A 144,179-nucleotide genomic window follows, 5' to 3' on the forward strand; every position below is an offset into this window, starting at 1 on the left:
TTTGGATGGATCTAAGTTTGTTCCAACTTGCCACCATTGTGGTGTGATTGGTCATATAAGACCTCAATGTCATAAGTTGAAGAGGGAACAAAACCATGTTGCTAGATCCATTTCCAAAAAGCCAAGTGGACCTAAACACATTGTTTGTCACCATTGTGGTACCTTTGGTCATCTAAGACCTCATTGCTCTAAGTTTCAAACTCTTAATAGAATCAAAAGAAAAGAGAAACTTGAGTTTTTTGGAAGTTGTGCTAAAAAGAGTAAACTGGATTTGAGTGAAAATAGCATGTTGTTAAAGAAAATGTTTAATGCTCTTAACTCCTTGACTATGTGCATCTCCGGTTCTCATTCTTCCAACCCTCGTCTCGCTTCTCTTGAGACACTCATTCCAAACAATCGTTCCATTTGGATGAGGAAGGGTTCCTATGGTTGAGTTTTTGCTCTTTTGGTCCTTGATCTAATTCTTTCGATCTTTGTAGGACCCTTCATGCATTAAATGTTATATCTTCATGCATTTTGTGCATCTTGCATTTATTTGTATGCATTGTTTCGTTTTTGATCTTACTTTTATGTTTCTATTTTGTGTGAGTAAAAATCCAAAACCACATAAAAAGTGAAAAATTCAAAAAGTTTGATCGTATTTGTTTGAGCACATATCACATGTGAGTTTGGCCTTGTACCTTTGTACAAATGGCTTTGTGCATTTTCGAGCTTAGCTTGTTATTTTTGCACTTATATCTTTGTGGGAAAAATCTTGACATCTTTGTGTGATTGTTGTAAATCGATCTTCAAGCTTGTCATGAATGATTAGTCAATAGTCATGTTGGTTTTGATACTTGCGTAGACTTGTGCTTATATCTCTTCCCACTCTTTTATTTTTATTGCTTAAAGAGCTCAATAAATGTAAATCTCAAAATGAAAAGAGATAATGAGCTGCAAAAGCCGTCGCAAATACTAGTATTCGACTAGGAAAAAGGGAAAGCGACTTAAATGAAATTGTATGATGCCCAAAAAGCCAAAGGCTTGTTCGTCAAATTGAAATATCACAAATTTCAGGCATCGATCTCAAAATGAGATGTTTTGATTCAAAATGATCAAATGTTATGAATTGTAAAGAAGCTAAATGAAAAGCTTCATCATATGTAATCATTTTCTTGTGGGAAGTCATATATGTTCATTTCTATAATTGAGATAGACCACTTGACTTAGCACTAGTTGTGTATGACTTGATTGAATTGATCATTGAAACTTCACTCTAGACTAAGGACTATTCCACATTTGATACACACACACAACACACATGCCTAATGTTCAATGAATGTCTTATTCATTTGTTAGATTGTATTTTTCTAAATGTGATGTGTGTGTGCTCAATCATATATGGTTCAATCCAAAAAGATTTTTGATAATTTTATATGTTTTTGGAAGTGATTTTTATCACTCTTTGAGTTCATGTTTAGTGCTTACTTTGTTTTTCAATGTTTAAACATGTTATGAATTGAAAAACAGGTGTCAGAGTTTTTCGCGGCTCAACTGGCGACTTGCCAGTCGCGAAACCCCAGTCGCGAGTTCATCCAGAAGCTTTTGGCGGCTCACTCGCGGCTTGCTCGAGGCTCACTCGCGACTCGCGAAAATTTTCGCGACTGAAACTCGCAGCTCGCGGTTGAAACTCGCGGCTCGCGACTGAAACTCGCGAGTCGCGGCTTGCTCGCGACTCACTCGCGACTCGCGAAAATTTTCGCGACTGAACCTCGCAACTCGCCCAGTCGCGAAACGCCTAGAAACAGCTTTTTAAAGGGCTTTTTGTGGGAAACTTGTTTTAAACCTCTCCCATCCTCTCTAAAACCCCTCTTTCAATATTTTTACATCAAAACCCAACTAATTTGAATGATTTTTCATTCCATTAACATGTCTAAGGTATTTATAAACTCTTTTCATTTATTTTGATCCTTAGATTATGTTTTGGAGAGTTTTGTGCTCTTGGTTGGGATTTTTATCATAGGGGTTGGGAAAACTTATTTTTTTGTCAATTTTCTTCATGGGATTGGTTTCTTTTGCTGATTTGCATTGGATGTTGGCCCCTTGTGGCAGATAGAACATGTATTAAGGGTAGATTTCATGATGTTCATGCATTGTTTCACATTATTGTTCATAGTGTGCATGCTAGGTGTTTGATAAAATGCCTCTTAGACATTTTCTCGCTTGTATGGACTCCGATGAGTACCAAACTTTGGGGTTTCTCATGTTTCCTCATTAGGAACATGTTTGGTTCATTGGTTGTGTATTTAACACACCTTACCCCACATGTGCATTTTTCATGCATTGGTCATGCATTACACTTAACCACCTCTTGCACACACCTTTGCTACCCTTGTCATGCATTGGTCTTGACCTTGCTTCTTCATCCTAGCTTGTCATGTCTACCTTATGCTCTGTAGCATGTTACTTTGTCTTAGGTTTGAGCTTCATTTTCTCATTCATCTCGCACCCCTCATGCATCGTTAGCATTGTTCGTACCTTCATCTCTTGCCCTTGTTTCTTCTTGACCCTTTGTCTATTCCTGACAAAAAGGGGGAGAGTATACTCTAGAGAATATACCGGAGTATTTTGTCATTTTTATATGACTCTTGTGCACATCCTTAGGGGGAGAAATTCTATTTCTCATGCACATTTGTAGGGGGAGAGATATTCCATAGGGGAGATGCATATACCAAGGGGGAGAAGACATTGTGTTAACAATAAAACTTTATTGTGTTTGTTTTCTTGTATTGCATCGTGTTTGTGTTTTGGACATGCATATATCCCTATGCTATTGTGCTTCATTGAATGCATGTTCGAATGATCATTTGCTTTGCTATGTGATCATTGTAGTCATTTCTATATGGCTGTTTTGGTGTATGATCAAGTTGCTCACATGTTTCACATCATGTTTACTTGATCGTAATTTGCTTGTTACATTATACTTGTCCTTTTATTACTTGCTTTACCTTGAGGGTCTAATGTGTTTTGTGCAAGTGTTTCAGGTTACAAGTATATATGTTCCAAGTGCATCACAGCTTCTCATCACTTTAAAGGGGAGAAACTTTATGCACTTTTAGTTTATATTGTTTAAGTTTTTATTCAATATAATGTATTTGTACCCATGTGCTTTTGTAAGCTTTTAGGGTTATGTTTTTATGCATATTTGTAGGCTTTATGGTTTGTACCATGCTTTATGCAGCCTTTTATGCTTTGTTTAAATCAGTACTTCTATATAAATGTATTGTATTTTCTTTTAAGTACTGTCACTCTTGTGCCCTTGTAAGATTTTTCCTAGATGCATATACTTAGTGTATTATGCATTGGTTGAGTGTTGGGCATACAAGTAACTTGCATTGTTCTTGTTAGCTTGTATGTTCAAGTGTTCATTCCAAGTGTGAATGAGCATTGTGATCACTACCTTGTAGTGATTGCTTGTTTGATCAAGCCATGGTTTGTTTCTTAACTTCATCTTTGCTTAATCACATATTGCTTGCTTCATATGCATTTCATGCTTTTCTACATACAATGATCATGGTGTATTGTTGTGTTTCAGGAGATTCATGTTCATATGATTCAAGAGCTGCACAGTTTCTAGATTTAGGTGTGAGTGAGTTTTGCCATTGTTCCCAAACTCACGTTTAAGTCTAGAGTCTGTTTTAGGGTGTTTTGTCATGGAATAGCCAAAGGGGGAGATTGTAAGGTTGAATTTAGTCAACCATGTGTTGGCTTTATTCCATGACAAATTTGCTTGTAATATAGCACTTAGAAACCTTGTATTTAGGTGGAAATCATGTAAGGGTAGTGTGTGAGAGAGTATGAAGAAATGCTCAAGACAGTGCAGTGAAGCAGAGACTCGCGGCTAGGACTCGCGGGTGGCTCGCGGCTTGCAAGCCGCCAAAAGTTGCTCACGTGCAGAGCATGCAGGGGAGCTGAACAATCACGCCACCTGGAGCACTACACGACAAAAATCCAGACTGGCCATTAAGTTAGCTCGCGACTTAAACTCGCGACTCAGTCAAGTCGCGAGGTCAAGTCGCTAGCCAGCCCTGTTTTTGGAAAAACTAGCTCTTCGTATTCCATTCTCACACCAGTATAAATACCCCTCATTCCCACAAGATATGTGTGGCTATTCAGAAAGAAAAACCCTAAGAGAGGTTTCTTCAAAACACCCACCCAATTAGAGAGAGCTACTCATTCTTAGAGAGAAATCTTTGTAGTCTCTTCTCATTCCCTCTCTCATTGTCATACCTATTGAGAGGAGATTTCTATCCAAACACTACCCACACCCATTCAGAGTGTTGAGTGTCTTTGGAGCTTTGGGAAGCATTGGAAGATGCCAAGGATGGCGGATGCTACGGTCTAGTAGCGGAATCCGGTAATCTAGAAAAGAAAAAGGTTCGGCGCAACCTCGTTGGAGTAAGAAGCTTGGAGGGCTTAGGTACATCGAGTAGATTAGGCTTGGAGGGTCTATTGCTATTCATGTATCCCAACTACATTTTCTAGTGGATTATTGACCGCTTGGAGGGCGGCGGAGAGGTTTTACGCCGAGAGCTTCGGTTTCCTCTTCGATAACACATCGTGTGTTGTCCTTGTGTTTGAATCTCTCTTCCCTTTATCTTTGCCTTTTATTTTCTGCTGTGGATGTGATTTATAATTGGCTTAGATAGTTTTTACCAATTCCATATTATAGCTTATGTTCATTTTCCGCACACTAGTTGTTTGACATAAAGCTTGAATTGGTTAAGTTGTAATTTGGGGGTCTAAACGTTCAAAGGTATTTATACACGTTTTTGAACTTTCAGTGTTGGTAGCAAGTTCACCATTCATTGCAGAACAAATGCGGCATTTCCTTTCTTGTTGGCCACATTTGTAATTTCAATATCCAACATTTTTTTTTTTTAATATCTGTGTCCACAACTTTAGAACACTTAATTACATTCATTCTAAGCTTATGATGAATTTTTATACCTTCTTACTCTATTTTAACAACTTGCATTGAATTACTAATGAATCACATTTCTTACTTTTAAAAAAAATAATTTATTTACAAGGCTAAGAAGTATGAGGCATTGTTTTTTTTCCCCAAACATGTTGGCAAGAAATCATCAATCAAAATCAACATTATGTACATCATTGTTTCTATTAAAGAAACTATTAATTTGAATAAATGATAGATTAAAGATATATGGTTTTAAATGGTGATTTTTACTAAATAAATATAAATAAACATGAACGTAAATATATGCATATGCATATACATGAAAGAATACACAAAATTCAACAATTAATAATTTACTGAAACAAAAAAAAAAAGATAAATTAATAAATATAACTTAGTGACTTAAATTTAATTTTTTATATATATAGACATTCATAAAAAAGAACAAATTTAATAAGCCTTGAAAGATAATAGTAATTTTTTTAAATGTTGTTTTGTCAACATATTATTTTAAAGCTAAGAGTCATTTTTGTTGTACTGAGAACAAATGCAAAATCATTTCAACTTTGTCTTGACAAAATACACAAGAGTTGGCACAAGAGAGCTTTAAGCTCAAATAACTGCATTCTCATTGATAAACAATTTGTGTAGGCTTTCCATTTGAAAGTCTTAATCTTTGGGGAAGCCTAGTTGATCACACCCCATTCCAAAGTAAGTATACCGATCTCAAGTTCAATGTGGAACCGCCGTTTTCCTTTGCAACAAACACTCTCTTTCTCTAAATGTTATAGGGACTTTGCACAAAGAACATAGTTGATTGAGTTCTTGTCCATATGAGTGGGTGAGTTTGGTTTACCTCCAATACTTTTTTAATTGGAATCTTCTTTTATTTTAATGAGAAACTACCACATCACTCATTAACTAAATAAAAAGTAGAGGTTAAAACCAACTACTATTTACTATTGTATTTTTTTTTTTTAAGAAGGATTTACTATTGTATATTTAAAACAAAATGACATGTTCAATTAAAAAATGTACTGAAAATAAGCTAAACGCTGAATAAGTTATGGGACCCTTAATGGAATCGACTTGATTGCAGAAGTTTTAGAAGGAAGAAAAATTGAAACAACTAGAAATTCTTTCCACCTTGGTTGAAATGATAAGAAGTCAATCAATTTACCATTATAGCTTTAGAATAGTCCCCGGGGAAACAATTTTCCTAAGAAAAATGGAAGAAGCCCAATTGTCATGCCAGATGCTAATTCTTGTGCCCGTACCAACCCTCCATTTGATGCCATTAGCCAACAAATCTCTTCCTTGAGCAACACTTCACCATTCAAATGAAGAATGAGGGGAGCCTTTGAAAGATCCACGTGGAAAGTATTTTGATTTAAGAACTCGATAAAACAGAAAGTCTTGACAGTGAATCACTCTCCACCCTAAATTTGTTCCCATATAACACATGACTTAAATTGTTTTTGACCATAAACTTAAATGGCTTAGGTTTGAAACTTTTCAAACTATAATATTGGAAGCTGTGCGTTGCTAATATCCAAAAAACTAGTAACTTAACGGATTTTCATGTGCAATTCAATAGCCATACATTACTGTCTTTTGGTCAAACGTTTTAATACATGAAGCCATGCCTTTTTACAGCTCTATGTAATTAAGTTTTGAAAATTATTTTGATATCTAGAATCAAATGAAAAGGCTACTCATGAGCTCTATATATATCCATGGTGTGAAAATGGTGCTGAGAACTTATTCATTTATTGATATCCTTTATACTCAATAGCTGCTTGTAGGTTCCAATTAGCTTAATTAGTAATATCTAGAATCAAATGAAAAGGCTACCCATGAGCTCTATATATATCCATGGTGTGAAAATGGTGCTGAGAACTTATTCATTTATCGATATCCTTTATACTCAATAGCTGCTCGTAGGTTTCAATTAGCTTAATTGGTAATATCTAGAATCAAATGAAAATGCTACCCATGAGCTCTATATATATCCATGGTGTGAAAATGGTGTTGAGAACTTATTCATTTATCGATATCCTTTATACTCAATAGTTGCTCGTAGGTTCCAATTAGCTTAATTGGTAAAATCTTTGATGGTTGTATAAAAGATTTGGGGTATAATTCCCGTTTACACCAAAAACTGATTGGTGTCTTGGTCTGATGATAAAGAGATATTATTAGGAACAGACGCCATAAGTTGAAACTCTCTCTCAAACAAAAAAAAAAAAAAAATAGCCGCTCCTCAAGCCACTTTGTTAAAAATAAATATTTACATATATAATCATATAATGATCTATATATATACACACACAATAGTTTTTAACCCGTGCGATGCATAGGAATAGTTACTGAATGAGTTTAAGGGGGAAAAAAAACCATTATTTTTGAGTTGGAGTAATAAGCAAAAATGCATGAAATTAAAAAAAAAAATGATATTGAAAAAAATAACACAATTTTGTTAGTTAGGCAGAAGAAAGTAATGTTATTTTATTTGTTAGTTTTTTTTGTGGGAATGAATAAGAGACAAAATGCTAAGTCTCTAGTTTAGTTTATGTTGTATATATAGTTATATATAAGATAAGTTGTACTATATATGTCAAAAGGTGTCTATTGAAATATCATAACCCTTCAAATTTGATATACCAAAAGGTGTTTATTAAGAGGTCATAAGCCTTAATATTGGATATACAAAAAGGTGCCTATTGACTAGAAAAGTGCCAATAGAACGTAAATGTGTTTATTGACCGAAAAGGTTCCTATTGAATGAAAATATGTCTCGAAAAAATGCCTATAAAACGAAAAGGCACTTATTGAATGTGTCTATTAACTAAAAAGGTGTCTATTGAATTACAAAATGACAATTTTTTTTTTTTTTAGAATACTAAGTATTTCTAACACACACATACGGGGAGAAGAGAGAAGGTTTTTTTAAAGAAATTTACAGTGGTGTATATCCAGAAGAGCCTAACTCTTGGATACACAGTACAGGCTTTAAACCTCTTTTACTCATACTCATTTTCCAATGTGGGATTAACCCACTATTTTTTCTTTTGAGAATACTAAGTATTTTTAACACACACACACGGGGAGAGGGGAGAAGGTTTTTTAAAGAAACGTACAGTGATGTATATCCAAAAAGGTCTAACTCTTGGATACAAAATGGCTATTGACCAAAAAGGTACTTGTTGAAAATAAAAAGGCACAATTGTTTGGTATTTTTAAATATATACATGGCATTAATTTATGTAGCCACATGGCGCAGTGAGAAGTGGTCAATAAAAAGCTAATCATTTTGGTTTTATATTATATTATTTATATATATATAACCATGCTTTCTACAAAATATTTTTCTGGATAAAGAAAGTATGATTGAGAGCTTCTCATCTTACAAGTGATGTAGGCTTGTAAGGATATACAACTAAGAGGTTGGGCTTGTTGTACCCTAAGGGCAGCACTCAAAGTTGTTAGTCTACTACATTGGAAGACTCTATAGACAAAGTGTATCGTCTCAACAAAGTGTCTTAGTCCGTTCCTCAACTTCACCACCTAAAAACTCATGAAATTGACATTAAGTTGTTTATAATGTTATGAGAGGATTTTAAAGTACCACTGAGGTAATATTTTAGTGATACAATGTTATGACAGCAGGTTGCTTATAATGTTTATGGTAAATACAATCTTAGTGGTGTATGATTAGATGAATTGTTATTCTGTAATTATGAATTGTAATTTATTTTTTAATTTATGTTCTTAGAACAATAATTAATACTTCCCATCTTGTTTAAGACATAAGTTTTTCTTTCCACCCATGTAGTTTTGCCATGATCCTCAACTGATGTTGCCAAAGGCTAGCTTTTTTCCCCTACCAGTCATTGGGGTAGGACCCAAATATTTCTTAAAAGGGTCTGTAGACATAGCTCCCATGCTTCTTCTGATGTCATGCACACAGCAGAATATATTCCTAGGAGTACTGTTGGTACTGAGGAAGATGGAGGCTTTTTTAACAATTTAGCTTTTGGCGTGAAGCATCTTTGGACTTGTAAAATACCCCCGTATAGCCTGACAATCTTCCCTGGTAGCATTACAAAAGGTAGATGTGTAATATTTTGGCGACCTGGAGAAATACTAACCTCATGTATTTCCCTCCCTCGTACAATATGTCTCAATAGAGCAGTAAGGCATTTTGCTCATAAAAGAAAAATATACAGGAAAGTGAAAACCCTTGCAAGATTTCTCTGCTATGCTTGATGTAACTCGTGGGAAGACCATTAATCATCACAGAAAAGGAAACTAAGGTGATGCAATTCATCATGAGAGTTACCTGCTTGAATGAAAACCTATCTTCCGCATGAAATCTGGTTAAGTATCCATACTCTCCTCTGTTAAAAGCATTGCTCGCGTCTAAATTAATAGCCATATGACTGTTTCCTCGCCATTTTGTCATTACGTATTGTGATGTCTCAAATGCTACTAATATTTTTCCGAAGACAAAGGTGCTCTAACAATCAAAATTGATAGTGATGGTGCAAAAAATCGTTAGTTGGGTCCTTCATCCAATCCAAAGCTTTTGACAATCCTGTAGGATTTGTAAGATAAAGAGAGTTAATCGAAATTTTTGATGTATCAGCCTATATATCTTTCATATATAGATAGTAGTTTTGTAATAGTTTTTGACTTACCTTAGGGAATTTTCTTGACTTTTTTAGATTTGGACTTCTTTGTCTTTCAATTAATTTCTAAAAGCTCGAATTTGTGTGAAAACACAAGAGCTGTTTAGACCCCTAAATTAAAAATTACCGCTCGGTTGATTTTACTTTAACTTAAGCTAAGTACAGAATAGAGTAAATGCGAGCGAACAAACAATATAATTACTCTAAGCTATATTCATCAAATATCAGCAATAAAATGAAAGCTAAAAGAGTAGAGAAGAAGAATGCAAACACAAAATAACGCCCTAATGTGCTATTAAAGAGGAAACCGAAGAACTCAGCGAAAAACCTCTCCACCGCCCTCCAAGCAGTAAATCGATCTGCTAGAAAATGAGTTGGAGTACATGAATAACAAAAGTCTCTCCAAGCCTTGTCTACCCCATGTAATTGAGCCCTCCAAACTCTTGCAACCAATTGACTTGACAAAACCTTGTCTTCTCTAGCTCTTGGGATCACGCAATTCAGTCCGAATGCATCCACCAAACAAATGGCTTCATCTAATGCTACCCAGCAGCACCAAAACCTCACTTTACACTCAGGATGGGTGTGGTAAGTGTTTGAACTATCAACCTCTCAAGGATTTGGATATAGAGAGGTAGGAGTTGAGGAAAACCACAATGGATTGTGTAGAGGATTGTGGGTATGACAATCTCTAACTCTCAAGGGTTTTGGTTAGGGTTTTCTCTCTGAAAGCACTTCTCTCAATATGTGGGGTAATGTGGATATATATAGTATGGGTAAAGACATGATGTATCAGATATGACAAAATAGCAAAACAGAATGTTTCGCGGGTAAGCAGGTATCTCGTGGGAAGGCCTTACCCGCGAAATACTCGCGAAAACTAGCTGCCACCATCTGTCATAACTCTTCGCATTCCAGTCATATGCTAAGCACATGACTTCACTTTGCGGGAAGTCTTCTCACAAGCTACCCGTAAAAACTCCTTTGATCTTCAATTTTGTCTTGAGTCTTCACACACTCTCTCACACGTAGCCCATATAATGAAATCCCACATAAAATATAAGGTACATAAGATTGAACAAATTACAATCAAATTTAGCACGGAATTACAGCCAACACAAAATAGTTGTAAATCACAACTTTACAATTTCTTCTTCAAAGATTGTGGTTTATCTATGACGACTTCATAGCTTAATCTGGTGAGCAAGCTAATGGTTTTTTTTTTTTTTTTTTTTTTTTTTTTTGTGAATGAGCAATCTAAATGCCCTCTACTGAAAATGTGAGTCTTTTTGAGTGCCCATTGTTTTAAGTTGGTCTTTTTGAGTGAAGTTCATTGGCCTCTTTAAACAACAATCACTTAGATCGATTTTGGACGAGGTTTAGTGACCTCTTTGGATGACGATCACTTGGATTGATTTTTTGGATGGTTGTTTCTTGAGTTGACTAAGGATCACGTGGATCTTTTTTTGGATGGTTACTTCTTAAGTAGACTGGCGATCCTATGGATAAGTTTTGGAATAGGCCTTTTCCTTTATTGCCCTTTTTGGGCCTTTATATGATGTATATTCTCTTTGGGAGAATTTGTATCATTGTACTCATCGTATGATTTATATTCCCACTTGGGGAACTTGTATCATTTTGCTTATCATATGATTTATATTTCTATGTGGAGAATTTGTATCATTTGTTGCTAAAAAGATTCCTTTGCTCATTGTATGATTTACATTCTCATTTGAGGAATTTGTATTATTTGTTGCTGGAAAGATTCCTTGACGCTATGTTGTTTTGAACCTTCTTGAGACTATGTTGTTATTTGCATTAAGTAGCACATGGGCTTGCCAAAATTCGGTTGAACAAGAATTTTAGAAAAATTCATACATGAATAATAAGTTACCAATGGCCTAGTTGGGCCCTTTTCTTATTGGGCCAAAATTCTGATCGGACCAATTAATTTCTTGTAATCCTAGAGCTTTATCTCTTTTGTAATTCATCTAATAGTGCATACATTTTTGCATGAAACCTTATTACGTGTAAGTTTTATAGACGAATATAAAAAAGAAAGAAATAAATGTCTTACCGATGGTGACATTATTTTATCACATACCTTGATCTTTTTATTGTTGGGATCTTCTTGACGATCTCTTCGCTATTGAACTCTTACTTATAGAGCTCTTTCTTGTTGGATTTATATTGACTCCATAATTTACAAGAGTTAAACTTGGCATTGGTGATATAGATAGAATTTTCACAACTTTTAGCTATATTCCATTTTCTTCTTAAGGGTTTTTCATCTTCAAATTATGACATCCCTTTAGAAAAATTGGAATTTCTGCTCTTTGCATATCTAAAGCTAGTAATCTAGTAAACCTCCTATAGGTTTACATATGTACGGCACCGAGATTCCAAAGCCCATACTGGCCTTGGGCCCAGACCCATCTAGGCCCCGGGCCCAAGCCCATTCCGGCCTTGGGCGCAGGCCCAGCAGAAAGTTCCAGTTACCTTATGCCCTTCTTGAAACTGCCTTAGAGTAAAAACAAGTTTTGGGTATTGAGTTCCCAGAGTTGACCGGTTAATCTTTCCCGGTAGAGCGTATGAGTCATATCCGGGAAAGTCATGGTATGCACGGGAACGTGAGTTGCCGAACATAATCGGTCAAAATGGAACCAAGTTCCAAGATCATAAATGCTGCACCGCATTTTCACCTAAACCACCACTTTAACCAGATAATACTGGACCTTCAGTAGCACTAACGGTGACTGTAATCATAATCTCCCCACTAACCTTGGCTATAAATAGAAGAAAGTTGGGAGAAGAAGGGGTTCAAAAAAATTGAGAGAAAACAGTCAAGGAGAGGGTATCAACTGGGTGTTACTTTGAGTCTCTCTGCCGAGAACGACCCATTGTAGAAAATACTTAAGCCCACTACAAATAAATTGTGAGCCCAAGTGACCTAAGGTCCAGAAGTCTTGCACTTGGTTCTTACAATTGGCGCCCACCGTGGGGCTCTCCTACGAAGCTGTGGTTTGAGTGAGACTCAAGCAGGGGAGATGTCTGAGGAGCGTTCAGGGGGGCACGTTCCGAGCAATTCCGCAGGATCTTCTCGGGGATCGACGTGGAGGGAGAGAAGGCAGAAACGGCTGGAGGATAGGGAGCATCCAAGAGGAGAGGAAAGGTCCGGATTAGGAGAAGGATCGGCCCAGACACACCGGACAATTTCAAGCGTCTCAGCACATCGGCAATATGATGATAGAGACCGGGAGCTGGAGCGGTTACGCAGATTGGTAATGGACTTGGAGCTGGAAGCAAGGGGTCGGCGCCACGAAAGGAACCACAACCCCCAACCCAGGAGAAACCGTGGCGAGGAAGGTTCCAGCCGATCTGTTACACAACAATACCGAGACCGATCACGTTCTCAAGAGTCACATCGACACTCCCGGGAGACGCGTCGTAGACGGGAACGTTCCCGGTCGCATGGATATGATAACCAAGGGTCAGAGTCGCCAGAGGAGCGGCGGCACCACAACGCCGCGATAGACGCCATGAGCAGGGCCTTGCGGATGGCAGCCCGGTCTCCATTCTCTGATGAGATTGAACGGGCACCCATGCCGAGCAGATTCACGCGTCCACCATTCAATACCTATGAGGGGAGGACAGACCCCGTGGAGCATGTCAGTCATTACATCCACATGATGTCTTTGCATGCGCACAACGATGCATTGATGTGTAAAGTATTCCCCTCTAGTCTCGGGTCTACCGCACTGAGATGGTTCAATGGGTTGCAGAAAGGTTCTATACACAGCTTCGCCGAGCTGATTCAGGAATTCGGCAGCAGGTTCGTAACATGCAGCCGAGTGGAACAACCGGTCGACGCATTGCTTTCCATGAAAATGAGGGTCGGGGAAACCCTTCGGAGTTATGCCAGCCGATACTGGGAACTCTACAATGAGATTGGTGGGGGAAACGAGAAGATTGCGGCTAGCACCTTCAGGATGGGGCTCCCCGAAGATTCTGAACTGCAGGAGTCGCTGACAAGAAGACCCCCGGAGGATATGAGGCAACTGATGAGACGCATAGAGGAGTACAAACGCCTGGAGGATGACCGGCTGCAAAGTAGGGGGAAAGCTCCTTTTACGGGGAGATCTCGGCAGAGCATCTTGCCGCCAAAGCCGAAAAGGGACTTCAGAATGCAGGAACCAGAGGTGCAGATCGAAGGGGTTAATGTGTTGTTTAAAGAGCCCGTGCACAAAATATTGGAACGGATAAGGAACGAGCCATTCTTTAGATGGCCGAACAAAATAGGGGGCGACCCATCTCGGAGGAACCAAAGCCTATACTGCACCTATCACAGAGACAAAGGGCACACCACCGAGCAGTGTAGGGTATTGAAAGATCATCTCGGACAGTTAGTGAAGGCAGGGCACCTGAAAGAGTTTGTAGCAGATTCCACTGACCGGGAGACCGGGCAGGGCGCCCAACAGAAAAGGAACCCCCTCCCACCACCCCTGGGGGTAATTAACATCATTCATGCCGCACCGAGAAGAGCAGCAGCGGCAAAAAGGGTAATGACAGTGGCTTGCGCGGAAGGAGAATCATCCAAGAAGCAAAAGAAAGTTGGACGACTGGACATCTCGTTCGGAGAAGATGATTTGGAAGGAACAATCCAACCTCACGACGACGCTTTGGTGGTGACAGCCCGAATAGGTGGATTCTTGGTGAAGAGGGTGATGATTGATCAGGGTAGCGGGGCAGACGTTATGTACCCGGACCTCTTCGAAGGGCTCGGGTTAAAAACCCAGGATTTGGCAAGGTATGACACGCCATTGGTTTCGTGTGATGGGAGAGTTGTGATTCCCGAGGGGCAAATCTCTCTCCCAGTGGACATGGAGGGCAAGGAAGTTACAGTTACGTTCATAGTAGTCCGATCATTCGCACCTTACACCGCAATCCTGGGGAGGCCGTGGATTCACGCCATGGGGGCTGTTCCGTCCACCCTTCACGTGAAAGTAAAATTTCCTACTGAGTATGGAGTTGTAGAGGTAAGGGGGAATCAACAGGTGGCGAAGCAATGCCTCGTAGCTGCGGTCCGGTGGGAAAAGGAACAGCTCGGTCAAGCTGAGCACGCCGAGAAAGAGACTGCATAGCAATTACAGAGACCCCGGGAAACTGGGGCGGACGTTGCCGAGGAGGTGCTGAAGGTAAGAATTCTCCCAGATAGTGACAAATACTTCCAGATAGGTACAAGCATGAATGACCGAGAAAGGGTAGAGATGTTGTTGTTCCTATTGCAGAACATAGATGTCTTCGCATGGAACCCGTATGAAGTGCCCGGCGTAGACCCCGAGTTCATTGTTCACAAACTCAACGTGGACCCATCATTTCCCCCGAAGAAGCAGAAGCTGAGAAGAGCATCAAAGGAACACGTCGATGCAGTAAACCAGGAGGTCCAGCGACTGAAGGAAGCCGGGGTCATAAAAGAAATATTCTTCCTGAGATGGCTAGCAAACACTGTCGTAGTGAAGAAGAAGAGCGGTAAATGGAGAGTTTGTGTGGACTTCACGGATTTGAACAGAGCGTGTCCCAAGGACCCATTCCCGATGCCCAAGATTGATCAGCTAGTGGATGCCACGTACGGGCACCCGAGAATGAGCTTCCTGGACGCCTTCCAAGGCTACCACCAAATTGCCTTGGCGCCCGAGGACCGAGAAAAGACAGCATTTATATCCCCGAACGCAAACTATCACTACGAGGTCATGCCGTTTGGATTGAAGAATGCCGAGGCCACCTACCAGCGTATGATGACAAGGATGTTCCGGGAAAAAATTGGATGCACGGTTGAAGTTTATATCGACGACATGGTGGTAAAAAGCAGAAAAGAGTCGCTGCATACTGAAGACCTTTGGGGAGTATTCGAGATACTGCGACGACACAAGCTGCGCCTGAATGCCGAAAAGTGCACTTTCGGAGTGGGGGCTGGCAAGTTCCTGGGTTATCTGATCTCCACTCGGGGAATAGAGGCTAACCCCGACCAAATAGAGGCCGTCAATCGCCTCAAACCACCGAGCAATCCTAAGGAGGTGCAGGTGCTCACTGGGATGTTGGCCGCCCTGAACCGATTCATCTCCAAGTTTGCCGATCGCTGCCGGCCATTCTATCAACTTCTGAAGAAGTGGAAGGGGTTTCAATGGGACGAGAGCTGCGATGAAGCTTTTCGAGAACTAAAGGAATATTTGGCAAAGGCGCCGAGGTTGACGGCCCCGGAGCCCGGGGAGGATCTGTTTATGTACCTTGCAGTCACCGATCATGCCGTAAGTGCTGTGTTACTAAGGGACCGGGGAGTGCAAATGCCGGTGTATTACGTGAGCAAAACCTTGGTCGATGCGGAGACAAGGTACCTGCCTCTTGAAAAGTTGGTTTTGGCCCTGGTGCACGCCACGAGGAAGTTACCACACTACTTCCAGGCACACACAGTGTTTGTCCTCACCGAGTATCCATTGCAATCACTGTTGAAGAGATCCGACTTCACAGGACGGATTGCTAAATGGGGGACTCGGTTGGGATCGTTTGACATAAGATACCGACCTAGAAGCTCGGTGAAGGGACAGGTTCTCGCTGATTTCATCGCGGAATTTACACCCAAGAATGAAGGCAAGGCAATCTGTAGTGCGGAGATTCGCCCGTGGAGGTTATTTGTGGACGGCGCATCAAATGCTATGGGGGCCGGGGCTGGTATTGTCATAATCACTCCTGAAGGTATGCGACTGGAACACTCCTTCAGATTGGGGTTCAAAGCCTCGAACAACGAAGCCGAATATGAAGCCCTACTGGCCGGGTTGAGGGCAGTATTGCATCTGGGCGCAAAGGACGTGGAGATCTACTCGGACTCTCGGCTGGTTGTTTATCAGATCACTGGGGACTTCGAGGCTCGGGACCCCCGAATGAAAGCTTATCTAAGTACGGCGAAGCAAATTATCGGTCAGTTTGGAACGGTAAAGATATCCCAGGTAGCCCGGTCACAAAACAAGCATGCTGACTCTCTTGCCACGTTAGCCTCATCGGCTACCGAGGACAAGCCAAGGCTTATCACGATAGAACTTATAAGGGAGCCAAGCATCTGTGTGAGGACTGCTCTCGACCAGGCCGGAGTAGAGGGTTGCACAGTTGGCGGTGGCCGGACCATGCTGGATGAACCCGATCATAGACTTTCTTTCCAAAGATAAAGTTCCAGAGGATGAGGCCGAGGCCAACAAGATTCGACGAATGGCTCCCAGGTACTGGTTGTCTTCGGACCGAAAGTTGTACAGAAGGTCCTTCGCGGGCCCTTACCTCTTGTGCCTGCATCCTGAAAGAGTCAAGGAGCTTCTAACTGAGCTGCATGAAGGAGTGTGCGGCGGGAATGCTGGGGGACGATCTTTAGCACACAGAGCAATGACGCAGGGGTTTTGGTGGCCACAGATGCAGAAGGACGCCGCCGAATACGTTCGGAGTTGCGAACAATGTCAAAAGCACGCCCCAATGATCCATCAGTCGGCAGGACATCTAAATCCTGTCAGCAACCCGTGGCCCTTTGCACAATGGGGGCTTGACATCCTCGGGCCATTCCCCCGAGCAACGGGGAACCGTCGATTTGTACTGGTGGCTGTAGATTACTTCACGAAGTGGGCTGAAGCTGAAGCCTTGGCTAATATCCGGGATACTGACGTGAAAAAATTTGTGTGGAAAAACATAGTTACAAGGTTTGGGGTGCCGAATTCGCTAGTGACAGACAATGAGCTACAGTTCGACAGCAACGCTTTTCGGGCCTTTTGCAGCGAGCTCGGCATCAAGAACAAGTATTCAACCCCGGCATACCCCCAGAGCAACGGCCAAGCTGAAGCAGTAAACAAGACTATTTTGAACGGGCTCAAGAGAAGGTTGGATGGAGCGAAAGGAAGATGGGCAGAAGAACTACCCAGTGTTTTATTGGCCTACCGCACGACCCCCAGGAGATCCACGGGGGAAACCCCGTTTTCTCTGGCATACGGAGCAGAAGCAGTGATACCAACCGAGGTGAGCTTATGCAGTGCACGGGTCGCCGGGTTTGACCCCGTACAGAACGCCGACCTGATGATGGAGCATTTGGATTGGCTAGAAGAATGCAGGGAGGCCGCGACCGTACGTCTTGCCGAATATCAGCAGAAGCTGGCCCAAAGGTACAACCGAAATGTAAAGGCCAGGGAATTCAATGCCGGGGAATTAGTGTTAAGAAGGGTAGTGGGGAACATGCGGGACATGGCTGCAGGGAAGCTCGCTCAGAGCTGGGAGGGACCATACAGAGTCACAGCCATCGCAGGTGCAGGGGCCTACTACTTGGAAGACCTGGACGAGAGACCGCTCCCCCGACCATGGAACGCCAACAACCTGAAGAAATTCTACGTGTAATCGTTGATGTAAGCCATAACTTGTATTCTATTAAGATTAAGAGCATGATGAACTTTTTTGTCTATGCTGTTTTTGACTCTGTAACCGCACACCAAGAGAATCGCCAATAAATCTCTAAGGACAGAAACCTGACCCTCGGCTCGATCAATATCGCCGAGCAGGTGAAAACCTTACGAATAAATCCTAAGGACAGAAACCTGACCCTCGGCTCGATCAATATCACCGAGCAGGTGAAAACCTTACAAATAAATCTTAAGGGCAGAAACCTGACCCTCGGCTCGATCAATATCGCCGAGCAGGTGAAAACCTTACGAATAAATCCTAAGGACAGAAACCTGACCCTCGGCTCGATCAATATCGCCGAGCAGGTGAAAACCTTACAAATAAATCTTAAGGGCAGAAACCTGACCCTCGGTTCGATCAATATCGCCGAGCAGGTGAGAACCTTACAAGTAAATCTATAAGGACAGAAACTTGATTCTCGATTAAAATCAAATATCCGGACAAGCGGAAACTTTGCAAACAAATACTCGAAGGACGAAAACACAATTCTCGGTTAAACCAAAACCTGATAAAAACCTAACCCTTTTACAAAAACTAAGTCCAATAGCGCCCTCAAATTACCCACAGCGCCGCACAACAGGTTTTCGGGGGTACATTCTGTTAAGCAGCCACTGGTATAATTCAAGCAAAACACAAACAGATATAATTTCATTCAACAAATTGAAACGGAAAAAGAAAACGGACTACTAATTAAACAAGTAAAAACAATTGTTCAATCACCACATCCCAGTGACATGGGCAAATAAAAATAAAATAAAAATAAGCTAATAAGTAAAAGTAAAATCAGCTGGGAGGTTGAGTCGGTGGTGGCACTTCCTGCTGGACGGTCAGGGAAAAAGGCGGGCCCTCACCAAGAAGCTCCTGCACAGTAGGTATGCTCGTGGCCTCCATTTCCTCGGGCTCGGCGTGAGAATCGATTTGCTCCACCAACTCCTTCATACTGGCCGTCTCCTCTTCGTCAATGGCAACCGGGGCGTCCTGGACGGCAGGTGCAGGGTTCGGAAATGGAATCTGGCCGGGGTCTCTCAGCGGCGAGTCTTCAGGAACTCCCATTGCCTGAAGAGCGGCAAACCACCCGGCCTCGAAACCCATATGCCGAGCCCGAGCCACCACCGGTTCAGCGGAATTCTCGGCGTCGGCAAAGCCTACGTCATACCACTTTTGCTCCGCGGCCGCCAAGCCTGCCCTGAGATCGGCTATCTCCTCGGCATTGGAAGTGTTAAGGCTGAGGGCTTCGGCTAGTTTGAGTTCCATCTCATTTTGCTTGGCCAGGAGCTCTGCATTCCTTTTTTCGGCCAATGCCCGGAATTTCTCCGCAGCAGCAGCCTTCTTCTCAGCAGCCTCAGCAAGCTTCAGCTTTTCCTTAGCCGTTTTTACTGCTGACTCCCGCGCCCCCTTCTCGCGCTCGTTCTCCTCATCAAGCTCCCGTGCCCGGGCAGCCACAATGTGAGCCAGTTGAGCGGCCTAGCAAGAACGAAGGTTAGCAAAGAAACAAAAGGAAATCTATATGGAGTAAATAGACAAAAGAATTACCGCAATGGCGTGCCACTCTAACCGGCGCCCCACAGACTCCTCGGACCCATCATCGAAGGCGTGCACGTCCTCGGGAAGTTGGAGAGCCTCAGCCAAAGTTTGGGCAATATGGCCGCCCTCGCCCTTATCCCACATCCGAACAGAGGCGGTTGAGGGCAATGGCTTGCCGTCCAGAAGGAACTTTGGCTCCCACGCTGGAGCCACTTGGGAGGAGGATGCGCCCCCCATGCCAGCTTCGGTTGGCGGCTCGCGGATAACAATTCCCCCTGTTGGTCGGGGAGGAGTCTGGACTGCGGCATCCCCCGGGCCCGTGGAAGGTTGCTCGGTTACTTTCTGTTTCTTACAGGCCCGTCCGGACTGCGGAGGGGGAGGAGGCTGAGACACTGGACCCCAACCCTGAGTAGGCGGGGGCTGGTTGGTCGGCCGGGCACCAGGCACGAACCGGTCAAGGGTCATGACTCTCCTTGCCACCATTCTTGCACCCAGTTGGATCGCTTCAGCTAGCAAGTTAGCCGCTTCTATCACTTGCTGTTGATGCTCGGCGGGTTGATCCTCGGGATGGGGCTGCTCTTGGGCTTGGTCCCCTTGTTGTATGGCTTCGTGAGCTTTCTCTCTAAGGCGCTGAGATACCCGTTCCGCGGAATCGTCTCGCAGGGGAACTAGTTCATCCGCGGCAGTGAACCGCCGACCAAATTCCCTCGCTTCCCCGGTTGTAAGCTTCGGCGGCAAAAAATTCACATACCGGACGTCTATGTACGATAGCAGGGGGCTGTCAACTATCAGCGCCTGCTTGAAAGGCTGCCGGGTAGAATAAACCGGCTCCACTCCGAGGATCAGGTGTGAAGCCCGGAGTTGCCCGTCCCAATGCACGTAGATCTCGGAACAGAGGACGAAATTTAAATCCCTGGTGTGGACGGCTCTGAGGTCTTGAACAAACACTTTGCCGTCTGCAAAAGAACAGGTGACGCATTAGCCTTTAACAATAAAAAATTTTTTCTTTACTCAAACAATTATAAGAAGGGGATGGTACGAACCCACTTCATGCCGTGTGAGGGGGCAAGGGATCTCCCCGGCAAACCAATTGCCGCGCACCCTGACGAACTCCCCGGCGGAGTTCCTGTTGGAATCGGGTAGGCACGATATCAGCCGTACCCGAGCATCCCTTGTCTTTAAGTAATAATTGGTTGATTTGCTCCCACAGAGGCTGTACATTTGGTTAATATCATAGTGGTCTAATTGTAAGTTAAAGGTATGGTTCAACTTGCTGACACAACTAACTACCCGGTAAAAATTGGGGGGAAGCTGGTCGGGGCACAGCCCATAGTAAGTGAGTGTGCTTATCAAGAGGGGATCTACGGGGAACCTAACCCCACCTTCTAAAATAGACATCAAAGGAAAGAAGGCTGTACCCTGCCCTCGGTGGAGTTCCATATCACTCTCATGGCAGTAAGCCACGTCCACGTCATTGGGAATACTAAATTTACTCCTAAAGGTGGCCAAAGCAGCCGGGGTTTCTAGAAGGTAAGAGTAACCCATCTATAAAGCCTAAAACTACAAGAGTGAATTCAAAGAAACAAAGCTGAAGGAACAGGAAGGGGAAGAAAGACTTACTTTGGGTTCTAAGGAGGAAAAGAACGCTGAGCAAGCAAGCGCACAGAAAGGTGGTCGGCAGAGAGTAAGCACTAAAGATCAGAGGCGAAGGAAAAATGGAATGGTGTTTAGAGAAGGATTATTTATAGAGCCAAGAAGAAATGGGGGAAGAAGAAACGCTTAATCAAGCAATAAATGGGCACAGTCTACGAGCGACCCAACGAATGCCAAGCGTAACCGATTCGCGCGCCGCTTCGATTCGCAAACCGTCAGGCAATAATGACGACTGCGCCTGGCGCCGCGAAACGGCGCGTCTTTTGAGATGAATATTAATAAGAAGTGACAGCCAGAAGGCCCAGGCTAGAAGATTCTCAAGGTCAAAAGGCCCAGGCAGCTCCTTGATTCTTCTCGGCGACCGAGTATGAATCAAGGGGGGGCTATTGTACGGCACCGAGATTCCAAAGCCCATACTGGCCTTGGGCCCAGACCCATCTAGGCCCCGGGCCCAAGCCCATTCCGGCCTTGGGCGCAGGCCCAGCAGAAAGTTCCAGTTACCTTATGCCCTTCTTGAAACTGCCTTAGAGTAAAAACAAGTTTTGGGTATTGAGTTCCCAGAGTTGACCGGTTAATCTTTCCCGGTAGAGCGTATGAGTCATATCCGGGAAAGTCATGGTATGCACGGGAACGTGAGTTGCCGAACATAATCGGTCAAAATGGAACCAAGTTCCAAGATCATAAATGCTGCACCGCCCTTTCACCTAAACCACCACTTTAACCAGATAATACTGGACCTTCAGTAGCACTAACGGTGACTGTAATCATAATCTCCCCACTAACCTTGGCTATAAATAGAAGAAAGTTGGGAGAAGAAGGGGTTCAAAAAAATTGAGAGAAAACAGTCAAGGAGAGGGTATCAACTGGGTGTTACTTTGAGTCTCTCTGTCGAGAACGACCCATTGTACGAAATACTTAAGCCCACTACAAATAAATTGTGAGCCCAAGTGACCTAAGGTCCAGAAGTCTTGCACTTGGTTCTTACAACATATTATACAAAACTTTGAGTAAATTGATATAGCTTACGTACAAATAATATCATTTCATGTTGAAAGTATGAAAACTTAGAGAGGATTCACTATTGCCGAGTTCACTGACTGCCGTGCAACATTGCATTCTTTAAATCTGCCCCCACTCATAAGTTATGAATCACATGGGGATGGGGTTTCACTTGTCAGTAAAAGAGTTACCCTATATATATTGGGAGACTCGTTGCCAAAACGACTTGGGCCCTTAGTGCAGCAACCGAGCTCACTGCCTCACGCAACTTATAAATACCATAAACACTTTAGACTATGATTTTGATTTTCTACAATATTATGGCTTATTATATATGGTTAAGTAATACCATTTACCGCAATAGTTTTAAGACTTTCATATTTGTATTAGATTCACTACGTATATTTTAACATTCAAAAAAACTAGATTATGAAATAATCGATTATATATTGACATAACAAATTCGAAACAGTAATTAAAAAGATTTAACAACAGCATAATTTAGGCAAAAATCATTGCCTAAGATTCAACGTATCAAGCTGCAGAATAATTAGACGGCCTTCCCATTCTACGAGGGAGAAGAAGGAATGGGAGTTGGCCAACAAGGGAGCACAAAGTTGAAGACATTACAGCCATTGTAAAACAAGTGAGTCAGCGGAATATCACATACTACTTCGAGTATTTTTCTCTTCATGTTGCATGATACAACCTTATTTTGAATCTTCACATACACAATATCCCTGTCATACGGATGATAAGCTAGCACTACCACATAAAGAATTCTATTAGTCATGTATTTTGTGAGCCAAGGAGATTTTTTGGAAACCATTTGGTTGAAATACACCTCGTGCTCCAAACACCATTTGCCTCCTTTGTCATAATCCTTGAGCTCCCAAACTCGTAACTTGGGATGAGCAAAATTATAAGGATAGCCTAAAAGTTGGCATATTCTCAAGGCACCATGACACACTCCAAGACGTTCAACTCGGGATGGCTCCAATTCTACCGGTTTGTCAAAGACTCTGCAGCATTTGCTAGTGTAGGGATCGAACCCGACAAGCCGTTCATTCAAACTCCACCAGAAAAGTAAACCATTATAAGGAACACCAACAAAGGTAAAGATTCCCAACCAAAATCCCTGTGGGCACAACACCACCGATTTGCTCCATTTGCCTGTGTCGGATGAGAATATATCTACCTTGAATTTTGTGGACTTGCCTTTGAATTCAGGAATGCGCATCACCCTATAACTGACCTGTTGCTGCTTATGATCATTAATACCATTGTCATTGAATCTGTAGATGAAGCCGATTCGAGCTCTTCTACTGTGACGAAGGGGAGGAAGCGACACTGATTTCCCAGTAATTGGATTTATCACATTATACACAATCATAGAACTAGACCCCGCATCATCACTGACCACGTTTTTGGTGCACAAGAGCAAGTCATGACACGAAGCTTGAATAACAGTGTCGTCAACATTGTCATTATCGCATTGATTTATTGAAGAAGCTAGAGATTTGAATCCGGGCACCTCGGATGCCACGAGGAGCTTCATTTTATGCTCGTTGTTGTGGTAGTGGAAGAGCAAGGAAAAGGGTCGTTGCAATATTGAATTTGAAGAAGCATGGAACCTATTAACAAAGCCAGCGAAAGAAGGAGCAGAGATTAGAGTGCACCATTGCTTTGAGACGCATTTGCATAGAAATAAAGATTTCAGAGGCAGCCGGATCAGGATTTCCATCAACATACATCCAGGTAGATCATCTATTGACAGAGGAGGAGAGCATGGGCGTCTAAGTTTGCGAGAGCATAGCACATCATCCATCACTATTCACTCAGAATGTCTGAAATGAAAGAGAACAAAAGCTGAAGATTTTTTGAGACCAGGAAGTTGTTTTCTGAACTGATTATCCTAGCTGTGATGACTATTGAGTCCTTCAAGTTAGAAGAAGTCAGTAACTGAGTCCTTGATTTTAGCAAAGTGAACATTGTTGTCATTTGTATAAAAACAGTCAAATAAATCATCCGAACTACCTCGAATCAATCCACAACTTATCCTTTGTTCCCTGAATTTTCTCAGAAAAACCATCAAAGGTAAAAGATAAAGAACCTAATGTACCATTTTTGGTATATTACGCACTAACTTCTCAACACTATTAAACCCACACAAATCGTTGGACCCATAATTGTCCAGGTGGCCTAGTCCATCTAATCTTCTTGGGTTTTGGGTTGGGCTTTATAGTTTTTTATTTTATTTTTTAATAATATATAAATGATTATTAAATAATTAATTCAACAATTTTTATTTATTATTTAAATTTTTGGGATAAATGGCGATATATTATAGTACTAATTTTTTTACAAAACTTAATTATAGTACCTTATTCTTTAGATTTCTTTCTTAAAATTCAGTTATATGGCTACTTGACTAAAAAATACGCTACCATCTTATGAGAAAAAAATCATATGTAAAAATCTTAAGAGGGAAACTTAAGGAACAACACTTAGTCATTGTATCTAAGTCTTGCCTTTAATTTTTTATCCTCTTAGATGATTTTTTTTTTTTTTAAATAATGTTAGAAATACAAACTATCTTACAAAATTTTTTTACAAATTGCTGATATGGTAAAAAAGCGATATTAATGGTGAGTTTAGATAAAAACCAATAAAAAGTTGATCATGTTAACATTTTTGTAAGATAGTTTGTGACTGTAACATTACTTTTTTTTTTTTTTTTTTTTTGTGAGAAGTAGAAAAATGAATGAAAGAAAAACTCCGAAAGTTGGCAACTTATTCAAGTCTCTGTCGCACGAACATTTTGTGCGGTTTTCATCTTCCAATCACATTTTCTACTTGTTTATCTATTTGAATTAAACCTGAAAATTTTAAATCTCTTTCTTTTTTTCAGTGTAAGACATTTTATTGAAAATATGTATTGTATCATCCATTGTTTGGGATAGTTAAAAATGTAAGTCAATCGAAGATAAAACAAAAGAGATGTAAAAATATTTTTCACTTTTTAGAAGCGTAAAATAGTGTCAACATTACATGGCTTCCTTCCCAACAGAATATGACAAAAATCGTTCAAATCTTAAACTTCTCTCTCACCGTCTCACCTTGTCAAAATATATCGATCGTTTTTAAAAATTATTTGTATGGATGCAATTAAACATTAAAAACAAAACATTGTCCTAAAAAATATTTTCTCTGAAACATATCTTTACATTAAAATAAAAGCAACATTAAAAAATAAAAAATAAAATAAAAAACTTTCGATTCCTATTGTGACTCAAAATCTAATTGTAACTGTTATTTTATTTGCATTTTATTTCTGCAAGTAACATCCACGCCTATCCAATCCAAGGGTCCTAAAAGAACTTGACAAAAAAATGTAAAAATAAAACCATCAAATAAAATTCAAGTATCTTAAACAAGAGTAATTATTAGAAGCTCTTGGGGCATAGTAATGTGTCACTTCCTCCTTTCACATTTATTATGAATCTCATTAATTAGATTCATGGTCATCTCAACATTACCTTACCATGCTCCTAGAGTACTTTATAGTTATCCAACAATTTTTTTTACCTTTGTAAGACCTCCAAGTTCTCCATCTCAAAACCTAAACATTCTATTCTATGCAATGTAATGGAGAAGAGCAAAGAAGTACTGTGCTTCAAGAATTGCATTCTGTTAGGACATGTGGGATAAAAATTAACAGAATGTAATGGAGAAGAGCAAACCTAAGATTTGGGGGATTATTTGTGTCAATTTAGACTTGCTACCCAAAAAGTATTTTTGATAAATACTAACTCGAACAGTGTGTGTGACCATTTTTTATTTATTTAATGAATTGATCCATGTCAGATTATTAAATGCTAAATAAATGACACTTTAGCATTCCGTTAGGACATGTGGGATACAAATTAACAGAATGACATAAACTGAAATGTTTGCAAACTCTAGGAATGTAAGAAATATTTTAGCAACAAAATATAGAAGAAAAAAAACATGGCGTGGTTTGAGAGAATGGAGGAAATGCACTAGAATCATTTTTTTTTTTTTTCAACTTATAAATATATACCTTTTTATTCAAATATAGTTGTGAGAGTATATTAAAATTTTTAACACCAATATACAAATTTTTTTGTAATATTTACAATCACTTTCTCTCGTGTGTTTTCTTCTCAAATTTCTCTCACGTTTTTAATTTATATAAAAAAATTAGATTGTAAATGCTCACTCTGATTTCTGACCATATTTACGAGACAACTAAGCTTTTAAACAAGTTTAATTCTTTAAGATATCCGACCTTATTTTGTTTTGCTCTAACTTTTTCTACTACTGTCATTAACCGTGATTTGAAAAGTGTCTAATGAATTAATGTATTCTATCAATTCTATAAACAAATTACAAATGAATGCTCACTCTGATTTAGGTAATCATTAATTATATGTTCAAAGTTTACACCCCCTTTTGTTTTGTAATTTCGTTTATCGTTATCTAAAGCTGCCGAATAGTTTGAGCAAATTTCTAGACATATTTGTAACAATAATTTTAGGTCTAAGAACATAGAAAATGTAATTTACTAACTACTAATTTTTATTGATTAAAAAATCTCCAAGTGAGTATTTTATTTTGAAATTCACGTAAGAGCTATATTAAAACAAAAGTTCTATTGCTCAAGGTACCAAAAAGAACAAATTTTTTCTTCCTATGACAAAATTCAAGACAAGGTTAATGAAAATATCAATAAAATGAACTTCACACCAAGATAAAGTCAATGGTGAATAACATTTTTTTTTTCCAATTCTTAAAATTATGTTTTATCTTTTTTCATAAGCTGTTTAATCAATACTGTTAGAGATATATATATTAGACATATTAGCCCAATGTAATAGGCCCAAGCCCATTCCTGCTTGTATTAGTAGTTTAGGGTTTAGTCGCCTATATATACTCATGTTAGGGTTCATTGTAACACAGGAGGTTATTGTACTACACTCTCATACAATAAAGATATAGCCCTTAAGGGATTCCTTCGTGGATGTAAGCCATAAGGCTGAACCACGTAACCCTCGTGTTCTCAGTGTTCCTCCTCTATGCTTCCTCTTCCGCATCTACTCTAGCATACACAACATGATATAACACATCTCTATGCTAATATTCAACATGGTATCAGAGCCAAACTTCGTTCTTGGCATCAAACAAAACATCTCTAGCAAGCAAAGAAGATTCTCACGTGCATACCACCATCTGAAGTCACACATGTTTTTCTGCTGGATCTAGAATCCACGGCATCTCACAGCCACTGTAGTGCAGTGCTGTGTTCAAGATCCACAAACTCAAGCAAAGCCGTGACTTAACTTTTCAGATCTGTGCACATAGAGCCTTCGCCTGTCGAAACCGACACCACAGATGTGCTCCTCGGCCTCCCGTGAGGAAAACCCAGAAATCCGGTCACCCGAAGCCCTGCCACGCGCCTCCACGCGCCTCAGTTGTCTCCGAAAAATCTCCCACGCGCCGCCTCAGATTCCTGACTTCCAGATCGTGTTCTTGGTACACGCGCCGCCATGACGGCCTCCTCATCAACCGATCTACAAAACCCAGGCACCCGACCTCCAATGGCAGCCGCAAGCGCCACCACGCGCGAACAATGGCTCCTGGAACTCTCACACGCACCGCCGAACGTTCTTGACTCCCAGCTTGGATCTCAGCCACACGCGCCGCCAAGACGGCCTTGTCGTCCCCCGATCTACTTGGCCTGAAAATCTGGTGATCAAACGAACTCACACGCGCCGACACGCACCGTCCGGGTTTCTGGCTTCTCCTCCACGCGCCGAAACTGATGCTGCTGTCACCTGATGATGTCATCACTCCATGTCAGCATAACACGTCATCAGACACGTCAGCCTTAGTCCACGTCAGCGACACGTCATCAGCCACGTCAGCAGTGTCGTCTCGTCAGCACCACGTCACCTAGCTGACCGTTGACCGGACCGACCCGACCCGGACCACCCGGATCTGACCCGTGAGCACTTTGACTGTTGACTTTGACTCTGGACCAGTTGACTTTGACTTTTTGTATTGACTTTTGACCAAAAGTCAAAATTTCCAAAAGGGCCTATCTTGCTCAGTTTTTCGCGTAGATTCCGATTTTGGCCTCCGTTTCTTCATTTGAAGCTCCAAAATTGGACAATTGGCACATTCTTCATTGTGGTTTCTTCAAAGGCATTCTACAAGGCATCTCCAAGTGATCTTCTCATACTTATCCAACCTCAAGTCTTCATCGAGCTTCCGCCTTGAGTTTGAGGGAGGGTGTTAGAGATATATATATTAGACATATTAGCCCAATGTAATAGGCCTAAGCCCATTCCTGTTTGTACTAGTAGTTTAGGGTTTAGTCGCCTATATATACTCATGTTAGGATTCATTGTAACACAGGAGGTTATTGTACTACACTCTCATACAATAAAGATTTAGCCCTTAAGGGATTCCTCCGTGGATGTAGGCCGTAAGGCTGAACCACGTAACCCTCGTGTTCTCAGTGTTCCTCCTCTATGCTTCCTCTTCCGCATCTACTCTAGCATACACAACATGATATAACACATCTCTATGCTAATATTCAACAAATACTAACATGTCATGTTTACTTTTCATATATCATTTTTGAAATCTTAAATTGTTCAGATTATACAAAATCAAGTACCATTTGTTTTGAATACAATTTTCAAATATAAATCTCATAAACATAAACATATACATTAAATTTTATTTTATTTTTTATCATAAAATTCTAGTTTGATTACCCTTTAGGTCCCTAATGCTTTCTACAGTGTCAAAATGACCATAATGTTTCAAATGCGTTGATTTAGTCACTAAACTTTTCGAATTGTATCAAAATAGTCATATGTTGTTAAGTGATTGATGGAAAAAAGCTAACGTGACTAATTGGTGATATTAAAATAGTCACTAACGTTTTGGTATTATATCTATTTAGTTACTAAAGTTTTGGGCATATTATTGCTCAATGAAGTTATTATCAAAGTTTGCAACAATAAAAAATAAAAAAAAATTTAATTTCAAAACGATTGACATTAACATTACTTTAACATTGAGATGACAGAGCATTTATAAACCACGTGACGCTAGTTTCAATCTAATTTCGGCAAGCACCCCCAAATTGTTTGTTCTTGGTTTCGAAAACAGAATTATATTATAGTCGTTATCCTATGGATTGTTTAACAGAATTATTATTAGCCATCTGCAACCTGTTAGTACATCCTGTTAACAAAACATATGACATAGGATAACATGAAACAAGACACAAGTAAGCAAAATATAGTTTTTAAATATTGAAATTTGTCTAGAACTAAACACTAAATACGTAAAAAGGTAAGGTACACTCGAACTATTTTTGTGCACAATGACTTTACTTTTCAACGTTTAAATTTTTTTGTTGTTATATTTTTTAATAAGATGCTTAATCAGTTATAACATAATATTTATATAAAAAATTTAAAAACATAAACATAAATGTAAAAACATATACATATAGATATAAATTAGAATTTTTTACAGTCTGAATTAAAATTACACCCTAAAACATCAACCTTCATACACAAATTTCGTGTCTTAATTCAAAATTTAGTACACAAAACTCCATTCAAAAACTCCTTGCATAGGTCCTGCAAAGCCAAACCAAATCTCTCTCTCTCTCTCTATTGATTTGTTGCAACTTGGCTATAAATTTGTCACAGGCCAATGTGTAAGGCCACTAGCAATCTTTCCCATGTAGCTATGACAAACTCTTCATTTTTATTCCTAATGGCCAAGTTAGACTCATGGTAATGCTCCGCTCTCATTTCTTTTCCAAAGCTTTTCGACATTGAATCCTCCAAAAGTTTTTGCAACACCTCTAGGGTCTTTGGAACCCTAGTGTTTAATACACTAAGTTGGTCTTTGGTTGTCAAATACTCGGCTTCAAATCTAGCCAACAATTCAACCGCTTCTTTGGTTTGATATTTAAAATCTTTGCGAGACAAATTGACATTGGATTCGTCATTTTGGAGTATTCGGAGTTCGCTCTTGACAAAAGAGAGTTGAGCCCAATGGAAGAGGACTGCTTTAACAATGTCGTATAAATTTGTAGGTTGGCTCAAAGCCAATCAAAGGTTTGGAAAGCCTTGTTCGTAAATTCCATTGTAACTCTACCTTGGAATTCTCTTGGGATGAAGAGAGCTCCAACAATTACAACTTCTTCACCGGATTGTAATAGAACTTTCAACAGAAAAGAAATGAGAGAAAATTAAAGAAAAAAGAGACAGAAAAGGAATACACTAAAGCCGTGTTTGGTTGGAGGTGGAATAGTTGAATAGGGAGGATAGAAAAGAAATGAGAGAAAATAAAAGATAAAAGAGAATTTGGTGTTGTTTGGTAAAGAGAAAAATAATGGAAAATTTTCGTGGGACCGAGGCATTTTCTACCTAAGCCCACCAAAAATAGATCTCTCCAAAATGAAGAAAAAACACGTTTAATTTTGCTTCAACCCATTCAATTACATTTTTGTCCACTCCTTTTGTAATGTTGAACAGGGCAAACAGAGTCTCTCTTTGATTTTATACAAACTATATTTTCTATCCCCCTTACTTTTCTTCTCAATCAAACAATTGAGTTTTCCATCCCTCCTATTTTCCACCCTCCCAACCAAACAACATGAGAAAAAACTAAAATATTTTTTATCCCTCCACTTTTCCATCCTCTCCCAATTTTTTATCCTCCCACTTTTCTATCCTTTAACCAAACATACCTAAATGTCAACACAACAAAAATTTTCTTAATGTCTGTTTGGGAATAACTTGTCTAATTTTTTTGTTAAGTACTGTAGATAAAAGGTAAAAGCTAAATAAAATAGGTAGAAACTCACATGAGACCTACAAATAGTAGGGGAAAAAAGAAGCAATAAGCTAGCTTATAATCAAGACTTAAACACACAATTAATACAATTACAAAGAACAAATAGTTGTCAAAGTTGAGTTGAATTATTAAATAAAAGAATTGTAAAGAGTAAAGACAAACTAATAGATGAAATAATTTAAGCAATAATAATTAAAGTTCACTTAACAACAATAATTAATATGTTTATTGTATTTAGAAATAATAGATGATTTCCAAAATTTCAACTTAGCAACAATAATTATTATGTTCATTGTATTATGAAACAATATGTCAAATGAACTAATAGTTTATCTTTTATTCTCTAACTAGTATTACGGAAAAAATTGTAATGGAACCGCGAAGACCACAAGATTCATCCCCTATCAAAGATTCATCTTTTTATTGACTCCCTAGAAAATAATCCTAAAGCCACCACTTGTCGACGCCCTGCCCAAAACGGAGCACTGTCGGGCCTTTGTTCGACCACCTGTCGTGGCGACACTCTCGATGATTGTACGGTTGTTCGTGTGGAGCTTCGAGTGCTCTCTCTCTCTCTTGGTGGAGGAGGGTATTTGTCTACCTTTAGAGGTGTGGTAGGAATCTTAGCCAAATTTTAAGGGAATTACCAAAGATAAATGAAGTCACCACCAATCATTGGGGTTTTATAAGGTGTAATTGGTTACCTGTTTCTAGTTGATTTTATTACCAATCCTAAACTAAGAAAAATGGCATTTTTCCTAATCTAATGTGGATGGTAAAAAATTTGATTCTTGAGTTTGGAAGTTTGGTTACATGTGGGGAAGGTGTTAGGCACCCCACAATGCCTATCCAAGGACAGTCATTTGTTTTGATAAAACCTTAATTTTTTGGAGATTGGCAATAAAAAAACATGATTTTGGCATTGACTTTTGGGGCTTTGCATGCATGGGGGTTTTGAGGTTTGGCTTTTGAATGGGTGTGGTCCCAATCGATGCTTTCTTAAGGCATTCGGGCAAAGTACCAGATTTCCACAGCAAAAATCCGACAACATGTCACCTTACTTTCGTGGCAGAAATTAGGCATCGCATTGCCTTAGGTGACATGGACTGTGACAATCACACTGGGAAGGGCGAGCAGGTATATATATAAATACTTCATGCATAATGCAAGCACACAGAGTAGGAAATGCCTACATCCTTAGAGCATGGTCTAAAATATAGGTGCAGGAAAGTAAACAGGGGTCGCCATACACTAGAGATGAGGACAAGTGGTACATGTCATGATATACCTAATACAACCCATCTAAGAGAGAAAGAAGGGAGGAAGGAAGAGGGTTTAAAAGAGTACATAACCCAAAGGAAGAGGCTAGACCCCTAAACCTACTGAACATAGCCACTCGACTCATATCTACATGCTTGCATCTGCACCCTTTTTGCTTGTGCCTGGGAGACTGTGCCCTAGCTGTATACGTCTTGGCTCTATATGTGTACATGCAAAAGCAAAAATAAGAAACCAGTAGACAAGCAATGGAAGGAAAAGATGCAAGGAGCATATGAAAAAGGCATAAAGCAGATAAGCATGATAGACATGGCAATCAAAGAAACAAGAAAGCAAGTAAACAAGCGAGAAGGCAAACAAGCAAGAAAGCAAACAAAAGGTGGTGTTCACGAAGGATAAATGTAGGTTTGGATCGAATGTCCATAACTTCATTGTGTTAAAGCATGGACTGTTAGGACATATGTGATTCATGTTAGGAAAATATGTCAATGTAGACTTAGCTGATCCTTTGACAAAATGTACTTTATTTGTAATTAGGTAGATCTAAGATGTGTTTAATACCTCAAGGAACAAGGTTTCAAGTTCAAGTGTTAAAACCATGCAAGTTTGTCCAAGAATCAAGTGAAGAAGTGCTGGATTTTAAAGCTAGACAGCTAGCTCAACAGCTAGTATCTATCGAGGTTTAAAAGGCTGTTGTAGCCCGATGCTCGACAGCTGCTCGATAGATAAGCTATTTATCGAGATTTAAGAAAGTCAGATTTTCAGTTCTGATTTTCATCCAATCCGTGTATAGATGTTTAGGCTTTTTTTTCTCACAACCCTAAAATATATAAGGGTTGTTTTAAAGGCCGTCACAGTTGATGCACATCAATTCAAAATTTTTTCACAAGCATATTGTGAACCAGAGACATATGCCCTAGTTTATCTTTCTATTTAAGAAGCTGTTGTTTTTTGTACACCATAGAGTTTTGTAACCAAGAAGCTTCGTGATCTTCATCATGTTGATGAACTGAAGAACTTTGTAGCCAACATCCTTCTCAAGTTGGTGTATAAACCGCATACTAGGATCCGAGCATCGATTGGTTAGTCACGTACTGGGAGCCGTGCATTAAAAACAAAGGTTGTCATTACAAAACAAGTTCAATTGGGTATTGGGGTAAGGGTTCAACTGTAGGTTGGTATAAGGTACAAGAATTTCTTTACTTGTAACCGCTTGTTGTGATAATAGTAAATTCTTGATAGTGGTGACCTTAAAATCACTCAGTGGGGTTTTTTTCGTGTAGGTTTTCCCCATTCGTAAACAAATCATTGTGTCAATTTATTTTCCACTGCATTTTAACTTAGTTGGTGATTTGTTTGTGCTATCACGCTTATTACATGCTAATTGAATTAATTAATTAACTTGGCTAATTAATTGGTTAATTCATCACAAGAGGTCAATACTTTCTTGGCCTATCAAGTGGTATTAGAGCAAGCACACTCTGATTAGGGTTAATCTTTACTATGTGATCCATTGACCCCTGTTGTCATGGATAGAGGATAGTCTCTTATTATACCTCCTTTATTTAATGGCAATAACTATGCGTACTAGAAAGTACGTATGAGAGTTTTCTTGCAGTCATTAGATGAGAAGGTGTGGCAAGGTGTGGAGATAGGCTAGACCAAGCCTAAGGAAGCGTCGGTTGATTGGGATGATGCTACGATCAAGGCTGCAAACTTCAATAGCAAGGAACTGAATGTGTTATTCAGTGTAGTCATGAATGAGGAATTCAAGAAGATATCCTCTACTGAAACTGCAAAGGAAGTATGGATCATCCTCCAAACAACCTATAAAGGAACTAAGGTTGTCAAGGATTCAAAGCTTTAGAGGATTACTATGAGCTTTGAAGAGATTAAGATGGAGAAGGATGAGTCATTCGATGAGTTCTATGCCAAGCTCAAGGACATAGTGAACTCAGCATTCAATCTTGGGGAAACCATTCCCAAACCCAAGATTGTTAGAAAGGTGCTCAAATCTCTACCCGAGAGATTTCACGCCAAGATCATCGTGATTAAGGAATCAAAGGATATTAACAAAAATCCTTTAACATAGCTAGTTGGCAATCTGCATACCTATGAGTTAGGTTTGACAAGGATTGCGAAATCAAGTAAGGGTAAAAGCATAGCGTTGAAGGCTAAGAGCAGTGACACTGATGAGTCTTCAGACGATGAAGATTCTAAGATGAAATCCTATATCACCCGGCAATTCAAAAAGTTTATGAAAAATGCCAATGCCAAAGGATTTGACAAAGATTGCAAGCAATCCAGTTCATCTCAGTTCAAGAACCAAGACAAAGGAAAGAAGGATGCTAGGGATGGTGGTTAGTACATTGTTCCCTCAGGACCAAAGTGCTTTGGGTGTCAAGGCTTCGATGACATGAAACAAAAGTGCCCTACATATCTCAAGTGCATTGGGAAGAGCAAGGCACTTACTGATACCTTGAGCAACACCAAGCTTGAGGATGATTCTGATAATGAGGATGATGGAATCCTGAATACCTTCATTGCCACTGTAAATCCTACTGAGGGGATTGTTAAAGATGGAGATGATGAAGAAGACTTGGTGGATTCTAAGTTTGAGAAAATGGATGATCAAGATGATATCCATACGGCCTATGAAAAGTTGTATAAGGTTTCTGAGAAGCATGAGAAATTATATAGGTTAGCCACCAAGAAGTTGATGTGGAACTTGATTGAAAAGAGCTTTTCACAAAGTTTAACGAAGCCAATCAGACCACTGGAGCACTGCGATTTGAGAATAACTTCTTGACTTAGAATACCAAGAAGCTTGAGGTAGAGTTATTCCAAGTCAGAGCTCAGTTGGAAAGGACTTCAAATGCAAAGCTTGACAAGATGCTCAACATTCAAAAATCTGCTTCTGATCGAACCAATTTAGGGTATGAATTCTCTTCTCCTAGTATTGCTTCTACTAGTATTGCTTCTACTAGTACTACTGTTTTTGTTTCACCTGCTAATAATGTTAAATCTAAGAACAATAATGTGAAAACTGTTTTAGCTAATGATAACATAAACAAGGGTAAATCTATCATAGGAGCACCCCCTAAGCTTGAAAAGAAAGAGATTAAAAACCCTAGGGCTAAAAAGGGAAACACTCAAAAGCCTAAATAGAAGAAGTAGCACTCTGTCATCACTGTGGAGAAGTTGGACATACTCGACCAAATTGCTATAAGTGGTTAGCCACTCAACAGAGCAACAGTATGATCTCATCAAGAAACCAGAATCAGCTTCCATCCTCCTTTGCTTCTCTTGGAGATCTACTCAAAGCCCTCACGTTCCTTTCGAACTTGAACGGTTTCAATTCTTCTTCCTCACCTCCGAATTAAGGGTTTGTTAAACGGAAAGGTTCTTCTAAGATGTGGAAGGAAAAAGACTCTAAGTGATTTAGTCACTTTTTCTCTCTCTTCCCTTTCTTGTTTTTGAGTTGCATTACTTGTGTGTTTTGCTTTCTTATTTTGAGTCAGTCTAGTTTTATGCATTGCTGTGTTTAACATGTTTTTGTGTGTTTATTTTTCAGTTTTGCTTTATTTTATTTTTCATTAAAAAAATTGAAAAATCAGAAAAATACAAAAACAGTGTATGGTTGTGTACATTGATACTTGTGTACCCTGGATGGCCATTAAAACAAAGTTTTCTAAACTTTGTGTCATTTGTAACTTAGATGAGCATCTCTATGCACAACTAAGCAATTGAGCTTTATGGCTCATGTTTGTGATGAGTAAGATTAAGTAATCTCTTGTACTTAACCCTCATATTACTCTTTTTGACAGGAAGAACTAGAAAATCCTAAAAGAAAGGCATAAATAACCATCTCACTACTATTGCCCGCCAATCATGAAATGACATCTGTATGCTTCGGCATAGCAAAAGTGCAATGTCAAAAGCTTAACATAATTGAGTATTTCTTTTCCCTCTCTTATATGCCCATGCATGTTATGCTTAACAAAAAGAAAATATGCAAAGAAAATAAAAGCAAAAAGAATCAAAATGTTTTATATATGATTGCAAGTGTGTCTTCTAGGAGATGTGGGAGTTACAGGATGTACCTCGAAGGTGATAATCCTCATCAAGCAGTTATGATTGTGTGTGAGTTAGAGTGATTTTCTCATATCTCAAATCGTCATAACATGTAGACACTTATGCAATCTTGCGATGATTTTTTTTTTTTTTTTTTTTTTAAACACAACATGCAATATTCTTTGCTACTCTTGATACATGTGCAGGTACAATGTGAATTGGCCATCACAAGGAATACATGTATTAATGTATGTTCACTAAACTGTCTTAACTTGTTTTTGAAATATAAAATTGGTTAGACTTTTTTCAATGTGTGTGTTTTGGATATAAATGCTTGACATTTTTCTTGTTGAGAGATGATTTTGGGAGCTCAAAATGTTGTTTGGATCATTGGTTAAGTAGCATGTTTGATTGCATTCATGTCTGTGTTTTTCTCTTCTTTGAAAAACTATTTTTAAGCAATCTTGACAACTTCTCGATACCTCTTGACAGCTAAGCTATCTATCGAGCCTTTTGAGCTTTTTTCTTGATAATTGTTATCGCAATCCTGATCCATCGAGACTATTGATATTCAATCTCAATAGCTTCTCAACAGCTACTCGATCCATCAAGGAAGTTTTTGTATGCTCGATAGATGCTCGATCCATTGAGCTCCTTTTGCTGTGGACACCTCTCGTTAGCTCCTTGATAGCTACTTTATAGCTATTTCTTGCTTTTTAATTCTCGACACCTCTCGATCCATCGAGCCATGAAGATGTCTATATATAGTGACAGTGCGATATTTCTCTCATTTCTCCCTGATCTCTCTTGACAGATCTTGTCTCCTCACCTTCCCAAACTCATTTCTCTCTCTCTCTAAACCTCAATCCCAAAAGCTTTTTGGCCTAGAGATCTCTTTCTTCCTTTGGTATGATCTCATTTTCACTCATCTTATCATGCATTTCATCGTTTTGACCTAACTTTTGGGGTTTTTTTGAATGATTTTCGATCTTTCAAAATTAATGAGGTTTTTGCAAAAATTTTTAGTTAGGTTTTGCTTAAATAAGTTTAAATGTTCATGCATTGCATTACATTTGCATTTTAACTATATTTTCATGCATTATAGATGTATGCTATATATGTTAAATACATGTGTGCTGGTAGAATTGGATTGGGCTAAGCCTATGATATCTTTAATGTTGCATGTCACATGTTTATGCATTTTTCATGCATACGTACATTCATTAATCTTTATTGTGATATTAATCTGTGCTAGTGCATTTCTGCGTTTCTCTCTCTCTCTCTCTCTCTCTCTCTCTCGTGTTAGTCTGCTTTATGGCACCTAAACGCAAATCTACTCCATCCCGGAACCCTCTTCATTTCAGGGCATCTTCTTCTTTTTCTCTCTCTGATCCTATTCCATCACACCTCCGGTTCCATGATGATAAAGTCCGTAAGGACATTTTGGAGAACTTCTCACAACGAGGCATTCATTCAAAACACCAAGTCGTTCTGTTGGACTTTTTCGACACTGACCTACCCACTGTCATTCACAGTAGGAGTTGGGAGTCACTGTGTGGCATCTCAGTCACTTGCCCCTCCGTGATCATACAGGAATTCTACTCCAACATGCACAGATTCAACTATTCAGTACCTCTTTTTATCACTAGCATTCGAGGTACGCACATTGTAGTCACTTCAGATATTGTATCCAAGGTGCTACATGTTCCTAGGGTAGCACATCCTGACCATCCTGGCTGCGATCGTCTGGGGGCTGTGTCCAAAGACAAACTCTCACCTCTTTTCTGTGAGACACGTTCATCTTGGGGTGACCATCAAAACACACCTTGCTCAGGCTTTGCAAAAGGTTCGAGATTCCTTAACATGGTGATGACATTCGTTCTCCATACATTATCTCACTATAACTCTATCACAAAGTCTTGTGCTCGATTTTTGTTATCTCTTCTTGAGGGACTTTCTATTGATTTTCCCTCTCACTTCATCCTATCCCTTATAGATGTCTATAAGGATACGACGACTCGTGATAAGCTCATTTTTCCTTCTACTATCATGAGGCTTCTTCACCATTTTTCTGTCTCCTATCTCGAGTCTTCTCATTTTACGGTTATGTGTGCCATAGACGCGACTCCGTTAGACAAAGCGAGGCTTAGGTTCGACTGAAGCGGCCACGGACAGGGACAGCGTCTCCTCCAACTTCATCTGCTTCTTCCACATCTGCACCTTCTTCATCGGCGGGTGGTGTGACCCTTTAGGCGGTCATGGCGCAGCTTGAGCGCATAGAGGCTCGCCTTGATACACTCACTACTGAGTTGTATCAAGTGAACACCCGTGTCAACCATATTGCTTGATGGCAGGTTCTCCTTTGTGGATTCGTAGAGTCTCCCTCTCCTTCTCTGAACGCACCTGAGGACGAGGACGATGATAGTGACTTCGACGACGATGATGATGATGAGAATGAGGATGCTAGCTCTTCCGGTAACGATGAGATGACTGCTTGATTTACATTCATGACAAAAAGGGGGGAGTAATTTTGGATATGAGAGTAATCATGTATTTAGGAGGAGAGTTAGCATAGGAGATTTTTGTTAGGGGAAGTGTTTTTCTTTTTTAGGGATGTAGTGAGGACTTATGTATTTTTTTCTTCTTATTTTGTGATAGCAAACCTTGTACTTATGATGTTATATATACATGATGAGGTTGTTATTATAGTTCTTTCACCTATCTCTTCATGTGTTGTTTCTTTTCTCTATTTATGCACATGCTTCTTATATATTGTACGCAATCTTTTATTTCTATTTCACACTAAAATGCCATGATGAGTTTTGTTTAAAATGTTTTAGAAATACACGTTGTCAAAGTCTTCTTGCCTTGAACTCTTTTCTTGCGAAGTTTTTCAAGAGTTTGTGTTATGATAGATTTTATTGTATTCAACAAGTGAGTATAAGTTGAGTGATTTATGACTTCTCTCATATGTTCATTTGTTTGTTGTGGTTTTATCACAGATTGCCAAAAAGGGAGATTGTTAGGACATATATGATTCGTGTTAGGAACATATGTCAATGTAGAATTGGCTGTTCCTTTGACAAAACACACTTTACTTATAATTGGGTAGATCTAGGATGTGTTTAATACTTCAAGGAACAAGGTTTCAAGTTCAAGTGTTAAAGTCATGTAAGTCTGTCCAAGAATCAAGTAAAGAAGTGTTGGATTTTAAAACTCGACAGCTAGTATCTATCGAGATTTAAAAGTTGCTGAAGCCCGTGGCTCGACAACTAGCTCAATAGATGGCTATCTATCAAGGTTTATGAAATTCAAATTTTCTGTTCTGTTTTTCATTCAATCTGTGGGTATATGTTTGGGCTTTCTTTTCTCACAACTCTAAACATATATACGGATTATTTTAAGAGTCGTAAAAGGTGATAGAAATTGCACAAGAGCACAATTCCTCAAGTGTGAAGAAAAGTGTAACCGGAAACCTAGTTTGCCCTAGTTCTTCTTTCTTTTCAAGAAGCTGCTATGTTTGTATACCGTGGGGTTTTGTGACCAAGAAAATTCATGATCTTCATTGTCTGGATGAACTGAAGAACTTTGTAGTCAGTATCTTTCTCAAGTTGGTGATCAAGTCGCGTACTAGGAATCGTGCAATTGGTTAGTCACGTACTGGGAATCATGCATTGAAATGAGAGATTGTCACTACAGTATTTACAATATTTTTTTCTAGTGTGTTGAACTCACTATCTAAAATCTCCTCAAATGAACTTTAACATTTCTTTTTGAATATAAGCCAAATAGTTTTTTTTTTTTTTTTTTTTAAAAAAAATTTATGCTCTATTGTTAGCATTGTCTCAGTTAAATAGTCATTGACTCATTGTGTATAAAATAACTTTTTCCATCTCTGAGATTAGGGGTATTCACCAAACCACTCAAAGTGCACTACTGCACCCAAACCGACCAAAATTGCTCACAAAATGGAATAACCGCACTGCACAATAAGGTGCGGTATGAGGTTTTATGATAAGAAAACAACACAAAATCATACTGAACTACACCTATATATATATATATATATATATATATATATATATATATATATATATATCTTATTAAAATTTTAATATTATATGAAGTAAGTGTTTAATCCAACTAAGTTCAAAATGTTTTGTTGCATTCATATTTATTTTAACAATTTCTTGTTTGGTTTGTAATTTAATACTTATTTCGGGTTTGTAATTTATTTCATGCTTGCTTTAGACTTGTTTCCATTATGGATGTGATAAGAGAATTTTGGAATTAGTAGGCATGACTAACAATGTATATGGTACACTATTATGGTCCTATGGTTTTTGCTTGTTAAGTATTTTTATGTTACAGGTTATATTTGTTTAACATGCATAATTGCTTATGGTTTGTGGTCATGAACTATTTTTTTCTTTTGTATATATTTGTGTTACTTTTTTTGTTACACAAATTATACTTTTATTTAAACTTACTGTCATATTATTATGATTATTAATATTAAACAAGTAATTGATCATGACATCTTGCAAAATATACTAGCTAAATACTGACCAAACCACACCTTTTACATTGCAAAGCACATGTAATTGCAAAATTAAGGTGTAGTGCGGACCATGCATGATGGTTTTGATCAACCATGCCCCAAAATGCGATATTAAAAATGGCATAAAACCGCACCGCACCATAAACACCAAATGATAAATAAGTTTAAAAAAATTCATAACCAAATTGAGAATTCATAAAATATGAAAAGATAAAATAAAAATAATAAAATATAGGAACAAAAAAGTATCTTTTCCAAAAACAACAAACTAGTTAATTTCCATATCACCATTCACTTATTCGGCCATCCCCTCCCCTCGCCTCACATTTTTTTTTGTGTGTGAGAGAGAGAGAGAGAGAGGAAATGGCGATTAAACAAGCCACATTCCTTTGGAGCTTTAGAATCTAAACTGACTCCAAATTAAGGTGTTTACGTGAAATTAAATATTTAAATTTGACTTCTGGAATGAACTCTAATAGCATAAGAAATGTTTCTTTATTTTTTTACAAAAACTAAAAGAGGAATCTAGTGGCTTCGTAGGCGAATTGGAAGTCCTTTCGCCGGAGTTGGCATCATGTCACCTATAATCTTCTCGTCAGGAAGGATCACCTCCCATTTAAACCTCTTCACCACATTGTGAACAAAAGTGAGTATTGCTAGCCGAGCATACTCTTTCCCAGGGCACATACGAGGTCCACCACCAAATGGAACAAATGTGAATGGTGGAAATGTATTAGAATCCTCATACCTTGACGGGTCAAATTTTTCTGGCTTTGGAAAGAACTCTGGGTTCTTATTTGTGGTACTCACTGTCCAATATACCTGCCAAAAATAGTATAATATTATATACATGCAGAATATATTATTCCTAGGCCCATTACGTGTTAGTTGCATTCACATTAACATTGTAATAGTCTAAATTCATGTACGTACCTTCCACCCCTTTGGAATTGTGTAACCAGCATAGGTAAAATCAGTCAGGACTTCCCTGAAAGTACCCTGAAGTGGTGGTTTGAGCCTCATCACTTCATTTATTGCGTTCCATGAATACTTCATTTTCTGTATGTCATCCCACTCCAATAAGTCTGCAGGCTTTTTTGCAGCTGACACCTCCAATTGCTCTGGTTTCATAAATTTCAGTAAAAAGAAAATCCATTAGTAGTTATAAGAGAGCCTTTTTCCCAACAGTTTTTTTTTTTTTTTTTTTTAATCTTATTTTGCTTCTATGTAGTTTCTTACAATCTTAATGTAATTCTAGTTTAACCTAACAAGTAAAGAATCTTGTAAGTCAATGTCTATTACTTGATCTCATCCTTTACAAGATCAAGATTCAAATTCTCCTCCTCCACTTGTGGCAAAGTTAGTAATTTTTGAGCTTACTATTTTCTATCAAAATTATGTTTGATGATGATTTTTTATAGAATAAAATTCATATTTTACCATTTTCATAGTGAAATTCTTAAAAAGTTTCATTTTTAATACAAATTATCAAATTGTATACCAATGTGAGTAAAAAACATTTCAAAAATATGAATAATCCAAAACTTGGAGAAACAAGCTTGGCTCCAAACATATTTGAAGCTATGTTGCTCTAACTTATTATGTGGCAACTAAGGAAACATTTCATATATAGTTTTAGTCACAAATTTTTTTTAATGAGTCAATGACTTGTTTAATCGCCACATAATTGGTTCAAAAATATAAATTCAAACATGTTTAGTGCCAAACTTTATAAAAAAAAATAAAAATTATCAGATATAAGAGCACATTTTATAATAAAAATGAAATTGAGAAAAATAAACTTATGTCTTTATAACTATTAGACCAATTGTTTTTAAGAGTATCATTGGGCTAACTCCATTAGAGCATTAGCATCAAGTGTTCTAAAAAAATGATATTTTGACATATTAAAAAAGTTATTTTATTCATTTTAACACATCACTTTGCAATACATCGTACATCACATCTTCTATTCTTTTACCATTTTATTTGAAAATTATTTATTTATTCATTTGAATTCTTATTTTATTCTTACTTTTTGTGTTCCTAATGCTAGTAGAAGAGAGAGAAAGTTTGCATGGTTCCCAATTCTTAGACATGGCAAAATGGGCCAGAATTTTCTAACTCGACCCGACCTGATCCAACCCGAAAAATACATGACCCAAACCTAATTTTTTTGACCCGAAGTAAAAACGGGTTAACCTATGACCCGACCTGAAATCGAACCATTTTTTAAAACTTTTTTTTGGTAAAAAAATAATAAAATTAAGACAATATTAGTTTAATTGTTTGTTCTGAGCTTTAGCAAACAATTGAAACATTTACATAACTGCATACAAATTAATTAAAAAATGAATGGCTAAACATTCTATAATGAGTAAATATTTTTAGATATCAAATAGCAAATTACATGTCAAAATAATCTTGTTACAGTAGAGTTAAGAATATAGATTTAAAATTGTAGACATGTATGAGAAACATTCACAAGTGTGAAAATAGTGAGCCAAAGTATCAAATTAGCATAAATTATGAATGTTTAGACCCATTTTTTAACAATTTATATTCAAAATAAACAGCTTTCAAAATAAATTATAATATTTTTTAGAGTGTGTGTTGCTTAAACATGTTATGATATTCATAAAAGAGACCATGTATAAATAAGTAAACAATCAAACTTTAATGTATATCTCAAATTGAAATAGAGTATCAACTACAATTGATAATATATTATAAAATTAATTTTCAAGATTGTAAATTTCTTATATGTTTTTATTTTTTGTCAAATGAGTTATCCAATAAGTCATTTGTAATTTTGTTTTATATTTTGGGATGTTAATATTGTGTAAAAATAAAACTTGTGCATTTGTTTTACTTATTTTTGTGTTATTTTGTTTTAGATAGCAATGTTAGGGTTTTTATAATTATAAAATTATTGAATAAGTATTAATAAGTTTAACAAAGTTCATTCTTGATATAAGTGGTGAATTCAAAGTAATGCATTTTACATCAAATAATTTGTTAAATGACTTTCCAAATGGTAAATACATGTTGTTTTCTTTATTTTAAAAAAAAATAAAAAATCATGTGAAAAACACGGGTCAACCCGACCCGACCTGCAACCCGATTGACCCGAACCCACTTTTAATTTGCTTAAAATGACCCGCTTTTAATCTGCAATCTGTCTGGCCCGCAACCCGTTTGACCCGTGACCCGAACCCAACCCAACCTACCCATTTTGCCATGTCTACCAATTCTCATCTAAAGGAGGGGAAAGTTTGAATAAAAAAAGCACAAATATTTATAGCACATCTCATAGTACACTTCTATTATTAACATATCACTTATAGCAAATACCAAATATATTTGACATTTAACATATCTCATTAAAGTAATTTTTTGTGTTTTGTGTGTTAAATTCTAAACATTAATATTTAACACACCTTGTGCTAAACATTTAATATTTAACACATGTGATGTTATTGTTTATATATATGGGTTTTACACTTTTAATAATATGTGCCCTTAAGGCATATATTGTAAACCACTTTAGGAAACTTTATAAAAAAAATGAAAAAGTTAATAACTTTTTTTACCACTTTTTCAATTTCCAATAAAATATTTTCAAAAATAAATAACTAACCCCTATATATATATATATATATATATATATATATATATATATATATATATATAACTTTACAAAAATGGTCCTACCCATGTTTGTACCTCTGCCCCTAGCAGGTCCACTAATAAATTGATAATTATCGTCCACTAATAAATTGATAATTATCTTAGGGGACCTTTACCAAATCTGTAAATGTTGATGAATTAAAAAAACGTGCTTGATTAGGAAAATTAAAAAGAAGATGAGATAAAGCTGGTCCCTAGGAGGTCCACTAATAAATTAATAATTATCTTATGCGACCTTTACCAAATCTGGAAATGTTGAAGAATTAAAAAAACGTGCTTGATTAGGAAAATTAAAAAGAAGATGAGATAAAGTTGGTACCAGCTCGGATTTTCTCATAGATTTCGGGTCTCTCTCCAACATATTTCATGAAGAAAGTCATGGCAGTAGCCACAGTGCTATACCCAGCAGTAAGCAAACCCATAATCTTATCAGCAATTTCAGCCTCTGGCATGTACTTCCCAGATGGATCAGTAGCAACGATCATGTGTGACAATATGTCCTGCATAGGTTGTCCTGTTGCCATAGCAGACTTCTTCTCCTGAATAACAATCCTGAGCTCCTTTCTGATTGCCGCTGCAGCTTTGTTTGCTTTGTAAAATATAGTTCCTGGAAACTTCACAGGAATTGAATGCAACCCAACTGTAATATCATCAAAATTGCTAACAAGTCTAGCAATTCGCTCAGGATCATCAATGCCCAAAAAAAATCTACAAGCTAGACTCAAAGTTAGAGTCTTGGCAAGAGGGAAGGCCTTGACTACTTTATTTCCTTCCCAATAACTTTGCATTTGTTGCTGTGTGATGGAGTCCATTTTCCCCAAGTACCTCACCAATGCTTCGGGTTTCAAAAACCCAGGTGATTTTAGGATTTTGGCCTCAGCATCGCGTGAGATTTGGGCTGGAGCAGCTGTTTGCGTTTGGTAAGAACGGAAGATCTTTTGCATAGAATGAGGACGAAATGCAGTGAAGAGCTTTTGCTCGTTGGAGAACAAGAATTTGTGTCCACTTGGCCCACATATGACTACTGTTTCCTCACCAAGAATCTTGCTCTTGAATATATCAGGGTTGTACTTCTTCATCCTATCAAACACAAACTTATCTGGCTTCCCAAATAGGAACTCAAGTGTTTCACCCATGATAGGCCATCCAAAGCTCCCTGGTGGCAGATTCTTGTGACCATCGTTGGACTTTCTTGTGAAAGCCAAGAATGAAAAAGCGAGAACTACAGGGATCAAACATAGGATTAAGAGAAAAGCAGCCATGGTTATTGTTATCAAGGGAGGAATCAAAAATGAGTGGCTCAAATTGAAGCTAGAAATGAGTGAGATAGGTAGGGTTACTTTGGTTTATATAGGGGTAGTTTTTTTTTTTGATAAGAGGTATAAGGGTAGTTGGCACTTGGCACACCTAATTGTGTTCGGTACCGCATTTGAGTTAGATCAGCTATTCGTAGCTGCTTTTTTTTTTTTTTTTTTTTTTAAGTTGCATTTTTAAAAAGTATGATATAATATATTTTTTTTTTTTTAAGTTAAGGAGATGTTTGGTAGGGTGTTTTAAGCAACATTTTTTATTATTTAAACAACATTACATATATTTTCACACACTTTTTCATCTATACGTATTTCCAAAAAATACAAACAATGTTACTAGAACAACATTACCAAACGGCTCCTAAAATTTCTCAATTACTGAAAATCAAACAAATTGAAAAATATGTCACAAATATATTTTTGTATTAATGAAGAAGTGAGTACAATTTCTGTTTCGATTCTTTTATATTCTTTGAACTTGACTTGAACAAGAAATCTTCTTAGCTTTGGTTGGAAGATGGATTGAACGGCCTTCACAACAAATCTCTGGCTTTGAACTTATTAGAGATTTTTTATTCTTCAAGTTCTTCACGTCCTTCAAATGTTCTTCAAGTGTTCTTCGAAGATTTTTGGATTTTTGGATTTTAGGTTAAAATTCTTCGGTGCTTTAGAGGTTATATTTCTCTAGAACTTTGGCTTCTTGAAAACTTATATCCTCTATTTATAGTGGTTTCAAAGGATAAGATTCACTTTAAATTGATATGCTTAAAAATATGTAATAGACTTTGATTAGCCCAAATTTTGCTTAGAGATTGTAAGGACCCAATTTGTAGCGACCCCAAATTGGTTTATTGGGTTCGAACGTTAAAGGCCCAAACAATAAATTTGTAGAGAGTGGGATAAAAGGCTAGGTCTTGGTCACCGGACAGTGGTTAGTCATGGTGTTCATAATAATTGCACAAGGATGAACCGTGCTTGCCTAAGAAGGTTTTCTCCTCGGCACGACTTAGGAGGCTCTAGTTCTTGACCCTCGTCCCAGTCCCCCCCTCTTCTGGATTGCTTCCCTCCCCTTTTTATACTAGCCTTCATCCTCTCTCCAACGTCCACGTGTAGGTTCAGCTTTCTAGGGCTGATACTTATCCTATCAGCCCATACCCAAAGTGGTTGGAAGTGGTTGTAAAAACTGAAAAGCATTGCTCTGTCAGGCGCAGAGTACTTAATTGCAGTAATGGTAGCCTTTCCCTTGTCCTTTGTCACCACACTGTTCAGGGGTCCTTTCCACATCAATGCGAAGGTGTTTAGCTTTTCCATGCACCGCTTTTATACCGTACTCGCCCTTTCTTCTAGAAGCGTTTTGGGATGCCGAGGACAGAATCGTCCTCGACTATATTTCCAGGTCATTTGGACTTTAGTTGTATGTCCTCGGCAATGTCCCTCCTTGGCTCGGGCCTTGGGCCCTAATGCAAAGTGGGCCGGGGTCACAAATTCTCTAGCCCCACAATAGCCCCTCAAAATCCTGCTGTTCGGCCCCTCGGATGGAGAGGAGGGTTTTGGTGACGTCTGGCCTATGTCACGGCTTGACCAGCCTTGTCCTTCATCAATGCCAGTGCCTCTTCATTTGCTTGGGACATGCTCCCGGTTATGAGACATTCCTTTAGTTTTGCTCACGCCGCGTTCCTACCGTTTCGGTGCACGAGGCGCGTTTTTAATAAGTTTTCTTTACGAGGCGACGCAAATCCAACGGTTGAAGACGACGTTGGAAGTTAAGCGAGACTTATCTCGTTTGTAGCTTTTCTTGGAGATTTGTACAGATTAAATGCCACCAGGCTTGCCCCCCATATAAGAAGCACGATGGAAGGTCATTTTCTTTATTTGTAGACCCTTTAAGCTTTTCAAATCCCTAACCCTCCAGTTGTGCCCATAGTCTCCATTACCAGTGTGACTGAGCCTTCGGGGGTGATATGATCAAGGCCAGGATGGGGATAAAGGGACCACACACTCTCCAGAAGTATTGGGTTTCCCCGAGACTCAAGATGGCCCGATCAGGGCAAGGGAGACAAAAGACTCAAGACATTTCTTCCCCTTGATAAGGCAGGAAAGGAGCCTCTTTTTCCTTCAGCCAAAATCCAAAACAGGTGGAGGTCACATCAGATTTTTGGTGCGACAGTAATGAGGTTTCTCATCGTCGGTACCATTCGCTCTCCCTCGAGTGCTGCTAACATGACCCTTACTTGATGGGAGTCAGAGCTGGTACGGGATTAGGCATCCTCGCTTCTTCCTCTCTTCCATCACTTGTACCACCCAGGTGCCTCTGCTTCTTCTTCTCTTCCATCACTGGGGCCATCCTGACATGCTTAGTCGCTGCTAGAGCAGAACTTGAAGGATTTATCGTTCCCCTGTATCTTTTTCCTTTTGTTTTTCTTTTTGCTTCTGTAGTTAGCTTCTGGTATAGGCTTGTTTAAGCCCCTCATTGTACGCTGTACTATTTCTTTGTCTAATAAAAGGTGATTTTATCCCATTTTACATGTTCTTTCTTTTCTGCAATAATTATTTTGTGAGTGGCTGTGCTGGTGTCCTTTTTTTTTTTTTTTTGAACAATACTTAGGACCGAAACCCTTGTTAACAAAGAGCTATCACTTTGAACTTATTAAAACTAACGGGCGCAATAATGCCAACTTGAAGTAGGTTAACCATATAAGATTAACCGAAATAACAGCGGAATGCTCCGTATTGCATATGGGGTGATCATCCGAGGATGGGTAACCTAAAATGAACTATCCGAGAGGATCGCCGGGCATTAGGGTGCTTTGCCACGTTCCTAACAACATTCATAGCCTTAACCTTTTTTGGCATCCGATCCGAGGACCGAGGTATGACTGTACCAGGTCTAACCACTCGGTTGCGTTAGTTTCCTTAGAGCCGGGGATCCAAGGACAGCGCGAGATTTCCATTCTGTCTAGGACTTAAGCCATTTTCTAGTGACTAGTTTTCCCATAGGTTTGAGTCCGAGGACCATTCAAGACTTTGGTTTTGTCTAGCACTTTCTTTTGGTAGTGGTTCTTTAAGTAGTTGGTTTCCCCATAGGTTTGAGTCCGAGGACCATGCAAGACCTTAGTTCTGTCTAAAACTTAGGTTTCCTTTAAGTAGTTGGTTTCCCCATAGGTTTGAGTCCGAGGACCATGCAAGACCTTGGTTCTATCCAAAACTTAGATTTTCTTTAAGTAGTTGGTTTCCCCATAAGTTTGAGTCCGAGGACCATGCAAGACCTTGGTTCTGTCCAAAACTTAGGTTTCCTTTAAGTAGTTGGTTTCTCCACAGGTTTGAGTCCGAGGACCATGCAAGACCTTAGTTCTGTCCAAAATTTAGGTTTCCTTTAAGTAGTTGGTTTCCCCATAGGTTTGAGTCCGAGGACCATGCAAGACCTTAATTTTGTCCAAAACTTAGATTTTCTTTAAGTAGTTGGTTTCCTCATAGGTTTGAGTCCGAGGACCATGCAAGGCCTTGGTTCTGTACAAAATTTATATTTTCTTTAAGTAGTTGGTTTTCTCATAGGTTTGAGTCCGAGGACCATGCAAGACCTTGATTCTGTCCAAAACTTAGGTTTCCTTTAAGTAGTTGGTTTTCCCATAGGTTTGAGTCCGAGAATCATGCATGACCTTGGTTCTGTCCAAAACTTAGATTTCCTTTAAGTAGTCTCGAGGATTAGCCCCTCGACCACAAAGTGTGGGGCGTTGACTTGATGTTGGAAGCCCCTAGAGCTGCCCGTGCCACTGGCGCTTCGAAGTGTAGCCCCTTGTGGAACTTTATATTAGGACAACAACAACGTGCTACTGGAAATGATGGAGGGGCTTTCGCAGACCCTTATTTGACAGGGGCTTGATCCTACCACCGCCTGTGCCAACGCACAAGCCTTTCCCACAGACGGCGCCAATTGGAAGGACTCAATTTGTAGCGACCCCAAATTGGTTTATTGGGTTCGAACGTTAAAGGCCCAAATAATAAATTTGTAGAGAGTGGGCTAAAAGGCTAGGCCTTGGTCACCAGACAGTGGTTAGTCATGGTGTTCATAATAATTGCACAAGGATGAACCGTGCTTGCCTAAGAAGGTTTTCTCCTCGGCACGGCCTGGAAGGCTCTAGTTCTTGACCCTCGTCCCAGTCCCTCCCTCTTCTGGATTGCTTCCCTCCCCTTTTTATACTAGCCTTCATCCTCTCTCCAACATCCACGTGTAGGTTCACTTTTCTAGGGCTGATACTTGTCCTATCAACCTATACCCAAAGTGGTTAGGAATGGTTGTAAAAACTGAAAAGCATTGCTCTGTCAAGCGCAGAGTACTTAATTGCAGTAATGGTAGCTTTTCCCTTGTCCTTTGTCGCCACACTGTTCAAGGGTCTTTTCCACATCAATGAGAAGGTGTGTAGCTTTTCCATGCATCGCTTCTATACCGTACTCGCCCTTTCTTCTAGGAGCGTTTTGGGATGCCGAGGACAGAATCGTCCTCGGCTATATTTCCAGGTCATTTGGACTTTCGTTGTATGTCCTCGGCAATGTCCCTCCTTAGCTCGGGCCTTGGGCCCTAATGCAAAGTGGGCCGGGTTCACAAATTCTCTGGCCCCACAGAGATAATTATCTATATTTATCTATTTTGATAAAGATCATATTTTAATAAAGATAATAATCAACAAAGATAAATAATTATATCTATTCTTTTAATAAAAATAATTATCCCTTAATTTTGAATAGAAAATTTATCTTTATTTTATTTATTTTAATAAAGATAATTATCCATAAATTTTGAAGATGAAATTTATATTTATCTTGCGGACCAAATAACACTTAGCAAATTTTAATATGCCAATTTGGATGACACATGTCATCATTTGATTTTATTAATTTAATGATGCATAAATTTGAAATTTGTCACTAAATTTTGTCAGGACATATTGTAATTGGCTTGACAAATTTTTGCCTCCTGCAACAGTTAAAAAGTAATTTTTGAAGAAGTTGTGTGTTTGGCTAATACTTTTCAAAATTGTGATTTGAGGTATAAATTACAAGGCGGACAATATAAATGAATATATATATATATATATATATATAATAGAATTTCTTTCATACACATGGTTTCACCTTTCTAATAATAATAATAATAATAATTGTGGGAGGCAAAAATTCTCAAAAAGATTGTAAGAACAATTTATCAACTGATCGATTAGCACAATTTATTTATCAACTGAGCAAGGTGAAAACTCCATAATGGGAAGCTTAAACAACTAATTTATGGAAGTAAGATTGTATTAATATTACAAGTAACAACCATTACACTCTTTTCCAGTGGCACTCGAACTTAAAAATAAAGGAATATCTCATCTCCTATTTTTCCTCTCTCTTCTCTAGTCTTTTTTTTATCCCTTTTTTTGTGTCCCTCTCTTCGTTGCCATCTCCTCTTCATTTATAGGCATTCTTCCTTTCCTTATCCTTCCAACTGGCTTGCCTCTAGTTGGATCTTTTTGGGATATTTTCCCTTCTTCTATTGGTTTCTCCCCTATTCTTATCTTGAGATAGGACTTTTGGAGGGTGTTTGTACTGTTCAGGTTATCTTTATATGCATTTAATGTGGAAAAGATTAGGTAGAGAACCTCTCATTAATGCAGAGGTATACAGTTTTTGTGATCCTTATCCCCTCAGGGAATTTCCCGAGGTATACCTGGTGAGAATGGCGCCTCGGTTTAAAAAATGAAATTGGTTCTCTAGGACCACTTCTTTGTATTCTCTGAGATCATCTATGTTTATTACCTCGGAAGAGAGTTTCAATGTTGGTGGCATATCTCGAACTCCTCGAGAATAATCTGAGGGGACACTTCTCTTTATGATTCATAGAGATGGGCTTAGCCTATCCTTTCTAGTATGAGCTTTCATGCCCTTTGGGCCTCGACCTAGAATTGAATCCACTCCTCATACAATAATAATAATAATTTTTTTAAAATAATCATAATAACAATTATTTTTAATAATAATAACTATTAGTATTTTCATAAATTTTTTATCACTAAATGCATCCAAGTTTTAACTTAAAATCTAATAAATTTTTTCTTTTAAACTCATTTACTCACTAAGCATTAAGTAACATGGAAAAGATACACAACACAATGTAAGTGCAACCATAATTTCGGACTCTTATAAACTTCAAATCAGCATTAGTTGTAATCTAATAAAATTATTTTAGAAAAATTAAATTAAATTGAGAAGTGTTACGTCCACAACATTTTTATAATATTTTCACAAAAAATCCTACGCAATAAATTATTATTGATTCTAATTTGAACCTACCACTAAAATTACTTATTTGTCAATTAGCAATAGCCTGTCACTTAGAATTTTTTGTTAAAATGTTGTAAACATAACATTTCTCAATTAAATAATGCTAAGCTCACAATATTTTCACAACAAATCTTAGGTGACAAGTTACTAATGGTAGCTAAAAAGTGATCTAGTCCAAATGAGAAACAATACAAATATTTGTTGTGAAAATATTGAAGATATAATATTGATTAAATCCACAAATCTTTTCAAGAGAAATCCACTCCACTACCAATAGGTATTTTCTCCAACCAACTAGGTTTCATGCTTTATCATTATCTCCTTTTTATCTCTTTCCTTCTTCACCACTTAACAAAGGATTCAAAGCCCCTAGCCATGGCCGAATGGTTCCATGAACAACCCACCACAGCCACGATTCATTTTATCTCTTTCTTGTTTCAAAATCCCACATACACAAGCAATACCAATTGAAGAAAAGAAGAAGAAAGGGAAACGAATTCCAACCGCACCACAATGAGATTTCTCAAATTTTTGTGAAGAATTCAGGTGCGATTGTAAGATTGAAAGCAATCGTCAGCTTATTTTATTTTACAATCCTTTTATTTTTTTTAATAAAAGGACTTGTTATAAATCTTTTTTTTTTCTAAATAAAAAAGTAGGGTTTTGGTGTGGACTTATTGATCTCACGTCATTTGATGGTAAAAGTAATATTACATGTATCGCAAAGACTTTAACGAGACTATTGTTGTGAGGACAACACATTTGTGTGTTTAGTGTTTTATGATCTAATAGAATATCATCTGTGTGGACAGAAACACACAAATGATGAAAAATATACTCTACTCCCAAGAACCACATAAATTGATATCTTTTTCCATGATATCTTTTTCCAATACTATGTGTGTGTTTGGCATTGATGAATTAAAGTTGCCAACTTATTTTACTATTCAGCTTATTTTTACTATTATTCATGGGTCTCACTACACTTTTTGGTACTATTAATGGGTCTTACTATACTATTTCAACTAACTTTTATCTTTATCTACAGTACTTTCAGCAAAATATGTAGATCACAAACGGACCTTATGTTTGCTAAATTGCTATATTAGCCTGGCCATACAGATTCCAAGACCATTAACAAATATCTTCTTACCAAGTTACCATCCAGGTCACTCAACCAAGTCCTATGCCATATTATTACAAGAAAATTTTAATAACAATTTCTTAGATCAGTTAGATGTTTCTTAAATTCCCCGTCCACTACGTGCCTAATTGGTCAATACACCACAACTATATGGTTTATTGACTAATGTACATCTTTGTGCATAATTAGAAGTTATAACTTCTAAGATCACATCATTGAGTTTAATTGGGGTACACTTAGGGATGGTGTCAAAATTTGGAGTTAGAGAGGTAGGAAAAAAAAAAATATATATATATATATATATATATATAATGAAACTTCAAATAAGTATCCATTTAGTATTAACAAATTGTCAATAAAGACAAAAAAACATACAAAATCATTGTTTATTAATACATTAATGAAAAGGGAATTCAGCCTTTCTTTTCTTTTTTTCTTTTTTTTTGAATTTTTGAAATCATCTATGATTGAATTCGTGCTAATTATCACAATGATGTTCCTTAGCGTCCATAAAAAAATAATCTTTCATTCTGTTGTGAAGGTCAATTTTGATGACATTCGTAACTGAAAATGCTTGCTCTGTAGTTTCTCACTCTCTTCTCTTGGTTAGGCTGCTTAAAAGCTTAGGATATTTTGTGTCTTTGATGTGTGCTTTTGTTGATGGGTGAAGACAAAATTATTTTGTTTAAAATTTTTTAAAGGGCTGGGTTGTTTGTTTTGGATTAAATTGATTGATTAGACTTTTTTTTTTTTTACTTGTAATTTTATTGTTGTTCTAAATTTTTTTGATTGGTTAATTTTGTTTTATATTTTAGATCTATAATTTTTTTTTTATGGCCTTTAAAAGGATTACTAGTATTGTTAGGGGGGGCAAGTGTAATTTTATTGAATCAAATTACTAAAATTAGTGCCTATATATACTAGTATTTAAAAAAAAAAAAAAATTATTTAAGGGGTGCCATTGCCCCCTAGTGCCACAAAATGCTTCCATCCCTGGGTACGCCACCGACATTCTTGATATGGTGGTTATTCTATAAGTACAAAATAGTCAAGGGGTAGGCAAGAGTCGGAGAGTAGAGGAAGGGGTTTGAGCTGTTGCCTACTGTAAGGACTCAATTTGTAACGATCCCAAATTGGTGTATTGGGTTCGAACGTTAAAGACCCAAACAATAAAATTTGTAGAGCGTGGGTGTCCAAGAACTAAGTTAACTCTAAAAGAAAAACGATTAAACCTCACATTTATTGATAGATTAGCACTGATATAACGATCAATTTTTCTTTGAAACAACTTCAGCTCTTTGGTTTCTATGGTTTTCTTCTTAGTACTCTTTGTTTTTTTGATGTCCCGATCCCCTTTCTCAATGATTTCTTTCATGTTATATACTGCCCTTTTGATATCATCTTCACCACACACTTGTAGGTTGGGTTCGGGGGATCTCTTTCTGTCCCATCTAACACCCTCTGGAACCTCCAACCAGTAGCTGTAAGGCTGCTTCATCACTATTCAGGCATTACCTCCACATTAATGCTGCCAGAGAGTTGGTTGAGAGGCAATTAATGCGAAGGCAGCTGTTGTCATAGATATTTGTTTCCCTTTTCTTTCTTACCCTTGGTCCCATATCCCACTTTTAGTGGTAACGTAGCTCCGAAGTATGTTTATAACAAGGTGGCGTTCAGATCGTCCTTGGACTCATATTGCCGAGAAGGATTTTGTCCTCGTACGAATACTGAACTCACCTTACGTGATATCTACTCTTCCTTTCGTTTGGTTACCCTTACAACCTGATTTGGGCCTCCTCGGATAGTTTTATGTCCTTGGATGGGCCACAGGCCCAATTTACACGACTTTAATAATTTATTGATTAACCGACCCCCACACCTACCATAGTAGCAATTCATAAATACTCAAATCATACTCAAAAACTAGTACAATACAATACTGTATGAATTTTACACAAATGTACTTTAGGTTTTTTATTCTTACATATCCACTATTTCATTTCTCTTTTTTTACATATACTTTAGTGGGTTAACATGTGGACATTTCTGCATCAATTAGAGATATGTGTGAAAGTGTGTGAAAGTTTTTTTTTTTTTTTTTTTTTCTTTACCCTTTTACTAAGTATCCATTTGATATAGTTTAAGGTAGGGAGGTAGGGGAAGGGGTTCAGTTGCTGCCATAGCAATTCATAAATATTCTAACCATATTCAAATAAAGGTATAGTATTGTATGAACTTTACATAAATTTACTCTAAGGTTTTGATTCTCATGTATCCATTATTTCACATCTTTGTTTTTTAATATTTACTTTTATGTGCTAAAAAAATGGGTATTTCTGCATCAATTGTAAATATATGTGACATAGTGGATGTGAACAAGTGTGAAATAATATTTTTCTTTTACCTTGTTACTAAATACTCATTTGTTCTCGTTTTTTTTTAAGAGAATATAATATTATGAATTTGGTTAAATCTCTTAAATTATTTTCTTTGATTCTTTTTATAAAAATAGAAGATGAAAAAAAAAAAAAAAAAAAAAAAAAGAGAAAATTACATAGTATTGCGTTTAGATAGATTTGGATCATAAGTTCTTGTTAGGTTACTGATAAAGCCTCTTGTCGTTAAATTAAGAATTTGATTCAAACTTCAACTACCCAAAAACCAATTAATATTTTGACCCAATAAAAAGTTTAAGTTAAAATTTTATTATATCTAAAAATTTATAAATAAAAAAACAACAAAACAAAGAAAAAGAAGAAGAAGAATTTGGATGGAATGGCTTTTTATACTTTTTTTTTTTCAGGAAAAAATAGAAATTTCCATTAAAAATATAGTATTGAAATGAATATAAAAACAAACTAGGCGGAGATTTTTTAATTCAAAGAAAAACCATAAGATTAAAGTTATTATCTTCTAAAAATATATATATATCAACATTGTCCATGTGTTTTTGTTTTTATTTGACACAATAAACAAGGGAGAGGGGTCTTCTCTCAACCCCCGTTCTCGAATCCTTGGACGCATTATTATTATTGTTTATTTTATTTATTTTCAGCAACGGTAGAAAGATTTTATAGATTAGATTAGAATCATCATTGTGTAAAATATTGAATATTCATTAAGAAACTTGGTCCTTCCACTTCGGAAATTTTCTTATGAGGCCCACCTACTTTTCCAACTAAACAACACGGTATGGTACGTTATTAACTCCCTTGACCAGTGGAGGTAACAACTAACAAGTGCATATTAGCTCTTTGTGGAACAAAAACTCAAAACGCAGAAACTGTTCTACCAAAAAAAAAAAAAAAAACGCAGAAACTGTTCTCGTGAGGTCCGGCTTTTTTAGCCTCATCAATCAGGACAAGAATGACCTTAAAAAGATGTGCATGGCCATGGCCTTTCCTATTGCAAATTGCTATATTTTAACTCTAATTCGGTAATTCCACCATGATATCAATAATTCTTATTATTTTACCCAAAAAAATAATTCATTGTATCTTTTCCCTTTTTTTTTTTTTTTTTTTTTGGTAAAAGGCGATTTCATTAAAAAAAACTAAGAGAGCACAAAAGAAATAGGACACAGCCTGGACAGGTAAAACCCCTTACAATCATCCTCATAAACCTTAAGAGTGCTCACAAGCAGGCTCTCATAGGAAACAAATTCAACTTCTTGGCTGATACTCATCCTAACTAAACTGTCTGCACACTAGTTTGCTTCCCAGTAGCAGTGCTTGAAAAGAATCCGGTGAAAACGAGAGATCAGCCATCTGCAGTCGTCCAAAACAAGGGATATTACATTGTTTACATATTGATCATTACTAATAGCATCCACAATAGCCCTTGCATCCAGTTCAACGATGACAGAGACTACGTTGAGATTACAGCATAACATAAGGCCCTCCCTTAGACCCCATAACTCAGCTATAAAGCTGTTTGTGACTCCTCTGCGTCTGGAGAAACCCCCAATCCAAAGCCCATGATCATTCCTTATCACTCCCCCACATCCAGCCACACTCGGATTGCCACACACCGAGCCGTCCGTATTAAGCTTCATCCACCCAGCCAGAGGCTTTTCCCATCGAATTCTCTGAACAATTTTTTGGACCGGTACTCTAGGAGAGGCAATGCAATGGAAGAATTCAATGATTTGGTTAATAATAAGCGAATCCAATTGCGGGTTCAGCCTCTTCCTTTGAAAAACAAAATTATTTCTAGTTTTCCAGACGTTCCAAACAGCAAAAGGGAACCTAATTTTCCACGGCAACCTCATGGATACACTTGTAGCAGCCCCCGTGTCCATATGATTTCCATTCCAATGCAGCCAGTCCAGCAGCCCACTATCCCAAAAAACCCGATTTGCTTCAGTAATACCCAGCTTAGCCCACACCAGCTTAACCCAAGCACAATCACGAAGGGCATGAAGAACTGATTCCGGAGCTTCTTGACAAATGGGGCACAATTCTTCTACACAGACCCCTCTCTTCATAAGACAACTCCTAACCCCAATACTATTATGGGCACACATCCACAGAAAAGTTTTAATTCTAGGGAGGGTATTTGCTTTCCAGATCCAACCAGTACTGAAATCCCCACATTGTATCTTTTCCCATGGAATAAAGTTTCTCTCTAAAGTAGTTTGGAGAGAAACTTTACAAACTCCTCATATATCTTTATATTGAGTGTGAATTTTGAAAATTTAATCGTTAGATTGCTTATTCTTATTATATTCTTTATGCATATAAAATTTCAAGAAAATCAAAGAACAATTACTATATCATCAAACAAATGTTAAAATTTCAAATTTTTATGATCTTAAAAAAAATCAAAGAACAAATATTACTATATCATCAAGAAAATTTCAAGAAAATCAAAGAACAATTACTATATCATCAAACAAATGTTAAAATTTCAAATTTTTATGATCTAAAATTATGTATACAAAATAAGTTTATTGATCGAATAGTAAATAATATTCAATTTGAATGAAATTTGATATGCATGTTAAGAACATAAGGAATATGAAATTCAATGGTTAGATTTTTAAAATTCACACTAAAAAAAAAAATATATGAGAAGTTTGAAATGTTTCTCTCTAAACTAATTTGGAAAAAACTTTGTTCTTTCCCATGTGGAGAGCCAGTGTGACAGAGTGGCTTCGTGCTGCCTTGGCCCACCTTTGATGCGACATAGTTAGAAGCACAAAATAATAATAATAATAATAATTTTAAATTTTTACTGACTCTTATCTACTATTAATAAATCTGTAACAAAAATTCATAATAACAAAGTTAGTAAGTTTTTACTGTTGTCATCAATTATTAACAATATGTTACATCAATCATTATGAAATTTTTGGTCAGTTTTTTTTTGCTTTCACAGACTTCTCTATAGTCACTTATAGATGCAATATATTACCCATCTCCATCTCCATCTCCATCTCCAATTACTAGTGTACTACACCAGAGCCTATCCCATTAGATCAGACCCCACTCAAAATGGTTCCTGAGTTATTGTCCCCCAACTATCGGTCATTAGTGTTGGGACCAGTGATTTCTGAAACTCCTGCAAAAATTGAGCCGCTTGGTGGTGTTGGAATTTTTGTTGGACAATCGCATTATTGGTGTTAGACTAACGGTTGAGTAACTTGAGTTTGTATGAGTATATTTTATTTTTTTGATTAGTATCAATAACTTTGCACTTTCAGCCTATTTTCTTTTCCTTTCCTGGGGAGGTTCACTCTGCCATTTTTTTTTTTTTCTCTGAACGTTGCCTTCTTCCTTTTATTATTATTATTTTATTTTATTTTTTTTAACTAGACATTTTTTTTTGGGACATGATTTTTATTTTTTAATAAATTGGGAGACTGATTTTTTTTTTTTTTTTTGGTTGTTTGTCACTTTTTTGTTCTAATTGACCATCATTTTTAACTAGAATATATGAGTAAATTTATACAAACTCACTTTTTTCATCTTCCTACTTTTCCACTCTCAACCAAATAAAAATAGGAGAAATTAAAATCTTTTCTATCCTCCCACCATTTTCTATCCACTCACTTTTCCACCCCTCCAACCAAACGAACCCTTAAAATCGAGAACCATGTGTTTACCCACGGATAGTCATGAATTGGGTATGGGTCGGATATATATATATATATATATATATCTAACCCAATTAGTTTATCCATAGATACCCAATTACCTTAACCAATTAATACTTATACCCAATTGTTACCAGTTTGTTTATCCACGAATATCTATACCCGACCCCAACCCGATATCTATAAATCACCAAATATGCTAAAAAAACCATTAAATGACCAAAATATTTCCAAAATCTTTAAAATGAGCAAAATACCAATGAAACCTCTAAAATGACCAAAGTACCCTCGATATCTCTAGTTAGAATCACCAAATATGCTCAAAAATCACTAAAATGATCAAAATATCCCCAAAATCTCTAAAATGATAAAATACTTATGAAATCTCTAAAATGACCAAAATACCCTTGAAATCCCTAAAATCACCAAATATGCTCAAAAACAACTAAAAATTACCAAAATATCTCATAAACCTAAAAAAAATGACCGAAATACTCCCAAAACCTAAAAAATGACCAAAGTACCCATGAAACTTAAATATGACCGAAATACACTCAAAACCTAAAAAATTACCAAAATACCCCTGAAAATTAAAAATTACCAAAACACCCCCTAAACCTAAAAATTAACCGAAATACCTCTAAAACCTATAAAATGACTGAAATGCTCCTAAAACCTATAGGATGACAAAAATGCCCCTAAAAGCTATAAGATGTTAAGAATACACCATAAACCTAAAAAATGACCAAAATACCCTCAAACCTATAAAATGACCAAAACACCCATAAACCTTTAAAATGATCAAAATACACCCAAAACCTCTAAAATGACCAAGAATAACCAAAAACCTCTAAAATTACCAAAAATACCCCAAAACCTTAAAAAAGTCCAAAATAACCCTTTACCTCTAAAACGACCAAAATACCCCTCAAAATATCTAAAATGAACAAAATACATTGAAACCTTTAAAATGACCAAAATACCCCTAAACCCGTAAGATGACCAAATACACCTGAAACCTCTAAAATTACCAAAATAGAGGTTTGGGGTATTTTGGTTATTTCGAGGGTATTTTCGTCAAATTAAAGGTTCTAAGAGTATTTCGGTCATTTTGTAGGTTTTGAGGGAATTTCGGTAATTTTTTAGGTTTTAGGATTATTTCGGAAATTTTTTAGATTCAAATGGTATTTCGGTTATTTTTTAGGTTAAGAGGGCATTATTGTCATTTTTTAGGTTTTAGGGGTATTTTGATAATTTTTAGATTTTGGGGCTATTTCAGTAATTTTATAAGTTTTGGAGGTATTTTGGTAATTTTTAGGTTTCAAGGGTATTTCAGTAATTTTTTAGGTTTCAGGGTATGTTGGTTAATTTTTAAATTTTGGGGGTATTTTGGTTTTTTTTAGGCTTAGGGTGTATTTCTATCATCTTATAGGTTTTTGGGGCATTTTTTTCATTTTATAGGTTTTGGAGCTATTTTAGTCATTTTTAGGTTTAGGGGGTATTTTGGACATATTTAGGTTTCAGAGTATTTTGGTCCATTTTTAGGTTTAGGGGGTATTTTGGTCATTTTTATGTTTTGGAGATATTTTTGGTCATTTTTACGTTTTGGAGGTATTTTGGTCATTTTTTAGGTTTACAGGTTATTCTGGTAATTTCTAGTTATCGAGGGGGGTATTTTGGACATTTTTTTAGGTTTCGGGGGTATTTCAGTTATTTTTTATATTTCGACAATTTTTAAGGATTCTATGAGTACTTTGGTCATTTTCAAGTTTCATGGGCAATTTGTTATTTTGATTATTGGGTAATTGGGTGGGTTATGGTTTACTCATAATAATTTGGTTGAATTGGGTCTGGATTAGAAGTAATTAGTTAAATGAGTAATAATAGGTAATATCCAAACCTTACCCATTACCTTCTACCCATGAAGAACCGGGTATTACCCGAAATATTCATATCAAGTAGGGTTGGATATCCATTACCCAATGGGTATGGCCATCAGTATGCATGTTGTCAAATTTTAAAGTACTCGCAAGTGCACGAACCGTACTGAAGTATCGTTTAGCAAAAACGATGTTGAACCCATAGTGACTTGAATGAATGTAGAAAAATTAATCAAATCTTAAAAAAATTAATCCTAATCTAGTTTAATAAAAATTGGTTGTTTGAAATTAAATAAAGTAAGCAAATAATTAAACTAAACAAAGATATAATATAAAGCAAAAAAGAGATGTAAACAATCTAGAGATAGGAATTAAGATTTTGGAATCCGCCTTGTTAATTCATATCAACATATATTTATGATCATTGATTTTTCCCAACTACTACATGATAATCTAGAAATTAATCTTGCTATCATGGAAAATATTCTCATTAAAATCCTTGTTTTAAAAATCAAAAGCATGTTCTTCTTCGCTTCTTAAATATAAAATCAAATCATCAATTGTATCCGTTGACAAACAAATCACAAGAGATATTTTATTTTATAATCAAAAAATAATAAACCAACATTCAATTAATTAAGATAAATCCTAAATCATGAGAAAAACATGATTGAACTCATATCTAGAATCCTATCTTTCTTAATTGAAATGAAGCAAGAACAATTTAAATCATTAAAGAACAACTATTGTGGGAAAAATCAAATCACATAAACAATACTGATAATCCTTAACAAGGTTTCATCCTCAATCTTAATTATAAATTTAGCTATTCATAGTAATTGAAAGAAAACACAAAAATAAAATACCAAGCATTAAACTAGACAAATTATTAAAACTAACAGTCATGGAAGAAAACCAAAGAGGTAGCAGTGACGTATATGTTCAGCCCCTAGCTGTCCTCTGAATTTTGCCCTAAAGAACCTTTAAATAGGTTAAGGAATCCTATTATAAGTTCAATTCCCGTTTGGAGAAAATTTCAGATTTGTATGCTTCACTTAACCAATGATTTTGGCCCATTTAATATCAGAATTCAGACTTTTGGTAAACTACAAAGTTGTAGCCCTTTAAGTTAACTTTCCAACCCAACTTAAATCATCGCGATTGGACATCTAAACCAAATGTTATGTCAAAAATACTAACTGATATGCAGGCTGGAATCCTAATCCTAATCCGAATTGGACTTGGATTTGGTGCAAATTTCATTTGATTCCTGGCTCCAATTGGACTTAAAATTTAATTGGGTTGGCCTTTTTTAACTTCATTATGATCTTTGTAAAAGTAAAGTCCACTAGTTTTCTTCTTTGCATAAATCAACTTATTTAATTCCATTTTCCTACAAAAGACAAATTCACGCAATAAAATTCAATTAAGCATAAAATTAATTATTAAGTATTATTCCAAAGCCAAATATAAAATGCATGAATTAACTCAAAATAAGTATAATAATTCTTTCTAATAATGATATAAATATGCTAAATTAAGTTATTATCAATGCACATCAAATACCCCCAAACCTACATTTTGCTAGTCCTTGAGCAAAACAGATCAAGAGTAAAACAAAACAAAGAAATTAAAAAAAAAATTAAAAAAAAAAATCCTAACTAATCCACTGTCGCTGGAATTTTTGATTGCATTTAGCATATGCAACAAGTCTTTAAACCCCTAGCTTACACTAGTGGACAAGTTATAGTCTCGTGAGGGTTTGCAATGAATATACTCACAAAATTCTAAGAATAAATACTAAAACAAAACGAAGAAAATCAAACAAATTTTTGTTTTTTTTGTTTTTTCTTTCAATTGCCTTTTGCAAAGAGGATTAGTTCAAGTTCAAAAACACTACAAATGCTAAAGAAATTTCTCATGCCATCAAAACTCAATGTGAGTGAAAAATGGTATCCAACCCAAACATACTCTTAGTTTTACAATAATCTTGACTCAAATCTCTATTTGAAAGTATGCTTCAACTCAAATCTTTACAGTGTTATCACTCAACAAATGAAATCACTCTAAAATGGGGTGTAACACTCTCAACAATATATGCGAGCAGAATAATGTAAGCAAAATCAAACACCTCACATATAATTCACATGAAAAACGCTTAATCAAGAAAAAACAAGTAGTCTCATGAAAGGATGCCAAAAAGAATTTGTACCACATTTTTTATTCAGCCATATCAATATTTGAATTATACAATCTTCAAGATCAAATAAGGACATTATTAGGACATAATGTAGGGTAAAAGCAAAGGGAATGAAATAAAAATAGGTGAAGGTAAATAATAAGAAATGTTTTCAAGATTTGTCGGAATGTCAACTCTTTTTGGAATTTCCATTCAACATTTGTTTTTTAAATCTTCTTCTTCAAAGCAATACTCCTTCCTTACATTTCACTTCTCAAAATTTGATGAGAGCCCTTTTTATTTTCTTCTTTTTGACACTTTTCCTTCTTTTTTTTCCTTTTTTTTTCTTTGAATTCTTTCTTCTCTGAATTCTTTCTTCTCTGAATTCTTTGAATTCTCTCACAAACCACCACATTGAAACAAACTGATCAAATTTCATCTTGAAACACTATGGATAAGGGCTTTAAGAAAGAAAGGCTAATTAAAATGCTCAACAGGGTGACTAGCAATAATGTATCAAGAAAGAAAAAGAAAAACACATATATGGCTCAAAGTAGACAAAAATGGCCTAATCTCATCTCTCAAAGACTTGTATAGTTCATTCAACATCAATGACTTCAAAAGATTCAAGACTAGCATAAAAATAAATTATTTTTTCCTGGCCAAAAGAAAGAACAATGAGACTACAACAAGGGAAATATGTTACGCACTTCCAAATGAACTTTAAGATTAGAAACAATAACCATCCAAAAAAAAAAAAAATTATTGGCTCAAAACTCAAAGGGGTTACAGTCTCCACATTGTTATCTTTAAGATTTTTTAATCACTTTTATCCTTCAACAACAAGTTGTGTCTGAGTGGCTACATGTATGTGCAATGAATTAAGCACGAGAGCAGTGAAATTCTTTATTCAAGAGTAGTATAATGAACTTAGAACATAAACCTCAAGCTAGGCAAAAGTTTTTTTTTTTTTTTTTTTTTTTTTTTGGTGCTATTAAACAAAACAAAACAAAACAGAAAGATAGAAATCTATGTACATCCCCCCAAACCTAAACCAAACATTGTCCTTAATGTTAAAAGTGATACTCTCAAATATATGTCTTAAATGAAAAGAGAGCAAAATATGAATATGCAGCATGAGAATCAAGTAGGAAAACTAAGATAAGGAGAAGGAAGAGACGTACCTGAGCAAGCTGATTTATAAATTTTAATTTCTGTCAAATATCAGCTAGAGCAAAAGAAAATAAAACTAAACAAGAAAATAAACACAAAGTCTAATCTAGAAGCAGAAAATAAACAAGAGGAAAAGAAAAAGAAAATGCAAACCTAATAAACACAATTGGGATCAATCCTGATAAACAGGATCATCCAAGAGAACTTCTTCAACTTCTGAAGGCTCAAGTTCTAAAAATGGTTTCAAACATTGGCCATTAACTTTAAACATATCACCATTTTTAGGATTCTCAATCTCAATAGCGCCATGGGGATAAACAGTGTGAACTATGAATGGACCAGTCCATCTAGATTGTAACTTACCTGGGAAGAGATGCAAATGAGAATTATAAAGAAAAACTTTCTGACCTGGATCAAATGATTTTCTCAAGATGTTTTTATCATGAACCCTTTTCATTCGATCCTTATACAATTTGGCACAATTGTATGCATCATTGCGAATTTCCTCCAACTCATTGATTTGGAGTTTCCTTTCAGCACTTGCTTTGCCAAGATCAAAATTTAACCACTTAATAGCCCAATAAGGTCTATGCTCTACGTCAATAGGGAGGTGACAAGCCTTACCATACACAATTCGATAGGGAGACATTCCAATGGGAGTCTTAAATGAAGTACGGTATGCCCACAATCCATCATTGAGTCTTAAAGACCAATCTTTCTGAGTAGGGTTAATTGTTTTCTCCAATATTCTCTTGATTTCCCTATTAGATATCTCTACTTGACCACTTGTCTATGGGTGATAAGGTGTTGCAACCTTATGAGTGATGCCATATTTCTTAATTAGTTGCTCAAAAACTCTATTGCAAGAGTGCTTTCCTCCATCACTAATAATGGCACATTGTGTACCAAACCGTGCAAACACATTCTCTCTCAAAAACTTGACTACAACCTTGTGATCATTAGTTCTACATGCAATGGCCTCAACCCACTTAGAAACATAATTAACAACAACAAGGATGTATAAGTTACCAAAAGAATTAGGAAAAGGACCCATGAAATCAATACCCCCAACATCAAATACCTCAACAATCAAAATAGGATTCAATAGCATCATATTTCTTTTTCCAATACTCCCCAACTTTTGGCATCTCTCACAGGTAGAAAAATATGCATAGGAATCATGAAAAATGGAAGGTCAATAAAATCCACATTGCAAAATCTTGGCAGCAGTCTTTCTTGAACTAAAGTGGCCTCCACAAACATGATCATGACAAAAGGATATAACATTTTGTTGGTCACTCTCAGATATGCATCTCCTAATTATTTGATCAAAACAGTAATTAACAAGTATGGATCATCCCAAAAGAAATACTTAACCTCAGCCGGAAATTTAGACCTATCTTGTTTAGTCCAATGCAAAGGCATTTGATTAGTGACAAGACAATTTGCAATATCGGCATACCAAGGTCTCTAGGATACATGCAGCAACTGCTCATTAGGGAAAGATTCAAAAATAGGTAAACTGTCATCAATGTGCTCTATGATTAATTTAGACAAATGGTCAGCTACTACATTTTCGGATCCCTTCTTATCCCGAATCTCAAGATCAAATTCTTGTAACAATAAAATCCATCGGATAAGTTGAGCTTTAGCATCTTTTTTGGAGAAAAGATACTTCAGTGCAACATGATCCGAATAAATTAAGACCTTAGACCCCAACAAATGGGACCTAAATTTATCTAAGGCAAAAAAAAATGCTAGCAACTCCTTTTCTGTTGTAAAGTAGTTCATTTAAGCATCATTTAGAGTCTTACTAGCATAATAAATCACATGGGGAACCTTTCCAACCCACTGTCCTAAAACAGCACCAATTGCATAATCAGAGGCATCACACATAATCTCAAAAGGCACTTTCCAATCAAGTGGTTGAATGATAGGTGCAGAAGTCAACTTAGCTTTTAGTCTCTTAAATGCACGGAGACACTCATCATCAAACACAAATGGGGCATCTTTGGCAAGTAAATTGCATAAGGGCCTTGAGATTTTACTAAAATCCATGATGAACCTTCGATAGAATCCTGCATGACCCAAAAATGATCTAATTTCCTTAACAAGGTTAGAAATCAAATCAATTTTAGCCTTATCAACCTCAATACTACTTTTTGATATGACATGCCCAAGAACAATTCCCTTTCTCACCATAAAATGACATTTCTCCCAATTAAGAACAAGATTCTTTTCCTTACACCACTCTAACACTAAGGATAGGTGGTGCAAACATTCTTCAAAAGTGGACTCAAATACTAAAATGTCATCCATAAATACCTCCAAAAATCGGCCCACCATATAAGAAAAAATACTTATCATGCACCTCTGAAATGTACTAGGAGCATTACATAAACCAAATGGCATGCAACAGTAGGCAAATGTCCCAAAGGGGCATGTGAAGGTAGTCTTTTCTTGATCTTTTAGTGCAATGGGAATTTGATTATATCCAGAATATCCATCAAGAAAACAACAATAAACATGACCAGCTAACCTTTCCAACATTTGGTCTATAAAAGGAAGAGGAAAATGATCTTTTCTTGTCATGGCATTCAACTTACGGTAATCAATGCATACTCTCCATCCCGTTTGCACACGAGTTGGGACTAACTGATCATCCTCATTCTTGACAACTGTTATGCCAAATTTCTTTGGTACAACTTGAACTGGACTCACCCATTACTATCAGAAATTGGGTAAATAATACCTACATCCAAAAGCTTCAAAACTTCAGATCAAATACACACAAACCAAATACAATGTCATTTGCCTTCAATCTTTCATCGACACCTACCTAGCACTAACATTATTGTTTCATCTAATCTTAACCCGTATGAGTTGGTTAGAACCAAGAAAGGGGAGCTTGCATTTTATATTGAGTGGCAACAACAATTACGATTTTTATGTTAATGCTGGACATTGTGGATTCATAGATTTTGTAAATGATGTGGTTAACTATGGGTGTTTGGGATGTATATTTTGTTGTTTCATCTAATCTTAACCCATATGAGTTGGCTAGAACCAAGGAAAGGGAGCTTGCATTTTATATTGAGTGGCAACAACAATTACGATTTTTATGTTAATGCTGGACGTTGTGGATTCGTAGATTTTGTAAATGATGTGATTGACTGTGGGTGTTTGGAATGTGTATTTTGTTTTAGAATTATGGAGAATGAGAAAGACACATTCTATATCAACTTTTATTCTATAATATTCCTCCAAAGTTGTTGTTGTGTTTTTTTTCAATTGAATAATTATACTTATTACTTTTTATGATGAACTCATTACTAATAAAGTTTTATAACAATTATGTTATAATATATATATATATATATATAACATATTTCAAACTATCTTACATAAGATATTACAACATTATCCGTGTATCGCACAAAAAACTTACTAGTTTAATGATAATGGCAATAGACAAATATCTTTTATTTGAGGGTTTTATGCCAAAAATTACAAAAGTAACTGTAGTGCCCACATGCCGCATTCATTTGGAGTGTACTAAACAGACTTCAAATTAAGGTGTTTATATGAAATTAAATAACTCCAATAGCATAAGAAATATTTCTTTTTTACACAAATTAAAAGAGCAATATTTTTAGTGACTTCGAAGACGAATTGGAAGTCCTTTCTCCGGAGTTGGCATCATGTCACCTATAATCTTCTCTTCAGGATGGAGCACCTCCCATTTAAACTTCTTCACCACATTGTGAACAAAAGTGAGAATTGCTAGGCGAGCATACTCTTTCCCTGGGCACATACGAGGTCCGCCACCGAATGGAACAAATGTGAACGGTGGAAATGTATTAGAATCCTCATACCTTGACGGGTCAAACTTTTCTGGCTCAGGAAAGAACTCTGGGTTCTTATTTGTTGTACTCACTGTCCAATATACCTGCCAAAAATAATATAATATTATATACATGTGGAATATATCATTCCTAGGCCCATTACATGTTAGTTACATTCGCATCAACATTATAAATAATAGTCCAAATTCATGTACGTACCTTCCACCCCTTTGGAACCGTGTAACCAGCGTAGGTAAAATCAGTTAGGACTTCCCTGAAAGTACCCTGAAGTGGTGGTGTGAGCCTCATCACTTCATATATCACATTCCATGAATACTTCATTTTCTGTATGTCATCCCACTCCAACAAGTCTCCAGGATTTTTGGCAGCTGACACCTCTAATTGCTCTAGTTTCATAAATTTCAGTAAAAAAACACAATCCATTAGTAGTTATATGAGTATTTTTTCAAATAGTTTTTTTTTTTATAAACGTAATTGCTTCTATATATAGTTTTATTTTTATTTTTTAAAATCTTAATGTAATTCTATTGTGATTAACCAACTTTTAGCAAGAAAGGAATCATGTAAGTTATTGTTGTTACTTGATCTCATCCTTTATAAGGAGAATCAAGATTCGAATTCCCTTCCTCCACTAATAATTATCTTATGGGACCTTCAGCAAATGTTGTTGAATTAAAAAAAGGCACTTGAGTAGGAAAATTAAAAAGAAGAAAAGATAAAGTGGGTACCAGCTAGGATTTTCTCATAGATTTCGGGTCTCTCTCCAACGTATTTCATGAAGAAAGTCATGGCAGTAGCCACAGTGCTATACCCAGCAACAATCAAACCCATAATCTTATCAGCAACTTCAGCCTCTGGCATGTACTTCCCGGATGGATCAGTAACAACAATCATGTGTGACAATATGTCCTGCATAGGTTGTCCTGATGCAATAGCAGACTTCTTCTCCTGAATAACACTCCTTAGCTCCTTTCTGATTGCCGCAGCAGCTTTGTTTGCTTTGTAAAATATAGTTCCTGGAAACTTCACTGGAATTGAATGCAACCCAACTGTAATATCATCAAAATTGTTAACAAGTCTAGCAATTCGCTCAGGATCCTCAGTGCCCAGAAAAAATCTACAAGCAAGACTCAAAGTTAGAGTCTTGGCAAGGGGGAAGGCCTTGACTACATCATTTCCTTCCCAATAACTTTGCATTTGTTGCTGTGTGATGGAGTCCATTTTCCCCAAGTACCTCACCAATGCTTCGGGCTTCAAAAACCCAGGTGACCTTAAGATTTTGGACTCAGCATCGCGAGAGGTTTGGACTGGAGCAGCTGTTTGCGTTTGGTAAGAACGGAATATCTTTTGCATAGAATGAGGACGAAATGCAGTGAAGAGCTTTTGCTCGTTGGAGAACAAGAATTTGTGTCCACTTGGCCCACATATGACTACTGTTTCCTCACCAAGAATCTTGGTCTTGAATATATCAGGGTTGTACTTCTTCATCCTATCAAACACAAACTTCTCTGGCTTCCCAAATAGGAACTCAAGGGTTTCACCCATGATAGGCCATCCAAAGCTCCCTGGTGCCAGGTTTTTGTGACCATTGTTGGACTTCCTTGTGAAAGCCAAGATGGAAAAAGCAAGAACTACAGGGATCAAACATAGGATTAAGAGGAATGCAGCCATTGTTGTTGTTATCAAGTGAGTAATCTGTGATTAGTGAGTTGGGCAGGGTATGATACTTTGTTTTATAGTGGGCGCACCTATTTGTATATAATTCCAAAAGGTATGATACTTTGTTTTATAGTGGGCGCACCTATTTGTATATAATTCCATAATTTTTTTTTAGTCGACCCCGTATTTCCCACGCCTAGAGTCGTCAATTTTGAATAATGACCCAAAGCCACTAATCAATGAAGACGAGACTTTTGATTTATGGGGGGGGTTTCATATTTACAGGTTTTTGAACTGGTGGGAACAAGAGAAGCCTCAACAAACAAACAAAAAATAAAATAAAATAGCAAAGTAAGGTGGGTTGTTTCACCTAAATAAACTTCTATTGGTTGCAACCACAAATATCTACCAGTTATGAGATCAATACTATCCGATGTCTAAGCTCACATAAAATGTCTCAATTTGTGTCACAACTATTCACGTGGCAAATTATGAATGGTGGATCTATATAAAAGTGACAGATAACTAATCACAATCTAAGTCATAAAATAATTGTGACCAAAATTATGATATTTTATGTGGTACTAGAACACTCATTGTGAAATGCTAAATTTTAACATTCTAAAACTCCAAATCACAAAAAGAAAACCCCAAGAACCGGGTTTTTGTATCCAAAAGATAAAGGATAAAATGCACAAACATGTCCAGTTGACCACGCATCACCTGAAATAATGTTACTTATGAACCTGGTTCTAATTTCAGTTTAAAATCTAACTTTTTTTTTATTTTAATAAACGGACTTTATATATATATATATATATATATATATATATATAAATTTCTGAATAAAAAAGTGAGTTTTTAGTGTGGATTTATCGATCTCACGTCACATGACGGTAAAAATAATACTACATGTACCACCAAAATCTTGATGGAACTATTATTGTGAAGACAACACATTTGTGTGTTTAGTGCTTTATGATCTAAAAGCACATCCTCTATGCGGAAAGAAACACACAAAAGATGAATAATGTACTCTGCCCCTCGTGACCACATAAATTGAACTCTTTTACCAATACTATGTTTGCTAAATTGCTATTTTATCCTCACCATACATCTTCCAAAGCCATTCACAAATATCTTCTTACCATTCACAAATATCTTCTTACCATTCAGGTTACTCAACCAAGTCCAATGCCTTTCCCTCTCCTTTGTGTGTGAGTTTGTTTCAAAAAAAAAAAAGTCCAATGCTATATTATTACAAGAAAATTTTAATAACAATTTCTTAGATGTTTCTTAAATTCCCCATTCACTACGTGGCCAATTGTCCAATACACCACAACTATGTGAATTATTGACTAATACACTTCTTTGTGTATAATTAGAAGTTATAACTTCTAAGATCACTTGATTTAGTTTAATTGGGGTATGCCATTGGCAATCTTGGCATGATAGTTACTCCCTAAGTATAAAATAGTCAAGGGATGGGCAAGGGTATGAGAGTAGAGGAAGGGGTTCGAGTTGCCGCAGTAACAATTCATAAATACTCCAACCATACTTAAAAACTGATACAATATAGTATGAACTTTACACAAATTTTAGGGTTTTGATTCTCACATATCCACTATTTCACATCTCATTTTTTATATATACTTTATGTGTTAAAATGTGGACATTTTCGCATCAATTAGAGACGTATGAAAGAGTGTGAAAGATTTTCCTTTCCTTTTTCCCTTACCCTTTTACTAAATACTCATGAGGTATAGTTTATTTTAAAGTTCATTAAAAATGAGTTGTTTAAAAAAGTTATTTGTGGAAAAAATAAAGAAGAAAAAAGAGGGTAGGGGGTAAGGGTAGGGGAAGGGGTTTAGATGTTGTTGCAACAATTCATAAATATTCTAACCATATTCAAATAAAGGTATAGTATCGTACAAACTTTACATAAATTTATTTTAAAGTTTTGATTTTCACACATCCACTATTTCACATATCTTTTTTCACATCTACATTTATGTGTAAAAAATTAGATATTTTTGGCATCAATTATGAATATATGTTAAATAGTGGATACAAATGTGTGAAAAAATATTTTTCCTTTACCTTGTTACTAAATACTCATTTGATATAGTTTATTTTTAAAGTTCTTTGAAATTTAGCTGTTTAAAAAAGGTTATTTCTAGAAAAAAAAAAAGGGAATTTCAAAACAGTAAAAGAAAAGAAAATGGTTTGTGATTTTGTTCTAGCTTCTTCTTTTTTATTTTTCTTTTTTTCTTTAGAGAATATAAGATTTTGAATTTGGTTAAATCTCTTAAATTTGTTTCTTGGATTTTGTTTTTAATAAAAATAGAAGATGAAAGAAAAAAAGGGAGAGAATTACATATATAGTACTACTTTAGATAAATTTGGATGATGAGTACTTATTAATTTAACTGATAAAATCTTTTATTATGAAATTGGGGATCTAGTTCAAACTTCAACTATTCTGAAAACCAATTAATGTTTTAGTCCAATGATAACCATAGGGTTAAAATTTTATTATATCTAAAAATTATAAATAAATAAAAACAACAACAATAACAAAGAAGAAGAAAATGAATTTGGGTGGAATGGCTTTTTTTTTTTTTTTTCGGATAAAATTGAAATGACCATTAAAAATATAGTATAAAATGAATATAAAAACAAACTAGGTGTAAATTTTTTAATTTATACCAAAGAATCATAAGATTAAATTTATTAGCTTCTAAAAAAAAATATTAAAGTTATTCATGTGGTGTTGTTTTTATTGGACACAATAAACAACGGGGTGGGTCTTCACAACCCTCGTAATCGCATTCGTATCCTTGATCTCATTATTATTATTTTTTTTTTTTTTTTTTTTAGTAGCAGTGGGTCAAATTTTTTGTTTTCACACAGATTTCTCCATAGTCACTTATTGCTGCAATAAATTGCCCATCCCCATCTCCACCTCCAATTACTAGTTTCCTGAGTTATTGTCCCTTCACTATTGGTCATTTGTGACGGGACTTGTGATTTCTGAATATCCTGCAAAAATTGAGCAGCTTGGTGTTGGAATTTTTGTTCAACAATCGCATTATTGGTGTTAGACTAACTAACGGTTGAGTTTGTATGGGTGTATTGTATTTTTTGATGGATCAATAACTTCACACTTTATTAAGCCATTCAATTTTTAAAGTCTGATTCTCAAAAAATAAGTTTTAGTGTCCAAAACCATGTGCCCGAGTCTACCCAATGCTAAACTGAGTGAGATGAACATCAAACCCAAGTTTTTGTTAAGAGTTAAAGACAAATTATTGTCTCCATTTTCCTTGAAAAGAGAAAAAAGTGATAAATTGTGAACTTCCTTGAAGTTTTGGATAGAAACTGTTCTACAATACATGCCTTATTTCCGTTTCATATTGTTTTTTTAATATAAATAAGCGGTATGTTAACTTTTAATCAGACTATTTCACTTTATGTCTATAAAACACTATAGAAATAATATGAACAAATAGTGTGGCAAATAGAATTTGAGACATACAAATTTACAACATTTCTTCAGGTTCAGTATTGCCCTCAAATTGAACTTCTTCATTTCTTTTTGAATATAAGCTAGACAGTACAATTTTTTTTTTTCTTTTTGTATTTGGTCAAAAAAAAAGGGAATGGGAACCACAATAACAATATTAAACAATTCAATTGATTGTCTGATAGAAATCAAATCTGGAATGTGAATCAGAGTAAAAGCAGAATGGAAGACTTTGATAAAGGAAACGTTAGCGGTCTACAAACCACATGTAGATATGTGTACTTCGATAGGAAGAGTTTGGTTTTGGCCATCTTGTGTTGACATTAAACTGAGAGATCTGGAGGATCGGAGTCTGGAGTTGACATTAAACTAATTCATGAATCCCTTTCTCTTAATTTTAATAAATACATTGACTTCAAACTTCAAAGTGGAGACTTTTGGAACTTACTGGGGAAGGTGGTTCTGCGTATAAGAAATACAGTGAGAGAGACGGGGTCTAACTTAAAATCTTCCACTTTAATATTATGTTAAATTATCAATCGTCCTAATAATTTAAACTATTAAAATACAATAAATTTAATTATTTAACTACATACTTTTAACGTGCCGTGTCCACAAAGATAGTCCCATTAAGATCCCAATGGTACATGTAATATTATTTTTATCAATCATGTGACATAAAGTAGTGAGTCTGCACGGACCACACCAATGACCCCATTTTTATTTAACCCAAAAAAGAAGACTTAAGGAACTTACTGGGGAGTTCTGCGAGGACAAGGAAAAGACTGGAAAAAGGCAAAAACGAAAACATGAAATTTTAGAGGAGGAAGAAGTTTGAGAAAGAGGGAGCGGAGGAAAAAACATGACAACTGAAGGAGCCATGCATTGATTTGCCTCTGGAAGTGTTTGAAGGTCTAAAACTATTTAAGAATGAAAATAAGAACGAACGAGTTAAAAAATTCTTATTCTAATTTATTTGTAGGAGTTAAAAAATACAATGCTTTGAAAGTTTCTTTTCCCAACTAAAAAAAAAAAAAAAGGAATTTTAAGAATAAACTGATTTCAACGACATTACAAAATTTATTATATAAGTCTTTAATTACAAGATGGCATGTCAATTTTATATAAAAAAAAATTAAAAATATATCTATTATGTTTTTTATTAAGTTAATTAAATATATGTATGACGGAACAATAATTGGAATGAGATCAATGTATGCATCACAAATAGAAAGTAAAAAAAAAAAAAACGCATCAATTAATAAAGTATTATAGAGAATGACTTCAAATATATAATAGAATACATTAAAGAAAGAATTTATATGCAACTCACCATAGCTAGTTTATTAAAAATCCAGAATCAACACCAAAATTTTGGGATCAAAGCTTAATTTTTGTTTTTGTAAATATTATATTGTTGATATAGCACTAATTAACTTCATTATTTTATTAAAAAACAAGCTAATCTCAATGTCAAAGTTTCTGAAACTCTAAAAGTCATTTTTATTGGCCTAAATTTAGTATGTCCATGCACTCATATCTATGCTTTTTTTTTCTTTTTTTCTTTTTTTGTAAATAGAGTCTTTTATTCAAGTAAGAGAATAAATTCAGTCCAAATGCGGCATAAAATGGTACTTTTACGCCCTCTAATAATGATGTGCCACATCAAATTTTTGCAAATAAAAGACTAAGCACTTCCACACTAAATCAAACCCTCTTCAATATAGAAAACCAAATCCCATGCCACTTCTTCCTTAAATAGAGATGTTGCTGAGAGACTCCGATTACGGCCATCGAAGGTGGAGGACAACTTGCGGTGGAGGAAGTGGGTCACAAAGGAGTCTTCAGGGGCGGTGCCAACAACCCTCCAAACCTAACATAGACACTGCCTAAAACACTATCTCTCAATCCATAAGAATAAAAATTGCACTTTTTAAGTAATTATTGTATAGCTGAAAGTATTGCTCCCTCCTCTTATGTGAGAAGTGGGCCTCATCTTAGGGCCCACCCCTCATGCGAGAGTATGGACCTCTTGAACTACCCCATAAATTGGCCAAAATGGCCCATTAGCATTAATTTTTGAAATATTTAGCAACAGAGCACTGTTTCGGAAATAATTAGGGAAATACCACTTTTTCTGGTACTCGAGCTTGGGGAGCTCGAGTACCATGTTTTTTTAATCCAGCATCGCCCCATATTCAAGGAGCCCTATAGTGGCGTTTTTAAGCCCTATAGTAACGTTTTCGGGCCCTATAGCGGCGTTTTCCTGCAAAATTTTTTTTATAAGTCCCATAACAAGTTCAAGGGGCCCTATAGTGGCGTTTTTAATCCCTATAGTGACGTTTTTGGGCCCTATAGCGGCGTTTTCATGCAAATTTTTTTTTATAAGTCCCCATAACAGGTTCAAGGGGCCCTATAAAAAAATTTTGCAGGAAAACGCCGCTATAGGGACCGAAAACGTCACTATAGGGCTTAAAAACGCCACTATAGGTCTCCTTGAACCTGTATGGGGACTTGCAAAAAATTTTTGCAGGAAAACGCCGCTATATGGCCCGAAAACGTCACTATAGGGCTTAAAAACGCCACTATAGGGCTCCTTGAATGTGGGCGACAGTGGAATGGAAAAATGTGGTACTCGAGCTCAGCAGGCTCGAGTACCACAAAAAGTGGTAGATCCCAAATTATTTCCGAAACAGTGCTCTGTTGCTAAAAATTTCAAAAAAACATGGTATTGGGCCATTTTGGCCCCATAAATTTCCTAATTATTCAGTCATATCTACGCTTGATTGTTATTGTCATTCGTAAACTGATTGCATATGAACTCCATTACTATTTACTACATTACGTTAGGTGAACGTAAACATTGATTGGACATAGAGAAGACGAGTCGAACAAGTAGGCCTGATGCGACTTTATTCTGGGGGTCAAATTTCTATCATCTTCCAATTAATATTTGATGAACTTATTAGTAAACAAAGACCAACGGTGGTCTGCTGAGAGAGAAAGTATACCATTTATTGTGATTAATTTATTGAATTAATCTAATGTGATTTTTTGAAACAAATGTCACTAATTTATTGGGTAGAAAATATCAAAACAGATGTTGAGTTGATATTACCGAAATATAGTATGTTTTCTCCTACTAAGGAGACAACGCACAGTTCCGAAAAAAAAAAAAAAAAAAGAAGTGGTTCTGGTGCCACAGCCTTTTTCAAAAAAAAAAAAAAAAAAAAGATGATACATAATTTCAAAGGAACATGGGAAATCATTAATGTACAACTTTGTTTAGCACGTCAAACTTCGATTATTAGTTTGTTCAAGGTCAGAGGATACCGAGGGATTTGTTCTTAACAATTGCTTTGCTTTCTTTCAAAGATTTTGGGCGCAGAGTAAAAAATACATGAAATTAAGGCTACCACGTTTTAAAAGAGGGGTATGTATCTCTCTCTCCAGTCAAATTTATATATTTTGGTTCACCATGATCTGATTACTAATAAATAATTATAAGTTTTCTTAAAATTTCATTTATCTTGAATTAAATATTGAAAAAAGATTTATTTAAAAAAAAAAAAGAATATAGATTATGAAATTGAAGAGATATGATCTTTAAACATGCTTTGCTCCGTTTGTATGTGTTTATTTTCGTTATTTTAATTATTTTTATGAACAGTTTTTTTTTTTTTAGAATTTCTTGTTTTTTAGTAAAATTATATTTTTAAATAGTAAACAAAATAAACTAATATAAATTAGTCTATCCGTACCAAAATTGGTTATAAAGTATAGGGGTTGTTTGATATATAAATTAAAAGCATCAAGAGGTGGAGTGTAATTTAAAAAAATAAGAGAGTTTTTTTGACATTTTCCTAATCTCAAGAAAAGTTATTGTAATTTATTCTTATTTATTTATTTAACTTACATATGTGAGACTAAACATAGTTGGAATAAACACATTAACAGCTGTTTTAACAGCTACTATAAATTTTTTATAATTTTTTTATGTTTATTTAATTTATATTTAAAGTAATATAAACTTATCAAAATAGGAGTGTAACACCATCCCTAATTTATAAGTAGAATCAAATGTCTCAAAAAGGACAACCCAAGAAATCTACTGCAATTAATGGTAGCAACATTTTTCAATTTTTGTGTTCTCCATTCCCTTTTCCGGTTTTCCCACACTAGTTGTTCATTAAATGTTGGGGAAAAAAACATGATCATGACTTGTGATTCACATCACCTACTCCCAGCTTGTTTTTTTAGCTTTGCATTTTTTACTTTTATTTAGTCTATTATGGGTGGCCATAGCCTACAATCTCTGTCCCCAGTCTATTATGAGTTTGCTATAGCACTTTAATTGCAATTTGACAAAGTCACTACGACGGTCAAACCCCATTAAACCCGCTAGAATTTTTTTTTTTTTTAATGCACCATCATTAACAAAGAAATTAAATTACATAAGACTAAAGGGAAATAAGATAGCGTTAGGTGTATGTAACAGGGACAAGTGGAGTGCCTTTCACATAGGAAGCGATCCTACATATGTGTGCCCCACCCCCATTCCATGTAGAAATCGTAATACCTGTTCCCATTACACAAAATTTTCTCTAACTAAACCCGACAAAAAAAGTCTTGGGACATAAACATTACCACACAATTTACTAATTATATGTGTCAGGTAGTGATTAGATTACTTATCACTAAGTACTAGGAGTGATCCCAAGTGGAAGTGATGTAATTCAATCATATATTGACAATTTTGCAAATTATGACAAAGTGTGTAGTAAAGGTTGTGTTCTTAGAAGAATTGAAAACTCGACCAACTGTGTATAACTTCAAAATAAGATTTAACGTGTAGCTTTCTATGATAATATTAAAATTACCTTGGCCTTGACTCCTACCAAAAAAAATTATTTAAAAATAAAAAAATAAAAAAAAAATACCTGAATTACCATCTATTTGCTTCAATGGTCAACCTCAACTACCTCTAGGTCAGCTGTGTAACTCTTCTTAACCGAGGGACCAAATTAGGAGAAAAGCATTACATCTATTACCGTTACACAGAATTTTTTCCAACTCGACTTGACAAAAATGTCTTGGGACACAAACATTGTTATACATTTTACCACAACTTGTACATGTGTCAAGTGATAATTGGATTACTTTTCGCCAATTATCAGTAGTGATTCCAAGTGTAAATGATGTAATTCAATCACATATTGACAGATTGTGCAAATTATGGCAGAGTATATGGTAATGGTAAAGGATGTGTCCTTGGAAGAATTGAAACTTTGACCAACTGTATAGCTTCAAAATAAGATTTAACATATAGCTTTCTATGATAATATTAAAATTACCTTGACCTTGACTCCTAGATACCGGAATTAGCATCTGTTTGCTTCAACGGTCAATCTCGACGGCCTCTAGGTGTAACTCTTCTCAACCGTGGGACCAAATTGGGAAATTCCTACGATGGCATCTAATGACCACTACTAACCATGACTGATTCTTTCCCATGGAAAATCACAATTGGCTTTTAGAATTTAGAGTATCATATTTTGGCTTTCTCCACAATTTCCTTTTTAGACTTCCTTTTATACCGAGTCCAGTCTTTCAAGTGGGAGTGGAATGTCTTGTTTAATCTCCAACAGGGCCTGCTGAATGTTCAGAGTCTTTTTTTTTTTTTTTTTTCTTTTTCCGGAACATGACATGATTCCTAACTTTCCATATCCATTCTAAGCTTTTGTTGTGCGGAAGAATGAACTGACATATTTAAGGTCAAGTATTTTTCCCCTGTATATGCTCTATCCTTAAGTTCCACAGATTTGGATCCGCTGTCGTGCAATTAGACATGGAAAAACAAGTCATGATTCACCAACCCAACCTAAATCCGAATTTTTCGACTAGAAGTAAAAATGGATTGACCTATGACTCGATCCTTTTTTGGTGGGTTCATCCAACCCATTTTTTAATAACTATTTTTTTGGTAAAAAAAAAATTAGGACTGTACGGCACCGAGCTCCCAAAGCCCATACAGGCCTTGGGCCCAGACCCATCTAGGCCCCGGGCCCAAGCCCATACCAGCCTTGGGCGCAGGCCCAGCAGATAGTTCCCGTTACCTTATGCCCTTCTTAAAACTGCCTTAGGGCCAAAAACAAGTTTTGGTTATTAAGCTCCCGGGGTTGACCGGTTAACATTTCTCGGTAGAGCGCATGAGTCAATACCCGGGAAGGTCATGATATGCACGGGAACGTGAGTCGCCGAACATAATCGGTGAAAATGGAGCCAAGTTCCAAGATCATAAATGTTGCACCGCCCTCTCACCTAAAACAGCCACTTTAACCAGATAATACTGGACCTTCAATAGCACTAACGATGAACATAATCATGGTCTCCCCACTAACCTTGGCTATAAATAGAGGAAAGTTGGGAGAAGAAGGGGTTCAGAAAAATTGAGAGAAAAGGAGTGAAAGAGAGAGCTTTTCAGCTGATTGTTGCTTTGAGTCTCTCTGCCGAGAACGACCCATTGTAGGAAATCCTTAAACCCACTACAAATAAATTGTGAGCCCAAGGGATCTAAGGCCCAAAGTTCTTGTACTTGGTTCTTACAATTGGCGCCCACCGTGGGGCCATCCTACGAAGCTGTGGTTCGAGTGAGACTCAAGCAAAGAAGATGTCTGAGGAGCGTTCAAGAGGGCACGTTCCGAGCAATTCCGCAGGATCTTCCCGGGGATCGACGTGGAGGGAGAGAAGGCAGAAGCGGCTGGAGGATAGGGAGCATTCAAGAGGAGAGGAAGGGTCCGGATTGGGAGAAGGATCGGACCAAACGCACCGGACGATTTCAAACGTCTCAGCACATCGACAACCTGATGATAGAGACCGGGAGCTGGAGCGGTTGCGCAGATTGGTAATGGACTTGGAGCTGGAGGCAAGGGGTCGGCGCCACGAAAGGGACCACAACCCCCAACCCAGAAGGAACCGTGGCGAGGAAGGTTCCAGCCGACCTGTTACGCAACAACACCGAGACCGATCCCATTCTCAAGAGTCACGTCGTCACTCCCGGGATATTCGTTGTAGACGGGACCGTTCCCGGTCACATGGATATGACAACCACGGGTCAGAGTTGCCAGAGGAGCGGCAGCACCACAACGCCGCGATGGATGCCATGAGCAGGGCCTTGCGGATGGCGGCTCGGTCTCCATTCTCAGATGAGATTGAACGGGCACCCATGCCGAGCCGATTCACGCGTCCACCATTCAATTCCTATGAGGGGAGAACAGACCCCGTGGAGCATGTCAGTCATTACATCCACATGATGTCATTGCATGCGCACAACGATGCATTGATGTGTAAAGTATTCCCCTCTAGTCTCGGATCTACCACACTGAGATGGTTCAATGGGTTGCGGAAAGGTTCTATACACAGCTTCGCCGAGCTGATTCAGGAGTTCGGCAGCAGGTTCGTAACATGCAGCCGAGTGCAACAACCGGTCGACGCGTTGCTTTCCATGAAAATGAGGGTCGGGGAAACCCTTCGGAGTTATGCCAGCCGATACTGGGAGCTCTACAATGAGATTGGTGGGGGAAACGAGAAAATCGCGGCTAGCACCTTCAGGATGGGGCTCCCGGAGGATTCTGAACTACGGGAGTCACTGACAAGAAGACCCCCGGAGGACATGAGGCAACTGATGAGACGCATAGAGGAGTACAAACGCCTGGAGGATGACCGGCTGCAAAGCAGGGGGAAAGCCCCTTTTTCAGGGAGAGCTCGGCAAAGCTTCTTGCCGCCAAAGCCGAAAAGGGACTTCAGAATGCAGGAGCCAGAGGTGCAGATCGAAGGGGTTAATGTGTTGTTTAAAGAGCCCGTGCACAAGATACTGGAACGAATAAGGAACGAGCCATTCTTCAGATGGCCGAACAAAATGGGGGGCGACCCATCTCGAAGGAACCAAAGCCTATACTGCACTTATCACAGAGACAAGGGGCACACCACCGAGCAGTGTAGGGTATTGAAAGATCATCTCGGGCAGTTAGTGAAGGCAGGGCACCTGAAAGAGTTTGTAGCAGATTCCACTGACCGGGAGACCGAGCAGGGCGCACCACAGAGAAGGAATCCCCTTCCACCGCCCCGGGGTGTAATCAACGTCATTCATGCCGCACCGAGAGGGGCAGCGGCGGCTAGGATGGTGATGACAGTGGCTTGCGCGGAGGGAGAATCATCCAAGAAGCAAAAGAGGGCTGGACGGCTAGACATCTCGTTCGGAGAAGATGATTTCGAAGGGACAATCCAACCCCACGACGACGCTTTGGTGGTGACAGCCCGGATAGGCGGATTCCTGGTGAAGAGGGTGATGATTGATCAGGGTAGTGGGGCTTACGTCATGTACCCGGACCTCTTCAAAGGGCTCGGGTTAAGAACCCAGGATTTGGCGAAGTATAACACGCCATTGGTCTCGTTTGACGGGAGAATTGTGATTCCCGAGGGGCAAATCTCACTCCCAGTGGACATGGAGGGCAAGGAAGTTGTAGTTACATTCATAGTAGTCCGATCGTTCGCACCTTACACCGCAATCCTGGGGAGGCCATGGATTCACACCATGGGGGCTGTTCCGTCCACCCTTCACGTGAAAGTAAAGTTTCCTACTGAGTACGGAGTTGTGGAGGTAAGGGGGAATCAGCAGGTGGCGAAGCAATGCCTCATAGCCGCGGTCCAGTGGGAAAAGGAACAGCTCGGCCAAGCTGAGCACGCCGAGAAAGAGACTGCATAGCAATTACAGATACCCCAGGAAAAGGGGGCGGACGTTGCCGAGGAGTTACTGAAGGTAAGAATTCTCCCAGATAGTGACAAATACTTCCAGATAGGTACAAGCATGAATGACCGGGAAAGGGTGGAGATGTTGTTGTTCCTGTTGCAGAACATAGATGTCTTCGCGTGGAACCCGTATGAAGTGCCCGGCGTAGACCCCGAGTTCATTGTTCACAAACTCAATGTGGACCCATCATTTCCTCCGAAAAAGCAGAAGCCGAGAAGAGCGTCAAAGGAGCACGTCGATGCAGTAAACCTGGAGGTCCAGCGGCTGAAGGAGGCCGGGGCCATAAAAGAAATATTCTTCCCGAGATGGCTAGCAAACACTGTCGTAGTAAAGAAGAAGAGCGGTAAATGGAGAGTTTGCGTGGACTTCACCGATTTAAACAGAGCGTGTCCCAAGGATCCGTTCCCGATGCCCAAGATTGATCAGTTGGTGGATGCCACGTACGAGCACCCGAGAATGAGTTTCCTGGACGCCTTCCAAGGCTACCACCAGATTGCCTTAGCACCCGAGGACCGAGAGAAGACAGCATTCATATCCCCGAACGCAAACTACCACTACGAGGTCATGCCGTTTGGATTGAAGAATGCCGGAGCTACCTACCAGCGTATGATGACAAGGATGTTCCGGGAGAAAATTGGCTGCACGGTTGAGGTTTACATCGACGACATGGTAGTAAAGAGCAGAAAAGAGTCGCTGCATACTGAAGACCTTCGGGGAGTGTTCGAGATACTACGGCGACACAGGCTGCGCCTCAATGCCGAAAAGTGCACTTTCGGAGTGGGGGCTGGCAAGTTCCTGGGTTATCTGATCTCCACTCGGGGAATAGAGGCTAACCCCGACCAAATAGAGGCAATCAATCGCCTAAAACCACCGAGCAATCCTAAGGAGGTGCAGGTGCTCACCGGGATGTTGGCCGCCTTAAACCGGTTCATCTCCAAGTTTGCCGATCGCTGCCGGCCATTCTATCAACTTCTGAAGAAGTGGAAGGGGTTTCAGTGGGACGAGAGCTGCGATGAAGCTTTTCGAAAACTAAAGGAGTATTTGGCAAAGGCGCCGAGGTTGACGGCCCCGGAGCCCGGGGAGGATCTGTTTATGTACCTTGCAGTGACCAATCATGCCGTAAGTGCTGTATTACTAAGGGACCGAGGAGTGCAAATACCGGTGTATTACGTAAGCAAGACCTTGGTCGATGCCGAGACAAGGTACCTGCCTCTTGAAAAGTTGGTTTTGGCCTTGGTACACGCCACGAGGAAGTTACCACACTACTTCCAGGCACACACAGTGTTCGTCCTCACCGAGTATCCATTACAATCACTGTTGAAGAGATCCGATTTCACAGGACGGATTGCTAAATGGGGGACTCGGTTGGGATCGTTTGACATAAGATACCGACCTAGAAGCTCGGTGAAAGGGCAGATTCTCGCTGATTTCATCACGGAATTCACACCTAAGACTGAAGGCCAGGTAATCTGTAGTGCGGAGATTCGCACGTGGAGGTTATTTGTGGACGGCGCATCAAACGCTATGGGGGCCGGGGCTGGTATTGTCATAATCACCCCTGAGGGTATGCGACTGGAACATTCCTTCAGATTGGGGTTCAAAGCCTCGAACAATGAAGCCGAATATGAGGCCCTGTTGGCCGGACTAAGGGCAGTATTGCAGCTGGGAGCCAGGGACGTAGAAATCTACTCAGACTCTCGGCTGGTCGTTTATCAGATCACCGGGGACTTCGAGGCTCGGGATCCTCGAATGAAAGCTTATCTGAGTACGGCAAAGCAAATTATCGGTCAGTTCGGAAAGGTAAAGATATCCCAGGTGTCTCGGTCGCAGAACAAGCATGCTGACTCTCTTGCGACGTTAGCCTCATCGGCTACCGAGGACACCCCGAGGCTTATCACGATTGAACTTGTAAGGGAACCAAGCATCTGTGTGCAGACTGCCCTCGACCAGGCCGGAGTAGAAGTTGCGCGGGTGGCGGTGGCCGGACCATGCTGGATGAACCCGATCATAGACTTTCTTTCCGAAGATAAAGTTCCAGAGGATGAGGCCGAGGCCAATAAGATTCGACGAATGGCTCCCAGGTACTGGTTGTCTTCGGACCGAAAGTTGTACAGAAGGTCCTTCGCGGGCCCTTACCTCTTGTGCCTGCATCCTGAAAAAGTTAAGGAGCTTCTAACCGAGCTGCATGAAGGAGTATGCGGCGGGCATGCCGGGGGACGATCTTTAGCACACAGAGCAATGACGCAGGGGTTTTGGTGGCCACAGATGCAGAAGGACGCCGCCGAATACGTTCGGAGTTGCGAACAATGTCAAAGGCACGCCCCAATGATCCATCAGCCTGCCGGACATCTAAATCCTGTCAGCAGCCCGTGGCCATTTGCACAATGGGGGCTTGACATCCTCGGGCCATTCCCCCGAGCAACGAGGAACCGCCGTTTTGTACTGGTGGCCGTGGATTACTTCACAAAGTGGGCTGAAGCTGAAGCCTTGGCCAATATCCGGGATACCGACGTGAAAAAGTTTGTGTGGAAAAACATAGTTACAAGGTTTGGGGTGCCGAATTCACTAGTGACAGACAACAGGCTACAGTTCGACAGCAACGCTTTTCGGACCTTTTGCAGCGAGCTCGGCATCAAGAACAAGTATTCAACCCCGGCATACCCCCAGAGCAACGGCCAAGCTGAAGCAGTAAACAAGACTATTTTGAACGGGCTCAAGAGAAGGTTGGATGGAGCGAAAGGAAGGTGGGCAGAAGAACTACCCAGTGTCTTGTGGGCCTACCGCACGACCCCCAGGAGATCCACGGGGGAAACCCCATTTTCTCTGGCATACGGAGCAGAAGCAGTGATACCGACCGAGGTGAGCTTATGCAGTGCGCGGATCGTTGGGTTTGACCCTGTACAAAACGCCGACCTTATGATGGAGCAGTTGGATTGGCTAGAAGAATGCAGGGAGGCTGCGACCGTACGTCTTGCCGAGTACCAGCAGAAGCTAGCGCAAAGGTACAACCGGAATGTAAGGACCAGGGAATTCAGTGCCGGGGAATTGGTGTTAAGAAGGGTAGTAGGGAACATGCGGGACGTGGCTGCAGGGAAGCTTGCTCAGAGCTGGGAGGGACCATACAGAGTCACAGCCGTAGCAGGGGCAGGGGCTTACTACTTGGAGGACCTGGACGAGAGGCCGCTCCCCCGACCATGGAACGCCAACAACCTAAAGAAGTTCTACGCGTAACCATCGATGTAAGCCGAAACTTGTATTCTATGAAGATTAAGAGTATGATGAACTTTTTTGTCTTTGCTGTTTTTTTTTTTACCCTGTAGCCGCACACCAAGAGAATCGCCAGCAGATCCTAAGGACAGAAACCTGACCCTCGGCTCGATCAATATCGCCGAGCAGGTGAAAACCTTACAAACAAAATCCTAAGGACAGAAACCTGACCCTCGGCTCGATCAATATCGCCGAGCAGGTGAAAACCTTACAAACAAAATCCTACGGACAGAAACCTGACCCTCGGCTCGATCAATATCGCCGAGCAGGTGAAAACCTTACAAACAAAATCCTAAGGACAGAAACCTGACCCTCGGCTCGATCAATATCGCCGAGCAGGTGAAAACCTTACAAACAAAATCCTAAGGACAGAAACCTGACCCTCGGCTCGATCAATATCGCCGAGCAGGTGAAAACCTTACAAACAAAAACCCTAAGGGCAGAAACCTGACTTTCGACTCGGTCAAAATCACCGAGCATGTGTGAACCCTGTAATTAAATCTATGAGGGCAAAAAAATTGATTCTCGGTTAAAGTCAAACATCCGAACAAACGGAAACTTTGCAAACAAATGCTCGAAGGACGGAAACTCAATTCTCGGTTAAACCAAAACCTGATAAAAACCTAACCCTTTTTACAAAAACTAAGTCCAAATAGCGCTCTCAAAATTACTCACAGCTCCGCACAACAGGTTCTCGGGGGTACATTCTATTAAGCGGCCATAGCATTGGTGTGATTCAAGCAGAGCACAAACGAATATAATTCCATTCAACAAAATTGAAACAGGAAAAGAAAACGGACTTCCAATTAAAAGAGTAAAAGCAATTGTTCGGTCACCACAGCCCGGTGACATAGGCAAATAAAACCAATAAAATAAAACAACGGTTCAATCACCACATCCCGGTGACATAGGCAAATAAAAACGAAATAAAAATAAAATCAACTAGGGGGTTGAGTCGGTGGTGGCACTTCCTGTTGGACGATCAGGGAGAAAGGCTGGGCCTCGTCGAGAAGTTCCTGCACGGTCGGTGTGCTCGTAGCCTCCAGTTCCTCGGGCTCAGCATGAGAGTCTATTTGCTCAACCAACTCCCTCATACTGGCCGTCTCCTCCTCATCTAGAGCAGCTGGGGCGCTCTGGACGGCAGGTAAAGGACTCGGAAATGGAATCTGGCCGGGGTCTCTCAGCGGCGAGTCTTCAGGAACTCCCATTGCTTGAAGAGCAGCAAACCACCCGGCCTCGAAACCCATATGCCGAGCCCGAGCCACCACCGGCTCTGCGGAGTTCTCGGCGTCGGCAAAGCCCACGTCGTACCACTTCTGCTCCGCGGCCGCCAAGCCCGCCCTGAGATCAGCTATCTCCTCGGCATGAGAAGTGTTGAGACTGAGGGCTTGGGCCAGTTTAAGTTCCGTCTCATTTTGCCTGGTCAGGAGGTCAGCACACCTCTGTTCGGCAGATGCTCGGAACTTCTCCGCGGCAGCAGCCTTATTCTCGGCAGATTCAGCAATCTTGGCCTTTTCCTTAGCCGTTTTTACTGCTGCCTCCCGCGCCACCTTCTCGCGCTCATTTTCCTCGTCAAGCTCCCGTGCCCGGGCAGCCACGATGTGAGCTAGTTGAGCGGCCTGGCAAGCGTGAAGGTTAGCAAAGCGGCAAAAGGAAATTTACATGGAGCAAATAGACAAAAGAATTACCGCAATGGCGTGCCACTCTAACCGGCGCCCCACGGACTCCTCGGACCCGTCCTCAAAGGCGTGCACGTCCTCGGGAAGTTGGAGAGCTCCGGCCAAGGTTTGGGCAATACGGCCGCCCTCGCCCTTATCCCATATCCGAACAGAGGCCGTTGATGGCAATGGTTTGCCATCCAGAAGGAACTTCGGCTCCCAAGCCGGAGCCACTTGGGAGGAGGATGCGCCCCCCGTGCCGGCTTCGGTCTGCGGCTCACGGATGACAATCCCCCCTGTTGGTCGGGGAGGAGTCCGGACAGCGGCATCCCCCGGGGCCGTGGAATGTGGCTCGGCCACTTTCTGTTTTTTCCGGGCACGTCCGGACTGCGAGGTTGGAGGAGGTTGAGAAGCTGGACCCCGACCTTGGGTAGGCGGGGGCTGGTTGGTCGGCCGGGCACCAGGCACGAACCTGTCTAGGGTCATTATTCGCCTTGCCACCATGCTTGCACCGGGCTGGATCGCTTCAGCTAGCAGGTTAGCCGCGTCTGTCACTTGCTGTTGATGCTCGGCGGGTGGATCCTCGGGATGGGTCTGCTCTTGGGCTTGGTCCCCTTGTTGTATAGCTTCGTGGGCTCTCTCTCTAAGGCGCCGGGATACTTGCTCCGCGGAATCGTCTCGAAGGGGAACTAGTTCGTCCGCGGTAGTGAACCGCCTACCAAATTCCCTCGCTTCCCCGGTTGTAAGCTTCGGCAGCAAGAAGTTCACGTACCGGACGTCTATGTACGAGAGCAGGGGGCTGTCAACTAACAACGCCTGCTTGAATGATTTCCAAGTGGAGTAAACCGGTTCCACGCCGAGGATCAGGTGTGAGGCCCGGAGTTGCCCGTCCCAGTGCACGAAGATCTCGGAACGAAGGACGAAGTTTAAGTCCTTGACGTGGACGGCTCTGAGGTCCTGAGTAAACACTTTGCCGTCTGCAGAAGAACAAATAACACGTTAGCTTTTAACAATAAAAAATTTTCTTTTACTTAAACAACTACAAGAAGGGGAAGGTACGAACCCACTTCACGCCGTGTGAGGGGGCAAGGGATCTCCCCGGAAAACCAATTGCCGCGCACCCTGACAAACTCCCCGGCGGAGTTCCTGTTCGAATCGGGTAGGCACGATATCAGTCGTACCCAAGCATCCCTTGTCTTTAAGTAGTAATTTGTGGACTTGCTCCCACAAAGGCTGTACATTTGGTTAATATCATGGTGATCTAGTTGTAAGTTAAAGGTATGGTTTAACTGGCCGACGCAACTAACTACCCGGTAAAAATTGGGGGGAAGCTGGTCGGGGCACAGCCCATAGTAGGTAAGTGTGCTTATCAGGAGGGGATCTACCGGGAACCTAACCCCACCTTCTAAGATGGACATCAAAGGAAAGAAGGCTGTACCATGCCCTCAGTGGAGTTCCATATCACTCTCGTGGCAGTAAGCCACGTCCACGTCACGGGGGATACTAAATTTACTCCTAAAGTTGGCCAAAGCAGCCGGGGTATCTAGAAGGTAAGAATAACCCATCTACAAAGCCTAAAACTACAAGAATAAAATCAAAGAAACAAAGCTGAAGGAACAGGAAGGGAAAAAGAGACTTACGTTGGGTTCTAAGGAGGAAAAGAACGCTGAGCAAGCAAGCACACAGAAATGTGGTCGGCAGAGAGTAGGCGCTAAAAATCAGAGGCAAAGGAAAAATGGAGTGACGCTTGGAGAAGAACTATTTATAGAGCCAGAAGAAATGGGGAAAGATGAAACGCTTGATCAAACAATAAATGGGCACAGCGAACGAGCGACCCAGCAAATGCCAAGCGTAACCGATTTGCGCACCGCTTCGGTTCACGAACCGTCAGGCAATAATGACGTCTGCGCCTGGCGCCGCGAAACGGCGCGTCTTTTGAGATGGCTATTAATGAGAAATGACAGCCAGAAGTCCCAGACTAAAAGATTCCCGAGGTCAAGAAGCCCGGGCAGTTCCTTGATTCTCCTCGGCAACCGAGTATGAATCAAGGGGGGGCTATTGTACGGCACCGAGCTCCCAAAGCCCATACAGGCCTTGGGCCCAGACCCATCTAGGCCCCGGGCCCAAGCCCATACCAGCCTTGGGCGCAGGCCCAGCAGATAGTTCCCGTTACCTTATGCCCTTCTTAAAACTGCCTTAGGGCCAAAAACAAGTTTTGGTTATTAAGCTCCCGGGGTTGACCGGTTAACATTTCTCGGTAGAGCGCATGAGTCAATACCCGGGAAGGTCATGATATGCACGGGAACGTGAGTCGCCGAACATAATCGGTGAAAATGGAGCCAAGTTCCAAGATCATAAATGCTGCACCGCCCTCTCACCTAAAACAGCCACTTTAACCAGATAATACTGGACCTTCAATAGCACTAACGATGAACATAATCATGGTCTCCCCACTAACCTTGGCTATAAATAGAGGAAAGTTGGGAGAAGAAGGGGTTCAGAAAAATTGAGAGAAAAGGAGTGAAAGAGAGAGCTTTTCAGCTGATTGTTGCTTTGAGTCTCTCTGCCGAGAACGACCTATTGTAGGAAATCCTTAAACCCACTACAAATAAATTGTGAGCCCAAGGAATCTAAGGCCCAAAGTTCTTGTACTTGGTTCTTACAAGGACATTATTAGTTTAATTGTTTGTTGTGATCTTTATAGTTTAACGTACATAACTCAAACTCAATTGACAAATATAATACATTTTTTTTCAACATTTTTTGGATAATGTCATCCAAATATAAATGTAATGATCTTAAGAAAACGGTTTAGTTTACCTCCAATACTTTTTTAACTGGAATCTTATTTTGTTTTAATGAGAAACTGTCACATTATGCACTAAATAAATAAAATGTGAATATTAAAATCCACTACCACTTACTATTGTATATTTAAAACAAAATGATATGTCCAGTTAAAAAATTACTAGAGATAAGTTGAATCCTAAGAAAACAATTGAAACATTTATCTAGCTGCATATATGATGTAGGACAGAATCTACTAATTAATTTATGTAATTTTTTATTTTTGGTATTTTTATGTAATTTTCATTATTTTAGATTTAGGCATTTATTTCCTTTTTTTTTAGGTGCATTTAATACTTTTTAGATCAAATTTGGTTCCTGTTATGATTAGGTATTAATTATGAGTTATTTTAGAATATATTTTCTTATCTTTCAAGTTTTATGAAGCCCTTAAATAGGCCACTAAGTTTGTAAACTTTTTTTTTAACAGTTATTCAATCAATAAAATTTAAACTTCTTGTTTCCCTATTTTCTAGTGAATTCCAAACCTCTTTCTCCTTGTAGATTCAAGGAACCCTCGTGGATTCGAAATTATTTTCAGAAGTAAATATGTTTTGTTTCTTGTTTTCTAAAAGTAGACGTGTTCTGCTTCTTGATGCTTTCGTATCCCACATCAGTTGGTATCAAAGCCTTGACTTATCCTAGTCTAGTGGCCAATGTATGAGACGGTAGCAATTCTGGTGACAGAAAACTTAGCAAGTATTACGTGACATACAGCTAGCACTCACAAATATCATTGCTAGGATTCTGTCATTGAAGCATAGAAACAATAGGGATAGCTCTAGCAGAGACATAACTCACAAGCAACTTATTGGTAAGCAAATTTCATATAAGCCTTATAGAAGAATTGCAAGTTTTAATGGTTATTTTTATAAAGAAGATTTTCTTGATTGGTTGCTAGATCTAAATGATTTATTTGACTATGAGAATATTTGTAATGAGAGAACAAACTTTTTTTGTAAAAACTTAGTGAATATGCCTTACATTGGTGGGAACGATTACAATCTAATAGAATCCAACAAGGTTAAGACAAATTTAATTCATGGCCAAAGATGAAAAAAGATGTTTGCTATCAGCTTTTATCCTATGGATTGTGATGAAATATTGTCGTATACAAACCGGATTATTATTGGCGAAGAAGTTCATACTTGAATTATTTTGAAGAGCCATATGTTCCACCATTAAAAGAAGAATTACATGTTGAAGAAAATATTGTTCTTAAAGATTATTTAGAAGTCAAAGAACAAAATATAGAGATTTCTGAGGAAATTAATGAAGGTATTGTAATGGAAGAAGATCATAAAATCAAGATTATTGTGGAGAAGAATAATGAAGATCTTATTATAAAGAAAGATCTTGAAGTCGAGATACTAGAGACTACTGAGGAAGAAATTGAAGAGGAAAGTTTCAAGGATCTCAATAAAATCAAACATATGATTGTCAATCTCAATATCCTTTTATTTTGGTGGTAAGCGATACACCGAATTTTATAAATTTTATTGGGGTTGATAAATTTGATTCAATTGTTAGTTCTAATTTGATAAATCTCTACAATTACATGAAGACCAAGGAAAAAGAAATTCAAGTTGATTTGTTTATTCCGTTGATGAGTGGCAAGTATGGATAGAAGATCAAGCAGCTCTAGCATTCGAAGTATTTGTTTATTTGAAATGGAAGATTTCAAATATCAAAGATGAACTCGAGAAAGATTTTGTTTCAAGTGGAGGGGTCTGATGTATGATAGAATCTACTAATTAATTTATGTAATTTTTTATTTTTGGTATTTTTATGTAATTTTCATTATATTAGGTTTAGGGCATTTATTTCCTTGTTTTTAGGCGCTTTTAATGCTTTTTAGGCCAAACCTGTCCTCGAGTTTTAAGAAGCCCTTAAATAGGCCCTTAAATCTATAAACGTTTTTTTAACAATTATTTAATCAATAAAATTTTGACTTTTTGTCTCCCTATTTTTTGGTGGATTCCAAACCCCTTTCTCCCTATGTTTTGTTTCTTATTTTCTAGAAGTAAACGTGCTCTTCTTCTTGATGCTTCCGCATCCCGCATCAATATAAATGAATTGAAATAAGTAAACATTTTTAGATATCAAATAATAAAGTACATGCCAAGATAATCTGGTTGCAATAAAGTTAAAAGCATATATTTGAAATTATAGACATATATGAGAAGCATTAATAAGTGTGAAAAGAGTGAAATCGAAATGTATCAACGAAATTGGCATAAATTATGGATGTTTATGCCAATTTTTTAATAATCTATGGCCAAAATAAATGGCTTTTCAAAATAAATGATAATATTTCTTGGAGTGAGCGTCGCTTAGCAATGACATGATATTCATAAAAGAGACTATCTATAAATAAGTGGATAATCAAACTTGATGTATATTCTTAAATTGAAAAAAAAAAAAGTGTCAACCATAGTTGATATTAGATTATGAAGTTAGTTTTCAAGATTGTAAATTTCTTATATGTATTTATTCTTTGTCAAATTAGTTATCTAATAGGGTATTTGTAATTTTGTTTTATGTTTTGGGATGTTGATATTATGTAGAAGTGAACTTGTTTGTTTGTTTTAATTAGACTTTCAAATGGTAGACTAGACTTCTGTGTGTTTGCGCTATTTTGTTTTGGTTAGCAATGTTGGGGCTTATATAATTTTATAATTATTGAACAAGTATTAATTTGTAGAGCTAAGTCCATTCATGAAATGAGTGGTAAATTCAAAGTAATGCATTCTACACTAAGTAATTTGTTGTTTGATTTACCAAATGGCAAATACATTTTAAAATATATATATTCATGTGAAAAATACAGTTCAAACGGACCCAACCTACAACCCGATTGATTCGAGCCATTTCTAACCCAAACCTATTTTTGACTAGAACTTGATTGACTCGACTCGAACTCGACCCATCCAGCCTTTTTTGCCACTACTACGTGCAATTACCCCTTGACTTGTGAGAGAAGTTTAAAAAGTTCAAAAATATAACGGTAAGAAAGTGAAGGTGCAAAATTCAAGGGCTAAGATTAAGAGTCAACTTTTCAAGTTTCAATCTTATCCCTTAAAAGAGTTTGCATGGTACAATAATCCTAACTAAGGGTGTTCGCTATGTGGTGTGGTGTGGTGCAGTTTTTGGCCTTTTTTGCCACTACTACGTGCAATTACCCCTTGACTTGTGAGAGAAGTTTAAAAAGTTCAAAAATAAAAGGTAAGAAAGTGAAGGTGCAAAATTCAAGGGCTAAGATTAAGAGTCAACTTTTCAAGATTCAATCTTATCCCTTAAAAGAGTTTGCATGGTACAATAGTCCTAACTAAGGGTGTTCGCTGTGCAGTGTGGTGTGGTGCAGTTTTTGGCCGTTTTTAGCACTACATTTTACGATAGTATAACCAAAACTATAACCACACCGCACCTCACTTTTGTGTCACATGTGTGATGCGGTGCAATGCAGTGCGGTTTAGAGTTTAGCCAAAACCATAACTGCACCGCATCTCATTTTTGTGATCATACTAGTCACAGACCCGCGCGTTGCGCATGATAATTTTTTAGATAAAATATTATTTTAGTCCCTAGACTTTATAGAGAGCTTTTTTTTTAAATAGTTTTATCATATTTTTCATAATCCTATCTATAACATTTTTTACCATTATCATATATTTATTGGTTGATGATTTGTATAAATTAGACATTAAATGAGAGGTAGAACTGTTCAATAATTTTTTTTTAAGTCATGGTGTATGAAGATTATGATTATATATATATATATATATATATATAATTTCCCTAGTTAGAGTTTGATTAGTTTTGATTTCAGTTCTTTTTTTCTTTTTTTTCTTTCTTCATTTATTCTTTATTACTTTGTATGTTCCCTTGCTAGTTGTAAATTTTATGGTTGTTAATAAGAAATAGATATCATGGATGGCTTAAATAGTTATAGATATAGATATGTTAGTGCTATGTCAAAGGTGTTTTTTTTTTTTTTTAATGGGGGATGTGGCTGAATTTAAATGTTAATAAAATGATATAAAATAAATAAATAAAATACATAACAATGAACACTAACTTATCCAAACAATTCTATGTAATATAATAATAGTACATTCTTATATACTATTTTTAATTATTTATAATGCAATATGATAATATTTAACAATCAAAGTCATAAAAAAATAAAAAATAAAACTTAAAACACAAAACTAAATCCCATCAACCAAAATAGAGTTCTAAAGAATACAAAACTTTATCAAGCTAAAATAGAGATGCAAGAAAAATAAAAATAAAAATCCACCAAAAAATTGAGGGAGAAAGAGCGGGAAATAACTACTTTTTGTGAGAGAAAATTATGTAAAGAATGGAAGAGTGAATGACAAACTTATGCTATGAGGATGATAATAAAAAGAAACAAAATAAAGGAAGATAAAAGAAAAGAGGAAGAGTGATATCAAGGTAGAATGTTTGGGGAGATGAAAAGGTAAAGAGAAGGAGAAAGGTTGAAGAAAGTATAAATGTTCAAAAAAAATGAGTACAATTTGATGAGCACAATAAAAAATTACATTTTTTATTTTTAAAAACAAAAAGAGAGATAAAATATAAATAATTTAATGATAAGGAGGATGTGGTTGAATTTCAATATTGAGTAAAATAGAAGAGAAGAAAAAAAAAAGAAAATTTAAAAGATATAACAATAAACACTAAATTATACAAATTATGGTATGTAATGGAATACTATTTTATTTTTATCTACTATCTTTAATTTTTTTATAATGTAATCGGATAAAATTTAATAATCAAAGAGCAAAATAATAATAATAACTTGAAACACAAAACTAAATCGTATCAACCTAAATTAGAGTTCTTAAAAACACAAAAATTTATCAACCTAAAGCAGAGATGCAATAAAAAATAAAAATACCAAAACAGAGAGAGAGAGAGAGAGAGAGAGAGAGAGAGAGAGAGAGAGAGAGAGAACCTTTTTGTGAGAGAAAACTATGCAAAGAATGGAAAAGAGTGACAAATTTATAGTAAGAGGGAAAGGATAAGAAAAGACAAATAAATGAAGATGAAGGGAAAGATGAATAGCAATATTAAAGTAGAAGATAATGAGGAAATGAAAAGGTAAGGGAAGAAGAAACTTTAAAGAAAGTGTAAATATTTAAAAAATAAGTGAATGTAAAAAAAATTATAGGAAAATTGGAAATAAAAAAGAAATATATATAGATGTTAAAACTGACAAAGATGAGTTAATAATCTATTTATATTTTTTTTGTAAAAAAATAAAGGAATAAATAAATAATAATAATTACGTGGTGAATGACATGAGGATGAGGTGGCACAACAGGAGCTCAGCAGTAATAAATGCCACGCTTCAGCTTTTAGTAATAGATAGATGTGCAATGCAATGTATAAGATGCAGTTTGAAGCGTAATATATTTTTCAAATTTTGGGCTTTTCTTACCCAGCCCAAAACTGATTTTTCCCTTTGTTTTGGGTCAAGTTTTAAATTATTGAGCTAGTTTTTCTTTATTTTGGGTTAGCTTTCCTAATCAACACTTGCTTAGGTTATTAAACTTTCTTTTTTTTTTTTTGGGTTGAAAACTAGGGCTATTAAACTATTAAAAAATATATTTAATATTAAAAAAATTAATATATTAATATATAGAGAGGGTGCAGTGTGGTGCGGTTTGTGCATTTTTTTATTATAAAACTGCAAACTACACTGCATCATACGGTGCAGTGCATTGTTAGTTATGGTGCAGTGCAGTTATGCCATTTTGAGGGTGGTTTTGGTGCAATTTTTTTGGTTTGTGTGGTTTGGTGAACACTCCTAGTCTTAACTATTGGCTATTGCATTGAATCTCAATCCAAGTTCCATGTACTTTCAAACCTAAATTTGTATATAAAAAGTTGCCAGCAATCATTGGGATCCAATCGTCAAGGAAAAGTTGAGATCTCATAACTTAAGTGAGGGTTAAAATCCTGTATCCAACCAAAAACATGAGTTTGGAATTTTCAATACACACGGGAAAGGTTAGGAATCCCATGACACATGTTCACAACAATACCTTATAAAAATTGGGTAATCAATATTAGGTTTTCGGGTGCAATGTCTCATTGGATCATGTCTATGTTGAACAAAACAGAGGACGAAATGTGCTAAAAAGACACACGGCAACCAAGACACCAATTAGTTTTTTATGTAAGTGGGGATTGAACTTCATATCTCTTATTCAACCATTAAAAAAAAAAAAAAAAAAAAAAAAAAAAAAAAAAAAAAAAAAAAAACCTTTACCAATTAAACTAATTGGAACCCCTACACATGACAGACTTCAAGAAAGGTGGATTGCCCTTACTATGATGTGCGTGAAGACTGTGTCATACTCAATCCTTATAAATGGTGTACCAAAAGGCTATATCAACCCTACTAGGGGGCTTCATTAGGGAGACCCCATCTCCCCCTACCTTTTTCTGTTGTGTGCCAAGAGTCTGTCAATTATGATTCGAAGGGAGGTGAGTTTAGGAAGATTGAAAGGAGTCCAAGTGTGTAGAAAGGCCCCTCAGATTTCTCATTTGCTATTTGCCGACGATAGTATCATTTTCTGCAAAGCTTCCATGGCGAAGAGCAACCGAGTGATCAAGGTTTTTTCGGATTATGAAAGGGATTCAGGACAGAAATTGAATAAGGAGAAAACCTTGCTCTTTTTTTAGTAAAAATACAAAGAGAGAGATGTAAGAAGGCGTGAAAAAACTCTTTGAGGCACAAATTATATGCAGCACGAAAAATATTTAGGGCTACCCCCGATGATAGGGAAAGGAAAATAGAAAGCCTTTAATCGATTGAAGGACCAAGTGGGAAGAAGGATAGCCAAATGGAAGGGCAAACTATTATCAAATGCAAGCAAAGAAATCCTCATCAAAGCAGTGGCTCAAGCCACCCCCACATACACCATGAGTTGTTTTAAGCTTCCGGATTCCCTATGTCGAGAGCTAAACGCTATGGTGAGTAGTTTTTCGTGGGGGCAAAAAGGTAGCGAGAGGAAAATGGCTTGGGTCTCTTTGGAAAGAATGTGTACTAGGAAAGTGGATGGAGGAATGGGATTCAAGGACTTAAAGGCATTTAATTAGCCCTTCTTGCAAAACAGGGATAGCAACTGCTCTAAAACACCTCTTCCCTCCTCCACAAAGTATACAAAGCCAAGTACTATGAGAATTCCAGCTTTATGAATGCTCAATTGGGGAAAAACCCTTCTTACGCATGGCGTAGTATCTTGGCTACAAGAGGTATCATTGAGAAAGGTCTGAGATGGAGCATTGGGAATGGCAGGAAGGTCAATATTTGGAAGGATAGGTGGCTCCCAACTCTTGTATCCTTCAAGGTGTGTAGCTCAAGAAGACAGGTTTCAGATGTAGAGATGGTGGCTAACCTATTGGACTATGAAAAGGGTATCTGGGACGCTAATAAGGTGAAAGACACCTTCCTCCCCCATGAAGCTAATGCTATGTTGGATATTCCAATCAACCCAGGCTTTCCATCGGATTCCTTAATTTGGGCATGGACAAATAATGGGAGATTCACGATCTGAAGTGCTTATAGTGTTGCACTCCAAGCTCTCAAAGAAGGCAAACAAGCGGGGGATAGTGGGGATTGTTCGGACAGCTCAAAAATGACCAACATTTAGAAGCCAATTTGGAAGCTTCACTGCCCAAGCAAGATTAAACACTTCATGTGGAGGGCTTGCAAGAATGTTTTGCCCACAAATCATTGCTTGGCCAGAAGGAAAGTGATGACTATGGATGGTTGTGTGTTTTGTGGCGAAAGCGAAACTTCAAGTCACACTCTATGGAGTTGCAAAGCAACTGCTAAGATGTGGAAGGAATCGGGTATAAAACTCCCTAACAGGATTTCACCACATAGAGATTTCATCGATGTAGTGTGGTTGATGAGGGAGTTTTCCACAAATGTTGACTGGAAGTTGTTTGCGACTTTGGCCTAGGGAATATGGAAAAATCGAAACCTCGTCAAGCATGAAGGTGGGTGCAAATTGGCTAAAACCATAGCTAGGGAAGCAGCCAACTACATGGAGGAATTTCGACAAGGTAATGTCCCAGTTGCCACCAATCCCAGACAGGTGGGTCAGATCAGAACACCATGGCAGCCCCCTAGATGCAGGTGGTACAAGATAAACACCGAAAGAGTTGTATTCAAAGTTGCAGGGCACTGCGGTGTGGGAGTGGTCATCTGAAATGAGCAAGGACAATTGATGGGTGCAATGTGTAAGAAAAATACCCTTCCCATTGGGGGCTCTAGAGGTGGAAGCAAGAGCTACGGAAGAAGGAATTATTTTTGCAAGGGACCTTGGCCTTGGGGAAGTGATTGTGGAAGGTGATGCTTCAATTATAATGTCTGCTGTAAGGACACAATTATTTAACGGCCCAAGAATGACGTTGGGCTCGTACATAAAAGATCCCTCACAATATGATTTGTAGAGAATGGGTTTAAAAGGCTTGCCTTTGATCGTTGGGCAACGGTCCGGTCCTGATTTTAGGGGGGGGGGGGGGCTCATGTAGAAGGTGGTTCGGCCTGAACATCCAAGCCCTACAACGATGTAGCCTGAAGGGTTGGACTCCTCGGACTTAGTCCGAGGAGCTTCAAGTTCTTCCCCTTCCTCTCCCCTTTCCTCTTGGCTTTCGTTTCCTTTTATACCCGTATTCCTCCCTCCTTTTAGGGTCCACGTGTAAGTTTCACCTTCTGGGAAGAGGACTTGTCCTATCAGCCCATACCTCAAGTGGTTGGGAGTAGACGTAAAGGTTGAATAGCATGGTCCAGAATAGGGGTCTGTCAGGCACAGAGTCCTCTACTACAGTATTGGCAGTCTTTTCACTTGTCTCATCCCTGCATTAAACTCATCCTTGACAATAGGTCTCCTCAGATCAGGCCCTAGGCCCTGATATAGAGCGGGCCTGGGCCATGAATTTTCTGGCCCCACAATAGCCCCTCAAAATCCTGCTGCCCGACTTTTAGTTGGGAAGGAGGGTTTTGGTGACTTTGGGCCCACATCATGGCTCGTTCAAGTTCTGCACTCCACTCATACTTGTGTTTTTACATTCACATGGGAGACATGCCAAATTAAAAGTCATCCCTTCGTTACTCACGTGAGTACTCTGAAGTTTCAACAATCAAAGCGCGCCTTCCCGAGGATCTTGAGATCCTACGGTTGTGGATGGCGTGGGAAATTGAGCCCAGACCTGCCTTGTCCGTAGCGCTCTTTGGAAAGCTGCACAAATTAAATGCTTCCTCCCTACCCTTTATATAAGTAGGATAGGAGGTTACTCTTCTTGCGTACAAACCCTTTGGCTCTCTTCAGAATCATAACCCTTTCTCCATAACCAGTTCCTACCTCCAGTGTCGTCTTCCCTTAGAGCCATATGTTTGAGGTTTGGGCGGAGGTGGAGGAACTTCACCCGCCACAGAGGCATCGGACCCTTCCAAGACTTAAAGTGATGTGGTCTGAGCAGGGGAGGCACAGATTTAAGAGGTCCTCCCGCCTGGATATGGTGGGAACGGTACCCTCCCCTCTTTCAGTCAAAATCCGAAGCAGGTTCTGGTCACACCAAATTTTTGGTGTGTCAGAAGAAAGATTTTCCACCATCAACGCCGTCTGCCTTGTCGCAGGCAAATTTTTGTGTAGGCTCCTCAACTTCCGGTTCCCGGCACCTTTTCTTCAATGGTGTGGGCCTCAAGTTGGGTTCCTTACACCTTTTCTTCAGCTGCGCTAGCCTGAAGCCGGGCTCTCTACACCTTTTCTTCAATGGTGCAGGCCCCACGTTGGGTTCTTTGGCTGCCTGAGTTATAGACATGTAAAAGTGTTGAGGAATGGTTTTCCTTGAACAAAGTCTTGAAGCAGCAGCCAACCTCTCCTCTGTACTACTTCCTTGGCTTTATCTTTACTCTCTTGTATCTTTCTTTTCGCTTATGTAGTCAACTTTAATATAAGCTTATTCCAGCTTTTCATTGTACGCTGTACTATTTCTTTGTCTTAATAAAAGAGGAATTTATTTACTTGTTTTGAATACTTTTCTTTTTTGCAACAACTACTTTGTGAATGTGTGTGCTCCATGCGTGTTTTTCTTCAATGATACTTAGAGCAGGAAACCTTGAAACATAATCCGACTAACTCTAATTTACCGACATTACCAGGCATAATAACGATAATTCACCGTAAATTAAACTTAGGAAACTAACCGAGATAACAGCTGAACATTCCGTAATATGTGCGAGGAGACTATCCGAGAACGATAAATTCTAAATAATTCATCCGAGGGGGTAACCGAGCAGTAAGGGACTCCGATCGTGTTTTTGGTAACATATTGCTCAATATTGCATCAATCCCTTTGGTACTGAGGATCCGAGGGCAGACTTGGGAATCCATGCAGTTTAGGGATTAACCCAGTTGTTAACGGAGAGTTCTCCTCGGATAGATTCTAAGGTCCATGTAACATAGTTTTTCTTTGAAGTAATTGGTTTCCCCATAGGCTTGAGTCCGAGGACCATGCAAGACCTTGGTTCTGTCCAAAACTTGTCGTTTTTCTTTTGAGTACTTGGTTTCCCTATAGGCTTGAGTCTGAGGACCATGCAAGGCCTTGGTTCTGTCCTAAACTTGTAGTTTTTCTTTTGAGTACTTGGTTTCCCCATAGGCTTGAGTCCGAGGACCATGCAAGGCCTTGGTTCTGTCCAAAACTCATAGTTTTTTTCTTTGTGTACTTGGTTTCCCCATAGGCTTGAGTCCGAGGACCATGCAAGGCCTTGGTTCTGTCCAAAACTTGTAGTTTTTTCTTTTGTATTTATTTGTTTTTCGAAAGTCAGCCCCTAGACCATGGCGGGGAGAGTTGGCTTGAGGCCGGAAGCCCCTAGAGCTGCCCGCGCCGTTGGCACTGTAGGGCGTAGCCCCCAGCAGAAATTTATGTCAGAGCAACAACTGCATGTTGTCAAAGATGGAAGAAACCCCGCGAACCTCTACTTGCTAGAGAGTTGACTCCACCGCCACCTGGGCCAATGCGCAAGCCTTCCCACAGACGGCGCCAATTGTAAGGACACAATTATTTAACGGCCCAAGAATGACGTTGGGCTCGTACATAAAAGATCTCTCACAATATGATTTGTAGAGAATGGGTTTAAAAGGCTTGCCTTTGATCGCTGGGCAACGGTCCGGTCCTGATTTTAGGGGGGGGCTCATGTAGAAGGTGGTTCGGCTTGAACATCCAAGCCCTACAACGATGTAGCCTGAAGGGTTGGACTCCTCGGACTTAGTCCGAGGAGTTTCAAGTTCTTCCCCTTCCTCTCCCCTTTCCTCTTGGCTTTCGTTTCCTTTTATACCCGTATTCCTCCCTCCTTTTAAGGTCCACGTGTAAGTTTTACCTTCTGGGAAGAGGACTTGTCCTATCAGCCCATACCTCAAGTGGTTGGGAGTAGACGTAAAGGTTGAATAGCATGGTCTAGAATAGGGGTCTGTCAGGCACAGAGTCCTCTACTACAGTATTGGCAGTCTTTTCACTTATCTCATCACTGCATTAAACTCATCCTTGACAATAGGTCTCCTCAGATCAGGCCCTGGGCCCTGATATAGAGCGGGCCTAGGCCATGAATTTTCTGGCCCCACATCTGCTATCTCAAAACCTAACCATACACCAAGCTCAACCTAGAAAATTGTGAAGGTGCAAGAACGTGGTTGAAGGCTTTTAAGGTGTGGAAGACAAACCATGTCTATAGACATAGTAATATTGCAGCCCATTTGCTTGCTAGGCATGCTTATAATGTTTCTAATAGTGTAATATGGTTTAAGGATACCTCACCCATGATTGCTGTCCAAATCTGTATGGATGTTTTATCTATGGGCTTAAGTCCCAAGTAAAGAAATTTGGTTATGTTTGATTATCACAAAAAAAAAAAAAAAAAAAAAAAAAAAGGAGCACCCATTCTAACTATTTTTATATATAGGGTCCATTTGGATACAACTTATTTTACTGAAAACTAAAAACACTGTAAAAAAATAATCTTTAAATGTGTGAATAGTACCTTGAAACCCATTGTTATTATTGTTTTCTGAAAAAAGTGGTTCTGGGTCTCATGAATAGTACATAAACAGTAACTTTGTCCCTCATATAGTGTAATCACATGCATGAACTGTGTCGATTACTGTTCATAAACGCTAGAAAAGAAAAGGGGAAAACATGCAAACGCACAACCGCAAACGTGTATCCATAGTTATAGAGTCCGTTTGGATTGAACTTATTGTTACTGAAACTGAAAACTGAAAACACTTTAGTAAAATAATTTTTAAATGTGTGAATAGTATCATAAGATCCGTGAACAGTGTGTGAACAGTGCATGAATAGTATTTTTTTTTCTCCTGCACAGTAATTTTACTGTTCACATGCAGGAAAAAAAAAAACCGCAGAACTGAAACGCCACTTTCAGCCCACCCCAAACGCTCACATAAAGCCAGCTAACTCGCCTACTTTGAAATTTACAGCTCATTCTTATATTCTCTCACTAAAATTTAAAAAAATATCTTCCTTTAACCGACCGAGAAATCTCTTTGCACAGGAGTTTCTATCTTTTGAAAGTGGGGTCCACATGTCAAGCATATAAGAAGTGCTGTAACGAAATATCTTCCTTCAAACCATTTGCATATGACTAGCACTGCTGGTGTCAGCTAGAGACGCATGATCTGATCTGTTATGCATACGCATACCAAACATATTTTGGTACACTCTGTCGGTAAGCCATGAGTTCAGTTGTAACAAACTCATTCCTAGATTTTTAGTTCAATTGTGGTACCATCAAAAAAACTTGCGGCACTAACTTTTTATTCTAACCAAATTTGACTCTCAACGCTTCAAATTTGAAAAGTTACTGGTGCAAAAAACGTGCTACTTGAAAATATATTGGTCAAAATTTCCACTTTTCCTAGCTGTTTTCACTAGTTTTCTTTGTTCGTTTGGTGTTCTCGTGCTTGAAGCCTTCCAAATTGAATATTTTTTCTTTTAATACATTCAATTTTGTGACACAGCAAAAATTGCCAAGTGTCTAGGTAGTTTTTGTATATAATAATTTTGCAATATCAAGCTCCATTTTGAACCCCATATCGACCCGTTATCAAAACTTTCAAAGAGATCTTTATCTTCTTCGATGTGAAACTTCACTAGTCTCAATCAGACAGTTGGATTTTGGTCCCCTTTCAATTAAGACTTGCTCAATCTTAGTCAAAATATTATGGTTTGCAAATTTGGATGTTGGCTTGTGGAATTTGATTTTTTTGTGCTTCATCAACAGTTCGGAGCATCCTTTGTACTCTTGAGGCAAAGTACTAAAAGGTTGAGTTTTTCCATATGCTTTGTGTGCTTGTTGGGCAGGCTGGTTTATCTTTTAGTGCTTTGTTTGTTTGAATGTTGGATATTGCTTGAAACTTGGGTGAATATTTTGTCCTATGACACCGTACACCACAACGGTAATGTCAAAATGGAGAAAGATACTCATTCATTTTTCATACAAATAGTATTATAGACTTAAAGCATAAGAAAATTTAGGGCTGGAATTCTTTGACTTTCTTACAGGCCGACATATAAAATCTTTGAAGACATCAAATCAATAGGGCTGGATTCCTTTTCAGTACCGTTGGAGGTGACTGGTGAGGACCACATTTGTCTTCTTTTCAGGCTATCACAATCAAAGTGCCTCCATTGCATTTCTTGGCAGACTATCAACAATTTGCAGCCCATCTTCTGAAGCAATCACTGCTGTGCACCTGTAGTTCAAAGATAAATGGAAGAGAAATTATTATGTTAAACCAAATTTTTTTAAAGAAATAATCAATAGTTTATGCTAATGTATATCCTGTACAATTACAAACTACGCGGAGAGTTCAAGAAGAAAAGAAAACAAAAACGAAAAAGGATGTTGACATATGTGAGTGGCAATTAGTTCCAAAATTAGTCTATTTTCAACTAACTCTACTCGCCTCCATTTTCTCTCTATTCCTTCGCAATCCAAACAGGCCATTAGAGTTGTTTAGCAGATTTATGTGACAATTCCGTATTTTAACTTTTCCAATTTATTATAAAAGCGTTTCATTGGTATGAGTGGTGTGATGAAATTTGGTCACCATGATCTTAACAGGATGACTTTTTTCTTTTTCTCATTTGCTATACTATTGTTTGTTTCATTAAAATTCCATGCTGAAGGTAAATCACTAGAATAGCCATGCTATATTTCTCCATAGGTGTCTTTAGTTACTGAAATCAGTCAGATGTCTCTCCATGTCTTATAATTATCTCAAGAAGTATAGGAAATTTGACAAAATAGGATTTGATCAAGTTTCTAATATAATAAAAAAGAAAGGGGGAATCAGAAAAATCATGCCACTTTTTTATAGAGTTATAGGCAAATATTGGATCATAAAGGAACATCTTAATCTCTTCAACAAATTATAAAGCCGGGTAAAGCATATAAGGTTAGGAAATTTGAGAAGCTTGAACTAGATATTCAGAAATTATGCACATGCTAATATAGATAAAGCTTTGAAAAATGAACTCTCAAGTGGACACAATTCATACCATTAAGAAAAAAAAACCATGTCATGCCATGCCAAGAGATATTAAATATTACTGATCTAATCTTGTAGATTACACAAATAGGACTTATAAATAATGTGATATACATTCAAAATGATTTATCATGATTATTTTGTTAGCAAAGCTATGATGATTGTTTTTCAGTATGGAACTTTACAATTACAAAATTAAGCAGTATCACGCCTGCTAGCTATCAGCCTAAAGAATTTACTGACATGCATTTACGAACTTCTTTACAGGCACGCACATACTTTAACTAGTTAACAGGAAAAACTTCAAGTTCCTTGTTCAAAAAACTGTCCTGTGTCATGGCAATAACACTTGATTGCTTACAGTAGTTATCTAACTATTTTCAGTTTTTATGTTATACCATAAATTCTATTCGTTGCAACATGTACAATCATATTTCAAAAGATCACTACAACCTCATGTCATAAAGAAGGCATAGGTTCTTAGACAACATAAGTTGAAGCATATCATGTGTACCACAATCCATCCAGAATCTAACATTTGTTTTGCAAAATATCATGATGTATTAATTCTTCAATGTGTGTGTGCATACTGTACATGTGTCGACATGTATTTGATTTGTGTGGAAACAAAGAAGAGTTTAAAAGGGAACAAGAATACTAACGGGAACTTGTTTATGACTCCATGGTCTACAACCCCATCGACTTTATCAAGGCTTTCAGCTACTTCAGCTGCATTTAAAATTCACTTAAAAAAATAGAGATTATCTAGAATGAAGAAACATGGATGAATAAATTAAGTTTGAACCATCATAAATGTAAAACCCACCAAGGCTTAGAATTGGAGATGTAAATATGAGATCAAGAACATTATGTCCTTCTTTAGTGACTAATGGGTTAATACCCCCTAGTGGATCTGCTTGCCCTATAGATGGTCTCCTCCATACCTGCAATTACAAAGTAAACCCAAAAAAAGAATTTATAATTTTAATAGGAAAGATTTCATTCCATCAACTACTTCCTCCTTCTCTCCTAAACAATAATGAACATTTCAAAGGTTTACTACATTGGAAGCCAAGTAACTATTGTCTGTCATGGTTTCTTCCATAGAAAAGACCATTCGTTCACCCTTTAAAAAACTAAGTTAGTCTGCCTGTCACAAATTGTTTGAGGAAGCAACTAGCAATCTCTATGGACCACATTTCCTGTATGTAAGCCAACTGCTTATCGAAGTATGGTCAAGTGCAAGTCAATGTCACTGCTGCAAACCAATGAGATTTTAGGGGCTCCAACGCCATATGTTACAAGTTGAATAGGAGAAGAAAATTTTATAATTTCCAATGTTTCGTTAGAGAAAATTATATTCAATTTCATGATATGTATGTATGCATCAATTTAGTAACACAATTTAAGCATACCTCAGCATCACCTAAAAACAGGTCATCGATCTTTTCAGCAATTTCCATCCAGTTGAGCTGAAACATGGTTTCAAATGTCTTATTCTGATCATTATCGCTTTGTATGTTTGAAACCAATAATGTGTATAACTTCTTACAGATTGAACTAAAACTGGAACAGCTCCATCTAGACCACCTTTATACTGGCTTTCTGTGATCATGAATGTAAGCTTGTTGGCTGCATTTAGTACAGACTGAAAGGACAGGGAAAAAAAAATGAAAAGGGAAATTTATCAGTAAGTATCTTGAAAAAAGAACTAACCAGGAAACATGAATCCATGTGAACTCAAAATTTTCAGAGAGAGAACATTATACTTTACATAAATAACTTAAATGGTTTCTAAAAATTTCCCATGCTAAAGCACAAGTTGGAGAGCCCCATTGAAACAGGAAACATAACAGTATTGTGCTCACCTTCTCTTGGAGTATTGACTCCTCACCTTGTAATCTCCGGCGTCCAATGACAGCAACAAGTGTTCCTTCTTCTATAATATCAGCATCATCAAATGCAAAATCAATCTACAAAATATCAAGTTATAAGTGATAACTTACTAAGTCTTAAATTTTAAAGATATCATAATTATCATGCACTCAGACACATGCAGTGACATTGGTCAAGGAAACTTCTTATAAATCTCTGAAACTAGTAAGCAAAGTTTCAAAAGAATGGAATCTCACTTGCACTTCTCACAAGAATTTTAACTCCTTTATGAACTTGTCATGTGTCAATCTGTGTGTTAATTTTTTTTTAAAGAATTATACCTAAAAAAGAGGAAAGACAATTGAAAAATCTTCTGGTCCACTGCAGTATTTGCTTTGGCAAAATTCACTAGGATATGTCTACACAATGTGTATGTTCAAACTATCATGCAAGATAATACTCACAAAACATAATAAAAAGGAAACTGATTTTATGTTTAAAATTTGTGCACACTTGAGAACAATCTTGGTACTGATTTAATGGAATTCCTGCCTTTGCAGCTTCACTTGCACTTCCAACGGACCTGAAGAAGAAGAAGATATATGTGATAACAGAAACTGAAAAGAAGTAAACGCTTTGCACAAGGCCAAGACAAGAAGGAAATAAACATACAAACATTATACAACCTAGCTGAGAGCATAGAAATGAACCAAGGCAAAGTAGAATAGAAACGAAGCATCTTTTCTTTGAGCCATCAAGAATGAAGTTCTGCTCCAAAAATAAATGCTCGGGGAATGAATAGAATCATTTAGTCACTGCATGGTTTTTATCTCATTCTGGCTGCAAATAATGGAGCACCTTGTGGATGAATTAAGTTGTTTTATTTGCACCATTTAATGAATCACAGATCAAATAGATCACAACACAATTATCTGCAGAGGAAACTTGGACCATGCAATATAATTACAACAGGACAGTCACCATAGGCAGCATAAGAACTTATTTTAGCAGACAGAAGAAATAAAAAGAGAAATGCTGCATATAAAGGGAAAAATTATAATTACATTTCTGATCAAGTATTACCATAACCAACGACATCGAAAAGATCAAACTTACGTAGGTACCCCTACTATATCTTTTAAAGCACCAGCGCGAAGTTGCCGACCCATATATTGTATGGCCATACCAGAAGCACAACCGGACCCCAGCCCAATAACCATGCCGCTTCTTATGTATCTATCCACCTAGAATACACATCAGAGTCACAAACCAATTTCACTTGAATTAATTCTTACATATCAGCAATCACGAATGGAAGAAACACAGACAGAGGTGCACCCCTCCCCCCACCCCCCCCCAGGTAATTTGCACTGGATAGGAGAAAAAATGTCAATTTTCCAAACACTTAAATGCAAATTTGCAATCCTATTTCTTCCATCTCCTACTCTTTGATACATTTGGCTTCTTTTTCATATTGCTTGTGAACCCATATACCATAATTCCACTAGATATGACTCAAATAACAAAAGATGACCACCAATTTTCACTTAAATCATGTGCAGTAAAATCAGAAAGAGCAATGTTCAAGCCGCATTTCAGGAATTCAAACCCATTTATGACAAATTTGTTAGAATATTGATGAAGTGAATAAATTAGTCATTTTCCCATTGTCTTAGGCTTTTGGAACAAGTGGGAATTTATTGAAAATCATAAAAATGGCACCAGAAAAACCATCATCTACATTTTTCTCTTCTAAAATCAAGCCACATAAACCCTCTCTATTATGATACACAATTTTCCTACTTTCTTCCACAACAAGACATTTAGTTCACAATGCTCACTCTTAGTTATCTGCGTGTAGTTTATAGGACTTTTAGGCTGTTAATAGACTGAAAATTCACAAAAGCACAACATTGACCATATATTCCAGAACAGTAAACTTTTGTTAGGGTATTAGGTACGGTTTCTTAAGTTCCTGAATTAAATTCAACCACTTGGTTACAAAGTATCATTTAGTTGTCTTTGAAAAAAATAACACTATTTTTGTTGCATAGGTCAATACAACTATACAAGTATACAACCATGAAATTAAACTCAATTGAGGTAGAATAGCACATAAGAAACTCTACAGTTTTGCCCTTTTGTTAATATTAAAATTGATAAGTTACACACACCCAATAGGTTTGGTGGCGTCATTTGAGCTATCTAGAGCTAATTCTCAATAACACTACATAATATTAATGAGAAAATTGATGAGAACAAGTAAAGGAACTAATTATTTACGTGATGTTGGAGTTTATTTGGAATGGTAAATAACGAAACCCAATAAAATCAAATTTCCATATATTCTTTATCTTCTTCTACATTTTGATACTGAGACAGAACGATGAAAGGGGTTTTGGGTTTGAATGGGGAATCAGACATACAGTGTGATGGGCTGCAAGGAGGAGAGTAGAGGCATCAGCGAGACTCGAACGAGTAACTTTGAGTAGAGAATTGTTCTTATCTCTTCGTCTTCTTCTTCTTCTGCCAATGCCATCAAATTCAAAAGCTGAGGGAAAATGCAAAAGCTTTAGGGAAGTTGATGATGATGATGATGATGCTGATGATGAAAGTAGTGATGCCATTCCTCCCAACCAGGACTATCCTTTCAGTGTTTACGTATGTAGTAGCCTTTGTTTGTACTAACGGATAAGGAACATGTTTTTCTTTTGGTCGTGGATTATGGCACTACTGGATAAGGGTTTTTTTTTTTTTTTTTTTAATTTTTTTTTATTATTAATGTAAGAAAGAGACGAAGGGACGACCAGAGTGACTTTGTTATTTGGGGCCAAAATGACCAAATAGCCATAAAATTCTAATTATATAGTTAGTAGTTCTAGTTTTTAAACTATATTTTTTACTAGCATTTCGAGTTTAAGAGGCTCGATTTAGGGTCTATAAATCGAGTTTTGAAACTCGATTTTTATGAGTTGTTCACGTCTGATGTGGCATTTTTTCCACATGGCATCTACATGGAAATCGAGTCTCTAAGACTCGATTTCTAACCCAAAAATAATTATTATTACTTACCCAAAATGCAGAAACAGCAAAAAAAAAAACGCAGAAAGAAACAAAAGAAGAAGAAATGGAGATGCCGCTCAAGCCAAAATCTAATAGAGATGCAGCTGCGACCAGGCCGTGCAGACCTAGGCCGCAGCTAGTCACTGCGCGACCCAGGTCACAGCGCGACCCAAGTCGCAACCGACCTAGGTCACCGCACGACCCAGGTCGCAGCCAACCCAGGCCGCGCGCTACCCCTGTTTCTGTCTCTGGTTTTTTTTTTTTCTTTCTTCTCTGATGAATAAATATTTTCTATTTCTTTTGCTGTTGTCATTGCGGTTTTGTTTGCTTTTTATTTTAGATGTAAATCAAGTCTTAGAGACTCGATTTCCATGTAAATGCCACGTGGAAAAAGTGTCACATCAGACGTGAACAACCCATAAAAATCGAGTCCCAAAAACTCAATTTATAGCCCCTAAATCGAGTATCTTAGACTCGAAATGTTAGTAAAAAATATAGTTTAGAAACTAAAACTACTAACTATATAGTTAGGATTTTATGGCTATTTGGCCATTTTGGCCGTTATTTGGTCATTATTATAGGAGCATTCTACCCATTTAGTTTGTTCTGCAAGTGGACGAGTCATAGCTGTTATTTTATTCTCTAGACGTTATTATAGTAGCATTCTACCCATTTAATCTAGTTCTATAAGTGGTGAGTTAGAGTATCTCCAATGGCTTCTTTAAAGTCAATTTTAGAACATCAACACCCTAAAAACCCACTCCAACAGCTTCTCTATCTCTATTTTTTAGAGTAAAGTTGCTACAATGCTTCTTTATAAGTAGAGAACACTGTAGCTTTTACTATTCATCTTTCAAATGTTTTTTTTTTTATTATAATAATCAAGTATTGAATAAAAAAATGTTGGAAGATGTGTAAATGTTAAAAAAAGAATAAAGAATAAATAAAGAATTAATGAAGAAATAATATTTAAATGAGATAGAGATCTATTGGAAAGTATATTTGAAAAAGTAGGTAGTTAAAAAGTAAAAATCAATCTTCATTTTCCAAACAATACAAAAATTTGAAGAATCTGCTGGAGATGAGCTGTTATCCAAATCCCACTAGAGCTCTAGTGGGCATTGAGGTGAAGGCATATGATTTTTCTTTTAAGTTCTTTCCATTATAGGATTTGAACTTAAAACCTCAGGGGCTATTTGGTAGACTTGTTTAAACACATATTTTCAGTTTTTAAACAATATTACACGCATTTCTACATATTTTTTTACCTACATATATTTTCACACATATTTTCAAACAACAAAACACATGTACCAAACACTCCCTCAATCTCCCAAACCATTTTACAGTAAGCCCAAACCCATATATATATTTGAGGAAATTAGAACATCCGCCAAACCCAATGATTATTACTAGTTTTTAGTTTTTTTCCCCAATCTTGAATAAGATTGTTTCATTTTTCCTTCTATCAAAAAAATAAAATAAAATATAAAATAAAAAAGTACCTTCGCTAGGCTGGGTTGGGCCGGAGCCTAATAACTTTTTTCTGGTATTGGGCTAACACTATCCAGCTCAAGGTCAAATCGGCCTAATCCAAGTTGATCCAGTACTTCGTAGTTCGTTTTACTGTACCGTGAGTTAGCTAACCCAACACACTTTGGGTTCACTAAAATAACATAAGAGCCCAATAAGGGAAATGAACCCAATAAAAACACTTTACATTGGCTTCCCTGTATATTAGCCAAAATGCCATTTAGCTACCATGCTTCCCACAAAAAATAGATAACATTGTAACTGTTCCAAATAAATATTTTATTCATTTTATGAAAAGTGAATGTTTTGAAAAATGAATGAAATAATTTAAAATGAATAAAGAAAGAGTAATTAAATGAAATCGAGTTAGATTTTTTTTTTCAGCCAAAAAGAAATGAAATAGAATTTAGAGTAAAGAATGACATCGATATTCTACCGGTACTGGGTTGAACACACAAGAAAAAAGAATAACATAGAGGAAGATAAAACATAAAATGAAAAAAGTGAAGATAAAGAAGAAAAGAAATTCAAAAGTGAGAAGGGTAAAAATCGAAGAGTCAGAGACTAGAAACTGTGTGGATGAGAAAATATGAAATAAAAGGGAAATGAAGTGGCAGTATGAAACTGAAATGCCAAAATAGAGGCAAAGAAAGAAGTTGTGGTAGGTGGAGATATTTAATTATGAAGTGTCATGTTTCACTTTCCATTGGTTGATAGACTTTTTAATTATTTTTTTTCATTCAATGTATCATGTATGTTGTCTTTATTGTGCCACATTGTTTGCATGCAATACAAGTTGTATTTAACTATTTATCCCATTTAAATATATAAACATTAGTCATTGGTATTTTTTTTTCTTTTTAAAAATACAAAATTAGCAATTTAGCATTTCATTTCATAAATTTATATATAGTTATAAATAACCAAATAATTATATATTATATGAAAAATACATTTAATTGGATTATTTTAGTCAATTTTTCTATTTTTACTAATTAAAAATATTTATTATAATTTAAATAATTATTAAATTAATTATGATGTCATCACGGTTCGACCTCGGTTTGATCTCAGTCTGACCTCTAAAACGTTGAACATCTTCCTTTAACGGTTCGTTAAACGATCCGGATTTGAAAACCATGATCATTTGAAAATTGAGATGTTTTGGTTATGTTCAAAATAGAATGATTGTATCGGTTAAAAATAGTAAAAAAATATATGTCTATCAAAAAAATAATAGATAGTATAACTTTGGATATAATAGAATAACAGAAAAGAATTCATGTAACTAACCTAACTAATCTATTGAGAATTTATAACTGGCCTTAAAAATAATAAATAAATAAATAAATAAAAACATTGAAATTAAGGGTCTATTTAGAATCCGAATATTTTGTTGAAACTGAAAACTTTTTGTTAAAAGTATTGTAAATAAAGGTAAACGTTATCTGAAATAGTACAGTGGAACCCATGAATAGTACTAAAAAGTACAGTGATGCCCATGAATAATACCAAAAATAAGCTGAATAGTAAAATAAATTGGCAAAAATAATTTTTGTCAAACACACACAAATGTTGATTGTTTCTTCTTCATTATTTTTTTTCTCCTTTTTTTTTTTAATTTTTAATTTTTTTTGTTGTTGTTACTTGATATTGAATCATTGATATTGATATTGATATTTCCGCGTTTAGTGGGACAAATGAAATTGCTCATAGAATAAAGACCACGTTGTCAGAAAACAAGAAGCCATCACACTCTTAAGTCTTAAGTCTTAAGTCTTATTAATCTCATAATTGAAAACGCGTGGCTGTTAGTTCGAAGGATTGCATATTGAAAATACTGTTTCTCCTCTAGACAAGACAATTGACCATCTATTGTAGCGTGTGCAGTCCGTGCTTGAGTCTTCTCAAAGCGTTCCCTTTCTTTCCTCTCTGCCTCATTGAAATCCATCTCTCCTCTTCTTTTAGATCTTCTCAACCTTTGTTGAGTTTGTTCATATACTGCAATGGCTTTGCTGACCAACAAAGCCTCTTCTTCTTCTTATATTCCTCTATGAAAGTATGATGTCTTTTTGAATTTTAGAGGTGAAGATACTCGAGACGGTTTTACGAGTCATTTATATCAAGCTTTATGTGACAAGGGTTTTAATACATTCATTGATAGTAATCTTCAGAAAGGAGAAGAAATTTCAACAGAACTTCTCAAAACCATTGAAATGTCAATGATTTCGATCATTGTTTTTTCTGAAAACTACGCATCTTCTACATGGTGTTTAAACGAACTTGTCAAGATTCTTGAGTGTAGAAATTATGGCCAATTGGTTATACCAATTTTTTATAAAGTGAATCCATCAGAAATACGTAAACAAGAGGGAAAGTTTAAATTAGCGCTAGCTAATTATGAAGAAAAATTCAAGGATAACTTGGAGAAGGTTCAAAGGTGGAGGAAAGCTCTAATTAAGGCTACTGATTTGTCTGGATTGATTTACAAGGATAGGTATGTGTCTAACAACTATTCTTATGTGCTTTTGTTAGTATTAAACCTTTAATGGATTTGTTCTGACCACTAAATGTTAAATTAAAAAAAAGTTTGTTTGTTTGTTTCTGTTTTTTAATTTTTTTTTTTAATCTTATCTTCTACTACACATGGCAGGTAGTTAAGCTAAAAGGTCAATATAATAAATAGGAGAGTTTAATATATAATAATGTTACCAATTAACTATTTTTTATTATGTAATTTTTAGAATGACAAAACTTAAGTATATTGTCTTAGGTGCAATATATTATGTTTCTCTAATTAAATTCAAACACATAGTTGAATTTAATTTAATTGTCCTTGAAAATGATAATACAAATTGTACTTTATTGGTCAATGCAACCAGGGTTTAAATTTAATTAAGTATCCTAATGTACTATATTTAAGCTATTATACTTAAGTTTTATCCTTTTTAGAAAAGCTTTTCACAAAATTTCTTAGGTGTCATTTGTTTTTTCGTAAAATATTTTTCTGATATATAGGCACTTGGGGCAAATGAAAATCTTGATCAAATCAAAACAATTTTTCATTAGCCATGGAAAATACCTTCTTTGAGGTTGAAAATTTTTTATGCTTCTAAAACTTAAGAAAACATAAACCTCCAAAATGATACAAATATACCAAAATCTTCAAAATGCAATTGAACCTATAAAATGACTGGAACACCCTTGAAACCTCCAAAAGAACAAAAGCACCCATAAAACCTCTAATATAATCAAAATATCATCAACACTTCCAAAATGCCTCTTAAAATTTGAAAACGATTAAAATATGCTCAAAATATCTAAAATGACAAATATACTCCCAAAAACCTCTTGTGGGGTCAGAGAATTTATGACCTCGGCCCACTTTACATTAGGGCTCAAGGCCCGAGTTTAGGAGAGATATTGCCGAGGACACACAATGAAAATCCAAACGGCCTAGAGATATGGTCGAGGACGATCTTGTCCTCGGCATCCCAGAGTGCCCCTAAAAGAAAGGGCGAGCACATTGTAGGAACGGCCCAAGTAAAAGGCTGCCAATACTGCAATAAAGAACTCTGAGCCTGATAGGTCCATGCTCTTCACCATGCTCTTCAGCTTTTACAACCACCCCCAACCACTCTAGGTATAGGCTGATAGGACAAGTATCAACCCTAGAAAATTGAGCCTACACGTGGACGTTGGAAGGAGGGTAAATGCTAATATAAAAAGGAAAGAGAAGCAATTCAGGAAAGGGGGGACATATCGTCTCCCAGACCATGGAGCCCTAAAAAAGGAGAATAATAAGATCAGGAAGCTCCTCGGACGAGGTCTAAGGACCGGAGCCACTCAGGCAGTGCCGAAAAAAAGTCTTGCTAGATACGCTGGGTTCATCCTAGTGCGATTACCTTGAACACCATGACCAACCACCGTCCTGTGACCGAGGCCTAGCCTTTCATCCCACGCTCTACAAATTTTATTGTTTGAGCCTTTAATGTACGAACCCAATACCGGTTTGGAATCATTACAAATTGAGTCCTTACACCTCTAGAATGACTAAAATACATTAAAAATATTTAACATGATAGAAATATCTCTAAAACCATCAAGTGACAAAAGTACCCCCTAAAAACTACCAAAATGACTAAAATATCTCTTGAAACCTCCAAAATGACCACGATATGCCTCAAAACTTTAAGAAAATCGTCCCAAACTTTTAAAAGTTGCCCAAAAACAACATCTAAGAGTTTGTAATTAACTAATTATGCATATGAATGTATAAGCTTAATTAATAATTTTTATTAATTGTTTTAGTACTCTTTTTTGTTGCAGTCTTATTTTTATTGTGCTCATTAGTGTAATTTATAATAATTTTATTTTGATTGTGTTTATTTATTAACTAGAGTGTAGTTGTCTAGTTCTACATTAATATTTGAAGTAGCTAATTAAAGTTGCTATTTAATATTATATAAAAATAAAGAAATATATGTGATCTTTTATTTAAGCCAAATGCTAGAAAAGCATTTTCAAGAGAACACAAGCAAATATAACTAAAATATATTCCTTGAAAATCTTTTTTTTTAATTGAAACATTTTGCACTAGTTACCGTTTTATGCCTAAACAAATGGAACCTTAATCTCATGTCGTTCAAGAATTTGAAATGGGTTTCCAATCAATTTGTTTCCTTACCCAAGGGGACTTTCCATACAACTATATGCTAAAAGACTACAACTAAGTTCCTAAAGAAAAAAGGAAAGAGAAAATAAGGAAGAACCTAAAATTAAAGACAGTTCTCAAATCTTTAAATTACATGCATTTTGCTTTCATTAAGCATACACAAAATTGGACATCTTGAATTTTTTTTGAAAGAGAAAGATAATTTGAATTTAGTTCATTTTCATATTTATATTTTTAGTTGTTCCAACTTATTATATGTTTCTTATATTTTGTAATTGGCAGTTGCACTGAATGTGAATTTGAATTCATCCAAAGAATTATTAAAGAGATATCAATTACCAAATCAAATCGTATGCAATTATTTGTTGCAAAATACCCAATTGGAATAGATTCTCGTGTTGAGGCTATAGAATTGCTTTTAGATATGAATTCATATGAAGTTCGCATGCTAGGCATTTGTGGCCTTGGGGGAGTAGGCAAGACTACAATCACAAAAGCTGTTTATAACAGAATTATTGATCGTTTTGAAGGAAGTTGCTTTCTAGAGAATGTTAGAGAAAATTCAGGGACAACCAATGGCATAATCCAACAACAAGAGAGGCTTCTTACTAAGATCTCAGGAAATAGATATTTGAAGGTGGACAGTGTATCCGAAGGAATCAATATGATCAAGGAAAGACTTTGTCGGACAAGAATTCTTTTAGTTCTTGATGATGTGGATGAATTGAAAGAGATAGAAAATTTTCTTGGAGAATGTAATTGGCTTTCTTTGGGAAGTAGAGTCATTATAACAACAAGAGACAAACATCTAATAACCGCACTTGGTAAAGATTATCCAATTTATGAGGTTAAGGAATTGAATCAAAGTGAAGCTCTTGAACTCTTCAGTTTGCATGCCTTCCAAACAGATAAACTTGAGAAGGATTATTCGAAACTTGCTAAGCAAATTATAAATTATGCCAATGGCCTTCCATTGGCTCTAAAAATAATAGGTTCTGATTTGTGTGGCAAAAGTATACATGAATGGAAAAGTGCATTAGAAAAGTATAAAAACATTCCTCACAAAAAAATACAAGAAAAACTCAAAATTAGTTATGATGGACTAGAAAAAACTGAAAAGGTTATTTTTCTCGATATCGCATGTTTCTTCAAGGGATTCTCCAAGGATTTTGTTGTAAATATATTAGATGCTTGTAATTTATATCCAAATTATGGTATTAAAAGACTTATTGATAAGTGTCTCCTAACTATTGATCAATTTGGCCAATTGTCGATGCATGACTTGCTGCAACAAATGGGTAGGGAAATCGTTCAACAAGAATCAGAAGAACCTGAAAATCGTAGCAGGATATGGTGTTATAAAGATGCTCATGAAGTACTAACCAGAAATATGGTATAAATTCTTTTGTTTCACCTTTTTTTTTCAAATGAACTTTTTTTTATTGATTTCCTTATTATTGTTGAATAAAAAATATAATTTTAGTAATATATGTTTTGTTTAAAATTTAAAAATCTTTATATTGTTGGAAAATTCTAATATGTAGTGTGACTAATGCTTTGTCCAACTAGGGGTTGAATAAAATTCGAGGCATAATGTGGTGCTCACCTAAACCAATAATGGTGTCATTGGAAGCTAAAGCTTTTAAAAGGATGGAAAATCTCAAATTTCTTATAGTTCGTAATGTACACATTTGTGAAGAACTTAAATATCTCCCCAACGGGTTAAGGTTGCTTGAATGGCATGAATTTCCTTTTTCCTTACCATCCAAATATTGTCCTCAACAACTTGTTGCACTCGATATGCCCCATAGTCGCATTAGACTAGAGAAGCTATTGAAACAGGTATGATTGTTAGTATGTATGAATTAATAAATTTTATTTTAGTATTTGTTAAAGATAAATTTTGAATTTTTTTTTTGTTAAACAGGGGATCAGGTTTGAAAATTTAAAACTTATCAACCTCAGCTGGTGTGAATCCATTGTAGATTTACCTAAGTTATTAGCTCCAAACTTAGAGGAACTGGACCTTTCTTGTTGTAAAAATTTAGTTAGATTGGAGACACTATTTGAACAGGTATGCTTCTTAGTATTTATGAATTTTAATTTTATTATATTTTATTTTAAAGGTTTTTTATGGAAATTTTATTTGATTTTAAAGTTTGTTGGATATAAATATAGATTTTTGTTTCCTTTCTACAGGGGTCCCAATTCAAAAATTTGAAGGGTATCAATCTCCAATACTGTGAATCTATCACAAAATTACCTAACTTATGCGCACCAAACTTAGAGAAATTGGACCTTCGTTATTGTAGAAACTTAGTTGAAATTCATGAGTCTATTGGATTTCTTGATAAGCTTGAAAGATGGTACCTCATATCTTGTGAAAAACTTAAAACTCTTCCAAGTAACCTCATGTTGAAATCCCTTGATGTTTTTGATCTTGAGGGCTGCTTAAGCCTTGAGAAGTTTCCTAATATTCATCCAGAAATGAAATGCTTAGAGTCTTTAGATTTGCAAAGGAGTGGTATTAGAGAGTTGCCTTCATCAATTGAGTATCTCACTAGTCTAACTGAGTTACACCTAAATAATTGTCAAAACCTTAGGGATCTACCAGACAGCATCTATAAATTGCAAATGCTTAAGAAATTATGGATTTCTACCACCAAATTGAGACCAGTGTGCAATTCTTTTGATAGCCTTTCCAGATATGGGGTTTTGGGGTTGGAACATCTGAATCTTAGCGATTGTGAAAATATAATTGAATTGGACTTTTTTATGAAGCCTGATTACTTCCCTTTTTTGAAATATCTATGTCTATCTGGAACTAATGTTGTTACCATTCCTAAAAGCATTAGTAGATTTACTAAATTAAAGGAACTTCAAATATACAATTGCAATCAGCTTCGAGAAATTCCAATGCTTCCACAATCTATAAGAAGAGTATATGCAAAAAACTCCCTAGTGTTGGATCCACAATCATCAAGCAAATTATTAACTCAGGTCTCTCCTTCTCTCTCTCAATTTTAGAGAAACAATGTTGTTACATTCTCAAATAAATTAATAGATTTGCCAAAGTGTAATTTTTTGAATTTGCTAATTGCTTGCAGTTTGGAGAAATTCTAAGGCTACCTGATAGAATGTGCGATAGTGCAATAAGTGACATCATTGTTGATCCTCGACCATCAAGCGGATTATTGCATGAGATTGTTCTCTCTTCCTCGGTCTTTGATGATTTCTCATCTGAAACTGAGGATTATGGATCCGAAGATGAGGATGATGATTATGAAATTATAGTACCAGGAACTGAGATTCCAAAGTGGTTCAATTATCAAAGTGTTGGAAATTCCATATCATTCCAGCAGGTTGGTCGGAAGTTTCCAAAATTCGCTGTTTGCATTGCTTTTGGACCAGAGGCATATATAGGTGAATGTTATTGTGAGGTTTACCTTTCCATCAATGGTTGCGAAAAAATTTTCTATGATTCAATTTTTATGAAAGAAATTTCTAATCATTTGTGGTTAATTTCTATATCTCATCAAGCGTTGCTGAAGAAATTAAATTACTCAAATCTATTTGAACAAAATCATGTTGAGGTTATATGGAGAATTGAGAATTGGACGATAAGTTCTTCTTCTCCCAATCCAATAAATCTTACCAATATCATAAAAAGGTGGGGGGTCTATGTAGAATGCACACACTTTTCTCAGAAATCTGGTATCTTCCATGACTACTACAAAAATGTTGATGATGATTCACAAGAAGAGAGGTGCCCAGCGATGTTTAGCTTTACAAGTACTTCGGAGACACAAAATATGCTGATTGGTGAACCAGGAATGCAACACCAATTTCACTCCAACATTGTCCCAAGACCCCTAAATGAATGTGAAGGGGCCAAGATGGCTGTGCCTTACTTGCCCTTTCCTAGTGTTACACTTGATGGTGAGTCTTCCTTGGTTCCTAGAGATACCAAAAACCCACCTTTGCCATTATTGTTCTCCACTTCTTATGGTTCAGATATGGATAACAGGGATTTCAACATTGTAGGAGTTATGGGGCTTTCAATGAAAACAAACTCAGGTTTGACACAACCATATTTGGGATTAGACTCAATGACTCATAGTGATGTGTATGGTTTGTATTCATCACCAATTGCAAGCATTGGATATAATGACTCAAATGCTGGAGATGGTTGGCCTCCCTTGGTTCTTGATAACATTGAGCAACTTTCTTTGCCATCTAATTTAGAGCTTCCAACGGAAACACCAAATAATGGGTTTGACTCTAGTTTAGGAGGTGGAAAGTATTTAGGATTTGACTCAATATTTCATAGTGATGGTTATAATTTGGATTCATCATCAATTACAGGAGAACTTCGGCCTCTAGCAATCCTTAATGACACTAGGCATGATTCTTCTCCATCTTATTTGAAGCTTCCAATGGACACAACTAGTGAATCCAACTTAGGCTTGGGCTGGCCAGATTTGGGGTTTTGCTCAACGGTTAATGATGGGTTTGATTTGGGCTCCTCTTCAATGCCCATTACCTTTCTAGATGATGACTCCAACTTAAATTTGCATCCATCTTCAAAGAAAATGAGAAACTTTTGATCGAAGTTTGAAGCAATATGCCTCCATAAAAAATAAGATTCGATTCTTTCTTGAATTGATTAATGCCAAGGTATGTCTCTCTCTTTAGTTGCATTTTTTTGGGTGCCTCTCTCTCTCTCTCTCTCTCTCTCTCTCTCTCTCTCTCTCTCTCTCTTATGGGCCTCATACATAAGATTAGGCACCTCTTTAAGAGTCCAAATCTTATGTCCCATTTTTCCTATTCTGCCAATAAAAATATAATAGATGTCCACTTATTTAATTAAATCCTATCATTATAACTTTTCTTATTTCAACTACGTAAAATCCATTAAAAAAAAAAAAAAAACCATACCTCCCCACCACCAACCTTTGCCAGTGCCGGCCATTGATGCCATCAACATCGCCTGTCATGGCGAACCACTGTTGTTGCTACCAACCGAATCACCTCTGAAATTCATTCAAAAGTCATACTACCACTCATTCCTTCAAAAACAGCCTAAAACCCTAGGAACTACAAGCTAAAAGAACGAATTTTGATTCATACTCAGTTGAATAAATCCATATCAAGGCCAAGGAAACAATCAAAAGCACCAAAATTTCAACTTCCCAGATCAAATCCCAATTTGAATGGTGTAGGGGCTCCTTGTGCTCTTAGGTTGAGGTCCTTTCTGCTATGGGTTAGAGAGTTGGACGTGGCCCACTATTTCTAGCATGACCTTGCTAAAGGGCCAGTTTATGCATAAGACAAACATCCCAAAAGAAAGACAACAAATAACAACAAATGCATATGTTTAAATACGCATATATCCGTACATATGTATATGATTATATTGGTACATGTATTATGGCAAAAAGGCTAGTAAGAGAGAAAACAGTTAACGTATTTAAAGCAGTAGAATGTAAATGATGGGTCTCCCACTGGAAGTGAACTAAAAAGAATCTAAACCCCAACTTGGACAACCTTATTGACAAACTATGCCATTAAAGTTGTGCAATTTGGAGAATGGGCCTGGATAGCTACCTCTTGTTTTGTTGGGATTACAAAGTATGGGTCTGTTACAAGAGGAAGGGAAAAGATTGCCTATTGATGCATGCTTTTTCTGCCATATTCACTCTTTTATTGCCTTTACTTCATTCTTTCTTTTTTCTCTCTTATTTCCTTTTCAATCCTCTCTGTTTCTTGCCTAAGTTCTTATCTCCCTTCCATTTGTGGCTACTGTTCCTATTTATACTGGGTTAACCCTATTTGATTTCTCTCTTTTTCCCTTGTTACTTACCAACCATTTTTGTCTGCTGTGAACACCTTTTCAGAGCTGCCCACTACCCTATTGGCCGTTTGGCCTTTACTACACCTGGGTATGCCAAATGTTTTCTCTCTTCCACTACCCATCCCACGACAAATTCTTATCCATTTAATTCCACATTTAAAAAAAAATTGAAGGGTCAAGTTGTATTTTTCTAAGGAGCTACTTGTAATTATATTTACATCATATGGGAAAATACATAATTTTCAAAAAAAAAATTGCCCCTGGCCTCTTTGATCCTCAACCACTGATGGTGTTAACAACAATTTACCTTGTTAGACTTCTTTTTCGTAATGTTCTAGTTCAATGTCTTTTTTTTCCTCACTTTGGCATTCTATTTTGTAGCTTTGGCTATGAATGAATCTTCTCTTAGTTATCGATTGTTGGATTGAGCTGGTAATTGAAAAACTGAACGAGTCAAACCGAGCTAAGTTGTGTGAAATCCTTCTACCAACTAGGGTTTATTGTAAAAACTTTGAGTTAGTCTTCGGCCTAAGTAAACATCGGAAAATTGTGTAGCTTGCAGAAGTACACAAGGTTCTTTTCCATGTTAATGCAAATTATTATATTTGTAGGCGAGGGATTGAAGAGGAGGAATCATAACATGATCAATCTTTGGTTAGGTAGGAGTAGGACTTGCAAGAAATAAACAACCTACTTATCAGAGTAGAGATTAGAAGAAGATGCAAGAGAAAAGCCTTTTTTGTTACCTAATAAAAAAAATAAGGAAAATACTAATGTGATGATTGGTTATTAGTAGGTAAAATAAAAATAAAAAAGACTAAAATGCAAATTGCATCATTTTAGTTTTCTAATTTTACTTTCGTTCAATTGAGTCTTCTAAGTTTCAAATATATTCAATACATGTCTTTCGTCCAGTTCCATTAAAGAATTGTCATTAAGTATGCAATTAACTAATGAAAAAATATTTTTAGAAAAATGATTTTTGAAAATAAATTCTCACACAAAAAATATATAAAATATATTTTAAAATTAATTTTATAACTTTTTTTCATGTGAGAACAATATTATTTTAGCCACACAAAAAAATAAAGATATAGTAGATATCTTTGGCTTAACCTATTTTTCAAATATGAAAAGGAGTTTTTTTGGATTTTTTCTAAAAAAAATTTACAAAGTACTTGATCAGCTTGGGTTAGGCAAAAAATAAAAATATTTATATTCGTACTAAATACTCAAAATTTAAACAATAATGTTTAAAACAATAATATTTATATTCTTGGAAAAGGCTCAACTTTACAAAGGGCATCTTTCCTTTATAATAACCATTAGTATTCCATTTCCATTATAGTCTCCACTTTTTTCTCCCTTATCCATCCCAACCTTATTGAGTACTTGTCTTTTGAAGAATGCTTTATCCAAATTGGTTTAGGTGGTAGTTTACTTCAGATGATCACTCATGTAAATTTTACTTGCATCAATTCCAAAGACTCTTTGTTGCTTAACTACAATAAAGATTTCACTTAAGTTTTTACCATGAGAGTACAATAAAATGTCCACCAAATAGAACAAGAGCCAACGGTAAGAGTTTGTTTTGATCATATTAGGATACTTTTTACTGAAAGTACTGGAAATAAACGTAAAAATTAGTTGAAATAGTACAGTGAAACCCATAAATAGTATCAAAAATTACAATGAGACCATAAATAATAGCAAAAATAAACTGAATAGTAAAATAAGCTGATAAAACTAAGCCATGCCAAATGTAACCTTAAAATCAGTTAAGAGAGTGAGATATATAGTGATGGGTAATCAAGTGAGATCAAGGAGAATGTGATACTCATGATTGTAGCATCAGGTTCTTTTGGAAACAGTAAGAGCATAAAGTTAACCTTAACGACTATTTATATAAAAATGGACCCAACAGTGGATGATGATGATGCCATTGGTCCTACAAGTTTGACAAAGATAATATGGGAGGGTGGAGTGTGGACCATGTAAAAAAGGGCGTATAAAAATTCATTCATCATAGACGAGGGAATTAATTATGAGAATGAAAAAGATTCATCGGCATATAAAGCATAGAACCAGAATCCAATACCCAACCCATTGATTTTTCTTTGTTTTTTTTGGGGGACACTTTCACTTTCACATGTGCTCTCGGCAAAGCCATAGAGTGCGTCTCACTTGACTTTTATTGTACCACCGTCCCATAAGTCCCCAAGTACTTTCTCTCTCTGTCTCTCTTTTATCACGGGTGACTTTAACAAATTGTAACGTTGGGAATAAAAGACAAGCACCACAAAATGAGCCGAAATCGCAAAAGCCCAACCTAATCATTTTTTTTCATACAGAGTCCAACTTCCCCTTTAGCTCTCCATTTAGGAATTCTTTACACTTTAGTTGTGAACTACTTTTGTAAGATTTTTTTTTTAATTTTTTTTTTTTTAAGGTTTACTTTCATTTGGAGTATAGCTATATTTCTATTCTTTTTTCTTTTTCTTTTTTCAAATAAATTAAGTCAATAAAAATAAACTCCTTTTAGAGAAATACTATGTCTACTATGTCTACTGTCTACAATATTTTCACAACACTTTTACAACAAATCATAATTGGTAATTTGTTATTGGCTGTTACGGGTGAACAAAAAAGTAATTTAAGTTGTAGACTTAAATTATAACCAATAACAAGTTACCACTTATGATTTGTTATAAAAATGGTATAAAAATATTGTGAATGTAGCACTTCTTCTTGTTTTATCTCATAAATGGAATGATGCATTCTTTCTCTCACAACGTATAGATGTAATGAATTTGTAAAATTTACACATTATAGAAATAGGAGTAATTAATAACTATGAGAATATATACATTCTGAGATAAGATGGAGAAGTACTCTTAACAGTTTTATTTAATGGTTATATGACAATCGGTACAAAAGTTTTGCTTTGAAAATTTATATATTACATAAAACAAAAAATACAAATCTATATATAATAAAATAGTAGTCTAACTAACAGTTTACTTTTTGATATAGATGCGATATCAAATTCTCCCCTTAAACTTGCTTATGATTAAATTATATGGAGTTAAATACTTCACAAAGAAAAAAAAATGAACAATATCATTTTCTGAATTTCAAAAATCATACATAATTACATATCAAAGGTCAAAACGTCCAAAAATAATTATAGGAAAAGAACAACAATAGTATTTTTTTAGTTTGCACGGAAGGACAGCTAAATCCTCCAACAGTCGAAAAATTTAGAATAAAAACAAAAGAAAACGTTCATTTTTCTCGTCGCATTCTTTTTTATCATTTTTGTATTGTATTAAACAAAACGTTCAAATTCACAGCACCCAAGAAAGTTTGTAGATTCTCTATGCTCTCTCTCATGTCCCAACTATATATTATACCACTTCTTATACTACTCTTTACTTGCTTTATCAAAAAGTGATCAGAACTCAGAAGGGTTCTCTCTCTCTCTCTCTCTCTTTCTTATCAGTGGAAGCTTAGTGCGAAAGCTTTTGAAGCAGCAGCACTCTTTTCTTCACACTCTGGAAAAAAGGTTCTCTCTCTTTGGTTTGAGAATGGTGAATACCAAAATGGGTTGCTGAGGATTTGTGCTCAAAGTGTTTCTGGGGTCAGCAAAATTTCCAAACTTTTGGTACTGTTTTGTTCAGAGATAATGGAGATCAGCATTTACTGGGTGCGTCTATTGGTGGTGCTTTGCTTGGGGATGTTTATGAAAAGTCTGTGCCATGTTGAAAGCACTGATGCAAATGTGTATATTGTTACTCTGAGACAAGCTCCTGCTGCTCATTACTATGGTGAGTTGAGAAGCGACTTCACACATGGTTCTCCTTCGGAAAGATTGAATATTCACAAACCAAGGTACTTTATTTCTTTATTATTGTTTTTTTTTTCTTTTTATATGTGTACAGTTTACAGTTGTGGTGTAATTATCAGTAGTGTTCAGCAGCTCGAGTTAATTGGTAATTTTGATATGTTATTGAAAAGAAAGATGCTATATTGTACACCTTTTAGTGGGTGTTAATTGATTGTGTTAAAGTTATGGTCCAGAGTTGTGGTAAAAGGTACTACATTCTTCATGTATACGATTCATTATTGTGTTATTTTCCTCTTGGAATGGTTGCTCAAAATTTGACCGTTTGAAATTGGGCATTTTATGAATTGGGTCTTGTATTTCTATCTTTTTAGACCATAGAAAAGATTTGAATTATTAGTGTATTCATTTGGTAGCTTTTGACTGGTTAAGACGTGGAAGTTTGGGGCTGTCTGATGGTGTCTTCTTCGTGGGGTTATTTGGAAACTGTCTTTTACGAAAGTGTGGATCTTGTATTTATCATAAATTCATAATTTGTTAATTTAATAATTTCTTCACATATAGTAAGTGTAAAATAGTGATGGCTTTACCTTGCTAAAAGATGTTATCTTGTATAATTGTTTGCCCAGTGCCATAATTCGGATAGCATGGATCATTTTTTTTTTTTTTGGGCTGGAATTTATGCTTTTCTTTTCTGTATCTATCCTAAATTCCCAGTCTTTGCTTGTCCTTTTCAATTAGTCTGTAAAAGTAGGAGCTTTAACATGACAATGATGCTTTTAATTGTATCCTTTCTAGATTTAGAAATACTTCAAGAACGGATCGGAGGTATGGTTCTCATATTGCTCGAGTTCATGATTCATTATTGAAGCGGGTGTTAAGGGGGGAGAAATATCTGAAGTTGTACAGCTACCACTACTTGATCAATGGATTTGCTGTCCTTGTTACCCCACACCAGGTATTGCATAAGTCAAATTTCTCCCTCATTGTTATAATGTTATTCTATCATCATACTCTGAAGTACTAAGTGGCAGGATTTTCCCTAAGTGGATACAAATTACAAACTCTATAAACAAGTACCATATTTTTGGTTGATATTGTTTTCCAAAAAGTGTATGTGTGTATGTTACTATCTGGAACAAATCATTAACCTATTACCGTTGCCCTTGATTGTGTTTTTGGATTCCAAAAACATTGCATGATTGCCTTAATATTTATCCATAATTGATTCAAAATTAATAATTCAATACCCCTTATAATTGTTTTATATTCACATATATCTGTTTTCAAAAAGAGAACCTAATATGAATTTTGCCCTTGATTGTGTTTTTGGATTCCAAAAACATTGCATGATTGCCTTAATATTTATCCATAATTGATTCAAAATTAATAATTCAATACCCCTTATAATTGTTTTATATTCACATATATCTGTTTTCAAAAAGAGAACCTAATATGAATTTTATACTAACTAATAAGGAGTTGACTATAATTAGCAACATTTAGACCAATGTGATGTCTAACTAAGAAATTCATCATAGGAAAACATGAAATTAGAAGTCCTAAATTGAACAATTTAAATTATCTTCTAAATTATTCACGTTTATTATAGGAAAACCTAATTACTACAATATTCAATGTGTATTAGGAAATCAATTGATGCTGCAGACATATTTGGTCATACAATTGGGTAACTCAATACATACATAGAACATAGCCTATAAGAAGCACATAAACGGATATAAAAGTGGGACAAAGAAGATTGATTGAAATCTTATCATTTTGTTTGATAATAAAATCTCATAACTTTTCAGTACTACAAAGTGAGCCTATTTTTATCTTGAAAAAATATAAGTGAATGAAACAATAGATATTCTAAAAAATTTATAAATTATGAGCCAAACCTAAAAGTTTCAAAATTTCAGTGGGGATACTGCCCCTATTCAGCCACACCTAGCTCTGCCCATGATCATACTTGTATGTTGTAATGCTATAAGATGGTGATACTGTATAATTAATGTAGATGCTTATATTTTCTTGGAAAAGATTGTGTATTTAAAATTATGAGTTTTGTGTTTGTGTGTGAATTCTTGGGGCGTTACATGTTTGTAGAAATGTTTACACTTTGTGACTGTTATCTCTATTAATATTTGGAAAAACTGAAGGCAGACAAGCTTTCAAAGAGGAGAGAAGTGGCAAATGTGATATTGGATTTCTCTGTTAAAACTGCAACCACCCATACCCCAGAGTTCTTGGGACTACCAAATGGGGCATGGATTCAAGACGGAGGTTTTGAATATGCTGGAGAGGGAATCGTGATAGGGTTTGTTGATACTGGCATTGATCCAACACACCCCAGCTTTGCTGATGATATATCTGAACATCCATATCCAGTTCCGGCTCATTTTTCTGGCATCTGTGAGGTTACTCGGGAGTTTCCATCTGGTTCATGCAATAGGAAGCTTGTTGGGGCCCGCCATTTTGCAGCATCTGCTATAACCAGAGGGATTTTCAATTCAACTCAGGACTATGCTTCACCATTTGATGGTGATGGCCATGGCACGTGAGTGTTTGTTTTATATCCTGGTTGATTGTCTCATAGTTTTACTGTTTTTGACTTCTGTGGTCTTTTTGTATTTTTGTGAATTTGCACTCCTTTTTCCAAATTCTTCTTTTCCATGAGTTATTAAAGGCTCTGAGCTAACCTGGTTTCTGGAAGCAATTTCAGCCTGCCAAGTGTACTGAAATCTTGAAATTGGAATCCAGATTAGGTTTTACTCATCTTAAATATGTTCAACTGCAGCCATATGAACTGGTTTTGCATTATTGCGGCCTGATTGCAACTTAGACATTGGTTTAAGAGGTAAAAGGGATAGGGTGGAAGTGGGATATATCTTAATCAATCTTGAGTATTAAATTTCCCACACGTGCACACACACACACACAAAGAAAGAGGCAAAAGATTATTGCATCCATACAAATCAATACTTTTAAGGTCAGAAAGAAAGGTAGTGGAAAAGAGCTTTATTCTATACCTGGTTATTTTATTAGTTCATTTTTGGCTTGGCCGAGTCTTTTAAATGAGGATTCCACTTTCCATGAGTGGTCAATTATGATTAAAAAACAATTATTAGTCTTCCCAATGGTTTAATCTGCAATGTAACTTGGACAGGCCTGGCAGATGTAGCAGTACGTACTTATCAAAAATTTATGTAGCATTACATATATGTTCCTTCTATAATAGCAGTACATAGCACTTTCCACAAGTGATGAATCAATGATATGGATTTCCACTTCTATGCATGCACCAGAAGGCCTTTAAAATCTCAACAAACAAAAAAGAAGCCACTGACGAGTCTAATCTTGATTTTCAGGCACACGGCTTCAGTTGCAGCAGGAAACCATGGAGTTCCAGTGGTAGTTGCTGGGCATCACTTTGGAAATGCCAGCGGGATGGCTCCTCGTTCACAGTAATAAGTCCAGATCTGAGCATTGATTTGTTATTGTTGTTGATATGTATCTTAGAAGTACATAGATGTTCTGTATAGAGAAAACACTCCACTTTCTTCACTGGCCACAGGTGGATCATGCGTCTGTATATGGATGTACAGATAAATTATTGGACCCATAGATTTGCACCTAACATCTTTCTTTAGGTACTAATGGTCTAGTACAGTTTGCTTTAGCCCTTGAGTTTGTTAGATAATTTGACAGTCTTGACTGGGTGTCAAGAATTGGCCTAAATTTGTGTGCCTGGCACTCATATATGGGTCAATAGTAATAGGCTCCTTAGTTTATTCAGGCATGTTTTACTCATTGCGTGATCTACGTTTGCCTCTAGAAAAGGGTCCTTAGGGCCTTGTTCAAGCCTTGGGTTAATGCTTCACCCCAGTTCTCCATCTAATGGAGGTGTTCCTTCCTTTAGAAAAATGGTACTGAAAGGATCATTAGATAGGGGTTTTTTGTTTTTCATTTTATCCTACCTAAGACCAAAATTTGCCTTTCATGGATTACCAAATTCATGGAAAATAAATGTAGGTTCCATTGCTCTCCCCTTTTTTCTCCTACTGCCTGTTCCTCTCATATCCTTCCTTCCAAACCAAGAGAGTGCTGGATTTCGTTTTCATTCATCCCTGGCATGCTCCTTAGCTTTTGTATATCTCTCCTTTATGTTTAAGTTCTCTGCTACTCCTCTCATTTTGTGCAGGCCACCTCATCCTCAAAATATTCACTTGAAAACAACTTTTCATCCTACCCAAAACAAGTAATTTGGTGAAGTTTCACACTAAAAACTTATACGTAATTGAACTAAAACAAGGAAAGAAAACTAACTAGAAAATAGTGTTTTCCTTCATAAACAAATAAAGAAAGCAAGCGTTAGGATTTCTATATTAATGCCTAACAGCATACATCAATTTACCTCTTTTATAAATGTTTATATGTACATTTATGCGGTTATGTATTAACTAGATGCCGATTATTCCAGCATTGCTGTTTACAAGGCATTGTACAGGAGCTTTGGAGGCTTTGCTGCAGATGTAGTCGCTGCCATAGACCAGGTAGATATTATTGGTCTTTTTTCTGCAATTGATCTTCTGTCTCCCAACTAACTTAGCTGCTTGGTAGTTTAGAACCTAGCATGGCAACATTTGATACTCTCAACAATAAGCTTTAATTCTTGTTCTGTTTGTCCTACTGTAGTTGTGAGACCTATTGCCTTTTTTTGTTTCCCCTTATGGGTTTCAAGTTCTATTTCATCAATACAACCACTATTGGTTGCATATCTTTTGTCAGTAACCACTTGCATTCGTGTTATCGTGTGTTTTTGGTTCACAATATCTTCAGTGGAGTACTTGTCATACAGTGGGTGTCAATCATTGTATTTATGTTGCTTAGAAAAGAGTTTTTAACTTATCTATGTAAAAGTCAGCCATAAGTATCTATCCAAATATGCACTGTCTTGATCTTGATGACATAAATATGCAGGCAGCTCAGGATGGGGTTGACATATTAAGTTTATCTATCACCCCCAATCGGCGGCCTCCTGGTATTGCAACATTTTTTAATCCCATAGACATGGCATTGCTATCTGCTGTAAAGGCTGGAATTTTTGCTGTGCAAGCAGCAGGCAATACTGGACCATCACCTAAGAGCATGTCTTCCTTCAGTCCGTGGATCAATACTGTTGGTGCTGTATCTCACGACAGAGTCTATAGTAACTCTATAGTCCTTGGCAATAATTTAACCATTAATGGAGTTGGGCTTGCACGTAAGGTTTTTTTTTTTTTTTCCCCAATTAACTGGTTCATCCCCCTTCAGTTTATTTATAGTGCACCATGTAACAAATACATAGATTCTTGATCTGTGCTATAAGCAACTACTATTTTCGCAGGGGAATAAGATTTCAAAGTGAATATAAACCAGTCATTATTTTGAACAATTCAAGGTCCATTATATGGTAGCCAATCAACATTTGGATCTGATGAGGATGTGGCATGTCTCATCAATTGCTGATATATGCAAAATTATAAAAGAATAGAAGTTAAAGCTGTTTAGAGTTGCAATTATCAAAAAAGGAAAAAACTGGAAAAAGCAGCACTTTTCATTATAGATGGCTTCTGTCTTCTACTGGAACTCAAAGAAAAGGACAAGTATGAGTTGCAACCAGGATTGCAGTTCTCACCTTAAACGTTCTCACATAGCTTTCTATGGTTTATGAGTTTTGGCAAGTGCTTATGAAGATGGGGGCTCTGTCCATGGCATAGGGATGTCAAAGATAACATTCTTATATGTCCAGTCTTAGCCGAAACTTATATGCTATTAGAATAATGGTTGAATGATTAAATTGACCTCATCCTAAAGCTTAAGCTTTTGGGACAAGTGTTAGTTTATCATATCCATGTGAACAGACATTGGGAATTGAAGGTGAGGGCTGGAACCTGGTTTGTAGCTCATTGTGCAAAAATTGGAGCTTCTCTGGGATAGTTTATTCTAAAGGAAGGAAGGGATAGTTTCTAATTTCATTTATTTAGATCATAGGCAGTTCAATTTTCAGCTCATTTTTTTATTTAGATACCTATGAAGCTGCTGCCTAATCTCTTACAAGATGGAGTAACTTCAGCATTCTTTCCACAAAAAAGTTACTCCAAGAAGAAGCAGTTTAGATGTAAATGAGAAACCTGAACTCCCTCTTCATATTTGAGCACAATAATTAGGTAGTACCTATACAGTAATTGTGGTCCGTAACCTGAATATTATGATTAAGATGTAATCTGGACTAGTTGTTATGAATCCTACCTGTTCTTGTTATTTATTTATTTGCACAGTTACTTTCACCTTCAAATCATGTTAATATTGCACAGCTCCTTGCGTAGGATTCTATGGCCTACCTCTAGATGCATGCTTTACAACTTGGATGCATTTTGTGAATGTAACCAATTGATTTGAAGATAAACTGATTTTTTTTCTTGTTTGTTCAGCGGGAACAAATGGCTCAATGTACACACTGATTCTTGCAACGCATGCTTTGAACAATGAGACGACAACGGTCAAGGATATGTATGTGGGTGAATGCCAAGACTCCAGTAGCTTCAATCAGGATCTCGTCCAAGGGAACCTCTTGATCTGTAGCTACTCAATACGATTTGTGCTTGGGCTCTCAACTATCAAACAGGCCTTACAAACAGCCAAAAACCTCAGTGCAACTGGTGTTGTGTTCTACATGGACCCCTTTGTAATTGGTTTTCAGCTTAATCCAGTTCCATTGCAAATGCCTGGGATCATTATTCCGTCCTCAGATATTTCCAAGGTTTGGGGTCTGTGTGTGTTTGATAATGAGTGTGCACATTTTGTTTAGCCATGTGCTCTTGATTAACCTCTTCTCTCTCTCTCTCTTACATTCATGATCTATGTAACAGGTTTTACTCCAATACTACAATTCTTCTTTGGAGAGAGATGAGCTCACAAAGAAAATTATTAAATTTGGGGCAGTTGCAAGCATCTGTGGTGGACTAAAAGCAAATTACAGCAATGCTGCTCCAAAGGTTATGTATTACTCTGCTAGAGGACCAGATCCAGAAGACGGTTTTCTTGATGATGCTGACATAATGAAACCCAACTTGGTAGCTCCTGGAAATTCAATATGGGCTGCTTGGAGTTCTGCTGGCACTGATTCAGTTGAATTTCAAGGTATGAATACACAGACAATAAATGCTGCCATTATGATTGCCTGCATATCTAGAACCAAAAAAGGGAAAATATATCACCAAAAAAAGAAAAATAAGGATTAGATCAACTTTATAATTTTTAATCCATAAGTTTCCAAGTTTACCAATTCTTTTAAAACTTACATTCTCTATTAATTTATAATTTATAATTTTTCTCCACAATTTAGGTGAGAACTTTGCAATGATGTCTGGGACAAGCATGGCTGCCCCTCATGTTGCTGGACTTGCCGCACTTATTAAGCAAAAGTTCCCCAGTTTCAGTCCTTCTGCCATTGCATCTGCCCTTTCCACCACTGCTATCCCACATGACAAGAATGGTGGACCAATAATGGCTCAGCGCGCCTATGCCAACCCAGATCTAAACCAGTCTCCAGCAACTCCCTTTGACATGGGCAGTGGTTTTGTGAATGCAACTGCGGCACTCAATCCGGGTTTGATTTTTGATTCCAGTAAGTCTAATTACATCAAGCCTATATGCTTTATTAGTCAAGAAGTTTCAGGCTATCTAAATTATGGAAATTTGGTTGTGATCTTGATCTTGTCATGTACTTTGTTCCTTGGATTCAAATATGGTCTAGGGTACTGAATGTTTGGTTATTAAGAAGCTCTATATTCATATAATAAGGGTAGCTGAAACAAGAAGGCTAAGCTGGAGGCATGTAAATATAGGAAAGATAGGATAAGGAATGAAATTGTTCGTTCAAAGGAATAGGTGGCTCCTATTTAGATAAAGACTAGCAAGAGTTGCACTAATGAGAGAGTGATTTAATTCAAGTTGATAGAGTGGGAGTCAGAGGGAGGCCTATATTAATATGGGTAGAAATAGTGAAGAAAGAGATGGGTAGGCAGGGGGCTTTTTCTAAAGTTAGAAACTTTCTTCCGGTCATCACTTTTTAATCAATTTCTTTTATATTTTTACCTCAGGTTGGGATTTAAAAGTGCTCTTGTAGGCTTTCATTTATTTGTACCCTGCCCCTTATCCCAACTTCTCAATAATTTATTTACTAAGCTTTTGCGCTTGTGAAATAGTGAGGCAGTAATGTCATCTTCCTTGCTTTGTCCGTTTTCCAAGTCAATAGTCTTCCTCTCAATGAGTTAAGTTGTGCAAATGCACCTGGTACTTTATTATGAATTGCTAAACATAATATGGTTTGAATCCATTGCTAGCTGTTGAAAAGCAAAAGGTAAAACTAGATGATGATTTGTAAAGAATGGATAATAATCCAAAAAAAGACATAAAACATTGTGACTCTCTTCTATTTGTTGGCATTCTGAATCTCAATTGAAATTATTTGGCTTGTGCCAAGTGCTTCCATGAAAATTGCCAAATCTTATTTGAAGTCTAACTAGAGCATTTTCTTGTCACAGGTTATGATGACTACATGATGTTTCTTTGTGGCATTAATGGATCAGCTCCTGTGGTTTTGAATTACACTGGCCAAAACTGTTGGGTTTATAATTATACCATGGGTGGTGCTGACCTGAACTTGCCTTCCATCATGATAGCAAAACTTAACCAGTCTAAAACAATACAAAGATCAGTGATCAATGTTGCTGGAAATGAAACTTACACCGTTGGTTGGAGTGCTCCGTACGGGGTGTCTTTGAAGGTGGTTCCACTGCACTTTTCTATTGTATATGGGGAAAGACAGGTCTTAAGTGTGTACCTTAATGCAACTACGAACAGTTCTGTTGCCAGCTTTGGGAGAATTGGTCTTTTTGGAAATCAAGGTCATATTGTCAACATTCCTCTATCAGTTATTGTTAAAATGTCTCACTAATGGCTAACTGCATAGTGTTTTTTTTTTTTTTTTTTTGTGTTTCATAATTCTTTCTTCTACTATTTTTCCCCCTCTTCTCTGTCTTGTAAGATGTGCCAAGTGTTAACCAATTTTTTCATTCATTATCATGTAAATGATAAAGCACCTTTTGAAAATATAGATAACTATGAATGAATGATTGATAATCAGCAGTTATTTTGCTCTCTCTCTCTCTCTCTCTCTCTCTCAACCATCTGAATTTAAAGAAATCCTTGTTCTCAGTAAGTTAAGTTGATGTTCCTTGCATGCATGGCTATAATGTTCACTTTACAAACTGAACGAAGAAGCATATATATGTTGATCACTGGAATCACAATCAATTGACGAAAATTTGAAGGTAATTGTGAAAGAAATTTTTGCAATTGGAATAATGTTCTGACCCAAGACTATTAACTTTTTTGAGCATTGAGCCTAGACTCTTGGCTTAGTAATGTAGAACCTAATGTTGAGAGGCATTAGTTTGCAACGCTTAATGCCAAGAGTTGGTGGGGGGGAATGATTATCACTCTGCATTCGTTTGCACGACTTGATGATGCCAGTTCCTCAAAAAAAAAAAAAAAAAGACATGATGATGCCAAGAGTACGATGAAAACATGGCACCCATGTTTCAATTATTTTCCAATATCCGTCACTGATGCATGATTTTTTCTACCCCTTTAAATTACTTTGATTACCGCTTTTGATAATGGAGAAATGCATCTATCGATTCTATCCTTTGCCAAATTTGAAATAATTGACAATATGCAGCTATGGTTAGTCTGCTGGTTTCCAATCTAGGCCCCATGTGATCTATGGTTTAAGTCTTTTTCCAATAATTTCCTAACTCGTCCCAAACTCACGCAATGCATAAAAAAATATAATATAATTATTTTATAAGAGTATAATATAAACTTCGTAGGTTAAATAGTGCATGTATTATTTAAAAGTATTTTTTATTTTTATAATTTTTATATAATGTAACATATAATGTATTTTGTATTCTACAATAATACATAGCAATATATATGAGAGAGAGAGAGAGAGAGAGATGTTATTAAAAGGGTTTTTTTTTTTTTAAATATACCATAGTCGATTGAATAATTTAAACATATCCAAGAATATTAAATAATAATAAAAATGTATACCTCCATTTCATGGAACACATGTAACATGTTATATTAATTTTAAATTATAAATTATTATATAAGTTAGAATTGTAGTATTTTTTTTATCATTTCAAATATAATTATAATGTTTATATTATTGAAACTTGAATTTTAAGGAAATATTTTAAATATTTATCATTTTTATTACTTTTTAAAGGCGCATATCTCTAATTTATAATGTCTATTTTGTTTGTATTTTTTAAAGAGTTTGACCCAAATAGAATAAAATTTCATAATTTTTAACCAAAAAATTAAGAAAATTTTTTTGAGCTCAAAACTGAAAAAGACAACCTACAAAATGAATTAATTTAGAGTTCAATTAGTCCAAAATGGACCGACGTAGACCAAAGTGGACCAAATGAACCAAAGTGGACCAAATAGATCAAAGCTAACCAAATTGATTGAAGTGGATAGAAGGTACTAAATGTATTGAAATAGACCGAAGTGGAAGGAATGGGCCTAAGTTGACAAAAGTGGACTAAATTGGACCGTATGGATCGAAGTGGAAGGAGTGGACTGAATTGGACAAAAGTAGACCAAAATGGATTATATGGACCAAAGTGAAAGGAATGGACTAAATTGCACTAAAGTAAACCAAAATGGACCAAAATGTTACATTGATGTGGCTCAAAATGAGCATAGCAATAATAAATGATACACTTTTGTTTTTAGATATTATATATATTACTAAGAATTATATTTAGTAAAATTTAGAGCCTTTTGTAATGGAACTTTGAGTTAAGTAATGTATTTGAACTTGGTGAGAGAGTGTAATTAAGTATGTGTGTGTGTGTAACAGTTAATTAATTTCAAAAAAAAAAAAGTAAAATTTGTATTGACTACGGTATCACTAAAAACTAATTAAGAATTTGTTTATTATGTTGTTGTTATGAAACTAACCAATCATATCACTTTGTAAATTTTTTTAGTTAGTAACCGATATCATTTAAATGTTCTTTTTACTTTTAAAAAAAATTAAATGGAAACATTCATAAAATGCATCATTTAAAAGATTTTATTATTTGATTAATATTAATTTTTAAAAAGCTTAAATGATTTATTTTATAGAATCGAGCCTAAATGACTTCATGTACTAATGGATTAGGATAGAATAATTAAATTAACTCTTTTTTTTTTTTTTTGAGAATATTTAAATTAACTCATTTAATTATTTACTTATAGATTTTACAATTAAAATGGACCGAATTGCTACGTTGATGTGACTCAATAAAAGTGTAGAAACAATAAATAATATGCTTCAGCTTTTGAATATTATATATGTATAGATTTTTTTTAAGGGAATTTTAGATAATTCTATATGGATAGACAGTTGAATTTTACACTTTCCATAATAATCTTTGTTAGAGATATATATTAGAAATATAAGCCCAATGTAATAGGCCCAAGCCCACTCCTGCTTGTACTAGTAGTCTAGGGTTTAGTTGCCTATATATACTCATGTTAGGGTTCATTGTAACACAAGTTATTGTACTACACTCTTATACACAATAAAGATGTAGCCCTTAAGGGATTCCTCCGTGGATGTAGGGCGACAAGGCTGAACCACGTAACCCTCGTGTTCTCGATGTTCCTATTTGTCTTCCTTGGTGTTTTTTTTTCGCTGTGTTCATCTTCTTTGGCTTCCTACTGCTGTCGTTAAAACTCTCCAGTATAGTCAAGCCACTGTTAGAAGTCGCATCAATACTGCAAGACCATTACTTTCCTCAAACTACCGTCACAAAGCCAAACTTCACTCAAGGGATCTTCTCAACCTTATCAAATCTCAAGATTTCATCAAGTTCTGATACCATGTTAAATAAATAATTATTTAACAATCTTTAATGTGTCATTTCCTTGGAACATTAACTAATTTTGGTAAAATTTTAACGAAGAGGAGATCAAATGATAAATTTAATTTAATTTTAAAAGTTGATGAACAAAATTGATAAAATTACTAGTTGAGAGATCAAATTAAAATTTACCTGGCCAATTAGTAATTTAACAAATCCTTAATTACATTTTGTTATCCTCAACCTCAAGAAAGCAACCTTTGCTCCCAAGGTTCATGGTTCATAGTCCCTGAACGCAATCTATGACGAAGTTTGACTCTCGTCACAACAAGCATAGGACTAAGAAGGACAAGTGAAGAAGATTGAGTGTGGAAGCTGATACGCCTGATAAAATTATAATCGTCCATACAATGCCGGTCATGGACGATCTCAACAAAACCGTCCTGAGGGAAAAGGTCGTCGCTCAAGGACATGAACACTCGTTGCCACTCCTCGAGGAGCCGTTACAAGACATTAATCAACCTTTAGACCGTTGGGAAGGGTAGCTCATCATTAACACCCTGCAAGGGCATTACCAGGCAAGATTAAAGCCTCCATCAAAACTCCTCCAACGGCTAGAAGAACCCACCTGTAAGCACACATATATAAAGACTGAACCCCGAAAGGGGTGGGCGTAAGAAAAACACTCTAGTATATTATTCTCATTGCTCCCTTTTGTCAAACTTTCTAACTTTGGCATCGGAGACCTTTTTGCAGGCACAACGCCGCAAACTACTTCCTTTCTTCCGTCCACGAATTGCAGAAGGTTGGATTGGTCAGGGACGGCTTCCATCTGGACAATCATAAGAAACCGACGATCTGTTCATCATCAGTTTGGCGCCGTCTATGGGAATCGACGATTCAACACGTGATCTGTCCCCAGTCCAAATGGAATCCAGTACAAACCCAGATCCTGCTGCGCTGGCCCTACAAATCCAATCACTATCAGCAACCGTGGAAGAACTCACAAGACAGAACCAAGAGATGAAGCAATGACTGCTGCAGGAAAGCAATCGTGCGGACAGGGGGGACGATGAAGACAGCAACAGAAGGCGAACCAGCACTCCGGAGGAAGCAAGCTCGGATCTCTTAAGAGAGATGAGAAAAGAGATGGACGAACTAAGGAACGCCATCAAAGGAAAGACGAACCAAAGCTTGGAGAGAATCGTCCGGAAGACGGATTCGCCCTTTACCATAGCCGTCCAGGAGTGCCCAGTACCCTCCAAGTTTCGTCTACCACAGCTAGAACCTTTCGACGGGCTGAAAGACCCCTTGGATCACCTGAATACCTTCAGGACGACCCTAGGCCTTCAACAGCCACCCGACGAGATCTTGTGTCGCTCATTCCCTACGACCCTCAAAGGAGCAGCCAGGGAATGGTTCAACAAGTTGCCAACATCATCCATTGACAATTTCGAACAGTTAAGCAGTTCCTTTGTCCGTCATTTCGTAGGCGGGCAGCGACCAAAGAGAACTGCCGACCACCTGCTTACCATCAGACAAGGAGAGAAGGAACCACTGAGGTCTTACGTGACACGTTTCACCCGAGGAATGCTGGAAATAGACGAGGCAGATGACAAGGTACATCTCACAACCTTCAAAGCGGGATTGAAGTCCAGGGATTTTGTGGCATCCTTGGCAAAGAACCCCCCTAAGACAATGGCCGAGGCATTATTAAAAGTTCAGAAGTACATGAACGCGGAAGAAGCCCTGGCAGCTATTAACGGGGCAGATAAGAGCAGGGAAAAGAAGAAGGAAAAGGAGGACGATCGAAGAGGGCTAAAAAGAGATCGGGCTGACAGACGAAATGACGATGGAAATAGGAGGAGGGAGGACAAGAACCCTCGTCCATCAAAATTTACTCCGCTGGTGATGCCAGTTGATCAGATTCTAATAGAAATAAGGGACGAACCATCCCTAAAGTGGCCAAAACCACTCCATTCAGCGCCTGAATTGCGCGATAAAAGGAAATACTGCCGTTTCCACAAAGATCACGGGCATTACACGAAGGATTGCAGGGTCCTCAAAGAACAGATTGAGGAACTCATCCGTAATGGGAAGCTACAACAGTATATAAAAAGAGGAGATTCTGGCAGGTACGGACAGAAAAGCCGGCAAGTTAATGCATGAAGAGACGAAGACCGCCCCCAACCTCGTCCACAGAGCGCGCTAGGGGAAATAAAGACCATCGCCGGGGGTCCGACCACCGGGGATCATTCAAATCTCTCAGGAAATCATACCAAAGACAGGTAAACAGCGTCCACAGTATACCTCCATCAAAGCAAAGACGCACCAGTGGAGACCTGTATTTCTCTGAGGAGGATGCCAGAAGTGTGAAGCAACCCCATGATGACCCACTCGTCATTATGATCATGATCGAGGGGTTCAACACGCGAAGAGTCCTGGTCGACAGCGGAAGTTCAGCAGACATAATCTATCTTCCTGCCTTCCAACAGCTAAAGCTGGACCCGAAAAGGCTCCGTCCTTTTGAGTCTCCCCTCGTCAGTTTCAGCGGAGACAAAGTATATCCCAGAGGAATCGTGGCGTTGACAGTAACGGCTGGGTCATACCCCCTTCAGGTAACCGACCAGCACTATTTCCTGATAGTAGACTCACCCTCGTCCTACAATGTGATCATAGGGAGACCAATGCTTAATCGCTAGAAGGCTGCTATCTCCACCTACTGCTTAAAGGTGAAGTTCCCAACAGAACACGGCGTCGGGGAGATTAAAGGAGATCAAGTACTGGCAAGAGAATGCTACCATGCCGTCCTGGCCTCAAAAGAGAACCATACATGGACAATTGAAGAGAAAACACCAGAGATTATGGAGAAACTTGAAACGGTAAAGCTGGCTGGAGGGAATCCTCCAAAGACGACCCAAATAAAGACGAGCATGAGTCAAAGGACGAAAGGTGAAATCGTTAGTTTTCTGAAGAGCAACCTCGATATATTCGCCTAGAGCCACGAGGATATGCCAGGGATCCCAGTAAACCTCATCCAGCATCACCTGAATGTTGACCCGGGGAAGAAACCCATCCAGCAGAAAAGCAAAATTTTTGCTCCCGAGCGAAACAAGGCAGTGATGGACGAGGTTAATAAGTTGCTTGTAGCAAAATTTATCCGAGAAGTCCACTACCCAGAGTGGTTGGCCAACGTAGTCATGGTCAAAAAAGCAAATGGGAAGTGGAGAATGTGTGTCGACTTCACAGACCTGAACCAAGCCTGCCCAAAAGATAGCTTCCCGTTGCCCAGAATCGACCAGCTAGTAGACTCCACAGCAGGGCACAAACTTCTCACATTTATGGACGCGTTTTCGGGATATAACCAGATACAAATGGCTGAAGAAGACCAAGAGAAGACCGCTTTTATCACCAGCCAGGGACTTTACTACTACCAGGTCATGCCTTTTGGGCTTAAGAACGCAGGTGCCACCTATCAAAGATTAGTGAACCAGATGTTCGAGAAGCAAATCGGGAGGAATGTGGAGGTTTATGTTGACGATATGCTCGTCAAGAGCAAGGAGGAAGAGAATCATCTGGACGACCTCAGAGAGACGTTCAATACTCTCAGGTGGTACAGCGTGAGCTCAATCCGTCCAAATGCGCTTTTGGAGTTTCCTCGGGAAAATTCCTCGGGTTTGTGGTATCGCAGAGAGGGATTGAAGCAAACCCCGAGAAGGTCAGGGCCATCCTGGAAATTTCCTCACCCAAGACGGTCAAAGAAGTGTAGTCCCTCACAAGGAGAATTGTGGCCCTCAACAGGTTCGTCTCGAAGGCTACAGACAAATGCCTTCCATTCTTCAAGACTTTGAAGAAGGCGTTTTCCTGGACGGAGGAATGCAAAACGGCATTCCAAGAGCTGAAGCGTTATCTTAGCAACCCGCCCCTCTTAAGCCCGTCCAAAGAAGGCGAAGATCTATTCCTGTACTTAGCCGTCTCGGTTACGGCTGTCAGCACGACGTTGATTAGAGAAGATGATGGTTTGCAACTTCCTGTGTATTACGTTAGCCAAGCCTTCCAGGGTGCCGAGGCGCGGTACCCTCGTATAGAGAAGATCACCTTCGCCCTAATTATGGCTTCGAGAAAACTTCGTCCATATTTTCAAGCCAATCCCATCATCGTGATGACGGACCAGCCCATCAAAAAAGCAATGAACAAACCCGAAGCGGCAGGAAGAATGGTGCAGTGGGCAATTGAGCTTAGCCAGTTCGACATAAAATATCGTCCAAGGATAGCAATAAAAGCACAGGCACTGGCCGATTTTATAGCAGAATTCACCATCCCTGGGAACGTAGAGAATATCTAGACGGTAAATACTGACGGATCGTCCACTCAAAGGGGAGGCAGAGCAGGCATCGTCATCACTTCCCCTGAAAAAAATGTCCTCAAGTATGGAGTCCAGCTTAAATTCCCTGTAACCAATAACAAAGCAGAATACGAGGCCTTATTGACGGGATTGAGAGTAGCCCGAGCACTAGGAGCTGAGAATGTTGTACTCAAAAGCGATTCCCAACTCGTCATTGGGCAAGTAAGAGGGGAGTTCGAAGCAAAGGAGGCTAGGATGTAGAAATACCTCAAATTGACGAACCAATTGATAAGCTCCTTTAATTACGTAGAGTTCATCCAGATCCCTAGGGATCAGAACGCAGAAGCTGATGAAGTGGCCCGAAGTGCCTCAACGGACAGCGAGAGTAAAAGGTTCGATTGGAAGACAGAAGAACAAAACTATCCTAGCATACAGAAACTTCAAACTTTCTCCGTTCACACAAACCGTGGATGGAAGAGCCCGATATTCACATTCCTTCAAGAAGGACGACTACCGCCAAATCCAGAAGAAGCTAAAAAGGTACGGAAACGAGCAGCCAGATTTACGATACTTAATGACAAACTCTACAAAAGGGGCTACTCCCAACCGTATTTGAGATGTGTGGAAAAGGAGGAAACCAGGTACATCCTTGAAGAAGTACATGGGGGAATCTGCGGAGATCACACGGGGGCAAAGTCCCTCGTCAGGAAGATCATGAGAGCAGGCTACTTTTGGCCAAGAATGCAACAAGACGCAGCTAATTTCGTGAGGACGTGTGATAGTTGCCAAAGATATGGGAATGTTCAAAGAATCCCCAGGGAAAAGATGACCACAATATTGTCTCCCTGGCTATTCGCACAGTGGGGGATCGACATCATGGGTCCCTTACCTCCGGGAAAGAGACAAGTGAAGTTCCTACTCGTCGCCATCGACTACTTCACAAAATGGGTGGAGGCAGAAGCTCTGGCAACAATCACCGAAGCGAAGGTACAAAATTTTGTTTGGAAAAATATTGTTTGCAGGTTCGGGATACCAAGGACGATCATATCAGACAACGGTCGTCAGTTTGACAGCCAAAGCTTCAGGTCCTTTTGCTCGAGCTTGGGCATTAAAAACAAGTACTCATCACCAGGTCATCCTCAGGCCAATGGACAGACGGAAGTAACCAACCGGACCCTGCTCAAGATCATCAAGTCCCAGTTGGTGGGGGCAAAAGGAATGTGGCCTGAAGAACTGCCAAGCGTCTTGTGGGCATATAGGACGACAGTACGGACACCAACTGGAGAAACACCGTTCAGTCTGACATATGGCACAGAAGCAGTCATACCGGTCGAAGTTGGGCTCACAAGCCTTAGGAGAGAATTCTTTGACGAGCAAACCAATGACGACCAATTGAAAGAAAACTTAGACAGTCTAGACGAGATTAGAGACCAGGCAGCTGAAAGAATGGCCAAGTACCAGCAGAGGATAGCCGAATATTATAATCAAAGAGTGAAGCTGAGAAGATTCAACATTGGAGACCTCGTCCTTAGAAAAGTCACCCCTGCAACAAAGGATCCAGCACATGGCAAATTGGGACCGTCCTGGGAAGGTCCCTACAGAGTCGTCCATTATTCACGACAGGGCAGCTACCATCTGTAGGACTCAGAAGGAAAAAGACTACCTCGTCCGTGGAACGTCGAACATCTAAAGAGGTATTACGAAAAGGAACCATAAACTTCATTGTAAAACCAATTTGATACTTCTATCTTATGTAAGCAATTATTCGAATCATAAGTATTATCCAGCATCTCTTAAGTGTTATTGAGCAAATCATGCGCCACAGTTCTCAAAC

The 144,179-nt window shown here is 37.4% G+C and overlaps 8 protein-coding genes and 1 pseudogene across 9 annotated transcripts; 4 read left to right on the forward strand and 5 right to left on the reverse strand.

Moving 5' to 3' along the window:
* Positions 1-22,876: 22,876 nt before the first annotated feature.
* On the reverse strand, positions 22,877-24,136 carry LOC126728592 (F-box protein At5g07610-like). Its single transcript, XM_050434390.1, has one exon. The coding sequence runs from the start codon at positions 24,134-24,136 to the stop codon at positions 22,877-22,879; it is 1,260 nt and encodes a 419-aa protein (XP_050290347.1).
* Positions 24,137-34,915: 10,779 nt separating this feature from the next.
* LOC126728593 (uncharacterized) lies at positions 34,916-39,071 on the forward strand. The gene is made up of 2 exons (XM_050434392.1): positions 34,916-35,170; positions 38,928-39,071. Exons 1-2 carry the CDS (start codon positions 34,916-34,918, stop codon positions 39,069-39,071), a joined length of 399 nt encoding a protein of 132 aa, XP_050290349.1.
* A 2,313-nt stretch (positions 39,072-41,384) lies between these two features.
* Positions 41,385-46,154, reverse strand: LOC126726790 (beta-amyrin 28-monooxygenase-like). Its single transcript, XM_050432151.1, has 3 exons — positions 45,144-46,154; positions 42,068-42,255; positions 41,385-41,956 (listed from the first exon to the last, which is right to left on the reverse strand). Exons 1-3 carry the CDS (start codon positions 46,084-46,086, stop codon positions 41,660-41,662), a joined length of 1,428 nt encoding a protein of 475 aa, XP_050288108.1. The 5' UTR covers positions 46,087-46,154; the 3' UTR covers positions 41,385-41,659.
* Positions 46,155-65,100: 18,946 nt separating this feature from the next.
* Positions 65,101-67,130, reverse strand: LOC126728594 (uncharacterized; annotated as a pseudogene).
* A 1,249-nt stretch (positions 67,131-68,379) lies between these two features.
* Positions 68,380-70,567, reverse strand: LOC126726791 (beta-amyrin 28-monooxygenase-like). Its single transcript, XM_050432152.1, has 3 exons — positions 69,523-70,567; positions 68,993-69,180; positions 68,380-68,877 (listed from the first exon to the last, which is right to left on the reverse strand). Exons 1-3 carry the CDS (start codon positions 70,463-70,465, stop codon positions 68,581-68,583), a joined length of 1,428 nt encoding a protein of 475 aa, XP_050288109.1. The 5' UTR covers positions 70,466-70,567; the 3' UTR covers positions 68,380-68,580.
* A 33,514-nt stretch (positions 70,568-104,081) lies between these two features.
* LOC126726792 (probable ribose-5-phosphate isomerase 4, chloroplastic) lies at positions 104,082-109,785 on the reverse strand. Of its 2 annotated transcripts, none has more exons than XM_050432153.1 (9): positions 109,477-109,781; positions 108,167-108,294; positions 107,564-107,633; positions 107,044-107,148; positions 106,728-106,823; positions 106,591-106,647; positions 106,002-106,119; positions 105,838-105,904; positions 104,082-104,377 (listed from the first exon to the last, which is right to left on the reverse strand). In XM_050432153.1, exons 1-9 carry the CDS (start codon positions 109,675-109,677, stop codon positions 104,299-104,301), a joined length of 921 nt encoding a protein of 306 aa, XP_050288110.1. In that variant the 5' UTR covers positions 109,678-109,781; the 3' UTR covers positions 104,082-104,298. The 2 variants fall into 2 exon arrangements, 1 of the variants encoding a protein (XP_050288110.1); XR_007656067.1 differs by having other exon boundaries at positions 104,327-104,377; positions 105,838-105,920; positions 109,477-109,785.
* Positions 109,786-116,524: 6,739 nt separating this feature from the next.
* LOC126728595 (TMV resistance protein N-like) lies at positions 116,525-120,928 on the forward strand. Its single transcript, XM_050434393.1, has 5 exons — positions 116,525-117,714; positions 117,891-118,163; positions 118,249-118,395; positions 118,521-119,321; positions 119,429-120,928. Exons 1-5 carry the CDS (start codon positions 116,674-116,676, stop codon positions 120,926-120,928), a joined length of 3,762 nt encoding a protein of 1,253 aa, XP_050290350.1. The 5' UTR covers positions 116,525-116,673.
* Positions 120,929-125,599: 4,671 nt separating this feature from the next.
* Positions 125,600-135,231, forward strand: LOC126726793 (subtilisin-like protease SBT2.2). Its single transcript, XM_050432154.1, has 10 exons — positions 125,600-126,066; positions 126,818-126,977; positions 128,185-128,582; positions 129,394-129,489; positions 130,506-130,578; positions 131,006-131,288; positions 132,499-132,827; positions 132,937-133,207; positions 133,413-133,694; positions 134,614-135,231. Exons 1-10 carry the CDS (start codon positions 125,861-125,863, stop codon positions 135,024-135,026), a joined length of 2,511 nt encoding a protein of 836 aa, XP_050288111.1. The 5' UTR covers positions 125,600-125,860; the 3' UTR covers positions 135,027-135,231.
* A 3,918-nt stretch (positions 135,232-139,149) lies between these two features.
* LOC126728596 (uncharacterized) lies at positions 139,150-140,999 on the forward strand. Its single transcript, XM_050434394.1, has 3 exons — positions 139,150-140,135; positions 140,306-140,618; positions 140,703-140,999. Exons 1-3 carry the CDS (start codon positions 139,150-139,152, stop codon positions 140,997-140,999), a joined length of 1,596 nt encoding a protein of 531 aa, XP_050290351.1.
* Positions 141,000-144,179: the final 3,180 nt, after the last annotated feature.

The sequence above is a fragment of the Quercus robur genome, chromosome 5, assembly GCF_932294415.1.
Source record: "Quercus robur chromosome 5, dhQueRobu3.1, whole genome shotgun sequence".
Classification (NCBI taxonomy): Eukaryota; Viridiplantae; Streptophyta; class Magnoliopsida; order Fagales; family Fagaceae; genus Quercus; species Quercus robur.

Bases quoted from the DNA above. Each gene is read 5' to 3' on its own strand.
- LOC126728592 (XM_050434390.1), bottom strand. From the start codon at position 24,136: ATGGATGATGTGCTATGCTCTCGCAAACTTAGACGCCCATGCTCTCCT.
- LOC126728593 (XM_050434392.1), top strand. From the start codon at position 34,916: ATGAAACAAAAGTGCCCTACATATCTCAAGTGCATTGGGAAGAGCAAG. The intron at 35,171-38,927 runs GTTTCTGAGAAG...GCTTGATGGCAG, and splicing joins CCTATGAAAAGTTGTATAAG to GTTCTCCTTTGTGGATTCGT.
- LOC126726790 (XM_050432151.1), bottom strand. From the start codon at position 46,086: ATGGCTGCTTTTCTCTTAATCCTATGTTTGATCCCTGTAGTTCTCGCT. The intron at 42,256-45,143 runs GTACCAACTTTA...TTATGAAACCAG, and splicing joins CTATGAGAAAATCCGAGCTG to AGCAATTGGAGGTGTCAGCT. The intron at 41,957-42,067 runs GTACGTACATGA...TATTTTTGGCAG, and splicing joins CAATTCCAAAGGGGTGGAAG to GTATATTGGACAGTGAGTAC.
- LOC126726791 (XM_050432152.1), bottom strand. From the start codon at position 70,465: ATGGCTGCATTCCTCTTAATCCTATGTTTGATCCCTGTAGTTCTTGCT. The intron at 69,181-69,522 runs GTACCCACTTTA...TTATGAAACTAG, and splicing joins CTATGAGAAAATCCTAGCTG to AGCAATTAGAGGTGTCAGCT. The intron at 68,878-68,992 runs GTACGTACATGA...TATTTTTGGCAG, and splicing joins CGGTTCCAAAGGGGTGGAAG to GTATATTGGACAGTGAGTAC.
- LOC126726792 (XM_050432153.1), bottom strand. From the start codon at position 109,677: ATGGCATCACTACTTTCATCATCAGCATCATCATCATCATCATCAACT. The intron at 107,149-107,563 runs GTGTGCACAAAT...GATATTTTGTAG, and splicing joins AGTACCAAGATTGTTCTCAA to ATTGATTTTGCATTTGATGA. The intron at 106,120-106,590 runs GTATGCTTAAAT...TTGTAATTGCAG, and splicing joins TGTTTTTAGGTGATGCTGAG to GTATGGAGGAGACCATCTAT.
- LOC126728595 (XM_050434393.1), top strand. From the start codon at position 116,674: ATGCAATTATTTGTTGCAAAATACCCAATTGGAATAGATTCTCGTGTT. The intron at 118,164-118,248 runs GTATGATTGTTA...TTTGTTAAACAG, and splicing joins TAGAGAAGCTATTGAAACAG to GGGATCAGGTTTGAAAATTT. The intron at 118,396-118,520 runs GTATGCTTCTTA...TCCTTTCTACAG, and splicing joins TGGAGACACTATTTGAACAG to GGGTCCCAATTCAAAAATTT.
- LOC126726793 (XM_050432154.1), top strand. From the start codon at position 125,861: ATGGAGATCAGCATTTACTGGGTGCGTCTATTGGTGGTGCTTTGCTTG. The intron at 126,978-128,184 runs GTATTGCATAAG...GAAAAACTGAAG, and splicing joins TCCTTGTTACCCCACACCAG to GCAGACAAGCTTTCAAAGAG. The intron at 129,490-130,505 runs GTAATAAGTCCA...CGATTATTCCAG, and splicing joins GGGATGGCTCCTCGTTCACA to CATTGCTGTTTACAAGGCAT.
- LOC126728596 (XM_050434394.1), top strand. From the start codon at position 139,150: ATGGACGAACTAAGGAACGCCATCAAAGGAAAGACGAACCAAAGCTTG. The intron at 140,136-140,305 runs GTACGGACAGAA...CAGCGTCCACAG, and splicing joins AAAAGAGGAGATTCTGGCAG to TATACCTCCATCAAAGCAAA. The intron at 140,619-140,702 runs GTAACCGACCAG...CTTAATCGCTAG, and splicing joins CTGGGTCATACCCCCTTCAG to AAGGCTGCTATCTCCACCTA.